The sequence below is a fragment of the Sceloporus occidentalis genome, unplaced genomic scaffold, assembly GCF_023333645.1.
Source record: "Sceloporus occidentalis isolate IW3139 unplaced genomic scaffold, rSceOcc1.0.p SCAF_5, whole genome shotgun sequence".
Lineage (NCBI taxonomy): Eukaryota > Metazoa > Chordata > Lepidosauria > Squamata > Phrynosomatidae > Sceloporus > Sceloporus occidentalis.
In genome coordinates, this window is record NW_028316985.1 from 88,298,340 (window position 1) to 88,442,518 (window position 144,179).

The 144,179-nt window shown below is 40.5% G+C and overlaps 2 protein-coding genes across 3 annotated transcripts; both read right to left on the reverse strand.

Annotated features, from left to right (window-relative positions):
• Nucleotides 1-9,548: 9,548 nt before the first annotated feature.
• Nucleotides 9,549-120,212, reverse strand: RASSF8 (Ras association domain family member 8). Of its 2 annotated transcripts, none has more exons than XM_089524664.1 (5): nt 119,980-120,212; nt 40,500-40,704; nt 16,990-17,876; nt 15,899-16,043; nt 9,549-15,234 (listed from the first exon to the last, which is right to left on the reverse strand). In XM_089524664.1, the coding sequence occupies exons 2-5, from the start codon at nt 40,615-40,617 to the stop codon at nt 15,113-15,115; spliced, it is 1,272 nt and encodes a 423-aa protein (XP_089380790.1). In that variant the 5' UTR covers nt 40,618-40,704; nt 119,980-120,212; the 3' UTR covers nt 9,549-15,112. The 2 variants fall into 2 exon arrangements, with proteins under 2 accessions (XP_089380790.1, XP_089380791.1); XM_089524665.1 differs by lacking the exon at nt 119,980-120,212 and adding an exon at nt 50,433-50,471.
• Nucleotides 44,809-50,472, reverse strand: LOC149312457 (histone H2A-like). The gene is made up of 2 exons (XM_089524666.1): nt 50,433-50,472; nt 44,809-45,624 (listed from the first exon to the last, which is right to left on the reverse strand). Exon 2 carries the CDS (start codon nt 45,250-45,252, stop codon nt 44,809-44,811), a length of 444 nt encoding a protein of 147 aa, XP_089380792.1. The 5' UTR covers nt 45,253-45,624; nt 50,433-50,472.
• Nucleotides 120,213-144,179: the final 23,967 nt, after the last annotated feature.

Here is a 144,179-nt window from a genome sequence, read left to right on the forward strand (position 1 = left end):
CGAAAATGCCTTTCAGGTAGTTTCCACCGGGGACACTTTTCTGCCTACTCCCTGCTCCTCCACCATTCTTTCCCTTGTGTTTATTTCATGTCAGGGCTTTTGTGCTTTTAAATGCCACATGACAGGAAGGCATTCAAGCAAGGCAGCTCTCCCCAGCCGTTTGCTTGTTCCACAAGTGTCCCAGGGTTGTCCTCAGGACTGTTTGGAGTGGGAAAGTTAATACCTTCCTACCAGGAATCTTGATCAGAATACAATGTGCCCTCCACATTGACTGGGGTTAGGGGCACAAAACCCCTGTGAAAATTGAAAACCCGCCAATAAAAACAAAACAAAACACTTTTTAAAAAGAATTTGAAAGAACACATTTCTAGGAACCTCTAGATCCTCCAGAGCAACTCTGTGATCAACATCTGCTGGATGTTGACCATAGAATTGTGCTGGAGGACCTAGAGATTCCTAGAGAGAACATAGTAATCAAATCCGTGAATAATCAAAGCTGCAAAAGTCAAAGCTGCAAATGTGGAGGGCTGATTGTAGTTGTTCCCGTACACCTAATAGTAGTAATAGTCTTGATGGCTGGAATGGATGCCAAGTTAAAGCTCTCCTGCCCTCCCCATGTCAGTCTCATGGAGTTTGGGGAAAGTTTCTTTTTTGGGCTGTAGCTCATAAAATCTCTCAGGCAGGACGCACAGAAGCCATGTTGATATGTGTGCATGTGTGTTTCCATTTCCCCCACACCTTGCTTGTCAGGAATTTGTTTGGTCCCACTCACTGTCCATTTAGACACCTCATAAAGGTTCTGATCTTCCCAAATATTGTCCAGTCTTGCCTTATTTTGTCTCAGGGACGGCACATCAGAAGCAACCACCAGGGTTAAAACACCTCCTGCACTTTCAATAACGTGTTATTGAAAGCCACAATTTGCTCGCTCTTTGCCTACTCATTTCTTTATTAGTTTTAATTAGCTTTTAATTCTGTCTCCTCCTTGAAAATTCAGGCCTGACAAAAACGTTTGAAAAGAAGCAATTAAAACTCTGCACCGAAAGCATATTCAGATAATACTATCCTTAGGGAAAAGCCTTCCCATCTTATGCCAAGCTGCTAAATGCTCAGCTGAAAAAGAATACCGTATATTTCTGAGATTTGGGAAGTTCTGAACCTTTGAGAGGAAGGAAGTGTCATATTTCTGCATCTTGTGGTCTGACATCTCTGGAGGCTTTCCCAGTGCTGTGGTCCACATCACCAGACATGGGTGGAAACTTCTGCTTCTGGAGTGACATGATGACATATTTCCATCCTGTCTGTTCAGGAATTGTCGTAGTACATTTAGGCAGATAGATGGGTGAAGATTTATTTGACTTCATGGGCTGCAGCTGGCCTTCACAGATTCTTTCAGTTTCAGTGGGTCATGACATGCTGTGCTTGAACAAAAATTACTTTTTTTGACTGCTTCCCTCATACCTCAGTCATGAGAGATTCTGTGAGCTGTAGTCTCCCCGACCCAAAAGTAACTTTTCCCAAGCAGCACCAATATGCTTCAAAGGCCTAGTGTAAAGGAGGCAAAGTGGAGTCCTACAATTGTCAGTGAGCCCAGTTTCTAGGATACCCCTGCTATGTTGACAGGATTCAGTAGCATCTTGAATTCTGTTTTTGACATTGAAACCCCATTACAGATAGTACCCTTGTCAGCTCTTGAAAGATCTCTGTCTGGTACTTGGGCATGGCTCTGAGGTAGATATTTACAGGGTCAGGAGTCAGCACATATGTGCACATATTCATGGCATTGACAATGGCACCAAACAATGTGTGTTCTACAGATGCAACTGGACCAGCATAGATGGCCCATTCACAGTCCAAATCCCCACTGTGGCACAAGAGCAAATCAATAACTAAGAAGCCCGTAACATAACAAGGTAAGCTAAACCACAAATTACAAGCCATTGTTTGTACAAAATTACAAATGTGCAGCATATTATCAAGGAGCAGAATAGGTATTATAGAAAATATTGGGATATTTTACATGCAGTGTACCAGCAGCGAGAGTTGCTAATCCGAGTTCAACCAATAATCCATTATTTGTTATGGTCATAGGCAGCAGACTAATCCAAATTGCTGAATCTAAGGAGGAGAACTGTGCAGAGTAGATCATATAAAAATGTAAGATGAACTCCAGACTATGAATTCCTAGCAGATAACTCAAATCGTTCATCTTAGGGTCACCATAAGTCAGAAATGACTTGGTACACAACACACACACACACACACACACACACACTGCAAATGCTATGCAGAAGCAAAGTCAGCTTTTCCATATATGTACATGTGTTATCTATCTCCTCTTATGCCCACCCCATCTTTTCTCACTTTCTCACATTTCTTGATTAAATCATACAGGCACCCTGTCCTCCTCTCTCCATTTTGCGTTCTCCTTTACTTTCATATCCTTCTGTTTATTTTCTTATTTACTCTCACAGGCAAATGAAGGCCACAGTTCTAAATGCAGTTAACTAGGGAGCAGAAAGGTAAAGGTAATCCCTTGGCATGAACGTCTAGTCGTGACCGACTGTACAGGGCAGTGCTCATCTCCATTTCTAAGCCGAAGAGTCAGGGTTGTCCAAGGACTGCTCTGGTGGTCATGTGGCCAGCATGACTGCACCGAATGCTGTTACCTTCCCACTGAGAAGTAGTACCTGTTTATCTACTTGTATTTGCATATTTTCCAACTGCTAGATTGGCAGAAGCTGGGACTAGTGACAGGAGCTCACCCCACCATGCAGCACTCGGGCCTTGAACTGCCAAACTTCTGCTCTTCCGATCATCAAAACTGGTGTCTTAACCACTAAGCCACAGCATCCCCATTAACCTCAATGGGACTTCCTTCCTAGTAAATAGGTACACAGTTGTGCTATAATGTGGTCTATCTGGTAAGTTTTGGGATCAGGACCAGAGTGCCTCAGTTCCAAAAACATAATTTACAGATGAAATATATCGGCAAAGACCCACAATTTCACTACTTCCAGTCCAGTTGTTAAAAAGGAAAGACTGACAGGGTAGCAGGTGGTGGGGGAAAGCATGTGAGAACTTTACTCTTTCCAACTTTACTGCTTTGCTGTGCAAAGGAGAAAGGCACAGCATTTTTTCAGGATTAATCTTCCAGAGAAACATGAGATGTGCCATACTATGCATCCTTGTTTGCAGACATACACGAACTTGCATTGAGTGCATGTCTTGCAGTGAGTGCAACAATGAAGAGATGTTTTTCAGAGGTGTGGTGCATGTACATAGTGGTGTGCACTGTACTTCATCAGAGTAATTAACTATCTACTTCAAGTGGGGGGATTTAGTCCAAAGAGCATCCAGTGTTACAGGCTTTATTTTATAACCAGTAAGTTATAGAAGGGGAAAATGCTTAGTGACTTCAAGGAAACTAACAAGCGTGGAGAGAGGCAAGAGAACTGAGCAGATCTGGCTTAAGATATTTCATTGCCCAAGGGAAAGGAAAGATGGCACGCTGCGCTCCAGTCAGCTGATTGTCTGAAGCAGAATCTTACTTTAAAATTGGCAGGGGCTTAACATCTTCCAGATCCTCCTAGGAGCAGTTTAGAGAGTACAAGGCAGGCCATGAGGCATGCAAAGCTGAGTCCCACGCTACTGACGTAGCAGGAAATTTTAAAGTGCTCATAATGAGAATTCTCATGGCCAAGCCCTCTCCCCCTGGAAGATCCAGAAATACAGGCAGAAATGCAGCGGATATATACCAACAAACCCATTTTGTTTTAATCTGTGCCAGGAACTAATGGCTCTTCATTTCCTATTCAAGACCAACTCATCCTCTGCACTAATTTTCATAACAACAGTGATGCCTCCCAAAAATGTATTGTTGAAATGTAAATTTATTGGCCCCCAACCCACTGCTATGAGGGTTGCAACTACACCCACAGGAAAGCACAAGTAGTATTGGCAGAAGCTATCACCACAGTGGCTAATCTCTGGTTTGTGGAATGCATACTGGACATTTTCTGATGCTTAAGTTGAGGGGATGTATACATCGATCTATTTCTTAAATGGGAACGATCGGGAACATTAAAACCAGAATAAATGGATAAATGGGAACGGAAAAAAAACACGAATCGGAACGCAGGGTAAATAGCGTGGTATTTTACATCGGTTTTATCGAAATCGGTGTATTTAATCGCGGTGTAAAAGTTAAGTGGGAATGCCCCCGTAGTCTTGCCTCTGGAGGGAGGAAGAACAGGATGGCTGGAAAGTCCTATGGCCCCAATTGGCCTTGCCCTCAACTAGCTGTGGAAACCTATAGCTTCTCCACATTGTTAGACTGTAGTTCCTGCACTCATAGAATCTTAGAATAATAGAGTTGGAAGAGACCACAAGGGCCATCCAGTCCAACCCTATTCTGCCATGCAGGAAATTCCAATCATAGCATCCCCAACAGATGGCCATCTAACCTCTGCTTAAAGACCTCCAAAGAAGGAGACTCCACTACACTCCGAGGAAGGAGTGAGTTCCTCTGTCAAACAGCCCTTACTGCCAGGAAGTTCTTCCTAATGTTGAGCTGGAATCTCTTTTCCTGGAGCTTGCATCCATTGTCCTATTCTCTGGAGCAGCAGAAAACAAGCTTGTTCCCTCCTCAATATGGCATCCCTTCAAGTATTTAAACAGGGCTCTCATATCACCTCTTAACCTTCTCTTCTCCAGCATGTGGAGACTCTACAGGTACAGCTCTTTCAACTGAATCAGCTGAGAACTGCTCCAACATGCTTTCAATTGATGCAGGATCTGCATATCCAATTATGACTTCTTGTTCCTACTTTTTTCACCCCTGCTCATATCATTCATTCGCAATAGAAGCACTACAATGAAAGCTTGCACTGGAATATATCAGACACAGAGGTGCTCTTAAACCCCTCATCCCACAAAATCTTTAACCTTTTCAACAGTCAGATGCTTCCAAATCCCTTGTTAAGACCCCTTGTTGTTTTGTATCTTCGGGTCAACTGTGACTGATGGCAATTTTATCCTAGGGTTTTCTTGCCAGGATTTATTCAGAGATTTGCCATTGCCCTTCTCTTAAGGCTGGGAGACTTTGGCTTAATGGGTTTCCATGACTAACCCGGGATACAAATCCTGGTCTCCCAGTCATAGAGCTTTGTCACACTAGCGAGATTCTGTGGGGAAACGGAAGTTAAACTAGATTTAAACCAAAGAAAACTCGGAAATGCCCAAAGTTTATCACACAACGTTGCAGTTAATGTGAAATAACACGAAGTTAATCCAAATGCAAATCAGTGAAAACAGCAGCTTTTTACTTTCGGAACAATCCGAAAGTAAAAAAGCTGCCGTTTTTCTTTGCCTTGCATTCAGATTAACTTCGCATTGTTTCACTTGGGCAGTCCCTAGTGTGATAAACTAACCGAATTTGCAAGTTTGGCTTAAATTTGGATATACTTTAAATTGCATTTAAATCCCTTTCCCTCATGGGATCTCCCTAGCGTGATAAAGCTTATAGTCTGGCACTCAAGACCACTACATTACATTGAATCTTGCCCAGCCCAGCCACAAAGCTTACTTGGTGACCTTCGGCCTTTCATTTCTCTCTCAGCCTTACCTACCTCACAGTGTTCTTGTGAAGATAAAATGAAAAGAGGAGGGCATAGATACCACCTTCAGTTTCTTAGAAGAAACCTATAAACACAGTAAACAAAATAAATGATGTGTTTAAAATGTTCAGGGAAGAATAATCAAAGCCCCTTTGTCTTGAACATCTACAAAAAGTATGTTCACTTCAAAACATGCTGTTTGTTGCATTTCACAAAGTGTTCGCAAATGTCTTTTTCTGGAACATCAGGATTTATGCATGTACTCCATGCCTCTAAAGTACTGGAGTGTGTTACTGCCCTCTTGTGTAAGTGATTGGGTACATCAGTTTGCAAAATCGAAGCTACACTGCTCTGCTGCATGGCAACATATGGTGGTTTTATCCACTAACCACCAAGCTTCTGGCAATACAGTCGATCTCTGCTTCCAGCAATTATGAGTGGAAGAAATACTCAGGGTACTAATGACCTTAGACTAGTGTCCCTCTCCCCTGCTTTCCTTCCTGTAAGTTGACCAATACGTTTTTATGCTTGAAAATAACAATCTGGAGAATATTCCAAACAACTTGCCCCCTTAGAGCCTCTTATTTGTTGCTGTTATGCAACAAGTGCAAATACCAAAGCACTATGTGACAGCCACTGCTTGTATCTATGTTTGTTTTTATCCCTAAATATTAACACTTGAGTATGATCCTGCTTGAGTCGTTTTTCATCTTAATAGACCTGTAGGATTCCAGTGTTAAAAAGGGGTGGGTGGGACTGTTGAATGTTATGGTCTGTGCCTTCATCATTCAGAAAGTTTTTTGTGTGTTGTTTCCTTTGTGACTCCTCTCCATAGCAATGAAGAAACCATACATATTTTCTGTGCTGCTGCAGAAGATCTCTCCAAGTGTTTCTCAAAAGCAACAGCATGCCACTTTTCCCACTGATATTGCACACATCACTAAATGTTGACAAATGTGGTGCACAGTAAGCTACAAAGAAAGTGGGATGTTCAAAGAAGCCCCAGGAGCACAGGTGTGCACCTCCATTGTTGTTTAACAGTGTGGTCCTTCTTCTTCTTAAAAGCTATGGAGTCAGTGTGATGTCCACAAACAAAGTGCAACTCATCTAGTTTGAAAAAAATGTGTATGAGTAGAAAAGGATTCTGTAATTAGTAAACAGCAAGTGTGCCAACTTTGAAAAACCCTCTTTCTTTCATGCTCCTCTCTGATAGTACATGCGCAGCTGTTTGTGGCCACCATTTTAAATAAAAGATATAAAGGGCAAGTTGTACAGTCACCTGCTTCCATAGGTGGGTAGCTGCAGTATAAAAAGGGGAAAGACATCGAATATTTAGTTAGAACATATAAAAGAAGATATAGTTAGAATATTTAGTTAGAACATATAAAAGGAGATTTCCAAGATGTACGAAGTCATGTTTTTTATGTTATATGTATATTTTTAGAAGATTTGTCTGTTAGGTAAAGTCAGTTGTGTTACCACGTCCTGTGCCATATATGTAAGTGTATAGTTTGTATTATGTGTTGAAAAGCAATTAAAAAAAAAAAAGGAAAAGAAACAAATGGCACACACTATTGTGTACAGCCATGTAGGTGTGCTCTTTAAACAAAAATTAATTTTAAAATTAAAAAATGGGAGGATCAAAAAATTGCCTGGGATAGAAATATTTAAAGCAAAAACAGCTGCTCAGAAATAGGAGACGCGTTGAAAACAACAAGACAAGAAATAAGGTTTACAGGTTTCTAAGTTCTTAATTATCAGGTGAATAATGTAAAAATAAAGGGAAAAGAAACAGACAAAACAGGAAAAATGTAACAAAGAGATGGAATAAGGAAGTGGTTTTTTTTAAATGCTTTTTCTGTCTATATCTTTTTCTTTTCTTATTTTTTAGATACATAGTAAGCGATAAGGAAAAAAATTAAAAAGAAGAATTTGTCTTGGTAAATGAAACAACAACAACACCATGCTTGTTTCATGTCTTTTTTCCTTTTCCCTTCTTTCATTTCTTCATGTGTATTCAAAATGTCATTTTGTTATAAATACAGAAAGAAAAAGAACTTAAAAATGGTAGAAATGTTGCTGACAATGCGGAAGGTAAAGGACAGGAAATGGTGCCACTATCAAAGACTCAACTGTACCAAAGGTTTAAGTGTAAACAACAGTGCATCATTTGCACATACTGGAAACACTCATGCAGAGCAGTAGTGCAAAAGACAACCTGGTGTGTGTGTGTGTGTGTGTGTGTGTGAGAGAGAGAGAGAGAGAGAGAGAGAGAGAGAGAGAGAGAGAGAGAGAGAGAGAGAGAGTGCGGAAATAAGAAGCTGTAAGTAATATTGTCAACTGTAACTACTTATTGTTTGGCATCATGAAAGCATAATAAATCTAAATTTACAACAAGTAGTGGCAATGTTGCTCTACTGGTAAATGAATAACACTTTCCAGCTGTATTCCAAAGTAACTTTTAAGGGTAAGTTAAGAGTCATTTTGACAGGATGGTGTCAGATTGTATGCCACGATTTTACCAATTGGATTTTTTCTCCCTCACAAAAACACCCAAAAGGGAGTGGAAAAATTATGAGCTAAATACCACAAGTAGCACTGACAAGTTAATTCACCAGTTATAAGGAGTAATAGGTTCATTTTTGAAAAAACTGCAAGGGGCAACAAACCACTTCTGAAGAGCAAATTTCCAAGCTCCAAACTATAGAATACGAATCATGAAAATGGTGGGGGTGAGGGAACTATATCTCACACTTGTATTACATCCAAGAGGGGCAAGTAACAATGGCCCTGTAGGCATTTTTTGGACTGCAGCTCCCACAAACCCTCACCGTGCCCATGCTGGCTAGGGCTGATTGAAATTATAGGCCACAACTATCAGGAGGGCCACCGTTGCCCACCTCTGACATACAACCTAAAAATTTAATGTAAAAATAGCTGTTTACTTCCACTCTTTAATGCCATAGGTTTAGGTTTAAGTGATATTACATGTTTGTAGGGATAGGATTTTGTCAAATGGCTGTTACAACCTCTTAATGACATTTTGCAGCCAGCCAGCCATATAGGACAGCATCCTGAAATGTCATGACAGGCTGTTTACTTTCCCAGATGGCCTTACATGCTATTTTACCTTGTTCCCAACCCACAATTCTCATTTGCTTAACTCTGCTCCAGTCCCCCTTATATGTGGATGATTCCCTCTTACTTATCTTCTCTTCCAGGCAGTGGAAGGACTCATAGGCCTGTTACAGACTGCCAAAATAAAGCTGCTTCGGGTCTCTTTGGAGGTATGCTATTTAAATGATGCATGGGTCCTAAGAGTCCGGAGGTCGCGCCAAAGCCACACTCTATTCCTAAGCACTGGAGTACAGCTTTGGTGCAGCTTCCTGATTCTTAGGATGCATGGATCATTTAAACAGCATACCTCCAAAGAGACCCGAAGCAGCTTTATTTTGGCAGTCTGTAACAGGCCTTAGTCTTTTCTTCACCATTACACAATTCACAGAGGAACATGAGTCATTTTCTATTGCCCTTACTTAAATGTCTTAGGCTTCATTCCCAATGAGGAAGACAGGGCACATGATCCATTCAGCAGAGGCATGAAATTGCTATGGGTTAAAGAATGTGGCACAGTCTTGTGATGCAAGCACAACCATCGGAATATTATGAAGAAGTACACAAGCTACTCAGGGGGAAAAAATAAGTGTGCCTTTAAGAACTTTGCTGAAGAACAGAGTAATATTACGTTGAATCAAAAAGCAAGACCATTTCACCAACCTTTTAATGCAGAGTTATGTTATTGTGTAGAACTCATGGTGCATGATGCAATATTTAAATTCCGGCAAGCGGCCTACTTTGACTTTGCCATCTTTAAAGATGTTTTTAAACGCAATTAAATGGAGTCATGATTTTGGATTAGTGACTGTACTGGCAATGGAAACTTTATTTCAAAAAAGTAAAGCAGAAAAAAAAATCCCAAATAAATAAACTGACAGAATTATTTGTTTTGTCATCTCCATACAGTTGATGGCCTTCATTCAAAACATTAGAATACTGTAACAAATAGAATAAACGTGCATGAATCAATGGTCTAAAAAAAAAAGCTAGATTATAAAAGTAACACTTTTGACACTTTTAAAAAATATATACCACAGAATTAATTCAATAACGGAAAATAAATCGGAATACAATTTTTGCTATTTACATGGATAATTAAGGCCCAATTCACATAAAGTCAAGTACACTGGGAATTTGTCTACCTCTTTGAGAGTACTGGGGAAAAACCCAGAAGGGGTCACTCTCTCAACTACCCAATGTGCAATAGCAGGGCTGCAAGCTGCAAAGCAAACTGTTTCTTAATACATACTAAGAAGACTAATGTCCTCTTGAAAGATACTATTGTCCTTCAAAGGCATGCAAATGCAGAGAAGCCTAGCTACTTTGATGAACAGATTGACTGATGAATAGTGAACATTTTCCAAGCTCATTGACCTTGTCATCAAGTCTCCTACATATTTATTCATCTTTCAAACACTGCATATATTTTAAGACACACAAGTGCCTTGTACCTGTGCAACCACATCTGCAAAGATATAAAGGATGAGGCAGGGAACCTTTGGTCTTCCAGATGTTTTAGGTAACAACTCTTACAATCCTTCATTGTTGGTCAAGCTGGGTTCAGCTGAAGGGAATTAAAATCCCAAGTCCAAAACATCTCCTCTGATCTGGAGTGTCAAAGGTTCCTTACCCTTGATTATAAACTTAAGTCACGACCTGCTTTCACTTGGAGCTGGTTCACATTCAGGTTCCTTTTCTCCTTTTCTTCCATCACTGATCATGTTATCTTTTATGAGAACAAGGCAGTGGCATGTTCAGCACTTGCACTTGTACAATCTATTCAGTGGGATGGAAGAGTTGGAAGGCTAGCTTTTACTGGCACCCATGTTCTTATACTCTCCATTCTTATTCAAAGTTATCTGTACAGAGAGGGATGGGCATGTAAACCTCAGGCTCCTTGCTGTGTAACTGACATGCCTGAAGAACCGTCTCTCTGCCATTTTAAGTGCAGTCTACGGAACCCTTTTAAAAACCTGCTAGGTGGCTCGCAAGATGCAGACTGACCTTCCCCAATGTCATGCTCTTCAGTGTTGTTGTTAACTACCCTTGAGTATACTTCGACTCACGGTGACTCTGTTGGGCAATGACATCTACGACCTGTAGCCACCATGGCCACTGGACTTGTACTCCAAAATATCTGTAGGGCATCAGGTTGGGGAAGAATGAGGTAGAGAGCAGGTGGCATAGCAGATACTGCTGGTCTACAACTCCCATAAATTCTGCCCATTTGCTATGTTCCATTTGGGTATGCTGCAGTCCAATAGTATCTGGAAGCATTTCCCAAATTTAACATAGGTAGTATAAAAATAAAGCATATACTCTCAGGGCATGCTTCTCTGAAGGGTACTTCAAGCTTCTCTGAAAACCCATTTATTCTTATTCACAAAGCACATGTCTGTTTCAGGGCATGATTCAAACAAGGTCTTGTGGACTGAGGTCATTCCAGTAATCTTAGGAATACACTATCAAGAGAGGCTCTCAAGATGAAGCCATGCTAAGAGTTGAGCAGTTGCAAGTGGAAGCAAAAACCTTTGTATAACATCCTACCTCTCAAAAATATTTTTTTGTACAATAGAAAGTGCAATGCTGAAACATTCCTCTTCCCTCTCAGTCAGCACAATATAAAAATTAAAAAGCAATCTTTGTAAGTTCAGATGATCACATCCAGGCTTCCTGAGGAGTGTTCTCTTGAACAACTCCTGGGGCAAAATGGAACAGGACTTGCTGATGGGCACTTCTCAGTTACGCATGTGGATGAACACACAAAGTTCACAAATGCATTAAAGGCCTTGGTATTAATTCTTTTTTCAAAGGGATTCTCCAGTATCAGAGCTGCCGCTGCCATGCTATGAAAATGCTCCTGCTGCCCTATGCAAACACAGGTTTAAACTTTACAAAAGTAAAATGTGCTTTTTTATTAAATCCAGCAAGAAAGGCAGATATGCTCCAATAATTTAGGTACCACACACCATTCAAACTGGTGCACGTTCCATCGCGTTCTTTGAAGGGTACTCCAAATATAAATGACACCAAATCAACTTCTCTTTACTAGTGAAAACCATGTGATAGCTTTTCCTAGCTTGGTGCTTCTCAAGATGTTGGGATTACATCTGGTCTCATCCACAGCCAATATGGCCAAGATGCTGGGGGAGGAACTGCAGTAGCAGGACAGTACAGACTACTGTATCAATTGTGGGCAGGAAAAAAAAAAGAAATTGGCTCTTCTTTGCTACAAATTTCTTTTATATTGGCTGAGGGTTGTCTACACAATTAAAATACTCCTCATTCCAGTTGAACGGAATGCGAGCCACACAGGATTTGGGGATTTTTGCACCCCAACTGAAAAACTCCTTAAACTTTGCTGGAAAAGTATTTGCATTTTTTTATTGGAGTATCTGTGGAAATTGGTATAAACGTGCATTATCAAAAGTGAAGCCATCTGTCTGCATCACATGGATGTGAATTGATGCAAATTTGCGTAGGAAAGTGAAGACAATTAACTGTTGATGTGGATGTGTGAAAACCTGCAATTCATATAAGACGCTTACATGTAGACTAGTCCTGAGGCTTACTTGGCAAAACAACATTTCTATAGAAAAAAAATGTTACATTTATCTTACAGTTTCATTCAACCTGGAACTGAATGTTACTCATATTAATAGCTGTAAAAGAGGAATATTCTTCAATTGTAATGGAAACTTCAATTTGGATCTGCATGCACATTAAGCAAATTAGGGGTGGTATATTCTATTTGTAAAAATAAATTTAAAAAGCAATGCCTTTTTTGTTTCCTGCTTTGTGTGAATAAATGGGTATTTAGATAACTATATATTGCCTTTTGGCAACTCCCTGCTCAAAGAATTTGATACTGCAAACCACTGAAGAACTCTGTTGACTTTGCCCATGGGCATAATCCATAACATCCCACCTCTTAACTCTCATTGAAATAAATGGCATTTAAGCATTGAACCACATGCTGAACTCCCATTTCAGTAAGACTGAAATTGGAAACTATAAGTTAGCATTACTCAGCAAGAGGAATATCTCCCAATCAACATTGATGAAAGTTCCACTGACTGAACTGGTCCATTCTGTTAGGGACAAACAACTGAATTTAGGCCATAGTCTGCAAGTAATTCACTGGCCACTAAGTGAATGTACTTGGAGGAACTGACCTCTGGCTTAAAATTATCATTTTAATTGGAGCAAGTGCTAATCTGTTTGCAGAGCCAAATCCTAAAATAATGCCACCAATGTCCATATATTACCCCACTGAAATACTAAAGCCCACCACGGGTCTGATGGCTAACAGCTCTCACACTGGCCAGTTAAAATACTACAGATGAGGCCTAGATTCTGGTTGGAAGCTTGTAATATCTTAAGATTCAGGGAATCACTGTGCTCATTAAAGTTTTGGACATGTCAGTCAAATGTTCAGAGATCCAAATTACCTAATTAAATCTTGCCATGAACAATGATTCATGCGCTTACTCCTACGTCTCTGGGGCATGCAATCTTCTCTAAATCTACTTTATTATTTTGGGTTGCATTTGGTGACAAAAGTTATTTTATAAATTACTGAGCTCCCTTACTGTAAAAAGGGAACCACTTCTTCAGACCGTTTTGCATAACAAATTGATCAGAAATAAGCTTGCAAGCATTTACATAACTTTTAAAAAATGAAATACTATTTCATGCTATAAGCAAGTCATCAGACATGTTGTCATGCCCCAAAAGGTGAACATGCTCCACCATCTGCATGTGGCAGAGACCACCACATGGCTTGATAACCTTGCATTTTTCTTGCCTGCCTGATACTGCAACAAAAGAGTTGCCAAGCGCTAGCAGGTCAACCAGATATGGCTTGAAGGTTGTGTTTGTTTGGCTTAGTGAGTCACAAGTAGTGCAGGTCAGCATTAAACTGAAAGTCTGTGTCTTTATTGGAAAAGCTGACTACCATACAAGAAAGCTATCATGAAAAAACAACAACAACACCCTGCTAGACAAAAACGAAAACCCAGTGATGAACTCCTTTGGCAAGACACTTGACTGAAAATATAGTGTTTTGTTCCTTGATAAGCATATTTATTGTGACAAAATATCTCAAATATAAATTTCATATAATAAAACGTTGTTTAACTAAAAGATCTTCTATCAAATACTAAACACACCCTTACCAAGTGAGGATTAAGTCCCAGCAGACCTTTGATGGGATAAGCCACTGATTGTAAAAATCCTGCAATGGCCCTAACACAACGAAACTTGCAACAGAACAAAAATATCAAGGGACTGTTTTAAAGACTCAGCACCTTTCATCCTTAACAACACTTTGTTACTGTGAGCCACTGTAGTGATGTACATTGTTGTTTCTGTGCTCATACTCACTCTTGCACATGCCCATTCACACTCACTCTTCCCCCCTCAAACATACACACACCTGTAACCACAGCCACACTCGTACTTTCTTCAGGCTACACATATGATCTTGTTAATGTAGAATTACAAATTAAGCCCAACACAGGATAGCCACTGAAAATGGCATCCATGTGGAGTTGTCATTCCCAGTAGAGCTAGGATCATTTACCCCCATAATTCCCAAACTCTGACCTTCCAGATGTTTTGGGGTTCAGCTCCTATAATCCCAGACCATCGATCAAGACAGCTGAGGCTTCTGCAAACTGAAGACCAAAACACTTCGAGGACCAGAGTCTGGGAATCATTGATTTACCCAATGCTATGACCTAACCACCCAGGGATTGCTGGCAGGGAAGTGAAAAATGATGGTAGAAAGAAGTGGGAAATTCACAATGGGGTCACATCAAGGAGTTACATAAATCTTCATGTGTGGGTGGATAAAAGGAGTATTTAACAAAGTGTGGTATTTTAGGCAGTAGTCCTGGTAGGCTTAACATGTAGTCCTGCTCTTTAGGCAAGAAGCACTGGTAAAATTTTATACATCAACATTCACACATCCACTGATTAAATGGAATAAATTAAACCCTAATTAATTTCCACACAGTTTCTTGCACTCTAGTCAGTCATTTTGAGCCTGCAGTGGAATAATACTTCTCCAAATTCTTCAGAAATAGCATTTAGAAAATGAAGCTATTTGCACCATAGCTGTTTGGCAGCAATTGCAACATTGCTAAAGTGTGCCTCTACAGTTCCTTTAGTTCTTCATATCATTAGTGCAGGAGGCAGGAATCAAAGTTGGTTCGTTAAATCTCATTAAAAAACAAACCACCAACACTTGTTGGCTTAGAAAGGAAGTTCTTCTCCTTCCCTCCACACATCACTGGGAGAACAGATGCACAAGGAGGGAACGTATATGGTCCTTGGTACCTTTTATAGGTCTTCTCAAGAAGAGGTATATAGTGTTATACATAAATGCCCTCTGGGTTAAAACCAGAAGACAGTGGGTTCTGCAGGATCCGAAGATTACTGGGCAGCTGTCTTGATGAACTGGGGCGTTTCAAGGATCCAGTCTGAAAGGTTGTTTCTGTGAGAGAAGATATTTGTTAGTATAAAGTACAGATCAAATACATGTTTATGTACTCCTCTCTCTCTTTCCATACTTAACTAAATTTAAACCCGTAAATTCCAAGGGGCAGGTTTTCAAAAAAAGAAGGCCAATATTTGATATGTTTATTAGGTAGCTCCAATATAATCAGACTGTTTTCTACTCTATGACACGTGGCTGGGCAGACTTTGCTAAAGTATCTCTTCAGGGAAGAATAGGAGATCAGTATAATGAGCTGTTCTCAGTCCTGCTTCTGATCAATAGGGTGATTTTGGTTGCTTTTTCATATAGCTTTCAGAGCTTAATCTTGGTGGATTTTTATTATTATCATTATGATGATGATTATTACTGTTTGTTTATAACACCCTTCTAAAATAAACTGTCACCAACTAAAGAGATGAAATAGGGGTGAAACAATATTAAGCCAGGTTGGGGGGTGTCAGAGGGTCAAGAATGCAACCCTGGTTTTCAGAAAAAGAAAACCCCTCTCCCCTATAATACACCTGTCTAGGTTTGAGTCTATTTGAAACAGAGTTTGTCCCCAAGTCCAATGAGAAATTTGGGCAAGTATCACAAAGAAGGAGAGGAACAGGCTACAGGAAGTCTTGAATGAAAGGCCTACATAGTTCTACAACATACATACCCCTTTCAATCTCTGTGTGCGAAGCCTCTAATTCTGTTGGTTCTGCAGGCAGCACAGTGACCTTCGTCCCTGTTTGCTGGATAAACTGTTGGAGATTGACTTGCCGCAACTCTTTTGTCAGCTGCTCTAGTTCCTGTTCTCTCTCCTGAGAAGAAGATAAACAAGTTATTTTTTGATGCTCTCAAATCAAAAACAAATAACTTGAAGAACTGGGTAGTGTTCAAGAAAAATGAAGGATCACAAGATCTGTATTGTAAGTTCAGTGTTTTGTTTTTTGATCTTCATGCATCCTCCTCCACTCTGTAAATATATTCCATTCCCACAAGTGTCACTCTAAAAAATGACCTCCTGGATGGCTAAACGGTTTGGGGGGAAAATATGTGTACGAAGTAAATTATGACTTCAAATGCACTCAAATTCAAGTTCACTCAACTTCAAATTTTTAGCTATCCAGGTTAACCTAAGCCACATTGATTTGAATGACTATTCTGTGTATCACTAAGTCTGAATCCCCAAAAATGAATGCAATGGTTATCAACTTGGTGGTCCACGCAGTAAGAAAACCAAACCTTATTGAAGGTAAGTCATTCTCATGCAGGACCCTGGCAGATAAACAAACCAAAATGAAACTGCTACATACACATCTTGGACCAAATCCTGAAAAATAATGACCATACCTACATTCGACACCTGTGTCACATCTACATTCAATCTGTTTTTCTTGTACTCATCTGCTTCTCTCTGCAGATCAAATCTCTCTGAAAAATGGTTTAGTGTACATATCGAAGGTAACATCATTCAAACAATAATTTTATTCTAAAAACCCTCTTGCTATTCCAAGATTATTTTGTTTCCAAAGAGGAAATTTAATTAAAATAAAGAATCAGTCTGAGTTTGTCATCCTCCTTACTGAAGTTTACAGAGTAAAAGAACATATGTACTTGCTCTGGAAGAGCATCTTCCAAGTATGCATTGATTGTACATCTTTATTCAAACAACCAATCTGTTACAGGACAAGAAAGTTAAACAAGAGCACATATGACCTCTCTTCTCAAAACCCAGAAATATCCAATAGCAGATTATGTCCTCACCTGTAACCTTTTGGTGGCCTGGCCCAAAGACCTCTCCACGGCTTTAATACCATTTTCCAGCCTCAGACTTTGCTGTCCCTGAATATCAATTTCCCCCTTGACTTTTTCAATCTTCCCTTTGACTTCTTCTTCATTTACTTTTGATTCCTCCACTTCCCGATGTAACTTTTCAGCCTCAAGGCCACTTTCCATGCCACGAATCTGGGCTATATACTCCTTCAGTTTGTTTTCACAGTCCAAAATCCTTTGCCTGATCTCTTGAAGCTGCTCCTTCAGTTGCTTCTCATTTTCTTGCTCAATCTGGAGCTCATTTTCCCAGAATTCCTCCTCCTCAATCTCAACCTCATTCCTTTTGATCTTCTGCTCCAGTCTGACAATTTCATCTTCCAGGCTGTAACTGAACCTCTGCTCCCAGTATTTGATTTCAGCATCATTTGAATCCAGCTGTTTCTCAATAGACTGCAGCTTTTCTGTCTGGAGGTGGATCAGTTTCTTCAACTCATCAACTGTCGTCTTGCAGTTCAAAACTTTTTGCTTGAATTCAGATTCTTTTCCTTTCCCAAAAATGTCCATTAATCCTTTCGCCCCTCCTGTGAAAGTCAAAGATTTCCTTTTGGGTTCCCGCCTTTTTATTGACTTGTCATTCTGAGGTCTTAGCTTGGCTAATGGAGGCAAGCTTTGACGATACAAAGTTCTTTCTGGTATCCGAGCAACACTGTCTGAAGTTGGCCTCTCGCTGAGGGATGGCCCAGTACGCCGTAATACTAGCTGCACATCACTTGCATATTGTCCCCATTTGTTCAAGGAAATAATAGGATTTTCATGAGGTGCCAGGTGCCTCTCTGTGTCTCTCCATTTCTCTATTAAGGTATACCTTCCTGTACGACCTATGAAGGGAAAAAAAGATGTTTTAGACACTGCATGCAATATGAAAAATTTCCCAGCAGAGGGAGCAAAGGTATTACAAGATAAGACCATCAAGAAAGTTTTGCTAGCACAACTTTGTGGATGATCAGGAGGTTTCACATCCCACAACCAATTTTTAGAAGCCCTAGGTGGGCAGCAGAATATCAAGTCATTAGAGGGCTGCCACACCTAACTGAGGCACTGTACCTGGTTTAGCAGATCACACATGGTATGAGCTTGTAAACAGACTGCTATGTGATTTACACTTCAAACCTGACATGTCTTTTCTGAAGTAAAGCACTCTTGATTGGGAGGAAGTTAAAATTCAACTTGCTCTCTCTCTACTGAAAATACATTCAGTCCTCCGTATCAACAGAGTCTTTATCTACAGATTCAACTACTCATGGCATTGTATGTATGTATGTATGTACAGTATATGTCTTTATGTATATGTATATATTCCAAAAGGCAAAGCTTGATTTTGCCATTTTATACAAGGGACACAATTTTTACCATGCCATTATATTTAATGGGACTTGAGCATCCATGGATTTTGTTATCCATGGGGGTGTCCTGCAACCAAATCCCTATGGATACTAAGGGCTCATTGTAGCTAGCAAGAACAAAAGTATGGATTCAGAACCATTATTGCCCTATGATTAAAACCTCACTGTATTCCTTAGACATTACCAATTTTTAAAATCTCTTTAACCAGTTAATAACAACTAGGGGATGGTAGATTTAAAAAAAAAAGCTTATGGAATACAGAAGCAGAGTTTGAAGTTGACAGCATGCAAAATCAGAAAAGGTCCTGGTATGCACAAGTCTAAGCACAATGGAATACATTTGCTTTATGGAGAAGGTAGCAACCACTTTGCACAGAATGCATTTCACTGAACTCCCCCATACTAAAACCACTATTTTTTGTGGTTTGCCAAGAAATGTAGCAATATATAGTACCAAATTATTTTTATTACACTTCATGTTTCATAAAACAACACTAATGGGGAAAATATCCTACTAGGGATGGAGGATATTAATGGATATAAGCACAATTCTACAGTTGGCCTGTTTCCATGGTTTAATGCTTTATACATGAGCCTCTCTTCTCACCTTTGTTCATGCAGCTTCAATGTTGGCTCCCTTTTTCTGTTAACCAGAGTTTATTATTGCATCTAAATCCTCAACTGTGGTTAATATTAACTATGGGTTGTTCAAACAAGTAAATTTCTTCAGCAATAGTTTGAAGTTTGAAGTTAACACATTGTAGTTAAAACTAACCATAGTTTGTGTAGGTACAAGGATAATAATAAACTGCAGTCATTTAGAAAAGGAAGCAAAACCTTCTGACTTTGCAGTTGCACTTAGGAAGGGGAGATGATATTGAAATGCATTCATATGGTGATAAATTGAGTTCAAGATTATGTCCAAGAATAAATCCAAGGATTGTATGGTCAGCCCGCCATATCCATGGAATATTTATTCATGGACTGAAGCATCTATGGTTTGAAAACATTTAAAAAATATATAAATTCCAAAAAGTAAATCTTGATTTTGCTATTTTATAAAGGGACACCACCCTACTGTGCCGTAGTAAATAATGTGACTTGAGCATCTATGGATTTTGGTATCCACTGGGGGTCCTGCAACCAAAGCCCAGTGGATACTTAGGGCCCACTATAATACTGTAGGTAAACCATGCTTTACCACTACATGCATGAACCCGACTTGACTTCTCAAGACGTCTTGGGCTGGCATGTCCCCTCCTCTCTTAGGATGATTTTAGCATTCTTTAGCTTTACTATTACAGAATCATGCTTTGTTGTTACATACCTGAGTTGTTGTTTTTTTTAAATCAACCCTCCCATTTTTGTTTAGCATTATGTGCTAATCAGGTTTATGTGAAAATCTTCATACGGAGAGGAAAACAACTTGGAGACAATGGAGTCCATTTCCTTGTTAACTGAACAATGGTATCCGAGAAGATAAATACACTTGTTCCTCCATATTTGCTAGGGTTAGGGGCACAAGACCCCCGTGAATATGGAAAAACCACAAATAACAAAAACACCATATTTTACCTGAGAGGACATCTCTCTAGGCATCTCTAGGTCCTCCAGTGCAACTCTGTGGTCAACATCCGACAGACACTGACCATAGAACTGCACTGGAGGAGCTACAAAGGCCTAGTATAGTATTCTCTCTGGAAATCTATGTCTTTCAGTGCAACTTTTAATTAAAGTTGATCATAGAGTTGCACTGGAGGACCTAGATATTCCTAGAGAGAACATATTAATCAAATCCGTGAATAATCAAAGCCACAAATATGGAGGGATGAGTGTATTGGTTCTGATTTGATTTGAAAGTGAGACTGGTTTAGATTTAATAGCTTTTCTTTATGGCATTCAATTTTTTTTTTGGAAATATTTTTCTAAAAGGTCAAGCCAGAACTGGGAATTTTTTTAAAGATTACAGTCTAGAATTCTATTTGAAGTAGTCTCATTTACTAGAATAGGAATGCTGGAGAATAAATAGTAGTGGGAACACAGCATTTTGTCTAAATGTTCACAGCACTTACAAGGATTACAAGAAAAAATACAGGACACAAAGAAGCAATGTCCTTGTATTATAGACAGAACTTGGAATGCTACTTCTGAAAAGCAATTTTTGAATTACATTTTACAAAGCACTTTCGACCGAGGCATTAAGGTTAACACACACACACACACCCAATGTTCCCTTTGATCAGGGAGTAATGCCACTTAGTTAATACAAGGTGGTAGTGGTGGTGGGAGGTTGCTTTAATGTTTCCTTTGGTGTGGGTAAAGGTCCTGTACCACTCACAGCATTTCAGTATCCTGTCTGCTGCTTCCAACTTCACCAGCATTTCAGAGCAATGTGATGCTTGTAAGCCAGTCCAAGAACTGTGGCACACAGCCAGGATCGCTCTAAAGACAGCCCAGGAAGTACAGCCCACTGCATTTCTGTGTTGCTTTGAAATATGGGTGGATTTGAAAGCAGCAGTCAGGCTCTACCACTGCAGAGGCTGGTGTCAGATCTTTATTTTAATGTACAAATTCTTCAATCATCCATGGACATTTTCTATAATTAAAGTGAGTGGCAACATTCCTTGCCCTCAACGTAATAAACTACCTTTAACACATAACAAAACAACAAATTTGGCCTATGTTAAATTAAATAACAAAAGGTAAAACACTGCCTCTTTTTTAAACCTTGTTACAATAAAATTGTAATGCATTACTTCCAAGCTCTGATTACAGATCAGGCCTTGTAGCAGAGAAAAATGGTAGCCTAAGGTCTTCCTCGTGATTTAATTTTGGAGGTGAAATTTGAATTAAGGATCATTAGGGCTATATTTCTGAGAAAAGCAATGGCAAAATCAGCTGTGAGTATTCCTTGCCTAAGAAAACCCCATGAAACTATCAGGTCACCATGGCAAGGTGACTTGAAGTCATATACACACACAGAGAGATCAAAGCTCATTCCTTAACAACTAAGCCACATTAGCATTTGCATTTTCCCTAAAGGTTTATGGAAACTACAGCTAAATAAGGGAGAATTCTTTCTGAAAGACTTACCATCATCCTATGAAGGACAGTCTCCAGGATTCTCTGGGAAAGCATGTAAAAGTATAGGCAAGCCCTACTTATACTACTTTGAGGCTGACACTGAATTATGTTGTATGTTTATTAGAATTTTAAACACGGATTAAATTTATGGTACTAGATTTCCTCCCTCCCCATCATAACTATAAGCCATGCATTAAGTGTTATGACAAACTATCTTGACAATGAACCTGAATGAAATGGTTAAGTCATATACAAAGCAATACACAGACAGAAAGCCAACATACATTCTGAGTCATTCCAAACATATATTTGTGGTTGCACTGTACACTCTTAGTACTCATGGTAAAACTAAACCAAATGCTGCTCACCCTGGCAATTTAAACACCTCTTGATTTCTAAAAAGGGAAACAGCAGAGCAATATCCCTCCCACAAACTGTGTTGAGAACAAAGGCTGCAGACTTACTTTTTTAAAACTTAAAATTTTCTGGGCTTTTAGACTATTCGGTAATGCTATCAAAGGATTTTGTGCCAACCAGAGACAAAGTTAACTATACGCTGTGTTTCAAAAGACAAGCTGCTTAGCACAATCTACAATTTCAGGTTGGTTTGTTGTTAAAACTATTATAGTACTAAAAAAACAACAACACCAAAACCCAAATACTCAGAGAAATAAGGGGATAATAAGTACATTTGCAAAGGAAATTGAATCAAGGAATTAAGTAACACAGAGAATAAATAAGCAACTGTTCATGAGTAAGATTATAATTTTGTATATTGGCTTTTGAGGTTTCATAAGAAACTTATGTTCTGTTCCGCCAAATTGAGAGATGCAAGCTTATATTTAAGAACTACGGTACTAAACTAAATCTTGCCCAGTGGTAGGAAACACCACAGGAGATGCTGATTTCTGAAGCAATAATGTTACCATTATTCTAGCCTAGCTTTCATGTTTCTCAAGTCATAATACCCAATATTAATACCCGAGCAAAACTGAAGTCATAATATCCAATCTGCACTTACCAAAGAATAAGCCGGGGAAGTAGGAGGAGGATAATTCTGATAGTCTTTTGCAGCATCAACAAACCAACAAACCTTGTGGCACACCTTAAAGAGCAACAAGTTTTACTTGCCACAAATTTTTGTAAACTTTATCAGAATCATGACTACAGATGTTCATGAGAATATACAGAAGGACCTACATTTAGAAAGGGATAGCTGGTTTTCTAGCCTTGAGGGCTACTCCATACTCTAAGCAGTGTGGGATCCAAGAATGGTCACCTCAATATACAAAATCTAGCAACCAGGCATTCATGATTATGGTATATAAACAAACTAAGGAATAACAGATGATGTTCAATATCTACGTGAGGCTGCTAGGAGAGGTCCATGGAGCTGGGTATCATCACCATGCTGATGACACTCAGGTCTACTTCTCTTTGTTGCCAGTGAGCTGAGAGTGTATAAAAGAGGAACTAGTGACTGGCTAATAAACTGAAACTGAATCCTAGTAAAATGAAGGCTCTGTGGATTGGCAGTCCTCTTCGATGGACTTGCACTCCACTTGAGACAAATGTGTAGCTTCGGGAGTATTAATAGACCTATATCTGTCACTGGTGAACCAAGTGGACTCATTAGGTCAATACGCTTAAGGCCAGCTTTGACTCATTCATCAGCTATGGCCTATTCCCAGATAGGGATAATCTGGCCAAACTCAACTATAGTGGTAACTTCCCAATTATCCTGCTGTCATTTGGTCTCCAAGAAACCTCCCGCTGCACACAAAGGTTACAGCTGGTATAAAGTGCAGCAAGCGAGTTTCCTTACCAGAGTAATGAACAGAAAAAACATTAACAGTAGTCATAAAGGAATAAGTAATGGCTACCAATATAATTGCAATATGAATTCAAGGTGCAGGGGTTTGGTGACGATATTCAAATCCTAAAGGGTTGGGACACTAATACTTAAAAGAATATTTCCTGCTACATATTACTGGCTATGAACTGAGCTATGCTGGTAGGCCAATATAGCGTGGGAGAATCTGGGTGAGGTCCTTCTCTGCTGTGGTGACCCATTGACAGAAATGCCAAAATGTCCTCTATTTTGAACCATAAAACCTGTTTGACAAGCAAGAGGTAGCTCAACAGATTTATTACTGCCACTACTGCTTCAAGGGGCTTGTTAATTTTCCTCAAGCAATACATGTGACCAAAATGTTATCCTGCAACAAAACAGAAAAACTATTTCTTACATCAGAGATAGAAATGAATCAGGGAGGAAACTGTTTTTTTTTTGTTTTTTGGTTTTTTTTCCTTACAGAGGTGTGGAAAAGAAAAGAAGATCTAGGTTGCTGAAGCAGATGAGTAGAACCAAGGGGAAGGGTATGTGTGAAAGTTTCAGTTTGGGTTAAGGAAGAAGCAGGAGGGATGAAAGAGCAAATGGGAAAATTACAAATGAAAGTAGTTAATTTAAAGTGCAATTTTAAGCATTTGTTTTGCTTAGAGTTTTATGAATACATTGCAAGCTAAAATGCATTTTAATGATGACAAATTCATCAGAAAAATATGGTTGAGTACATAATACAGTACAGCATATGTAGTACAGCTGTAAATAAAGCATATGAAATGAAGTTATATTTATATTAGTGTTTTTGGCTTTTATTTGATAATGTCCTACATATTTCCTGACTGTCCTGCAGTTTCTGGTGCCCTGTCCTCCTTTGAGATTATGATGACCTCCCATTGGAAGCCAGCATGATGCTGACAAGGACTTCATTTCAGTTCCAAATTAAAACATAGCCTTTTATGGAAACCTCTGAAGCCTAATTGCTTCCTTCAAAAACATAAACATAAATAGTTTTAAATTGTTTCAAAACCTGTTACATTATTTAAAAGGCTTGAAACTTAAATTATTTATATCATTTAAAAGTTTAAATTGTTTCAAACTGTTTAAATTGCTTTCACTGTACACTGATGTGAGATCCCATAATATAGGGTGGGATATAAATACTTTAAGAAATAAGAATAAAAATAAACTGAAAACATTTCAGATTTTGAGATTTCTCTTAATGTATATCTGACTTATGAACTTGATTCTCTTACAATCTTAGTGTATTAACGGCACCATCTAGACTGGGGTGGGAATCCCATGGTTCTTCTGATGTTGACAGAGCAACTTGCAGCACCCTGGACAGCACAACCAATTGTGAGAGTCCCCTAAATAGGTTTAACACCTTGGGCAGCTTTTTTGAAATCTGGAGCAGGGACGTAGCCAGGATTTTGGGAAGGAGGGGGTCCAGACTAAGTGCCACCATTATAATGGGGCTTGGGTGCGGCGACGCGGCAGCACGCACCATTCATTTTATCTAACAGAAGGGGGGTCCGGACCCCAAGGCCCCCCCCCCTTGGCTACGCCCCTGTCTGGAGTAAAACCATAACAGATTCACCACACCACTTACATGGCACTGGTGAGCAATGTTGGGACCTGCAGCTGACCAACATCTGGAGGGCGGTATGATTCTAATCCCTGATCTAGATATATCAAAGGGGAAGTTTCAGGTAACAAAGTTCATAATACGGCCTACTAAAATTACATTACATTAATAATGCAGTGATTCACGCATCTAGGTACACTGACTAAAGCCCTGCAGCTGAAGGCCCCATCACCATTATAGTCTCAACTGGTGAGGACATGAGAAAGCACCTTCTCAGTGGCTGCTCCCACTCTCTGCAATTCCCTCACATGGAAGTCTAGGCTGACCTTCTCTCTGCTTTCCTTTTGCTGACAGACAGGCTATAAATACATACTCATTCATAGGGAGGCTTCTTACTGGGATGGGTGCTTTATTTTTTTATTTTTTAATGTTTTAAAAATAATTTTACATTGTTTTAAATGTTATTTAAATGTGGCTAAGATCAAGTGTAGTAATTTTTTAAAATTGCCTTATCAGATGTCTTTTGTGAGCTGCTTTGGGTTTCACTCTGGGAAAAAGGGAGCATATAAATGAAACTGAAGAATCTATTCACTACAATTCCTGGTCTTGGGTGTAATTTTTTTCAGTGTTTTTTTTTTATAGCCGTGTGTATTTTATTAGTCTTCAACATTATGGAAGACTATAGCAGACAAAATAAATTTCTGTTTCACTAATCTTGATGATTTGTTCTGTTTTTATTTATTTACTTCTGTTTGCAAAACTAAAGAGGTTCCGCATAGCTCAAGAACACTGGGATCCATTTGAAACAAAAATATTTTTAATAAAGGGAATTCAGTTTGGCACTGGTGTGTGACTATACACAACATGGTAATTTTATGTCAACTAAAACTGTATTGCTATAGTATGCATATAATCCATCTTATGATCCTGTAGTAACAAAATGATTTTTGATCTGTAAAGGATGTTGATGTCATTCCCCCATTTTCCTGCAAACTTTTTTTTTCCTGGAGAAAACCAAAAATCCATGTTTGTTTGTTTTTGTCATGGCTTCAAAATTTCTAAAAATAATTACATCAATAGAAACTGGGAAATTAACTTGTTGCAGTTAATTTAGGGATAGACTGGAACTGTTCATTGTATCATCATCAATTAATTAGTTAATTAAATCATTTGTGATTTTTGTTTTTTAAAAGATGGGATTCATAAAGAACAGCATGATTGCTTATCATTGTTGCCTCATTGTGGCACAAGTTATTACAGTTCTCTTCAAAAATGTTCTTTTTAGTTTTTAAGGTGCCTTCCCCAGCCTGACATGAACCATATTTTTTGGTCTAATCCTGCAATCTGATTGATCACTGGGATTTGCAGTGAAAGGAGTATGGAAACATTACTTTGGGAAGCATGCCCTAAAGCAGTGATGGTGAACCTTTTAGAGGCTGAGTGCCCAAACTGCAACCCAAAACCCACTTATTTATTGCAAAGTGCGATGTCCCTCTGGCTTTCAAGTGACAAACTCTGGCAAACTCTGTGCTGGAACAATGGCACATGTGCCCACAGAGAGGGCTCTGAGTGCCACCTCTGGCACGCATGCCATAGGTTCGCCATCACTGCCCTAAAGCATGGAATCTAGGAACCGGTTCAATTATATTTTCTCACTAGTCTGCTTCTTTCTTCTTTACATACCTATATATGCTGTTCACTCACCTGCCAAACACCATGTATTTCTTGGCTCGATTGGAAAATGTGAATAAATTGGAAAAGTGGAATGATGTGTTCATTCCAATGAGAAGACATCGATCCATTGCAATAATGAAGTGCAGGAATAAGTAGTCACAAAAATGAGTCTGTGTGCCAAGCACAGATTCTTAATCAGAAATATGGAGAATGCCTTTTGAGCAGATGCAGAGCATTTTTCTACACTACTGAAAAACCACATGCTCCATAACCCTACTCAGTTGAATCAAGAGCCTCGAGTTGCCAAGATCAATGCTACAGAACAAGTTTTGTATAGCAATAGGAAGTACATTTCAATACTGCTTATCAGTGAACTAGCACTCCCTAACTGAACTAGCATTCCCTAAACTGTTTACAATGTGTAAGCCAATTGCCCCCAACAAGCTGGATACTCATTTTACTGACCTACGAAAGGATGGAAGGCTGAATGGACCTTGGAGCCCTGCAGGAACAAACACACAACCTTGTGGTTGCAGTACTTGGCATTTAACCACTGTGCCACCAGGGCTCCTTGTATGTAAGGGGTAAGAGTCCCACTTTCAAACCTTGCCATCTCCAGTTTCTAACAACTCCAGTCCTTTCTCAGCAGTGCCTTGTCTTGAGATCAACTGAAACAATGGATAATGAGACCAGACATCTTGCTCCAATGCATCACAGGAGTAGTACATATAGGTAAGCAGAAATTTACTCACTGGTGGGAAGGAGAAGCATACACTGGCTTATTCAGTTTAACTAAACTAGTGTTAACTAAACACTAAATAGATTTATTTATCTGGGAGAGACAACAACACAAACACAACTTGTATTGTGTCATCTACAGTCCTAAACTACCCCACTTATATGTGTCATATGCAACCTACCGCTCATCCAGGACAATAGCATATTTCTTAACATGGAGCCCTGGTGGCGCAGTGGTTAAATGCCTGTACTGCAGCCATTCACTCAAAACCACAAGGTTGCGAGTTCAAGACCAGCAAAAGGGCCCAAGCTCGACTCAGGCTTGCATCCTTCCGAGGAGGGAGCTAAAATGAGTACCCAGACTGTTGGGGGCAAATTAGCTTACTTGCTAATTAGCTTACTTGCTGTTCACCGCTATGATCTTTGGAATAGCGGTATATAAATAAAACAAATTATTATTATTATTAACATGGATTTTGGGCGACAGGCCAAAATCCATGTATTTTCTGCCACCCAACATAAAAAGACTACTGAGCAGAAACAACAAACTTCATAATGTTATTACAAGCACAAGAACCAGTCCTTGTGGGAGCCCAGATGCTAAACCTACCTCCATGTCTTCTCTAGAAGACATGTTACAAGGCCTAATAATATTATCCAGAACATCAGGAGTCATACTACCAGCCTATCTTCCAGTACCATCATTTGACTGCAGTTCCCCACTACATTCTCTACACAGACCAAAAAGCCAGTTTCTATGCAAAAGAATAAAAGGGACATCAGATAACACAGTATTCAAAAATCACTCGGGGGGGGGGGGGGACTTCTGTTTTCCAAGGAGATAGCTTCCTTTGGCAAACAGTAGTACAATAATGTATGGTTCAACTCCCTAAATACAAATGCTTTTGTTAACCTATACATACTTGGCTGTATTACCACCTCCACTGTATAAGTAATTTAAACACCTAAATAGCCTAAAGGCAACAGATCCTGTCTGATTTCAGAAGCTAATCAGGATCAGCTCTGGTTAGTACTTGGATGGGAGACTACCAATGAAAACCAGGTGCTGTAGGATATATTTAACAGGAAGGAACTGGCAAAGCCACCTCTGAAAATTCCCCCAATGAAATTAACAAACATCAGTAATTTTTGACAGTGTTTTATGCATTTCCATGCACTCTGGTCTTACTATTTCTATCCCCGAACCTACATAGTTCACCTAGAGGTTAAAGTCTACTTGGATTGGACAAAGATTTTTCATTACCATGTATATGTGTTAATCTGTTTATCTATGTCAGGATGTCCTCACCACCTCTCACCTTCTGCCATACTACCAGGGATAAGATTATCGTGTGCTGGTCCCCTTTTTCTATTTATTTCCTCCTACTCCTCCCATACTCTATCTTTAGCATGTGTATAAACATTTGCCAACTGATGCTGCACTGATGGTATGGTCTTAGTTTTCCACATTTACAGAATCAAATGTGTGGAGGAAAAAACCCCTCTTTCCTCAACAGGACTCTTTTCTTTTTGCCCAAGTCTAAAAATGCTGTGGGCCAAATCCCACAGTATAGGGATCGTGCTCATGGCGCACACGCTATTAATTTTATCACAGTGTGGCTTCGGTGTTGGCTGAAAGCTGCACATGGCGCAAGCACATTGTATTGTGAAATCATGGAGGACACCAGCATCTTTCAGTGCACCAGATGCGGCCACCTGATCGCATGAATGATGCATGTGCAATGAAGACAACCTGCTTGAAAACTTCACAGTGGCTCAGTGCGCTCTTGCAACAGTGGTAGTGGCACTGTTATGATGTGTCTGGAATAGTGAGCCTGAGAGTAGAAGATATGAAATTATGAGAACCAACAGTGGAAAGGGCTACAAGTTGTGTGTCTTTGGCCCTCTCCAGACGGGCCTTTTAGCACGTACCAAGTACGTGCTAGGGTTGCCTCGGAGTGTCCTTTACAGACGCTTCCTAACCCTAGCACGTACTTCGTACGTCAAAATAGTGGGCGCCCTGTACAGATGGGCGCTGCCATTTTGACGTAACGCACCACATCAATGACGTGCTCGCGCCGCTACAGGGCGCATAGGGCGCCCTATTTGCAGTGCCGGAAGGAGCTCCGAAACGGAGCTCCGAAACGGAGCTCCTTCCTGGGGACTTCTTCCTGGGGAGTGCCTTTTTCCCGCAGCCACAAAACGGCTGCGGGAACAAAGCCGGGGGGAAAGGTGCCAAGCGGCCCCTTGGGCATGAAGCCCCAAGGACACCCCTTTCCAAGCCGGGGAGAAGCGGCATTTTGCCGCTTCCCCGAAGCCTGGAAAAGCGGCGGATTGGGGCCTCCGGGGCTGCCTCTGTGGCTGCTCAGGCCCTGATCTGGCGGGGAAAGGGGTGGGTGCAGGCCGCCCCAAAGGGGTGGTCTGTATCCCACCTTATTTGGCTTTGGAGCCTGGACCATTCATGTTATCTGAAGGGTATTACAGTCAGCCCTCCATATCCACAGATTTTTTGGCCATGAATTCAAGCATCCAAGGTTTGAAAATATTTTAAAAATATATAAACTCCAAAAATCAAACCTTGATTTTGCCATTTTATATAAGGAACACCATCCTACTATGCCACTGTATATAATGGGAGTTGAGCATCCATGGATTTTGGTATCCATGGGGAGTCCTGGAATCAAACCCCAGTGGATACCAAGAGCTCACTGTATAAGAAGAGCAACACAACACAGATGTGGTGAAAACTTTCACTCACTTCCCAAACCATCCTTTTTAACCTCAGTTTTTAAGAAGTTTTGCTGTTTTCATATTCTGAAATCCAACACAGGGAAAGGAATGGAATGATAACCATGCAGTCATACAGTAAGTATTTATTAATCTTTCTCCTTTCTTTAACTGGGTTCAAGGCAGCAGATGAGGCTCTCCTTCTCTCCATTTTAACCTTACAACAATTCTGTGAAGCAGATCAGTGTCTGTGCCTGGACCAGGCTCACTTAACAAGTTTTATAGCTGAATAGGGAATGGAACCTGGTTCACTTAAGTCCAAACTGAACAACAATTGCACACGGGTAATTGTTCACCCTGGAGCCAACTCTGACTACTCACATACCACCAGCTAGCAACCCAGATACTGAATGGGAGGAAAGGTGGGCATGTGGATAGAGGGAACAGTAGCAAAGAAAGTCTGTCAGCTGTTGTTGTTGTTGTTGTTAACTGACCTCATATCAACCCCAATTCATGGTAACTGTGGATGAGACCTCTCCAACTTTCCCTGTCCTCCACTGTTCTGCTTAGGTTCTGTAAATTCATACTTATGACCTCCCTAATTGAGTCTATCCGTCCAGGTTGCAATCTTCTTCTCTTTCTATTTCCCTCCTTTCCTAGCATTATTGCCTTTATTAATAAGTCATGCCTTCTCATGGTGTGGCCAACATACGGCAGTCTCAGTTTGATTAACTTAGCTTCCAATGAATTTTCAGGCTTGATCTGTTCAAGAATCCATCTGTTTGTCTTTTTGGCTGTCTACAGTACCCTCAGCACTGTTTTGCACCACATCTCAAATGAGTCGATTCTCTTCTTACCCACTTTCTTCACTGTCCAGCTCTCACATCCATACATGGTGAGAGGGAATACAATGGCTTGGATGATTCTGACTTTAGTGTTCAGTTGTGTATATTTACTCTTTAGGATCTTTTCTAGCTGTTTCATGGCCGCCCTTCCCATTTGTGACACTGTTGAGTAAATCCAACCTGCAGTGGAAGCTTTTGATCTAGGACACAATTCACTCTCAGATCAATCAAAACATACATACACTGCCAAGTTTCACACACACATGCACCCAAAAGAGGGAGGAAGAACCCTAAAGCAACCAGTAGGACAGAATATGTTATGAGTTAATAAGATCTGTCTGGGATTAGCCTCCTGAGGGCTGACCCATTTAGATCCGTGCCAACCAAGCTGGAAGCTAATAGAGGTTGGCTTGTGTCCACTTTATAGTGCCAGGTGATCTCATCTGACCAAAGCTTCCATAAGCAGTTACAGCTTAAGTTGTTTCAACAAGAAATGGTATTCAAGAAATAAAATCCTTGCCAACTTGATACAGATGGACACCTCTGTGGATACATAATCAACCATTCATTACTTAGCTACTGGGTTGGAAAACAGAGATAGATGCCCCAGTTATTTGAACTAATGTGATTTCAGACAGGTCAAATGTTTTAGTCTGGAATATCTAGACAGCTTCTCAGAAATCGCACTGCGGAGTTTTATTTAGGAGAAACTATACAGGACTTCTATATCAGTGCTTCTCAAGCTATCTGATATGGCAAACAAGCCTCTTGCAATTTGTTTGAACATCAAACCTAGAGATGCAAAAAATTGATTTTGGAATATTTTCTTCCTGAATGATGAATAAAACGTTTAAAGCAATGTGTTCATATATTTATTCCCCCAACATTATTTCTAGAAACTATGTAATAGGGGAAGTTTCATGTAAGAGAATGCACAGTATCTGATCTCAGTTTCATTTTCCCTGAATGCTTTATGTCTAGATAACACTATAGAATCATAGGAATGGAGACATATTGGACTGCAAAAGAAGGAATCCTTGTTGATATGCAAATGGACTTTACATTTCCTGGACTTTGCCCAATTGCTGCATGGCCAGAGGAGGAGCGGCCAACCTGCTAAAGATACCCTCCTCCCCATATCATCTTAACTAAGGACAGAAACAACAAAATGTAGGCATCTCACTAACATCTCTAATTTTTTTTCCTGTTTAGTATGTAACATCTTGCCTGATGAAGAAGTCAGTGGAATTTTGAAAGCTTGCAACAAATATATTATTTATTGGCTGGCCAATACAAGTATCACTGTTTGGTGGGGTTTTGTTTGAATTTAATAAATGGCCAACACAGCTATCCCTGCATGCTAACAGTTCATACATAATGTGGATAGTATACAGTCGGCCCTTGGAACTCACGGAGGATCCATTCCAGACCCCCCGCAAGTTCCAAAACTTGCCCATATTCAAGCTCCATAGGCTTCAATGGGGTGTGTGTATGCGAGATTGCCTCTCCGCTGGTTTCCAAGTCTGCAGATCTCAAGTCCGTGGACTTGGAGGACCAAATGTAATACAAATATCACATCATCATAATCCTTATCTAACACAACTGCTGCCACTAATTAAATGTTGTCATGTAGCATCACAGACTGCAGCTATAAGAAACAACTTAAAGTGAGAATAATGTAGGTACATTCTCTCTAGTCATGACATATATAAAAATTATCTTTGCCAGATCCTATGAAAAGCTAGCAAAAAAGCTGTAAATACTAATCCCAGATAGATTAAACACAGTGCATCAATTACAAAATAGTAAATCAATATCTACATAAATCCCACTGATTCACTAGGTCTACTAAAGGTAGAATCAGCAATTAGATTTAACAAAAATAATGAGATTTATGTGCAGGTACTGCTCCATTCTTGGTCTTGGGGTGTGTGTGTGTGTGCGAGAGAGAGAGAGAGAGAGTGAGTGAGAGAAAATATATTGTAAGCATATTGGAATAAGTAGAAATATGAGGCTGGAAATAGTAGTATGGTATATCTACATGGGATTTACTTATTGCTGGAAACTATTCCTTCTAGTCTCTTCAAATTGCAGGAACATTTCTCTAAAGTCCTTACCAAAGAAAGCACATCACAGACATATGATGAGATCTAAATGGATTTAGATGCAAAATTAACAAATTCACTGCAACAGACATTTCAGTGCCCTAGGGAGCATAATGTAATCAAAATTCAGATACAATAGTTTCTTCCCTCAATTTGTACTTCTTTGTTGAAAGCAAAAGGAATTAAAAACCCTTCAACACACAATACAGCCTTTCAAACTGGTTAGCAACCCAACCCTCAAAACTGTGATGAAAAATGATGAAATCCTTACAAAAATATTAAGGCATTACTTAAGGATATGAAAGAGAAACCTGTGAGTATTGTGTATGTAGGCACCCTGAAAGCCTAAGAGAACAGCTGCTTCAATTTTAAGTTCAAGTGCAGTGCCTGAAATAGGATTTTAAGCACTATCTTCCATGAAAATAAACTGAAGTGGAGATATCTTTAACTCCAAGTTATATTACTCACCTCAGAATGTATGTTGCTAAGATGGTGTAACTCCACAACACTTTAAATCTTACAGAGATTTTGGCATGTTAAAAAAGGGAATACAAGTATCTCTTCAATTCATGTTGGAGTATATATGGATATGAAAATTGCTCTGAATATATAAACTGAGAGTGCTCATTTACTTTGGGAGGAGATACACTAATGATCTTACAATATGCATTTAAATTCCTATCTATCCTGTTCCTCCCAAAATACATTTTAAAAGAATGTGTAAAGTGAACCAGACGGTTACCTAGAGGCAAAGTGGAAGGAATAACAATTATTAAATTAAATTAAATCTAGTAGAAGATTCATAATTAAGGGACAGCTGAAGTACCCTTTTGGTCAGTGTGAGAATATTCACACTTACAAAGAACTTCAGGAAACATCATGATTTGCAGCAAAGCCATCTAATTGTCTGACAGTCCTTCTGTACTATCTACTGGCTCTGTACTATCTATTGACTTCATGTTCTTTCATGGGAGATCACAAGGGCTGTTACACAAACAAGAAATGGTGGCATGTTATTAGTCAGATACTACAGCTTTGAAAGAGAGCCAGTGTGGTTTAGTGGTTTGAGTGCTGAACTATGACTCTGAACACCAAAATCCCTTCTTAGCCACTGAGACCCACTGGGTGGCCTTGGACAAGTCAAACTCTCCTGGCCTCAGGGGAATGCAATGGCAAACCTCAGCTGAAAAAAAATCTTGCCAAGAAAACCCCATGACAGAGTTGCCTTAGGGTTGCCATAAATCAGAAATGACTTGAAGGCACACAACAACAAGCATCTTCAAAATTTCTAACAGCTATTCTTTCACAGCAAGCACATTAAAAGACATGTCCCAGAAGTAGTGTTATAACTATATTTTCTTATCAGAGATCTTAAGTATATTTAGCTAATCTAGTTGTTGTTATTTTTAAAAAAAGAGACACGATATAATACAGTCGGCCCATCTTATACACGGATTTTTTATACACGGATTCAAGCATACACGGTTTGAAAATGTTCCAAAAAAGTATAAATTTACCTTGATGTTCCATTTTTTATTAGGGACACCATTTTACTATGTCATTATATTTAATGGGACTTGAGCATTCATGGATTTTGTTATACATGGGGGATCTTGGAACCAAACCCCAGAGGATAACAAGGGTCCACTGTACCCAGAAAAAGGCCATAACATCTTTTAGGAAGGTGCAGCAGGGCACTTGGACCAAGCAGCAGAGTTCTTAGTTACAATTGTTACTCAAATGCCATCTAGAAACAAGATGGTAAAACACAAAGGCTCTTATATCTTTGTATATTTTACTGTTCATGGAAAACACAAGTCATTGTTGGGGCCTGATAATGGGTCACAGAGCACAAACACTATAGCTACTAGAAATGTCCTGAATGTTTCCTGTGTGACGGGACATCAACCAACCAATCAACCAACCATCCAAACTAAACTTTAAACTCTTCTAATGTTAGGAAGCAGTGTAGAGGAGTAAGAAGTATGCAGCCCTCCAGTTGTTTTAGACTGCAGTTCCCAGCATTCCTCAACACTGGCTATGGTGGCTGGGGCTGCTGGATGTTGCAGCCCAACCAAAAATAGTGGGCTGCATGATTCCCACTGCTTAAACAGAAGCTTGGTGGATGTATTTCCCAGATTTTTTGGTGGGAGGGGGAATGGAAATTCCCAGTACAATCAGGCGTTTAAAGTGGATCTCATTCACAATTAGTACTGCAACATTATGATTCATAATGGATTTCTAGGTCAGCAGACAAGATAATCTCCCAAGTGAGGGCATTCTATTTCTCCTTCATTCTATTCTGGTTTGTCTGATAAAAATACTCTTAACTATTCTGATCAAACTGGATTAGAAGGACCATCAGCTCAGATGAACTGATCCTCAAGCCAAACCAGAAGGGATCACCATTTGGACTACTGAACACTCTACACCCATTTGATATCACCAGACTGCATACCTGAGCATCATATGCTGCTAAGATTTTATACTCGAAGGATAAGCAATTTTCCTGGCATATATGAACCAACAATTTCAGTGTTCATATGTGTTGCCCACACCATGGAAAATTAAGGGGGGAAATTGGTCTGAGTAAGACCAATACAAAAGATGGAACCATAGAGGTGCTAGATGACAGTTTCTAACATTCAAAGATAATTTGGTAGACCCTACCTCATATGATGATGCTGTACCTCTTCCCACACAGTTTACTATCAATTTATTTTCATTTTAAAACTTTGTTTCTATCCCTTGGTCAAGTAAGTTTTTTTTTATTCTATTTTCTTCTGCCAGCCAGATTTAGATTATAAAGGCTAAAGATAAGAAAGTCCACATCATGCATGCCAGAGATTGTTACACACACTGATGATTCCTAATGTGAGTTACAAAGTAACAATACTAGAAAAGACTAATTGCTGTTATCATAATTGGAAACAATTGGTCACTTTCCTTAAACCTTCAGATTAGAGCAATGATCAATATATTAATTGCACAGAATACATACCATTAAAAATATCAATATAAAACATACTATTAAATATTATTTTACTAATAAAGTGTCACAGTCATTATTGGATTATGATTTGGAAACTCTGGAAACAAGTTTTGCCATCTCTAGAAAGTAAGCCTGTCCAGTGTCAGGAATGTAAAAAGCTGACAAGTTTTGTTCCTCACCCTTCCTAAGATCAGAAAGAAGAAAGCTACAGATGACATTAAAGAAAGCCTATCTTTAAGCTACTTCATGACAGGGAGATAAGTGTGGTTATGGTTGCAGAAACCCTAAAAGCCTGAACCAGGAACTTCAAGGCCTGGTTAAGGCCACAATCAAGTGAATCCATAGGACAGAACCATGGTAGTTAAAGCAGGATTACAGTCTTATAATTTTGTAGTAGGAATAGACCTCGGGTTGGGATGTATGTTTAGCTGCCTATAACCTCAGACTGGCCCCAATAGTAAGAATTTTCTAAACGCTGGGTAGACTACCAATGATCTTGGTATAGAATTCAGCAACCATTTCTCATCTATGACACCTAAGGGTACAGCCTCATAATTGTTGGGACACAAGAAATTCTGGAAACATGACAGTATTAATCAAAGAAACAAGATCATGAACATCTACAGAACTTTGTTTGGAGGAAGGGGTATAAACTAAGAAGGGTGTATGTGCAGAAAAATATAAATGGTACATCAGTCCACGTTAAGACTGTCATATTGGACATTATCTAGCATTGCTATCACTACCCAAACATCGACAGGTCCACATTAGCCATCAGGGGAAAAAAAGGCTTCCATCTTCTACAATTAGCAGAGACGGATAACATTGACAGGATTGAGGGCCAATTTTACATATACCAATTGCATCACTGACATTTGCAAATTAGGAAAAGGAAGTAAAACCAACAGGAAATCTTTAAGGGGTTTATTTATTTATTTGGTTTACCACAAAATATTTGCTTAGTGTTGCTTACTATATAGAGGATGTGTGACTACTCCAGCTGTACAGAGAAGAGAATGTATTGGAAGGCATACACAGATCCCAAAAGGTCTTTTAAAGCAAGCATGTTCTTTTTGCTTCAATGGCTTTTATCAGTTGGCAACCAAATTTCAGTGGTATGGTTTTGGGAGACCTTTGGTGACGCAGCACCTAGCCTGCAAGTTGCCCATCCTTTCTTGTAAAAGAGTAAGTGTGGAGCTGACAAGGTATGTCATTGATCGACTGGAGAAATAGAAATGTTTGACCAGGAAGGTGGGGCCACAAGTGTCTGGGTTGTTGACTTTACTTTCCACCTATAAGCCATTTTTTACATCAACTAGCAATAATACAGATTTTATATTACTTGAATTTTGAACTGCACAAATGAGCAGGCATTTTACATCTGGCACACCTTGGAAATGGTGTTGTGCTGAATCTACATAATTCCAAGACATTCTGTTCATCTGTACAGCTGGAGTACTCATAAATCCTCTATATACTACGCAATACCACTCACATATGCTATCAAACCTCATAGATCACCAGACTATACTACAGCTGTACTGCAGTCAGAAAGCAGCAAGTAATGTAGACTTTTCTCTAAATCTAAATCAAAGTAACTTGAGAAGCAGAAACTTTAGAATGTTGAACTATGACTAGGAAGTATGTAGCGAGATCTTGTAGTACCTTTGAGATTAACTGAAAGAAAAAAGTTGGCTGCATCAGCTTTTCTAGACTTCAGTCTACTTCCTCAGATGCATTTGGTGGAGTGGAAGCCAGGAACAGACATATACATGCCATAGGTATGTGAGAATGTCACTTCAAATTCAAAATCCTTTGGGAATGGAACTGAAGTAGCAACTCCAGTTTTAATGATGGTCGTTTGTGGACAAAGACATAGCCATTGGATATGAAAATGAAATGGCAAGACCAGTTTGGCAATGAAAACTAGCCTGCAGGTGGGAGAATAGATGAGTGCAGGATGCTCCCATGAGGATGGGGTCAGACAGTGTTGAAATGTGTGTAACTTCCTGGCTCACTACACACTACATTAATCACAAGGTCTCCCTGCAAATGCCCCTGAAAACAGGGGGCTTTTTCAGTAACACCATTCATGTAAATCTCTTTCCAGAGAGGCTCACCTGGCACTATATTACGGTCTGTTTGGGGCTCACTGTGTAATTTTTGTTATTTTCCCAGTGGCTTTAAGAACTTTTTTAAAAAGTGCACTTAAATCTTTGGTTGTTAGTTTTACAGTCATCCTTCGGTATCCATGGATTTGTCATTAGCAGTTTCGATCATTGCGGATGGCAAGCCCATGCTGTCCCCAATGGTGGCACGTGCATGCAGCCGTGCCACCATTTGGGACAATGGGACAAGTCCTCCTCCCCTGCTCCTTCCGTCATGTGAGGTTTCTGTCCTGGACTTAGTTTGGGGGCGGAGGCTGCAGCTCCGTCAGCTGCAGGGAGCCAGTGCCAGCAAAAGGGCTTGGGATTGGGGGTGGAGGGTCAAAGACCCCAAAACCCTGTTCTGGCTCCCTGTGGCTGATGGGGCTCCAACCTCTGCCCCCAAACTAAGCTCAGGACAGAAGCCTCATATAGGGTGGAAGGAGGGAAGGAAGGAAGGATGGAAGGAGGACTTTCCCGTTGTCCCTCCCTCCTTCCATTTCTCCTTCCTTCCTTCCACCCTGTGCAACGCTTGTCCCCATGCATGCAGCGCCATCGGGGTCAATGGGACTTTTGCGAATTTTGATATCCACGAGGGGGTCCATAATGAATCCCATGTGGATACCAAGGGATGACTGTATTTTGGTTTCATGCATTCTAGCGTTTTTAACAGAGAGCCAGAATGGTGTAATGGTTTCAGCACTGGACTATGACGCTGGAGACCAGGGTCTGAATCCCAGCTCGGCCATGTAAACCTACTGGGTGACCCTGGGCAAGTCACAATCTCTCAGCCTCAGAAGATGGCAATGGCAAACCCCCTCTGAAGAAACCTGCCCAGAAAAAAATAATGATAGGTTCATCTTAATACTGTACTTCCATATGTTGGAAACAACCTGAAGGCACATAACAACAACAACAACAACCACAGTTTTCAAAGAAAAGCCAGATAGTGCTAACATGCTGATAACAACTATCATCAATTTTTAACCTTTGGTACTGTTTCTTTCTTATTATGTATGTTTTCAGTCACTGTCTTCAGACAGGATTCCCTGTCATCTCCACCACAGAAAAGAATGGTCAATACTATTTTTGTTTGTTTTGGGTTAATCTTTTTATTAGCACTATCTTTCACCAATGTAGCTGTTCTGACTCTGTGGCAGTTCTCGATTCTGCCACTTACTTTTGCCTTCTACCCATGTGGACAATACACCGTGGCCATTATGGGGTGGTTTCCTAACTACCTCATCCCTAGTCCTTTTGGATTAATTCCTGATAGAAAATTTTTAATTCTACAATGTGTTTTGTTTAGGAAAACACTGAACACTTTGTGGTCTGAATTTCTTCCTTTCGGGGGGTAGAGCTCCAAATAAAGCTTGATGCAAAACAAAACAAACAAACAAACAAAAAAAAAACAAAAAAAGAGGAATCTAAACACACATATACAGACACAGACATGTGTGTACTTCTCCTTTGCCCATAGAATTCACTTAAATGCAACAAATGAAATGAGTGGGTAGAAAATGTACATGTGGTCTTTCCACCCTTTTCACTATAGCAAGAAGAGTGGTTTTCAGGAGGGGGAAAGTGCACAAAACAGTTCAAAGGACACACACACACTCCACTGATGAACACATCTGTGTCACAATCCAAGCTGGTCTCAGGGATGGGCCAGCAGGGCACTTATCCTAACCAGAAAACTGAATGGGCACAAATATAAGCTCAGTATTTATTGACTGCATCTTCTGAAGTAGGACCTTGTTATCCATGGACTTGCCATTCACAGATTTAAGCATTTGTGGACAGCATGCCCCCATTGTCCCTAATGGCAGTGCGTGCACATGACCACAGCAGCATTAGCAACAGTCCCTGTTGTCCCTAGTAGCAGCCCGTGCATGTGGCTGTGCCGCCATCAAGGACAATGGGATTATCCCTAATGGCAATGCTCTTGGGGACAATGGGATTTGAGGTCCTGCAGATTTTGGTATCTGGGGGTGGGGTGGGGGTCTGGAATGGATCCACTGCAGATACCAAGATCCCACTGTACTGCAGCATTGTCTGTACTGTCTTTAATATTTACCCCTGCCCCCAAAGTTCTTCAGACTATTTCTGTACTAACAAGGGAAAAGCACTCCCTTCAACTGAGTTTAAATCAAGATTCCCCCCTGCCCCCAATTTTCAACCTGATGTCATTAGTTCTATATCTAGATCAGCAGAGTACAGCTTTACTTTGCTGGATTCAACAATTCTGTAGGAGCCATACAACACTGTAAAAATGATGTGGCGGGGATGGGTGGGTTAACAGAGGTGATCCTTTTATCCAAGGGTTGATTCTGGCTACAAGGGCATTATTTCACTTACCTATAGCTTGAGCAAGAGCTATAACAACTTCCTGACAAGTGGTAACTTCGGTGACACCACAAACGATCCTCTGGACTCCATCGACCCATACTTTCAGCTCCATGATTTGCTCGATCATCCAATGGCCATGAATGCAATTTTTAAGATGTCAAGTCATGTTTACAGCTATGTCAGACAGTGCTAACATGCTGGTAGCAATTATTATCTGCAAAAGAAAAGAAAAAGTCCCACTTTTTAAAGATATGACCAATACACTGGAGTTATCCAAACAGCACAAAATGCAGTGTTGCTTTTTAAAACTTTATTTTCTACTCCACTCCTTTACAAGCTGAAAAGATGCCACATTATTTCTTATTTGGCTGCTCTGAAAAATTGGTTGAGCACACATTTCTGTTCGTATTATGAGGAACTGTGAAACTGGGAATGCAATTACATGATCATTGTTTTGAAGCACTTTTCCCTGTAGTTGTGCACACTCCACCTTTTGTAATTAATCTCAATTTACAATGTGTATGCATGTTTGAAAGGCCAGAGTTTATTTTATTATCTCAAGAAAAATGATTAGAATTAGTGTCATTGTTCATAATACATAATACATATCTAGAAGACACAGCCAACACTTCTCAAATGATTTAAATGTGGTCATATGAGTAGTAACAATGGGCACTTCTCACATACCACAAATCCAAATCCATAATATTAGGTCCCCATTACATGACATTAATTTTGTAGAACATAAAAATACTATGAATAATTCAAATGCACATAAGAACAGTTTTCTGGTTCAACCACTACTAATTAAACTGCCAATTAAATGTGTAATTAAACAGTACTTTCTCAAGTACTCCCAAGATTACAACATAAAGTACAGCTGCAGTAACATAAACTGGACTACTGACCAGTTGCAGGATATACCAGTCATTTATTACAGTTTAATTCTATCTTTCCTCCCAAGAAGGCAAGGGTAGCAAGATGAAGCATGTTCATACAACAAGCCTGCAAGGTAGGTCAGACAGCAATAATGAAATGTCTGATGTAAACTTCAAAGCTCAGCAGGGGTTTCTATCTCTGAGTAGCATTTCTGGAATGAAGCCATTGAAAATACTGGGGCTTACTGTACTTCAAAGTTTCTCTCTTTAAGATCAAAACCTCTCAAAGCAATATTCACCACTCTTGAAGCAATAATTGGAACTGGGAGGAAAATTTAGAGAAATTTCTCTCTCTTTTAAATAAAGGCAAGAACACATATACTTTTGATAGCTCCAGTTAGAATCTGGTGAACTGAAATGTATTTCATTCCCTTCCTTTCTTCCCTTGCATTTTTCTGGGATGTCTGTGACAGTGAAAAAGCCTTCCTTTACTATACAGGGTGGAATCCAAACAAACAAAAACAATTCTGCTCATCCCAGCCGTTCAAGAATTTTGAGCTTGTAATTCTTGAACAGCAGTTCTTTGAGCCATGTGGAGAAAGGCTTTAGAAACCGGGGAGATCATAGCATGTTTTGATATGGCACAAGCATCTATTGCTTAAACAACAGTAAAAAAAATCACAGGGCACAGTCAATCCCTTGACAGCATGTTAAGTAGATCTCAGATCCCAGATATAAATTATACTTTTAGAAAATCTAACAGGAATTCAAGTAATTCTCCTCCCAACCATATACAGCAACCATGCTTCAACCCCAGAAAATACACAACAATGCAGTTGTTTGAACTGGCCTATAAAGAAATGGAGAAGCAGCATACACAGTAAGTGCTACGTTCAGTAGTACAGTACATTGAAATTATACTGCTCAAAATACAGATTCAAAGAAACGGTGTATATGACATATAGGTATATATTACAATAGATGACAACTCTATTGTCCAACAGAATGTATATGCCAAAAAAGTGTATGATACTGCATTCAAAAGGGAGGGTATCTCCCCTCTCCCCAGTCTTCTTCCCCTCTTCAAATGGCTCTCAGATATTGAACAGATAATATTTTTTTCTACTGAACTGTGGGGACACCATAGTGTCAAAGGGAAAAGAAAACACAATAGTTACCAAGACAGTTATCCACAAAAAGAAAGGTAAGTAAGTACTGCAGACACATAAATAGCTTCAAACCCTTTTTGATGGCTGCTGTGAAGAAATCAACAAATGACCAGCAATGAAATTTCACAATTCACTATTATTATCACATTGCTTACACAAGCTATTATAAGCTCAGACTTGAAGAACCATTGTTTACATGACCCTGTCCAACTGGCATGAAAGATATTGTGTACAATGCTAAACAGCTTTAGGAGCCTGTTTTCTTTTACTATGGGCACCAAAGCAAACACAATTACATTACACTGAAGTCTTGTGCCATCTTTTTTTAAAAGGGAAACAGCCAGACAACCTAAGTGGTTCTAGAAAATAAGAGAGACAAGACTGTTGGCTGTATTAAGTGGTTTCAAAACTAGATTCTGGATCATTCTGGTGGCTATAAAAATCACTGACAAGCTAAGTTTTGTCAAGAATAACTATATGGAGACACTGGGTCAGACAAACAATACCTCTAGGTAAACACTGGCCCTGCTTGTTACATGTGGGCTTCAGCCTACAAGCATTTTAATTCAGAGTAATTTCTGACCCTGTTCTGTGACTATAAAACTAAGCATGATCTCAGAATCACCCTTTTGGTCAGTAGTAGGCATTGAAAACATAAACACAATCTTCACTTTACCCATGCCGAATTATGGAAATGAGAGCTGAAACTCAACAATATTAAGAGATAAGCAAAGTGCTTTAAGTGATCTTATGCTTTATAAACTGTTAAACCTGAAAGGAAGCAATCTTTCAAGCCTACGCACACAACACATACCCTCTTCTCAAGTCCCATGTGTTTTTTTTCTTGCTCTATTTTGTGTAAGCCCCATCCTCTTCTTGTAATATTGTTAGCACACCTCGTCTTTGAGAGCTGACATTCCCTAAGTAAAGCCCCCTGTTGACTATATTTCACAGATCCAGGCCAGGGCCATTTGTGTCTTCTCCTTCACTCATGACCTGTAGATTTACTACATAGGGAAAAAGTTAGCTGGATCTCACTCCTATCCTTCTGTCATCTTTGATTAATTATATTCAAAGGCCTAAACACAATGTCCATTTCATTTACTGCATTTTCCAGTGCAATAGAAATAGTCTGGCATTAGGCTAGAGCACCTAGTAAAAGCAGGTCTAAGACCTCATTTGGCATCAGTTCCAAGACCTGGCCCAGCAGTTTTACATCCCCAGGAGCATGAATAAAGAGGCAAGTAGAACTTGAAAAGCTTAGATTTCAGCTGCAGTATGAAACAAGTTGTCTAGAAACGACTTCCATGTAGCTTCGTATGAGCACTTTCTAAACCTCTACTTCTTTTGAAACTGTCCAAAAACTGTGCGGCTCTCCACTCTGCTCAGTGCCTTGGCACACCCTTTTGCATTTTCACAATTCAAAGAAGGGGAGGGGGGAACCAGACGGTAAAGTAATAGAACAGATGGTCCATTTAATTCCATTTTTTAAAATGCCACTCTTCAGCTTAAAGTCTTAACACAGCGTGTCCAGGGCCTACCAACTTAATCCAGAAAGAACGATGAAATTTAGGGTTAAATAACGCTCTCTCAAACCCAGATGTCACGGCAGAAATCCCTGTGATTCTGTGGAACTCTGTCACAAAGAAAAGAATGTTCTGAGTATAACTGAACTTGGCTTTACATAGAAGTCAATGCACGTGGGCCTTTAGCTACCACCTACCTACATTGTCATGGTCCTACTTAAAAGTTCTTTACTGGACTTCTGTGTAACAGCCTCAGACTCTTAAGCAGGACTTGGCTATTTTGAAAGCAGGGAAAAGAAACATATGACCTTATCTACCCTATTCACTTGACTATAGTAGGTGCCAAACTCCCATCATCCATTGCTTGAAAGACTACATTTTTATTTTTATTGTAGTTTGAAATGGAAAATGGAAACAAGCAAATCAAAGGATGTATTATTGTCACAGGGAAGCAATAACAATCAGTGTTGGAAAACAGTTAGATGCTGGGCACTTGCTATAAAGTGTGGAAAACACAATAGCTGAAAATGCCAAAATAATGTTTACAGAATGTGTTTTCACCAAATAAAATGTGCAGTCCTTCATTTCTCTACAAATGTCTCAGTACGAGTGCTAAAATAGCCCAGGTTAAACGTGTGTGGAAACAAATACATTCACACAACAGATAACTCTTCTTCAGAGAAGCTTTTATTGGCTGCAGATTAAGAACTTCATTCCAAGTGCAGATAAACAGAAGCACCGTTGTTTATGCAGCAACAGTCTTTGGGGCTCTTATAGCTTTGTTGGATTTCTTGCTCTTGCCACTCCTGGAAGCTGGGGCAAGGTGGCTCCTGCGTGCAGACTTCCCCTGGGGGAAAGGCATCGCTCCAAACAGACAGCGAAGCTCAGAATCATTGTTGATGGTTTGCTGCAAATGTTCAGGGGAAATTCGGCGTCTGTGGTGACTTGCAGCAATGTTCCCAGCAATGTCCACAATATCGTATGTCAGATACTGAAGCACAGCAGCCATGTACACAGATGCTCCTGATCCAATGCGTTCTGCATAGTCTCCTCTCCGGAGGAATCTATCCAAGCGGCTCACGGGGAATATCAGCCCAGCCTTGCAAGAACGTGAGGTTTTTGGCCTTCTGGCTCGGTAGCATGGCTCAAGCTCATCGGAGCTCTCTGTGTCACACTGGCCGTCACTCATGTCACGTCTGACTTTAGCCCTCTGCCAACACCCTATTTTTGGGGTGGTCTGGTCAGTATCTTTGGCTGTTTGTCTTGCCTGGCAGAATTCTCTCCTCACTGGGAAAAGGCTCGTCTGGGTCTTTAACTGCTTTGGTTTGTCTTGATGCGCCGCTTCTTTTCATCTGTGTTTTTTAAACCTTGCCCTTCCGTTCTCTCGTCTTTGTGGATCTCTTCCTGGCCTTACAGGTTACGTGATCATTTGAAGAGCTGCCAGAAAAAATATAAAACTGTCCACATTTTCCCAGAGGCTTTTTATAGCGTTGCTAGTGAGCAGCAATATGGTCCATGATAGGCTGGATGCCAGCCAATGGGATGTGGTGGGCATTGTTACCTAGGTCAGAAGACAGGAAGGCATGGCCTTGTTAGCTCATTCCCATTATCCAACTGTTTGAGCTGAAATGTCACCCTGCTTACTCAGTTTGCCCATCTGAAGACCTCTGGTGTGAAGTGAATATATTTCATACACCAACAAATTCACAACATATCTGACATTGCAAAACAAGCCGCTGTTACATGTTTACCCTACTATTTCTGGCTAGACTGAAAAATAACCAGAAAAATGGTCCTAGTCAAATGCTCTACCTCACCAATACATATCCATGGATTCTTTATCCATGGATTTTTTTTAACCATGGATTCAAGCATCCATGGCTTGAAAATATTTTAAAAATACATACATTACAAAAATCAAACCTTGATTTTGACATTTTATATACGGAACATCATTTTACTATGCCATTGTGTTTAATGGACCTTGAGCATCCACCATTTTGGTATTCATGGGGTGTGGGTGTCTTGACAAAACTCACTGTAGTAACAGTTGTCATGACCTAGGACAGGAAGGAAACAGAATGGCAATCTAGATGATTCAGAACAAGCACCACAGACAACCTGCACTCCATAGATCATAGAGACAAGCTACAGAATTCAGCTAACTCTCTTTCTACCCTGAAAAACCCAATAATCAATGCTTTTATGACACGTTAACTAAAAATCAAGCCAGAAAACTGAACATGGGCAACTTTGAAATATGTGTAGCGATGGTGTAAACAGAATGGCAATAAGGTTTTTACTGTTAAATGACTGGATGCAATGTCTGAATCAATAATCAATGGATCTGACAGCAAACTGTGGCTTATAGTGATGTCTTGATTGGTAAACTCTCCTAAAAACTAAAGTGTAAACTAAGTGCATTATGGAAAATGCAGCTGAGTCAGGTCAATGAATGAACATGGAAAGTTCAAAAGCACAAACCTTTAAGTACAAGCTTGAGAATCATGCATTTATTATTTCAGATGAGAGCAAATGCTGCTTTACATATGAAAGCTGGGCAGATGGAAGAGTTTCAATTTTGAGTCCCGATTTTGGGGGGAAGCATGATCAAAATAAATATAAAACAACAACAACAACAACAATAACAACAAGACTACAAGAATAAAAGAGTGTGGCAACAAAGAGAAACAAGAGAGAACCAGATATGGCATCCCCAGTTATACCTCTTCTTTCCCGTGATTCACTCTCGCTTCTCACAACTCAGTCAATGGCAAAATGTCTACTTTCTGGCTGCGGAATCTGCATTCCTGCTCCAGGTGACAGAAGCCTACTGAAAGGGTATATATGATCAATTAACTGGCTGTAGTAGCTAAGGAAAGAGTCTATTAATTAAATATGGCCAGCTGAGGGTGTATTGAACTGTTCCTCTCTTCCATAAGAAGTTTGCCACCACAGTGTTGGTAACTTTTCCTCCCACCTCCCTACTCTTTCTTTCTTTCTTTTGCACAAGGAACAGGAGGAAGTCTGCTTTCCGCATCAAGAAATGCCAGCTGACCACAATGGTGGAAATTCTTAAACCAGAGATGTGGGACATGTAGCTTGCCCAGTGCTGTTGCACTACAACCCCCATCTCACCCTAGCAGCAGAGTCAATAGTAAGGGTGTGATGCAAGTTGTAGTCCAGAAACATCATTGTCTTAAACTATGATCTACATAATTGTTAATATCTCCCCCCATGGAAATAGGAGTGAAGTGTAAGTCCTGCCCAAGATTCTTCCAAATATAATCTTTAATCTGTGTCTGAAAGTGTTCAAGTTATAATGAACACCTAATCATTACTGGTAACAGTCTTCCAGAAGGAAAAAAAAGTTTCAAAATAAAAAAACGTTAGGAGGAAATGCAATCTGAGTTTACATATCGGGTAGAACTGTCTATTTTATTTTGTTCATAATATGTCATTATCTTTATATGTATATTCAGAAAGAGTGTGTGTATGTGTAAAATGCATAACACTTCAGGCACAAACTTGACTGAAGACATTTGTTCTACATTTTACTCCAAAGCATTAATGAAAGCATCTGCTTTCCTTCAGCAACAAGTAATTTAATTCTTTAAAGCCAACATGCATCTTTGCTTTCTCATTCCAGATACCTGCCAAAGATTTTAGTTGGTTACATTACAGTTTTGAGTCTTAATGCAAAAAGCAAAAAAGATACCTGTGAAAAACAAAAGCAAGCTTATGGCCTTGTCTCTATCTGTATGGATACTGCCAGATTTTATTAAACTAAGTTTTTTTTAAAGGGGTGGGGGAGATAATCCATTACCCAGTTCAAAATAAAGGCTAGAGCAAATATATCCAAATGATCTCTTTAAGGCTAGAGAGAAACAGGAAAAATGGAGCTAACTCTGAAGCCAAAATGTTCCAGTTTAAAGCAATACAGAAGATCCATAAAGTAATGCATGTTTTTATAAGGTGGATTCTGAGCGTAAAAACCAGTTTCATGTGGTGGTTTACAAGCGTTGCACATGTGGCCATTTGTGGGAAAACATCCAATGTGCAACAATGAAATAAACACAGCTTTTGGACTAGAAATGTTCAACTCAGCATTTTAAGGTTTTCTTTTTTCTTAAAAAAAAATCCCAGGAAACCTAGGTTCTGGGCACAGCCTTCTTTTCCACTCTTTGAAAGAGTCCCCAAAGTGCAGCAGAATAATTTAGCAAAAGCAGAACATGTTATATTTGAACAAGATGTTTTTGATGATGTGTTATCTGGAACAAGATCAGACTGGACTGTGTTCTTTGACTCCTACAATACATCTCACATGTCTCCATATAGGCCTTCAAAATGTCTTGAACTGTGGATCATCTGGCCTCCACATTTCAAAGCCGCATCATCAGAAGTACAGAACACGACTTCCAAAGGAAGCTGACACACACACTATGACCAAATATGGTTTTCCCTTAAGACAATAAGCAAAAATATGAGTTAATTTTTTATCGCCCTCCATGCACTCATTTGCTCCTCCCCTCTTTGCATTAAGTACAATCAAATTAGCAAGTCTCTAAATACAGTAGTCAGTTTTCTGTTTCATCCAAGCTGGCAAATTAATGGTTACCAGTTTTGTTACAAGCCAGGATATTAAAAAATGGTATATGCTTCTTCCCTCAAATTCTTTTTGGAAATTACAGTGTAAAGCCCAGAATGCATCCTAAATTATCACAATCTATTGTCAGCCTTCCACGTCTGTGGCTTTGACATTTGCCAATTTGATTATTCGCGGATATGATTAATATGTTTTTCCTAGGAATTTCTAGGTCCTCCACCATGACTCTGCCAGAAGTTGGCCACAGAGTTATGTTGGAGGACCTAGAGATTTCTAGATAGGTTTTCTCCCAGGTAAACGTGGAAAGCCCACTGTATATGTAACATGACAACTCATATACTCTTGTGTTAACAACAGAATTTTAAGGCAACCACGTCAAGGCCTTACATAATCATACATGCTTTTAAAAAGATTTTTAAATCTTAAAAAAAGTCTAAGACACCAAATCCTATCCAGGTTTTTAAACATATTGGACACATATGTACTTATATCTAGTCTGGTCCCACAATGGGACTCACATTAGTCATGGCTGCCTTTGATTTCACCCATTTCTGTATTAAACAGAATGTGGTAAGAAATGTAGTTTTCCTTGATTATTCTGTGCCAGAAAAAAAATATATGCTGCGGTGCAAACAATGAATATAGTGTTTCACAGCTTGCACAGAAGGCTATAAAAATGAAATACAATTAATATTCATTCTGTGGCTTGTAGAATACAGAAATATGATAGATGGTACGTGGCTTAATATTTATTGGCACGTACTACAGAAACTGCAGCAGGAATATTATTGGATTTACGTCAAGCTTGTAAAATTACATCTGACGAAGTAGACATAGTAATAAGGTTTTCTAAATGGCATTCATACATGCCGCAGATGAGTCCTGGCATCATACTTTCTATTCAGATGTGGGATTTTATTTTATCTCAAAAGGCATTAATATGAATGGAAATAATTTTTCCACAGTAAAGAGGAAATTGCAGACATATGGTACCCTTCTTGCAAATGGGATGCCAGTGTCATTTAGACGATCAAGTTTCTGAATAAATTTGGTTGCCAATCTTTAGAAACACCATGAATTCCTTAATACCTGAAGATCAGGGGGAGGGAGTGTTAGTTGTGCATCGTTTCTAAGAAAAGCTTAGAAAGGTTACTTTTGAGGACTACAACTCCCAGAATTTCCCAACCAGCATAAGTTTTGATAACAACAACAGCAGTAGCAGCAGCAACAACAACAACTTCAACCTTTCCCAAGCTCTGTAACTTTCCAAGCATGACCAGCACAATAAGTTGTATTAGTTCTACATTACGCTTTCCAAAACTAGTTTTTAATAATACAAAACAGGGAAAGTGGATGTTCAAACATTTCCCTAATATACATTGGCATAAAATGTCCTCAGAGGCATTTTTTAAAAAATGCCAGGAGTGGCAGTTAACTCCTTTCAGTTTTCCATAGAGACTTTAAACTTGGGCCCCTCTCATCCATCTTATTTGTTTACTCTAAAACACATTTTGGGATTACTATCCAGGGGCTCCCAACTCTGGGCCAGGGAGTGCGTTCTTTGTGGTTTTGTGTTTGTGTGCGCATAACCAAGATTCTCCCAATCCCAATCAATAAATTAAAACCACCAGCAACAGAACATTTTATTCAATAAAAGCCTTCTTTAAAACATCAAGAGTGAGAGCTGGTTCACTATTTTTTTTTCATTTTTACACAGTTTGTATCAAACTGCAATCCTTCCTGAAATGATACCTATGGCCTACCTCTTGCCTCCTCTCCATCACTCCACATCCAGGTTTCTCATCACCAAACCCAGAACAAACCAAACTCAATCTGTCAGTTAAACTGCCAAAGAAAACATTATCTGTACAGTATTCTGTGCATGGTTGGGGAAAAAGAGGTTTAAAGAAACCCTGTTTTTGTGTTTTTTTTTAAACCAGTGGTTCCCAACCTGTGGGTCGGGACCCCTTTGGGGTTCGAATGACCCTTTCATGGGGGTCTCCTAAGACCATTGGAAAACACCTATTTAATTACAGTTATGAAGTAGCAACGAAAATAATTACATGGTTTTGGGTCACCACAACATGAGGAACTGTATTAAAGGGTCGTGGCATTAGGAAGGTTGAGAACCACTGGTTTAAACCATTGGTTGTTTCTGAGTGGTATTTTTTGCACTATAAAATAAAGTGATTTAGAAGAAGCACCTTACACTGGATACTAATTTAACAATGAACAACTGCCAATAAACTGTTAAAAGTTTAAATGTTTAAATTCAAGCAGTCATTGTTGTTCCAGTAAGAGGGTTGAAAAACAGTAATAATAGCCAGACTTTCATTCTCTCTCTCTTAGACAGATACACACGCGCGCACATGAATAATCATTAAAAAAATACCCAAGAAGTAGCTTTTTAAAAAGACATTTGGTTTAAGATACCTAATTCTGTGACACTTGGAGTCATGCCTTTATGCAGCATTCCCAAGTCAGGAATCCATGGGCCCAGCCAGTATTGTGTCATTGTGCTAACTATCCTTGATAAGCTGGCCACATGTTAAAACATGTATGCCTGTCATTTTAAAATCTGGATTTCGGAAGAGCCCAGGTATGGACAACATGTAGCCCTGTAAACAAGGATAAAACTGGAGCCTGCAGAGCCTATGGTGAGGCATGGTGGGAACTGCTGTTTCCCACCAAGAAGGCTGGCAGGACAAGAATCAATTCATTTGAGATGTGGTGCTGAAGGAGAGTTGTACCAACACCATGCACTGCCAAAAAGACTAATAAATATCGTAGTCAGAATCATACAAGCAACTGCGTTCCCCATTGCCATGTATGGATGTGAGAACTGAACAATTAAGAAAATGGATACAAGAAAATCAATTCATTTGAGAAAAGGTGCTGGAGAAGTGTGCCATGGATACTGTGGATAGCCAAAAACAAACAAACAAATAAATGGGATCTAGAACAGATCAAGCTTGAGAAACCCCTGGAAGCCAAGATGATTAAACTGAGGTTGTCATACTTTGGCCATGTCATGACAAGACATATTAGAAAAGATCATAATGCTAGAAAAGATGGAGGGAAAGAGAAAGAGAGGAAGACCACACACTAGATGGCTGGACTCCATTAAGGAGACCATGAGTATGACTGCAAGTAGAGGAGGATAGGGGCTGTTGGAAATGTCTTATCCACAGGGCAGCCATGAGTCGAGACTGACTTGAGGGTGGTTAACAACAACAAAGAGAAAATCAAAGCTGAACTCCCCCTAGAAATTCAAAGGAACTAACAGACTATTGAATTTTGGCCATATCAGGAGATGACATAGTTCATTAGAAAAGATGGCAATGCTTGGTAAAGTGGGAGGGAGTAGGAAAAGAGGGAAGTCACATTACAGGTATACATTCTTCCACCTTACAGCCCCAATCTCAGTACTTTTCAATTGACAGTCTTTGAAACAATGCATCCTACTGAGTGGTTTGGCAGTTGGATTGATGAATGCAACTTGAATGAGGAAAAGGGGAGCAGGTGAGAGGATAGAATCTGGTAGTATCCTTCAGATTAAGTGATTTATTTTAGCATTAACCTTTCAGATTTCAGTCCAGTTCTTTGAATGCACTGATGGAATGATATTAAAGCCACAGGTTTTTAAACACAAGTATACAGTTGTGGGATTGGGAAAGAATACAGGAATAATAGGATACAGGAAGATACAAATTTGTGGTGCTGGCTCTGGTCAAGATCATTGATGATTGCTGGTCAGGGTCACAATTTTATCCTTTTTGTTTCCTATTAAATTCTAACCTGTTCCTACAACTGTGTGACTGTGCTTAAATACCTGTGGCTTGAACATCACTCCATCAGTGCATTTGAAGAAGTGAATTAATAAAAAAAAATCAAAGACCAATAATCAGTTACAATAAATCAGTCTCAAGGGTGCTGCTGGATTGCATCACCCCCTCCCTTTTTTTCCATTTCATGGTGAAAAACACTAACACAACTATCTGTTTAAAAACAGCATACAATTAGATGTACCTAACTCGAAGAATGGGCTTAATATCCTTGAAAACAAGCATAACAAACTAGAAGCATGAACAATTTTGTGCTAGATTTATTTTCCATATAGGATACACACTTCCATTTAGCCACCTTTCATAGTGAGTGTTCCATTTTTACAACTACATTTTAAAACAAAAAGCATACATAAAGTGGTACTACAGAGGCCCTGGATCCACAGTATCGATAACTTTGAAGTTGCCTCTAAAGTACCCTGTGTCCTGCCATTTAGTTTTGCATACTGAGCAGTCTCACTGGAATCCCCAATTGCCAGATTTATTATTTTATTAAAGCACCTAATCCTTAAAGCTGGAAAGGAGCAATAATAAAATACAAACATTTTCAAGCTATTATGTAGTAGTGAACAAAGAAGCCTCTTGTTCTGTTGAACTGTCACTTTGTCAAGGGAATTTGAAAAAGAAATTAAAAGTATGCTTTGTGTCCTGGGGCAAATTTTAACTGAAGATTTAGGTTCCAACAGGGACTAAGCAACTCCGTTAATCACACGGATATACATTTACAAAGAAAAATTAAATGATATACAACATTTCCTTTGACTTTTTCAAATATGCTGCTGCTTCGTTTTGAAAAATCCAACTTAGCCTTTAAACTATCTCTACATAAATGAAAAGTGAATGCAAAGCAGAATTGTATATACAAAGATAGTTTGCATAAGTAGCCACCACATCAAAAATATAATTTAAGTATGTGTATCCAACCACACACCATGTAACAAAAATATACCAAGTGAGAGGCAGTAAGTTAGGACTTGGACTTGACTACAATCTGGCTTTTTGTCCTGCAAGTTTCCTTTCTAACGTTAATCTTTGAAAGTATGTTTTGACAGAGTACTGCTGTTATTGTGTCGCTGACAGTGGATTACGATATTGTTTGTTTAGGATTGAGAAGTCTGGTATTAGATTGCTGGATTCAGCAAAAGACAGGATATGCCACATGGTGTTTTGCACATGGTAACAATATGACACCAGGCCCAGTCCTAGAACACAGATAAAGCAGTACTGTTCTCTTTTGCTTTTACGTTTGTAGAACCATACAGAAGCAGCCTCTCTGCTCATTTTGTGCTCAGGCTTGTACTGAAAATAAAGAAATGTTATCCCATGCAATTCCTACAGTAACCACAGGTCTGATGATTCTCCCCAATTTATTCACTTTTGACATAACACACAAAAGAGAATGATAACAATAAATTGAAATGTGAACTGTATTTGTACTATTCAGATCATTTCCCTATCTTTTCTTCTGACAACAGTACAACTAGTACAAGTGTGGCATTATTTTTAAAAGAGAGAGGACAATGCACGAACACCCTCCTCTGTGAAACAAGAGATCCAGAAATATACCAACAGAGAGTCCTAATGTCTGAACGGGTACAGCAGCAGTCAATTGTGTAGTCAAAGAGTTCTAAATCTGGATTCCAGATTGCAATTCCTTGAAGCCAAGTTTAACATTTTTATCAGCCAGGATTTCAAGCGCTTTGCCAGACTAAACGACAAAAATGCAGCCGGCTTAAAGCCTGCTCGCAAGCAATCAGACACTATCTATACTCTTGGAATACGGTCAGTGAGTCCTTTCTGCACCAGAACTCTATAGTGTTGTTGAGGCATTGCTATTCTCCAATTAAAGAGAAGCAGAAATAACTCAGTAGTTCTGTAAGGGACATAACATAATGCAGTGACCATCACCATGCACGTACAACCACTGGATTGCCAAGAAAACTTGCAAGAACTTGGCAACAGCTGTCATGGAACATAAAACTCACTTTTATTCTGTCCTTTTAACTAACATGCAAGGATGACTTGTCTAACACAATAAATCATTTTCTTTTTTTTTCTTTTTTCTTTTTTCTTTTTTTTTTTTTTTTGGATTTATTTATTTATAAAACACCTATACCAAAAACATAACATACATATATACACAAAATACAAAGCACAAAAACGTAACAAAAAAGACAATAAATCTCACAATAAATCATTTTCAAGCAAGATGGAAAACGGTAGCCAAGAAAAATTACCTACCTGATTTGGTTCCTTAGCTGTTTAATGCAAACATGGAAAATAGCGATTCTCCCTTCCAGGGAAAGATAAAACAAAGACCAGCACAAACACAGTCCAATATGTTTGGGGGGGGGGGGGGTTAGCCAGAGTATCTACCAGTCTCACAGGTCATTAGTAAGCAAAGACTTTGTCCCCTTCTGCTCACAAGCCACATCTGCTTTTCCACTGGTGTACCCAGTGCATCTTCTCTTCTTGACACCTGCCTGCAATTGACTCCCCATCACTGATATGGTTGTCACCCACTCAAGGGAGTGATGTTGGAAAAGCATGTAAGACTGAAGGCATCTTAGAAGGTACAGGAAATTTAGTATGGAATCCCAAGCCAAAACATCTGAAGAACACTGCCATAATTCAAAGACATAACCATATTGGCCTGGATTAGCATGCAAAAGGATCTTGTAGTACCTTGGAGAATAACTGAGGGAAATAACTGAGGGAAAGATGCTGGTAGTATAGTAGACTTAATGCATCTGATGAAGTAGACTTGAGTCTAAGAGTCTATATAAACTGCAGAAATAATCCGGTTTGGTATCACTTTAATTGTCATGGCTCAATGCTATAGAATTCTGTGAACGGTACTTGGTTGTGGCATCAGAACAAAGCTCTGGTGCCACAACCAACTACAATTCCCAGAATTCCATAGCATTGAGCCATGGCAGTTAATGTGGTGTCAAACCGGATTATTTCTGTAGTGTGGGTGCAGCCTAAGAAAGCTTGCTACCAGTTTCTTTCAGTCTCAAAGGTGCTAGAAGATCCCATTGCATACTGCCTTAAAGGATGATACTTTAACCCTCTGCATAATTGTCTCAAAGATTGTCCTTAACCCGCATGCAGGCATCTTTATGATTTCTGTTCTCATGCCTCATTTATGGCCAATTAGATCAGGAAACTCCACCCCACCTCCATTTTTTCCCTTCAAAATGCACTGCACATGACGTATGGTTGTTTTTCTTCCCTCTTTCAGAGACACTGGGGACTACCAAAACAATGGCTATAGAGTAGAACAGAGCTGAACTCAACAAAATATTGGATTAATTTTGTTTGCTCTTAAGGTCTAATTGATCAGCAAGCCCCATTTGTACCAGACCTCTTTACACTGGATGTGTGCCAGATGCCTAATTAGCAAAGAATACACAACCTCTAGCATGGATGTTCTGTTTTTAAATCACCCTTAAAAACACAACACACACCAGGTCAGGGAAACAGAAATTATATGAAGTCATTGTTCAACCCTTGCCGACACCATCATGCCAGTTTAATTCTCATGCTTACCAACAAAGAATTAATGCTCAGTTACATATTCCTGGCATTCCTTGGAGACTTAATGTTCAATACAAGGAAATGACTATAACACTTCCTTTCAGTTTATGTCCAGCAAGCTGCCATCACAGAAAAGGGAACTTAATAGACTCTGTTATCAGATGAGAGGATCAACTTGAGAAGATAGTTTCAGAGGTCATTCTGGCCATCCCTGACTCAGTACCTTTTCTTAAGTTTTGCCCAAAATTTGTTATCTTGAGAGGAGAATTATTCCAAAGCAAAGCTTATTCATTTTACCATCCCTTCTTGCTCAGTGAAGGCTTCGTTTTGCCCCCTCTCTCCCTGGGATTTTTGGTTGTCATCTGACTATGGATGTAATTTTTCATTAATTTCCTTTTGAAGGAAGTAATAGGTAAGTTTTAGCAATTTTCTTCCAAACTTAAGAAAATAATTAAAAATTGTGCAGTTTCTGAAAGCTATTCACAATCTGGGGCTTATTCTGTGCAAAATGCACATTTCCTGCACAGAAAATGCTGTTTTTAGTACTAAATAACCATGTGTGAATTTTATAAATAATATGCCCAGGACTGCAAAGATTCTCTTCAGTTCAGAATTCCACTTGAGAAACATGGCTTTGAGTATTAAAAATATTTTAAAGTATTATTTCCATCTCTGTATCTGACTGCAGCATACAGTACGACCAATGCTTGCTAACATAGAGCTGCAGAGATGTTCTAGTTTGAGTAATCAGAGATGTGACTAGGTTTTGGAGCACAGCCTCCACACTTGCCTTGTACTTGTACACAAGCATGTCATTTGCCATTATCTAGGTGGTTTTTCAAATAGGTAAATAAGCCATGTGAAAAGTCATCAACTCAGGACATGCGGGAGGTTGTTCAAGCAATTAAGGTGACATTAGAAATCACAAAAATCAACTGGACAAACAAAGCTCTTTCAGTTACATGTCATAAAGCTCTTAGGTTGCTGTTATCCTGAAATAAATCATTTAATAGGGTCAAAGTGATAGAAACCCTGAGAAATTCCTACTATGCTACTTATAGTGGGATCCTCTTTATAAATCCAACTGAGGTCAATAGGACTTATTTTCAGCTCCTTGTGCATGCCACAATGCTGCCATTTTGAGAAGCCAGAAGTTATGTTCCAGGCCTTTGTGGTCAGTTTTATGGCAAAGTGCTGCCTAAAGAGCACTTCAGAAACTATGGCGGGATACAGACCGCCCATTTGGGGCAACCTGCACCTGCCCCTTTCCCCGACGGATCGGGGCCTGAGCGGCCATAGCGGCAGCCCTGGAGGCCCCGATCCGCCAATTTTCCAGGCCTCAGGGAAGCGGCAAAACTGCGCTTTCCTGTGGCCTGGAAAGGGGTGTCCTTGGGGCTTCATGTCCCAAGGACACCCCGACAGTGGCGGGGAAAGAGAGAAAGGGGCTGCTCGTCCCTTTCTCTTCAGTATTGCTGGCGCGGCCATGTAAAGGCTGTGCCAGCGATACACGCGGTGAAAGGACCTTCTTTCAGAGCTCCTTCCGGTGCCGCTAAAGGGCGCCACAAGCACCCTGCAGCGGTGCCAGGATGTAATGCCCGCGCTGCACCGTTTGAACATTGCACAGCCGTCACGTCAAAATGGCGGCACCCATGTAGACAGGGTGCTGCCATTTTGATGTACGGAGTACGTCCTAGGGTTAGGGAGCATGTGAATGGTGCGCGCTCCCTAACCCTAAAATTGCTGCTGCCACGCTACATTTTGGCGGTGTGTATCCCGCCTATGTCTCCTAGAGTCATGGGGGGCAGTGGAAAAAAATGGAATGGGACTCAGGGGTTTGCGAGTTAAGCAGTGGTCCCAAGAGCTACACACCCAGTGGTCTCATGTAGACCGCATACTACAAGATTCCTAACCCTAACCCTGGTATAGATTCTTCCAATAGAAAGTTTCCACAGTCCAATCTAGAAATTTCTTTGGTATAAGAAGTTAATTAAAAACTACATAATGCCTTACAGGTCATTCTGTCAAATGTAAAAACTCCAATCAGTCACCACAGATGAGAACTGCAAGGTTAGAAATACTTGATGGTGAAATAATTACAGAGAAAGCTAAACAAAGACTGTCGATTTTGAATAATTCACTGCCAGTATTCTATTTTTCCATTCTCTGAAAGCTGTCAAGTAAGCATAACCTTACCCTTACCTAATGAAAGAAAATTAATCAAACTAAGCTCAATGACATAAGCAGTTAAGGCCAAGCGGGGGATGCAGTTCTTACAGCCTTACAAATCCTTTAATGAAATGATGAAGCCAAAATAATGAAAACTAAACACAGGGAATGAAAAAGTAAACATCAGAGATACTTAAAACTCTCCTGATAGCTTTTCCAAACTGCTGGGGGTGGAATACTTTCACCCTTTTATGATTCTAATGTCAATTATGAGCCAATTTAGAACACTTTCTTGTTAAGGTGGCTTCTACTGCCTTGAAGAATGAAGTTATGCTCAGAAGACCCCACAGGATTTATTAACAGAACTCTTCTTTACAGGATTTGCAGAAGACTTAATATTCTATTAATATTAAGTCTTCTGCAAATCCAGTAAAGAAGAGCTTTTCCTTATAGTAACTCTGAGCAAGGAAAGAAGGGCCTACTGTGCAAACAAAGGTCTGGTCCAAGCTATGAATTAGTGACAAATAGCCCTCTACTTCGCATTCTGGAAGTGACACATTGTAAGTGAGAAAATTACTTATTATAGGCCCTATACAGACAGGCCAAAATAATAGTGCTTTGGGTCACATTGGAGGTATGCCTTTGACATGATGCATGTGTACTAAGAGTCCAGAAGTTGCGCGAAAGCTGTGCTCTAGTCCTTGGGATTGGATCGTGCCTTTGGAGCAGCTTCCGGACTCGTAGTACACATGCATCATGCAAACAGGATAACTCCAAAGTGACCCAAAACAGCTTTATTTTGGCTTGTCTGTATGGAGTCATAATCACTTTGAAGGTAATCAGGACATAACTATGCTTTTCTTTCAAAGTAACATACAGGTTGAGTCTCCCTTATCCAAAATGATTGGGACCAGAAGTGTTTTGGACTTCTGAGTTTTTCAGATTTTGGAATATTTGCACATACGTAATGAGATATCTTGGTGATGAGACCCAACTCTAAACACGAAATTCACTTATGTTTCATATATACATTATACACATAGCCTGGAGGTAATTTTATGCAAAATATTTGAAATAAATTTGGGCATGAAACAAAGTTTGTATACAGTTTACCATGAGAAAGGAAAGGTGTCGCTATTTCAACCGCACATGTGGATAATTTTGAATTTTGGAATATTTGGGATTTCGGGATTTCAGTTCGATTCTCCACTCAGAAATGGAAAGGCAAGTCATTCTCTCTCTGTCTCAGAAAACTGCCTGATAGGGTCACCTTAGAACAAATTGAAGCCACACAATAATATCAAAGGAAACCTCCCTTCCTGTACAATCTTGCCTCCCCAAATTGAGGCATTCTTGACTGGGCTGTTGAACAATGCATATAGTGTAACAAAACTGAGCATCAACAGGCATTACAAAAGATATGTGCCCTCATTAATTAATAACATAAGAAGATCAGACCAGAACCCATTCAGTAAGATACTCTGGAATCCTACCCCATAAGCAGACTTCAATTATCTCCTGGACCCACCAAATCAATCCTATCTAGCAAGATGTCATTAGTCAAGCTGGTAAAGAAAGGGAAACCCAGATAGTTGTCCAAACCCCTTCATGTACCTCATCTATATCCTGAGGCAACACCTAAAACCAGTTCAGCAAACCCAGATAAGAAAATATAGGTCCAAAACACACTGCAGAAATAATCCGGTTTGAAATTGCTTTAATGGCTCAATGACAGGGAATTTGGGGAAATGTAGTTTTGTGAGACATTTAGCCTTTGCTGTCAGAGAGCCCTGGTGCCACAATAAAATATAATTCCCAGGATTCCCTAACACTGATCCAGGGCAGTTAAAGTAGTCTCAAAATGGATTATACAGTAAATGCAGTGTGTTTGGACCTCAGTTTGCTGGATACCATGACAGGAATTACTTTAACAGAAGGGACTGAGCTTGGGAAGTGACTTTACACAAGGAGATGGAGAAAGGAGTAAGGGAAGAAACCACTGTGGATGCTATTGGGAACTAGCGAACAATTTTTTCCCTGAAAAAAAAAATTGGGGGCAGCCTCATTTAACTCCAGTAAGGCAACTTCCCTTTCTGGACAGTCTTGCCTATTCCTCGTCTGTTGACTAGTACATTTGTTGAAGGCTACTGCTGTTAGCAGTGTCACTTTTCAATGCCTATGCATTCATGAAGGAAAGGACGTATAGTCAGCCCTCGGCATCCACAGATTTTTTTATCTATGGATTCTAGCATCCATGGCTTGAAAATATTTTAAATATATATACATTCCAAAAAGTAAAGCTTGATTTTACCATTTTATATAAGGGACACCATTTCACTATGCCATTGTATTTAATGGGACTTGATAATACACAGATTTTGCTGTCCAAGGGTAGTCCTGGAACCAAACCCCAGTGGATACCAAAGGCCCACTGTAAATCTCTCCTTCTCTTTCTCCACAGCTTTTTGTTGCCACTTGCATGCCAGCTGGGTAAGTAACATTTAAAAATAAAGAGGACAGTCTCTATGGCATGGAAGTAAATTGAAATGCTTCCCCAAAATCTTTAGAAGTAGCTCAGTTCATGCCCAAGCTAGCCTCAAAGACACAAGCTGGGTTCTGCATGAAAAATAGTTCCCTCAATGATTCACTGCAAGAATATACTTTCTCACATACTAAAAGGAAGGAATACTAATCCCCAGCAAGCCTATGTTTTATCCCAGTCTCCATTCTGAAGCACACGTGGGAAGTAAGAATTCAGAAAGAGGTCAGCAAACTATGCAGTAATCAATCACTGATTTTAGATGTCAACAAAACTAACTTAATGGAAACAGAACATGACCAGAAAGTTCTACCATAAATTGCATTAAATCTATCATCTATATATGCTATCTCACCAGGTTGAAAATACGCGAGGTCACTGTTAGAACTTCTACAGACTGTGTAGAAACAAGAAGCATATTATTTCATGTTAAACATGTTGCAAAGGAGAGGGGAGTAAGGCAAGATGACAAGCTACCATTCTTGAAGAATGTAATCAAGAGTTTATATACCAATATTAATTTTCCTTGTAAATGATGAGGGTTTGTTTTTTTTTAAAGAAGGGGGGGGAATGTATTTGCAAAGTTATACCATTCAGACTGAGAGCTACATCTTGTGTGTGTTTTAAACTTCTCCATGTTAAAAACAAAACATACCAAATACACAGTCTCCATAATGCACTCCTCTCTCTCTCTCTCTCTCTCTCTCTCTCTCTCTCTATATATATATATATATATATATATATATATATAATGCTTTTTAAAGTAGCGTAAGCCACTTATTTTTGTTCAGTCCATTGCTCAGTCAAGATCAAACAGTATATATAGACTTAAGGCATATATATAAGAACAACAGATCTAGTAAGTGTAGATCATAAGACAACCAAAGCATTTTTAAAAAAATCTCAAGGTAGCAAGGAAGATGGCATCTGAGATGTGTTGCAAGTACTTGTTGTTGGGTTGAGAAGAAAAGCAAGATATTCTCCATTTACTGGTGTTAAAGAGTGAAATCAAACTACTGATGCCAAAACTAAGAGCACAAAATGTGTCATTAATCCCATAATCCTAATTCCCCATTCTTTCTTTAGTCACTAAAGTAACCTAATATCCAATTTCCTGGATGGTGATCCTGTCAGCCTTCCAATAACTTAAGTAGGGCAGGACCTGGTTAACAGCCATTCTCCCACCCAAATACAGTAAAAAGGGAACTGCAGGAAGTAGAGATGGATGACTCAGTGGCAAGTCACCATCATGATGAGCTGGTATCAAGCAAATGTTTCATGTCATCCATGGGTAATGTCAGTGATTAAACCAGAGCCCGGTGCTTTCCAGAGAAAACTGTCTTCCAGAGAACTAACAAATTACTGACCTGTAACTGTGGTTCTTTGAGTGGCCATCTGTGCCTGACATAATTCTCTCCCCTCTTTTATCAGTTCAGTTCTATTGCTAAAGTCGGGCTAAGGAGAGAATAGCTTTGGCACAAAGGGAAACATACTATTCTCTACTCCTCTCTTTTGTCTAAGGGACTGGGGTTACTTTTAGTCACCATCTTGTTACCTAAACTCCCAGTTTGTGAACAAAAGAGACATTGCACCATAGTGCAGTATCCAATAAACATTTAGATCTCCTCCTCTTTCTATTTTGAGGGTATTTACCAGCCAGGAACAGCACCAGAAGGAAAAAAAAAAGATGTCAGAGATTGCACTGGAGGCTGCCATAAACAGCCTACTGTTTGTGTCTCTAGAGGTAGCTTTTATACTATCTCTGGTGGCTCCTCCTCCTTATTTATATCCCATCTTATTCCTAGTACCCAGATTGTTGGGGGCAAATTAGCTTACTTGCTAATTAGCTTACTTGCTGTTCACCGCTATGATCTTTAGAATAGTGGTATATAAATAAAACAAATTATTATTATTATTATTATTATTATTATTATTATTATTATTAGTTCAGGACTCAAGATGTTTTACAACAGTTAAAATAAACATAGCTAAAAAATTCACAATATACAAAGGTTAAAATGTGATTAACTATCAACAAATGTAAAACTTGTTGAAAATATAAACCAATAAAGAGAAAACATCAAATAGAAAACCCAGCACATTTTGCAAGGCCCTTTCCCCTTGAGGAATCAGTCTTACAAGACATGTGAAACAGGTCTTTACCTGCCTGTGGAAAAATAGCAAGGAGGGTGGCCAATCTAACCTCTCTAGGCAGGGAGTCCTACAGCCTGGGAACATCCATCAAGAAGGTCCTCTCCTGTATTCCTACTAGATGTACCTGTTATGTATAGTACCTCTCTGCAGCCAGTGCCAGATAATCTGGCTGCACCTCTTTGGGCTAGTTGATGTTTCTGAACACTCTTAAAAGGGAGCCCCATATAGAGCCTGTTACAGTAATCCAAATGGCATGTAACTAAAGCCTGTGTCACTGTAGTGAGATCTGATGTGTCAAGGAATGGGCATGATGACTACACACAAGCCTTAGCTCTCTGGGCCAACACAGAAACCTGAGCTTCGAGGATCAAGACTGAATTCAGACATACACCCCAGCTGTTAACTGGTGTCTTCTGGGAGGTTATAAACTCCCGCCAAGCACAGGCTGAATCCCCCTGATCTGGCTTTCAGCTGACCAGTAGCACCTCTGCTGTGTCCGGATTAAGTTTCAATTTGCTCACCTTTGTCCAGTCAATTATTGGTGATAGGCACCACTTTAGGACCAAAATATTTTCCTTGTATTGTGATGGAAAGACGTAACCAAGGACCCTGAATCTCCAAACCCAGAATAACCTCTCCCAGCAGTTTAATGGATATGTTGAATAGAATAGGGCACAGAACTGAGCCCTGAGAGACTCCACAGTCCAGCATGCAAGCTGGAGAGCAGGAGTTCCCCAGCACCAACCTCTGGGTTCACACTCTCCAGGAAGGGACAGAGCCATTGAAAAACAGTTCTTCTAATTTCCATTAGTTTCAACAATGGTCTTATAACTGCCTTCTTCAGACATGGTGGACTCTACCTTGTTTTAGAGAGGCACTGACCATTTCTCCTACCCACTTAGCTTCTCTCCCTAGCTTATTTAATGAGCCAGGAAGGGCACCATACATGTTTTCACCTCTCCAAAAATTATGATCACATACTCGGGCTGTACAAATTGAACAGTATCCACGATCAGTGCAAGGACCAAAGATCGATCCATTGGATTTGTGTTAATTGCAGCATCCAAATCAGAGTGCATCAAAGCAATTTTATTTGCAAAAGTGCCAGGCAAATTGTTCACAGCAAAACAGCAAGTGATCAGAATTCTCTCATGGGCCAATGTGTAAAAGACCATTTGAAATAGATGTTGGCAGATGCAAGGCAGGGAGGAAGAAATTCTTTTGCTGCAGAGTAGGCCGTCAAAGAGGCTCTCACCTTTTGTTTGATCACCCCCACTCCAACTCCTCTGCCAATGTCACTCTAAGAACTTTCTCACATGTTTCACCACTGCCAGCTTTCTGGAAAACCAAGGGACCTACACATCCATCTATCACGATTGGTGGTTATTTGGTCTTCTGTTATCAGCAAGTTGGGCAGGATTTGTATTGTTCATGGTCACCTACTGTCTAATAAGAAATTAGCTTTTACCGCCTTTTGTATAAGGCCACTTAGGCCCCATTCCCACTGGCAGGTTTGCTCCTGAAGGAACTGGGCAGATTGGGAGGCCCCCCTCCTGAATCTCTCCGTTAGCAAGTGCCCACTACAATTCAGGGGCATTTTAACCTGAATGCCTTCTACAAGAAATCGGGTTTAACATGAAGGTGCCTGATATCAATCAAGTGATCGTCATAGGTGATGTTTGCAGCACTCATTGGGGCATCGGAAGTGTGCTTCCTCCCCTCCTTTTTTTTTTTAAAGAGCCAGGCACAAAATGCGCACATTTTGTCAAATCTAATTTAAAAACCTCTTTTGTGTGTCTCTCTGTGTGTTGTGGGCATTTGGGTCAGTGCAGGTTATCATTTGCCCTTGGCCCCATTTTCAACCCCAAAATGCAAGCTAATGCATCTTGTATCCCCCACTCCTTGCCACCCCAGAATGCCTCTTACACATGTAATAATAATAATAATAATAATAATAATAATTTCCTCACCTCGGAAATGCCAGAAAAGGATGTGATTGCCATGCATTGTTTTTTGCTTTTAAAAGCAGTTCAGGGTTACCCCTTAGAGACAGTAGCAAAAGCATGTATCATTTTGCCAATCTGTCAAATTGACAAGAGCAACAAATGTAACATTCGAATTGTAGCATTTATTTGCAAGTCTTGCCCTTTGCAACATTTCCCCTTTGCTGGAAGCCAGCAAATGAAAGTGAAAGGGAACAAACAGCTAGCCAGGTTCTATCCATGTATATATCTGCCTCAAGAAAAAAACATGTGCATATTTTGTCAAAGATAATTTTAAAAAATTAAAAAAGGGGGGGAGGTGCCTAATGGGAGCTCCATTCGTGCCCTGCCTGTGACCTTAACTGAACTGACCCTTTTCCTCCTGCTACATTCTCTTCAGAGGAGCTTTGACATTGCCTTCCACTGAGGCTGAGAGAGAGTGACCTGTCAGTTCCAACTGACCCATGGAATCAATTGGGAATAAAAGGGAAATGCAGCGCAGGCATTCCGACTGTAGCATCCTCATATAACACTAATAATAGTAATAATAATAATAATCCAGGAGCAAGAGGAAATGAAAGTAGCACAAGCAAGCTCACAGTCACCCAAAAAATCATGAGCATAAATTGTCAAAAATAAAAGAGGCTGCTTCTGTTGCAGCCTGATTTCCCTACATCCCCCGGCTTAGCCCCGCAGCCCAATTTCCCTTGGCAATCCTCCTCCTCCTCCTTCCTTCCGACCCGACCCTCCTCTGAGCTGCCCTGGCTCCTTCATCCTCCTCCTCCTGCTCCGTTATAGAATGCCCTCCATGGCTCCCTTCTTCCCATGGCTCCTTCCTCCTCCTCCTCCATCACTTTCTCCACTCCCTCCCACCCTCCCTCTGACAGCCCTTTGCAGCCCCCGTCAGTCACCCTGATTTTCCCTTTTAGCCTCCTGTCACCCTTTGCCTCCAGATTCCCCTTTTTCCTTTGGCTCTTTCCTCCTCCTCCTCCTCCTCCTCCTCCTCCTCTCCGATGAGGGGAGGGAATGCTCTGACCTCTGCCCGCCCTCTGACCTTAATCCCTCCCTGAATTTGCCCCGATCATGATCGAGTGCAAGTTCATATTTCGCGGAACCCGGGTCTTTTCAGAAAAGACGGATTTTAGCCCGAATCTCAATACCCCGCACTAAGGGGCATTTCCTTGTCCATGCCTCAACATGGATTGTGACAGAATCAGGTCCAATATGAACTTCACGTGGAAGTATCGATTTCAAAACTGGGTTAAAAGGTAATGTGAATGGGCTCTAAATACCCTATCCTGTTCCCTCCTGTACCAAAGGGTAGGACCAGGTCTAGCAGTAAGAGTAGTTCAGAATTGGAACCAATTGCTCAGAGAGGTGGTGGGATCTCTGACTCAAAATATCTTGGAAAAAGGGCTGGGGATGCCTTAGCTGGAGATTCTGCATTCTCAATGGCCCATGAGGCCCCTTCCACCCCTATGTTTCTATCCATGCTTCATAGTTTCCAGCCTGGATTACCACAAAGATGAGGTGTGTGGACAGTTCTGGCTGAAATCTCACTGCAAGAGGGTCAAATTTATTGAGCCTCTTACATATTGCTGGCAAATTGCTTCCAATCTGTTCTACAGTGTTGCCTTTTTAACGTAACTGGTCTCCTAGGTACCTTCACATTTTTAAAATAAAATTTAGTTTTTGAGGCAAACAATTGCCACCAAATGGTTCTTCAGGGTCCACAGAGACACAAAACATAAATTGGGTAGAGCAGGGTCTTTAATCAGATTACTCTGATTTAACATTTCAGAAAGGATTTCTTATTATAGAATGCAAGGCAGAGCAAAAGAGCTGCCCTGTCAGAAGAATGTGAACAGAAGCCATGCTGTAAAGATCCAAAGGTTAACAAGCACAGAGGAATCAAAGAGCTCCCAGATGCAACAACAACAAGAGTCAATTATTTTGTAGGTTTGAGTGGAAACTATGCAGCCTTCCAGATGTTGTGTGTGTGTGTGTGTGTGTGTGTGTGTGTGTGTGATGTGTGTAGTGGCCCCATGAATTTGATAGAGTTTTCTTAAGCAAGGAATAAATAGAAGTGCTTTTTCCAGTTCTTTTCTCTGAAATATAACCTACAGCACCTGGTATTCCCATCTAAGATCTAGCTAGAGCTGACCCTGCTTAATTTCAAAAGTCAGATAGGTTCTAGTGCCTTTAGGTATTTTATATTGCTGGATTATAACTCCCAGCATTCCTTAGCACTGGCTATGCTAGGTGGAACGGCTGGGTTTTGCATTCCAGTAACATCAGGAGGGTGGCATATTTCCCCTGCTGTTATTTTCTACATTTTATTGTGAATTAATTTAAAATTCTTTCATATCACACTATTTCATTAAGTAGTTTTACATGTCTTCTTTAATTAGGCATGTGCATGAGAACAGAATGCCTGAACCCCTCAAGAAAGGTTCACAAATTCTGGGGGGTGGTATTCATGCAAGCATATGAAGTTTGGAAGGCAGGGGATGGCCCTGAGGCAGTGTAGCTTTCCATGTAGTAGGAAATGTTCACCAAAAATCCAACATGGATTGATGGTCCCTATTGCCCCACTATCTCCCTTTCTAACCCTAGTCTGGGGAAGAAGAACAATCAGGAAGTACTGCTGCTTTGTTCCTATAATGCTTCCTGTATGTGATTTAGGAGATCTGTTCTGTTCTCAATTGCTAAATGCTTCAGTCTATGTGTGCTACAAAAAGCAGTGAGAAACACCATGGTGTATTATAGTCTCCATGGGCTCAGGTAGCTGGTGGCAGGGTTTTTTGGTAGGGGGTCATGATTGAGGGATTTATTTAGAAGGGCAAAGTTCTTAACATTTGAAAAACTCTGTCAATCATTCACAAGTAGCTTTCAGAAGGCTCAAAGCCTATGCTAGATAAAGGACTCGGAGGCAAAGCAACATGAGAAAAAGAGCAACAGTTCTACATAATCCCGCACAATGAGGTTTCCCAAACTGTTGAGGAAACCCTGTACTTTGATCTACCTTGCTTCAGTACCTAAGGTCTGACAGGAAAAAAGCAAGGTACACAATCATAAGAATGGAAATTAAATATGTCAAAGTCATCCTTATCAAGTATTAAAGTTGAAGCGTGCAGTGAATATCATATAATAAAATATTCTGAGCCATTACTGGAAGATCGGGGGTGTTGTACAGCCACATAATCAGACAAATGGACAGTTGGCCCTCTGTATCCATGGATTCAAGCATCCACATCTTAAATTCTTTTAAAAAATATATAAATTCCAAAAAGCAAAGCTTGATTTTGTCATTTTTAATAAGGAGAGCCATTCTGCTATCCCACTGTATAAAGTGGGGCTTGAGCATCTATGGATTTTGGTACGCAGCACGGGTCTTGGAGCCAAACTCCAGCAGATGTGAAAGGCCCACTGTATACAAATCAGTATACAAATCTCACTACCACTGCTAAGAACTGGATTATAGGATTGGTAGCATGTGTGAAGGCTCTAAGCAATGCAGGTCTTAATACTGTTCCTCAGCCTAACTGGATCACACATTTATTATGGTCACCCAGTGAGTTCCATAGCTCAGCAGAATTTTGAACCCTGGTCTCCAGAGTCATAACCCAACACTCAAACTACTATGCCATGCTGGCTCTCACTGTATGTTGTTGTATGCCAACACAGAACAGGTATAAGCCTGTGTTATCTTATGTAAATACAGCATATATGTTTTCTATGGTTACTTTTTTATATAAAAATGTAATTGGAGTATTTTTGGAGAGAAGTAAAAGACATGTCAAAAGTAAAATAAGAAAACTGTGACCATGAGTCACAGAATTAGGTGGCATAAATTGTCCTATGAGAGACCCACAATTTGTACAGATTAGAGGACCTGGAGGATGCAAGTTGTAAGGGAAGCTGCAAATAAGAATACTAAACACATGTGAACATTGTCTTCTTATAGGATTTCCTTCAGCTACCTAGGTATACTAACTGGATGGCAGGGAGTGGCATGAATAAATTGAAAACTTCAGCAGCCCATAAACTGGAAACTTCATGCACACATAATGTAAAGCACAGCGGAGTCTAGGGTCAAAGAGAGCCACCATTTTGACTGCATGCATGTTTTTCTTGGGTGTCAGCTTCCATTAAATAAAAAAAAAAAGCATTCATGGTTTGGATGAAATACTTTGTAAGAGTGAAGGCAATGTATGCCCCAAAGGGAACCCACACAGAAAAAAAGTTAAGAAACAGCCTGAACATTTTAAGCTTTCCTTACTGCTTGTGGACCATGACATTCTACTGGCCTGATTTTCTGAGAAGTTAAATGGAAATAATTAGCACTGTTTCCTGAAACACAGAAAAATTCCTCCTGGGAACTGAACTGAGAGTCAGTAGATACATCATATCAGCACTGACTCCAGCCCTGCCACTAAAGAGGAATTTGGAGTGGCAACATAGGATTTGAGAGTTCCAGTCACCTTTTATCATGTAAAACTCCCATTTCCAAGTTTTGGAGGGGATGAAATGACTTCTAAAACTGTTCTCCTCCTCAAGTGACATACAACTTAATGAACATAAGGGGACACTGAAAAGTGGCATTTTGCTGTTGTTGTTGTGTTGTGTCTTAAAGTAGTTTCCAACTTATGGTGACCCAAACATGAACCTATCATGAGGAGGTTTGCCATTGCCTTCTCCTGAGGCTGAGAGCACGTGACTTGCCCAAAGTCATCCAGTAGGTTTCCTAGCCGAGTCAAGAATTGAACTCTGGTGTCCAGAGTCATAGTCCAATACGTAAAACACTATGCTGCACTGGCTCTCCTTGGTAAAAACAAACAAACAAACAAAAACAGGAAGAGTAAACAACATTCAAAATTCTGTCAAAATTCTCAAAGCTACATGTTTTGACACAGAGGATCTCTACTCTTCCTATACATGTGGGATTACTGCATAAACAAATTGGAATCTGGATTTTAGGAGTTTAATATATTGCAGATGCTGCCAATTCAGCACTGCTATCTGAGTACCCTTTTCACAGACTTTGATAGGGAGTGTCAAGGTATTTTGCCCATGCATTTCTGACTTGCAATCTCAGGCTACAGTAGTCATTGCTTCTGTATAACCAAGATTGCAACTATGCTCTTGTTCTTGATTGTGGAGCACCATTCACCAAGAGGTTTACTCATTATCTTTTCACTGGCAGGTTTAACACACTTTAATTTCCTCTTGATTCAAAACAGTTTTGAACTGAATCTATGGTTGTGATGCAGCAGCTGGAATGTCAGCTTTAGAAACAGAAAACTCAGGTTCAAATCCCTCCTCAGCTACGAAGCTTACTAGATGTGTTTTAGACAAGCCATTCCTTCCACTCCACCATCCTTTCCACTCTGCCTACCTCACAAAAGTTTTTTATATTATCTGTTGCGTAATTACTCACATTTATTGTGTTGTATTGCTGTGTGCCTTCCAGTAATTTCTTATGACATAGGCCCCATACAGACAGGCCAAAATAAAGCTGCTTTGGGTCACTTTGGAGGTATTATGTTTAAATGACGCATGTGTCTTAAGAGTCCGGAAGCCACGCCAAGGCCACGCTCCAGTCCTTAGGAATGCAGCGTGGCTTTGGCATGGCCTCCAGACTCTTAGAATACATGCATCATGTAAACAGCATACCTTCAAAGTAACCTGAAGCAGCTTTATTTTGGCCTGTCTGTATGGGGCCATAGTGACTCTAAGGCAAACCTATCATGGGGTTTTCTTGGCAAGGTTCTTCAGGGAGGGTTTGCCATTGCCATCCTCTGAGGCTGAGAGAGCGCAACTTGCCCAAGATCTTTTATAACATATTTTTAACAAGGCTTTTGAAAAATAAGTGGCTACCATTTTTGAAATTGCTGAAATAGTCTTCCCCAACCTGGCACTCTCTGGATGTGCTGGACCACAGCTTCCATCAACTCCAGTAAATATGGGCCATGGTGGTTGGGGCTGATGGACATTGTAGACTAATACCATTGGGAAGATGGCAAGTTGGGGAAGGCAATGGTAAAAGCATTAGATGTTGAAAAGAGTTATTGCATTAATTTGCTTATATATGCCATTCATTTTAAGCTAATGAACTGAAACAGACAACTACCACTATAAACAGAAAGATGAGAGTCTGTCCTTGAACAATGCACTAAGTTACACAGGAGGACATGGGGAAACTGAAGAAGGGAAGCTCAGGGAGAAACATGGTCAGTTGCCAGCTCTGCAAGTGCTGGAGGCAGTTGATAATGACTCCTAACAAGCCAGGTCAGCCCTTTTCCTTTAGAAGCAAGGTAAAAAAAAGTAATGGAGGAGGGAAAAGAGCTGCAGCAGGGCTTATTCTTTTTTTAAAATCTATTTTAACATTTTCCTCCTCTTTTGTTCTTTTCTTGCCCCCTCCAGGTCTTACTTTCCAGCAATTGTCTATTGGTTAACTGTTGCATTGTTGCTGTGTGGCTTCCAGTCATTTCTTATGACTTATAGTGACTCTAAGGCAAACCTATCATGGGGCTCTCACTGTATGTTGTTGTATGCCAACACAGAACAGGTAGAAGCCTGTGTTATCTTATGTGGATACAACATACATATTTTCCATGGTTACTTTTTTATATAAAATATAATTGGAGTATTTTTGGGGAGAAGTAAAATACAGTGCAAAAAGCAACTGAAATCTAATTTTAACTGTGCTAACTTTAAACACACCAATACATAACTCTTGAACGTCTCAGACAATGTGTCCCCCTCCTATGGCTACAGATTCTCCTACAGCAACAATACTGTATGGAGTCAGGGCTGTTCAGCACTGGATAAATAGTTCAAGTCATAATGATCTCCAATTTAACTTCTCCTAGAAATAAAATGCCTGCCTAAAAGAGCTGAGGTTCAACTCATCATCAGCTGCCACCAAGAGTCCTGCATGTAGATGATTATTGCTATTATAAATCTCTGACATTTATAGAAGGGGGTCAAATTATTTACATTTTTATGTGCTCAAAAGTCTGGCTATGTTGCCATGGCCACAAGGCTACAGTTCCCATGTGTTTTCTTGTTGCAGCACTTAATGGCCAGCTATGTCTAATAAAGAAGCAGTGCTTTGACTCCCAATATTCCATTAAATTTACTATTAAACAATAAAAGGTCCAGCAGCTTACATATTGCAAGCTGAAATAGTACATACTAGTTTTAATTGGAAAGCAGCCGCATGCTCTATCACGATTTCACAACTTGTGCCCCGTCTGTCGACATTACAAGATCTGACTACAGCAACTCCAGACATTTTCTCCAGGTATGACTATTAGCTTATAAATATAAAAATTCTCCCAGAAGAAAAGAAGGAAGACTACTGCATAAAACCAATTAATGGCAATAGTGAACAGTACACCTCTCTCATAGAATCATAGAGTTGGAAGAGACTGCAAGGGCCATCAAGTCCAACCCCCTGCCATGCAGGAACTCTCAATCAAAGCATCCCCGACAGATAGCCATCCAGCCTCTGCTTAAAGACCTCCAAGGAAGGGGACTCCACTACATTCCTCTGGATCCAGAATGCAGGGGCCCACCAATTCAATATGAGAACTGTAAAAAGTTTCAATCAGAGGCTGGAAAACCTATTAGAAAACAATTTCCAGAATTCTCTTGGTTTTGCAAATCCTTTCACACTGCACAGGTAAGACAGTATGATCCCACTTCAGCTGCCATTGTTGTACCCTATGGGATCCTGGGATTTGTAGTTTAGTGAGGCACTACAGCTCCCTAGCTGAGAATTCTAAATGCTCCTCCCTAAACTACAAATAAGACCTAAATACCCTAAGGCACCAGGTCCTGTCTAATCTTGGAAACTGAGCAGGGTCAGGCCTGGTTAGTACTTGGATGGGAGACAACTCTGCCCGTCATCTCAGTTCAGCAACCAGTGAAAACTACTGATCCCAGTGCTGGTTGCAGCCTAGTCAACAAACACCAGGTGCTGCAGGCTCTGTAGAGCAGCGGTTCTCAACTGTGGATCACGACCCCTTTGGGGGTCGAACGGGCCCTTTCACAGGGGTTGCCTAAGACCATAGGAAAACACATATTTCTGATGGTCTTAAGAACCAAGACACTGCTCCTCTATGGTTGGGTCAGCACAACATGAGGAACTGCATTAAAGGGTTGCGGCAATAGGAAAGTTGAGAACCACTGCTGCAAAGGAAGGTATTGGCAAAACTCTTGAATATTACTTACCTACCCCTCCCAAAAAAAACCTATGAAATATATGGGGTTACTATAACTCGACAGGCAACTTGAAGGCAAGCACACACACACACACACACACTTCAAATCCCAGAATTCTATAGGAAGTTGTCGTGATAATTAAAGTAGAATCATAGCATTATAACTGTCCAATACGAAATGGCCCCAGGTAATCCAACAGAAAGAAACTGTGCTACTGGTTGTTCTACACCTCCAAGAGAAGACTGGGATGGGGGGGGGACCCTTCCTTACTAGAAGAAGCCCCCTTCCATTTTTCACACACACACACACACACAAACACACACGTTTGCCTCTCTGTCCACTGAATCAGACAGGATAATCCAGTCCAGTGGGAAGATGGCTTGTGTCCAGCCTATCTGAAAGACTGTATCTACCCATATGAGCTCGCCTGAGTTTCAGAATACTTAGCAAGAGTATTCTGGTGAGGTCATATTTGAAGATCTCCCAAGCTACTCCCAGGCTATGGAACGCTCTCCCACTGGATGCTAGGCTGGCCCCTTTTTTCTCTTCTGCCAACAGTTCTTTTTATTTAGGGAACCTTTTTGCCAATGTTTGCCTTTTTGACAATAAAAGGTCCAGCAGCTTACATATTGCAAGCTGAAATAGTACATACTAGTTTTAATTGGAAAGCGGCCTCATGCTCTATCACGATTTCACAACTTGTGCCCCGTCTGTCGACATTACAAGATCTGACTATGTCTTATTTTCGGGGAAACAGGGATCACACACTTGCTCACAACTCAGAGCTTGGGAAATTATTTTTGGACTATGGCTCTCAGATTCCCCCAACCAGCATAGTCAATCTACTTTTCTAACCTATGTTTGAACGTCTAAAAATTACATCTACAAAGATTCTCTCAAATTAATCTCAAAATGTTTTTTAAAAGTTATTTGGGTAAAAGTTATTCAGGCATCTATCTGAAGGCAGAGAGATCTTCTGCATCCTTTCTCCCTCAAATTGATGCTTGGGGATGGAAAACAAATTTGTCAGATAGGTTGGCATTTCCCTATGGAATTATCCATTTCACAGCTATGATTCAAGATGGCCACAAGATGAAGCACATCATGCTATGGAAATCCATACATTTCTCACGTATGCAATGCACTTTGGTGGTGGACAAAATGTATACAAACCCATGTGCATACTTCCAAAACAGGAAAAATGTGTTCGACACACAAACATAAATCAGAAAAAATGAATATTGAAAATTGCAGTGTGATGTAGAGACATGCAATATAAATAAGACTGGCCAATTTTCACATTCCAGTGATTTTTTTCTGTATCTTTCATATATCAAAATTTTGGCATAAGGTCATTTTTGACTTACAAACCTTTCTCTCTTCTACTGTTTTGGTACTTAGAAACACTACTTTCTGTCCAGTGAAGGACAATGCTAAAATATTTTAGCGATGAGAGAGAGCCATTCAGCTCCAGGTAAGTAACTCTAAGCCACAAGGCAAAGGGGAGGCATAAAATATCACAGGCTCTTTTTTCAGGAGAACTTAATATTGAGGGAAAGGTGAGATATAAATGTATAAGCTAACAATAATAATTTAACACAATAGCAATGACAACTGAAAATAGTATTACATATATTATCTGACTCAAGATCAAATTAATTTATTCTGTCCAAATTACATTTTCAGAGTTAGGTTAGCAACTCCTCTTATTTCCTTTACGAATGCTACAAACAGGAAATACATATGCACCATCTTAAATTCTGGATTCATTTGTTCCTTCCCTGCTATGAGTTCAAAAAAAATCTTTTATCAGACTTCTAATTTTTTAAAAAAGGAACAAGAAACAAAACTCCATTTTGAGATCTGCTTGCTGCCAACTGGAAAATGAAAGATACAATTTGGACTCAAGTACTTAATGTTCTTGTAGCACAATGTAGTCAGTCATTTACTGAAAACAACAGCTCAAACATTCCACTTCTGAGTTCAAAGGGACTCATTCTAGCCTTTTTAGGGCAGGGAGATTATGTGCCCCTTTCTCCTCAAAGAATAAAATGAAGTTTTAAAGTCACGACACTGGTTTTTTTAAAGAAGTTTAGAAAAAAGCAGCAGCATATCCTGTTACATCACTGTTACAAAGAACCCAGACTTCCAAGTACTGTTTTTATTCCTGATATACATACTGTATTTCTAGAATTTCCCCACCCCACAGAGTAGATGTGAAGCAGAAAAAAACAATGGGAGATGTACACATCTTTGATATGCATTCCTCAAATTTCTATAAGCTAAAATGCATGCTGCATCACATATATAAATACACTAGAACCAGGCAAGGAATGCTTCCTATCTTTTCACCAGTAGAATATGCTTCCCGAAAGGCAGAAGTGAACTTCAGCTCTTAAAAACTGTGGCATCTAAGTTCCAACAGATATCTTACTGGCCTCTAACTGAACCATTTTAAAACATTTTTAAAGATGTGCAGCTATATTATAGCCTACGTTCAAAACATTTCCTTAGAAAGGAAAAATCTGAGCATCCATCACTGGAAAAAGGAGAGCCCCCTTCTGCTGAGAATAACTTTCCTGTCATCTTCATTTTGTGAGCTCTAGTACAGTGTGCCCTTGGTATCTGCTGGGGTTTGGTTCCAGGACCCCTCCTCCCATGGATACTGAAATTTGTTGATGCTCAAGTCCCATTATAGAGCATCATATAGCATAGTTTGTTGATGCTCAAGTCCCATTATAAAGCATAGTAAAATGATGTTCCTTCTATAAAATGGCAAAATCAAGGCTTGCTTTTTGGAACTTATATTTTTTTTAACATTTTCAAGTTGTGAATGGTTGAATCCATGGAAGCAGAGGACTAACTGTACTGCCAAAGGCAGGAGAAAAGGAATCATAACCTACTTATTCTACTCTATTAGACTTAATTTTTCCCCATTCATTCACCCAGAACCACCCCTCGCAGCTACCAATAAGAAAAGGCCCATTTTTCATGCACTCATGATAATGTAAAATATCCTCCTTGCATACAGAAAAGTAGCATGTTGTTTCAAACATTTCTTTGATATACTAGTCTTGTATGTTCACTGTTGCTATGTTTTTTCCCTAATGTCAAGACACTGAAAACACAGAAGGGCTGGTGTAGATCAGTGGTACAACACATGCTTTGCCAACAAAAGATCCTACAGTCAAGTCCAAGCATTTCAAGGCAGGGCTGGACATGTCTCTTGTTTGAAACCTGGAAAGCCACTACCAGACAAGAAAAAATACTGAACTGCCTTGGATCAATGGTCAGACTCACTGTCTGCTGAACATTTTCAGCCTTTAAAAACCATGTCAGATTACACCGGCAGCCTATAGTCAAAGGTAAGTGGCTGTGTTACTCTCTGCAGGTTGAGGTACCCCTATCTGTATGGATATTGCACCACTGATGTCTGGTCCCAATATACATGTAGACTGGCTGTTTCACTTATATCCAATGACAAAATCTACCCTCCCCTACTCTGCAACAGAGCAACAGGAATCTAAATAAGATGTCATATAGCAATCTCTAAGTAACTCATCATTCCCAGCTCTGGCATACATTAGATAGTCATCATTTGAGTAGCGGGCCACTAGGTGCTTTTGCTGTTTTTGTTTTGTGCCTTCAAATCATTTCTGACTTATGGCCACTCTAAGTGGGTTTCTAGGGCAAAGAATCTGTGACTTGTCCATGGATTTCCATGGCGGAGTGGGGGAATCAAACCCTGATCTCCAGAGTCATAGTCCAATGCTCAAATTACTCCACTATATTGGCTCTCATGCCAGTTTCAATTTTATTGTCACTGACAATTTTTATTATTTGCAAAGCAGCAATGAAAAAATGACAAAGCAAAAAGAAAAGGCACTAAGAAATGTTGCGAGGTTCAGCTGGCATCGATATTTTTAATGACACTCTGTTTCTGCTCCAATATGCTGACAGGCATTTATAGTCATTACTACCATCACTAAATGGTCCTATAAACAATTCCCTTGCTCTTTCCCCATCTGTTACATATGATGCCTCCTGTTTTCTGTTGGCTCCTGTTTGGTCTTCACCTAACCCAAACTGGCTCCAGTTGAACATTAATGGAGACTGAACACAGGAAAATCCTAAACTTGCTAATAAATGAAATGCAAGCTTTGCATATGGATCCAGAAATGTCACTGTATTCAATGGGGCTTATTCACTTAAAAGCATGCATAAGATTGCAGCCTAACTATTGGGGTTTGGTTGATTGTGATCTGATCCTCTTCATGGCTAGTCAGAAGTGAGTATTAAGTTGTGAATAAGGTCAGATAAGGTTAAGAAACAGACAATCCTGTTTCAGTCCACTGTCAATGGCAACTCTCTAAATCCAACCTTATGCATATTTTCTCATCCACATTTTTCCTTTTCACATGCACTCAGTGACGTAGCCAAGGGGGGGGTTCTTGGGGTCCGGACCCCCCTTCCATTAGAAAAATGAATGGTGTGTGCTGCTGTGCCGCCGCACCCAAGCCCCATTATAATGGTGGCACTTAGTCTGGACCCCCCCCCCTTCCTAAAATCCTAGCTACGTCCCCGATGCACTCAAGCTTCAGTGGCAAATGAAAAACTCTTGGTAGATGAGATACTTTTGCCTGATTCTAGAGCAGTGATGGCGAACCTTTTAGGAATTGACTGCCCAAACTAAAGGTCCTCCCAGCACTGGGTGTTACCCAGTGCCAGGAGCAGGAGCTTTGGGGGGAACGGGACTTCTGGGGAGGCACTTCTTCCCCTGCCCTTCCAGGCCTTCTATATTGCACTTAAAAGTAAGACTGCATTAAGTGGCTGTAATAATACATTCTTATTTCCAAATATTGTAAAGTTGTGCCCACCTCTGAACAATACCACAAACAAACATTGCATTAATAATGAAACGTTAAGTGTGACAGACATGGAAATGTTTACCAGCTGTAACTATTTTACTCAAGGGAAGTCATCTTATCTCAGCTACCATCCTTTATTACAAATGAATACCTCAGCTGCAGTCAAAATTTTATTCAGCCCCACAGAGTAATAAAAGCTCCAGCCTATAGCTTTTTTATGGCATATTTAGCTGCAAGCCACAAATACAATATGAAATTTAGCTGCAGGGATGAAGTCTTCTTCATTCCAAAGAAGGAGATGAGAACAAATAAAAATAATTTGCCATTTGTCTCTAAAGTGGCACCTCTGCCTTTATGCACAAGCATTTCTGAAATAAGCTTGCTGCGTATGAAGACAGAGAAATGGGAAGTGAGCTGTTTTGTGTCATCTGTCTTCCACAGCATAAGACTCTCGTAGATAAGAAAACCTCTCAAGACAATCTTCAATATACAACATCTTTTCTATGACCAAACCCTTCTGCAAATCTGTCTACTTCAGGAAAGACTAACCTATATTGTACTCTGACAATCTCTAAGGGCACAGCCAGACTGATTTTTAAAACACTAGAAAGTCTCATATTTTGGTCCTGTTCTTTCCAAATTTTATTTTAGAGATCCATACACATTTTGTTTATTTCAGAATATTTTCTGTCATCTTCCAGTACAGAAATCTTTTATACCAGCTCCCCAGGTGAGTTTATTATAAGCCTAGTATAACATTGGAAAGAACAGAAACAAAATATGGGACTTTTCCATCAGTATGGATGTACTGCAAGTTCCTTCTCTGAATGGCATTTAGTACTGTTGAAGCCTGAAACACATTCATGCAAGCTTTGGAAAATTCATGATAAAATATACAGCCATCTGGTAACTGAAGGTGTGAGGTATTAGAAACCAAGAAACTTGACTGATCATGGGTTTTCTTTAGTCGTAAGCTGACGCACACTGAACTACGTAGACACTCTATGCTTACTGGGCATTTTTCCTGGAGGTTGTATAATAAAGGCTAAGTGAATGCAGTGGGCCTTTTACTATGACAAGAAAGTAATACAACAATTTTAGCTCCAGCAAAAGTGCAGGTTATTAAAACAAAAATACCCCTGAGACAGCTGTTAAAACCCAGAGTAAATCTTCAAGAGAAGTCAGCATTATTTCAGGAATGCTTCAGACACCAAGGCTTCACCTGTTGAAAAGTGGCTCCCTATCACTTCAAAAACACCACACCTTACACTGTAGCGAAGCTGTAAATCCAGATGATAAGAAACAGGGCTTCTGTCATCTGTGAAGACAGTGAAAATTCCACTAAGTAGAAATAAGATGGCTATATAGACTTCTGTTACTTGATACTCATCATCATCTACCTTCCCAGGACCACATTCTTCATTGCTTTTTAAAAGAAAAATAAAAAAAATCTATCACACCTAACCAGAAAACATGTTTAAAGCAGGGACCCTTCCACACTGCCCAATTACAGTGCTATGAATCCGCTTTAACCGCCATTGTTTAATCCTTTAGCATTCCGGAGTTTGTACTTTTGAGAGGCACTACAGCTCTTTGACTAAGAATTCTCAAAGCCCCTGCTTAAACTGCAAATCCCAGGATTCCATAGCATGGAGACATAGCAAATAAAGTGGTATCATAGTGCTACAAATGTATAGCACGAAAGGGCCCCAGAATCTCTACATAACTATCTACTGATAGTTTTTTGGGCTATATGGCCATGTTCTAGCAGTTTCTTTCTGACGTTTCGCCAGCATCTGTGGCTGGCATCTTGCCAGCCACAGATGCTGGCAAAACGTCAGAAAGAAACTCTGCTAGAACATGGCCACATAGCCCAAAAACCCCACAAAAAACTATGGATGCCGGCCATGAAAGCCTTCGACTTTACATATCTACTGATAGTTTCATGGGTCAAAAGAATGCAGTGTCCATGTTTACTGCAGTTCAGTGGTTATTGCATTTCAGCATCTCTCAAACAAACCTTTCAGATGTCTATGAGCAAGTAAATTCTGTCTAGAACTTCTTCCTCCTATTGTAGGTAGGAGAAATACCATCAGAAAGTGGGGTCTTAAGGGAGGTTTGTAGATTGTCAGCATACAGCCTGTCATCTTTCCTCTCAAATGCTTCTTCCTTCCCCTTAAAACAAGCAGCAGTAAGGAGAAAGCACTCACTGGAGAAGTATATAGGACAAACAAATCCCACTGCCCTTGAAAACTCCAAGTTGACAACAGCAAGCAGGACCACACTACAGAAATCCAACTCTCCAAAGGTTATCATACTAGTAAAGGAAGACTAGAAATAAGGATATCATTGCAAAAAATGTGTCAGTAACTAAACTAACCATTTTGCATTAAACCAGGGACATACTTTCTAAGACTTTTCACAGAAACGGAGGCCTGATAGGACCAATCATAACCACAGTTCACCACTGTTCACTCTTTGCTTTACACTGACCCCAGAAATCAATTTACACAATCCATAAAACAGCATGTACCACAAAGCAGACAACACTGCTGAAGGCAGTGAGTCAGAAAACACATGCACACAGCAAGGAGAATCTTAGTTTTGAAACAGTACACTGTTTCAGCCCTCTCTCCCTCCCTTCCCACTTTATCTGAAGTGGCCTCCCCGACGAAAATAGGATAAGATTATATTTAGACCTCCTTTCTTGGGTGTAACAAAAATGGGCAATTTTTCAACCGAAAAGGACAGACAGATTAGAAAAAAGACCAACAAGGTGATCACGGAAGGCGGATTTGTAAGGGACTATAAATATACAGCATGTAGAATGCTACAGAATAAGAAGACACCAGCAACAGCAGCAGTAGTAGAGATAATCATTTCATCCTTTGTTGACCCACAAGGCAGAGGTTAAACAGTATAGCATCCTTAAGATGCCAGACAACATAGACTAGAGTGGGGGAATGAAGGAAGGAGAATATGCTGGCTTTTCCCCAGATCAAAGTCTGGGCATCGGCCAGATGCCTTGTCCCAGTTTCAATCAGACATTGCTAACAAAGGGATTCAGATTGCTCAATCACCCTGGAGTCTGGCTATGTTTACATGAAAGGGAAATGTTTCATATATTGTAAGCACCATGACCCTCTGAATAAACTGAGAGATCATATTGTCCAAATCCAGACTATAGCGGCCAGGGCCCTCATGGAACAGTAATTCACTGTCTCCAAAAACGGGCAACAGGAAACTCCTTTTACCCACACCTTGGAAAGAGAATATGCAACCAGTTTCCATTCTATCAGTCCTTTCGATTGCCAGACACAATACAGCTATAAGCTTTCTGTTGGAAACACACCTACATAAGCATCTTTTTGTCTGTCTGTTTAAACCTAAGGTTATTATACATCTCTTTGTTAAAGGATAGCAATTTCAGAGCCCATGAGCATCAGAAACTCAAGAGTTCAATCAAAATATTCAGGATTGTTATCCAGAACCCACACCAGCCCCTTCTTACACAAGCCTGAAAAATAAGGGTTTTTCAGCCATATGTAAAATTTAGAAGTGCCTTTTTCTTAAGAAACCTCCCCAACCCATGGCCCACCCACACAAATCATCAGCCATGCACTGCTGTTGAACACCTTGTTGACAGTACAGGCAGGCAGCTAAACCTACAAATGGGAGGCACACTGTCCTATGCACTCTCTGTTTGTGTGTATGTACATACTGTATGAAAGGTAGCCTCATCTATCTGGTAGGCTGGACTGAATTTGGCTTAGTGTGTCACAATTTCTTTTAAAAAAATGAAATATATAATTCATAACAGAAACAGAAAATACAGGTCTAAATCAAACTTAAAATTTGCACTCTAAATAGGAGTCAGAAGAACCTTCCCACCACAAGTTTTATCTATAACTTTACTTCAGAATCCCTGTAACTAAAATTTGGATTAATGAAGTCCCTTTCATGTAAACATAGGCCTGTTACAGACTGCCAAAATAAAGCTGCTTTGGGTCTCATTGGAGGTATGCTATTTAAATGATGCATGGGTCCTAAGAGTCCGGAGGTCGCGCCAAAGCCACACTCCATTCCTAAGCACTGGAGTGCAGCTTTGGTGCAGCTTCCGGATTCTTAGGGTGCATGCATCATTTAAACAGCATACCTCCAAAGAGACCCGAAGCAGCTTTATTTTGGCAGTCTGTAACAGGCCATAGCCATACAGTCATCTATAGCATAGGCAGGGTCTAGACTGCGGTTGACTTTCATTCATTGATCCTGAGCTCTACAGTATTTCCAGCACACACAAACATTGGCCTAAATCTAATTCCTATTTATTTATTTATTTAATTATTTTTTACTTTATTTTTACAATACAGTTGGCCCTCTGTTTTTGCGAAGGATCTGTTCCAGAACCCCCTGTGCAAAAGCGGAGGCTCGCGCGCATTCAAACCCCATAGGCTTGAATGGGGCACGCGCTCCATTGAAAATAGTGGAGGTCACCCCTCCATGGATTTTTAAGGGTGGGGATCCAAGATCCCCACATTAAGAGGGGTGATTGTACATATTTTATAAAATAGTGTCATTCAAAATAATCATAATACATAGTTTTCAAATATACATATTTACAATTTGACTTCCCATGTTAGACCAGTTCGTATAAACTTTTATCAACTTAAATCTTATTGTCTTCAAAACAGTACCGTACCATATTTTTCAGTTCCTCTGTGTTTTTAACCATCAAACTTAATTTATTTTGATCACTCTGTCTTAGTTCTTACAATCAGTGTCTCTATAAGTTTAAATTTCCCTTCTTACTATACAACAGTATTGGGGCCCAGTCTTGTTCGGGTTTATGTACATTTTGTCTTTTTAATCTAGCTGTCAGTATGTCCATACTCGTCATATCTAGTATTTCCCAAAAACATTCTTTTACTGAGGGTACCTCTGTTGTTTTCCTTTTTTTGCAAAAACAATCTAGTGGCCGTAATCGTATACAACAACAATCTGCTACATTTCCTTTCTATCTCTTTCGGTGCTTTATTAATCATTTTTAATATGTATATTTCTGGTGTCAAATTGAAGCTTATTTTAAAGATCTCACACATTGTTATATGAACATTTCTCCAATAGGACCTAATTAAGGTACAGTTTCACCACATGTAGTACCACCCTCCAATAGCATTATTGCATCTCCAGCACTTGTTATCACATGTTTGAAGCTTCCACTTTCTTCTCCCCCCTTTTCTTCTATTCTCTTTTTCCTTGCTGTTTCTTTTCTTTGTACAGTCAGCCTTCCATATCCATGGATTTTTTTTAATCCACAGATTCAAGCATCCATAGTTTGAAAACATTTGAAAATATATAAACTCCAAAAAGCAAATCTTCATTTTGCCATTTTATATAAAGAACACCACCTTACTGTACTACTGTATATAATGGGACTTGAGCATCCACAGATTTTGGCATCCATCGTGGGTCCTGGAACTAAACCCCAGCAGATACCAAGGGCCCACTACAGCAACTATGTATTAGGCTAGAAAATACACTGGGAAATTTTATGAGGGTATAAGTGAAAGTTGTTCAAGATAATTTAAGAATAGAAAACAATTTCTTCATATTATTAACACAGATAAATTTTCCACAATGCTTGTACATTTCCATATAACAACATAACAAGAGAACAATCCTGTAGCATTTGCAGAGGTTTCAAGACTGAATAATATTAAAGGCCATGAGGTCTCCTTTCACAGAAATAAAAGGAAGGTTAGTGACATGTTGTCATAGAAATATTTTTGTCCTGATATCTAAGTAGGCTTCTAAGTAGGTCACAAAACAAGTTCCTCTGCCCACTGAAAGGAAAGAAAAAGTTTGTTCCTCTCTCACCAAGGAGATTGACCAAAAATGTTCTATTGAAATGTACAAGACCACATTCACTGAGGTTTTTTTGCATGTTTTTTATTCTAGAATGCTTCCCACTGGGCCCCAAATGATACACACACATTAATGTAAATATCGGTGACATTCAATGTGAGAAAACATTTTTTAAAATCAAATGAAATAGTTGTCTAGCAGACATAATTTGGGGCAATTAGAAGATAAAAGTGATGAATGGTTTGAAGTTACATTTACCCACAATATACATTTGAGTAGATACAATGTGGTTTGAGGCTACACTTATTCAAATAAGGGGTGCACAGAGAGAAGTGGCATACATCTGTAAGGAAAATAAAAGGAAGTGGAAGCATAGAATAGAACCCAAATGCAAAAGAGAGATAAAGGCTTAGGATGTAATCAACACAATGTGAAGACCAGAAGAATTCAATTTAGAAGAAGATTTAGTGAGCAGATTCTCCTATTTAATGAGCCTTGAATTTTCAAGATTCTAGAGGTGATGAGGAGCAGGGTGGCAGTGGAAGCCTTCCTCCCTTCATGGAACTGCATAAAATCTACACCTAGGCCTGCCATTACTGAAATACCTTACATTTTGGAAGTCTGTAATATGGTGTTGTCTTTAAAAACTAATATGCAGCCTACAAGAGTGTCTCTTTGAAGTTTTGTCCCTGCTTTCAGTTCCAAACAAACATGGATTAAGAAATGTGTCATTACAAAAGTGTAGGGGAGCTTCACATAACACAAGAAAAGAGCAAATCTAAGATCCACGACCTCGATTATGCGTGGTGGAGGGGCTGTTATTTCTAATGGTGCACACGCCTGGGCCATGCACATGGGGGGCATCCTATTCAAACCTATGTCCTAGATTTTGTGGTGTCTTTTCCTCATTTGTGGTGAGGACATCTAGTCACCCTGGATTCATTTCCCATACTTACCGTGGTTAGTGATTGGAGGATAATGGCGAACACTAGATTTCCAGTAGAGGTTGGCCAGAGAGTCACACTGGAGAACCTTCAGATACCTACAGAGGTGATCTCTCTTGGCCAGTGATGTCCAGACTCTGGCCCTCCAGGTGTTTTGGACTTCAGCTCCCAGAATCCCAAACCATTGGCCAAGATGGCTGAGGCTTCTGGGAGCTGAAGTCCAAAACACTTGGAGGGCCAGAGTTTGGACACCACTGCTCTAGGCATTTGGAAGTCATCCAACATGACTCTATGGTCAACTTCTGGTGGAGGTTGGCCATAGAATGGGGCTGGGGGACCTCCAGCTGAGTAGAGAGACCTTTTTTTCCCAATGCGACTAAGTGAAACTGAGGTTACCAGACTCATGGGTATGAGGGTTCAAGTGCATGTCCAAATGTGACACATGATGTCTCACTGTATCTTATGTTATGGCACCTTTACTACTGAAGATAAGTTTGCATAGATTGGGGAAGAATCCAAACCAGTGTTATGTATTTGTATAGGTACAAATATAATCTCCATCAATAAAGTCAAAAAGTAAGGCAAACAAAACATTACTTTTAAAAAGTCTCTACAAGAACATACTCCCCCCCCCACACACACACACACAAAGCAGTTAAGAAGTGCAATTCGGATTACAAGATCCCTTCAAGGGGTATTAACACCACAATATATAAACTGAACACATTCAGGTTATATTTTATATTACAGAATCACTAGGCTAACAAGTACTCTGAGTTAAACAGGACAAAACAAAAAATCACCTCTCTTTCTGCATGTTAAACTGTTGCAACCTATCATATGACAAACCTGAGCCTTTAAGACAGATTATAATAGCTACCTCGCAACACAGAGGCATTCATCCATAAACTCAAGTCTGCCAAGTTTCTACAGCTAATGCTTGTGCACTGCAAAGTTTTAATGATTAGAGTTAAGGTCATAAGAACAACCTCCTTCCCTGTCACCCCCTTGTTGTTGTTGTGTGCTTTCAAGTCATTTTCCATTTATGGCAATCCTAAGGCAAACCTTTCACTGCGTTTTCCTGGCAAGATCTGTTGAGGGGGGGGGGGGTTGCCATTGCTTTCTTCTGAGGCTGAGAGAGTGCCACTTGCCCAAGGTCATCCAGTGGATCTCGACAGCTAAGCAGGAATTCGAACCATGGTCTCCAGAGTCATAGGCCAACACTCAAACCACTATACCATGCTGGATATCTCTCTCTCTCTCTCTCTCTCTCTCTCACACACACACACACACACACACACACACACACACACACCCCAACTGCATGTTCCTTTACTGTTTATTGTCATGGTTTTATACATGGTTATTCCATGTGCTACTTCCCTACATAAGACTCTTCCCATTGATCTCCCTTCTATATTGATTACAGAAGTACAATTTCAGCTGTCCAGTAAAGCTACATTCTGAATCACAGTGAGCTACAGCTCCTTGTGCAACAGTTGCTTCCAAAAGCCTCCAAATACCTTACAAGAAAGTTGCAACTTGCAATAGCTTGTGGAAAGAAGCTACAAATTCAGATACCCTATCCCAAGCCAAGAGCCACAGCAACTGCTTCAGGCACCTGCTACTGCTTTAACCAACAGTGGTTATTTCTCTGAAGATTTAGGAGATTATCACACAAGGAAAAGGACGTCCTTTTCCTGTCCTTTCGTCTGATTGTGCAAAAGACTATAATACAACATCACGCTAATGCGGTCATTATCCTGTCAGTGAATTGTACCATATATACTCGACTATAAGCTGACCTCATGTATAAGTCGAGGGCAGATCTGGGGGCTAAAATTATGGATTTTGATATGACCCATGGATAAGTCAGGGGTAAAACTTAGGGGCATGTAATGAACGTTGTAAATGACAAAGCAAAGGAAAACAATGCCAACAAACTTACAAAACTCTAGCAGGCATAACTATTTGTGCTCATACTAAAGGCTGGATGGATGAGAGAGTAGAAGGGGGTCAGTGCTTCCAGGGCATATTAAGCTCTTGTCTTTCACCAGAGGATGATATGCACATTGACTCATGGATAAGTCGACTCAGGTTTTTTGGGTCAATTTTTTAACCTAAGTTTTTAGACTTATATGTGAGTATATACAGTAACTGTTCTCGATCGCACAAAAGGCTATCATATAATGTCGGGCTTATCCCATCAATAGCCCGTCAGTGAAATGGAATTGTCCTGTCATTTTTCATTAACAGAAGTTTCCATTATTGAAAAGTTACAGAAAAAGTCCACTTCCTTGACAGGATAAGTGTGATGTGTGTATAACTCTTTTGCACAATCACGCAATAAAGATGGGAGCAATCCGCTTTGCTCTCATCCTTTGTCCCCCTGTCTGATAATCCCCTTAGATTTAGAGGCTTTTCAGTGTCTCAGCTCCTACCTATGCCAGAAGCAACTTGTGCTAGGAAGAGATGTGCTGGTGTGGTGCATTCATCTGAGAATTATTTCACAAGACTACAAGGATACCAATATCCTAAAAGTAAAGTTTTTCCCTTGCCAAGATTATCTAGTTGTGCCCGACTGTGCTCATCTCGGTTACTACAATAAAGAGCCAGCATTGTCAGAGACTACTCTGTGATCACGTGGCCAGCATGACTGCACAGAACGCTGTTACCATCCCACCGAAGTGATACCTATTTATCTACTTGCACTTTTACATGCTTTCAAACTGCTAGTTTGGCAGAAGCTGTGCCTAGTGATGGGAGCTCACTCCGCCATGCAGCACTTGGCCCTCGAACTGCTGAGCTGCTGATCTTGCACTCATCAGAGTCAACAACTTAACCGCTGAGCCACCGCGTCTCTTTACAACAGTGATATTTTATGCTTTATGAGGAAAGACTTAGGGAGCTGGGGATGTTTAGCCTGGAAAAGAGACGATTAAGAGGTGATATGATAGCCCTGTTTAAGTATTTGAAGGGATGTCACATTGAGGATGGAGCAAGCTTGTTTTCTGCTGCTCCAGAGATTAGAACACAGAACAATGGATGCAAGCTACAAGAAGTTCCACTTAACATTAGGAGGAATTTCCTGATAGTAAGAGCTGTTCAACAGTGGAACACACTCCCTTGGAGTGTTGTGGAGTCTCCTTTGGAGGTCTTTAAGCACAAGCTGGATGGCCATCTGTTGGGGATGCTTTGATTGTGATTTCCTGCATGTCAGGGGATTGGACCTGATGGCCCTTGTGGTTTCTTCCAACTCTATGATTCTATGCCATGAAACAACACAGTGGTTGAAAGATGAAATACCACCACCTTCTAGAGACCAATCTCCACCAATCTTTTAAATACTTGTTCAATTAATGTATAAAATGAGCCACGCTATTATGTCCACATCCCGTTTCTGTTCTCAATGATTCAAGAGGATTTAAAGTTCATGTGCTTCAAATCCAGACAGCAAACATGCACAAATTTAATTCTGGCAGCCATCTGGAAAGCATATATCCCACTATTGTTGTGTGCCTTCAAGTTGATTCTGACTTATGGCGACTCTAATGCAACCACATCCCAAGGTTTTCTTGGCATGATTTCTTCAGGGGGAGCTTTGCCATTGCCTTCCTCTGAAGCTCAGAGTGTGTAATTTGGCCAATGTTGCCCAGTGGGTTTCCGAGCAGGGATTTGAACCCTTGTCTCCAGAGTCATGGTCAAACATCCGAACCACTACATCACATTGCAGGAGTAAATAAACCAACAACAGTACTCAAAGGGTCTCTCTTAACATGGTGCCTTGGCAGGCTATATCTCTTGCCAATATACAGCTACGGAATGGAAGGCTAAAAGAGGAAACTTGATACAAATTCAAAAAATGCCAACTTCCCATGCTTTGCAAAAATTTTCACCCAAAGAAGCGTGTGTGCACTTCTGCTGCTTAAATGGAAGAAGAAACCCAACATCCTCATCTGCAAAAAACAAGGTCCACCTTCTGTACCTAGTCAAAATTTGTGGACCTCTGAAAACAGCATTTTTACAACAAACAAAATATGAGGAAAACTTTGCAAGTTAGCTGCTAAAGCACATTATAAGGAAGCCCCCCTCCCCACAAGTCCCTCATTGCCATTTCCTGTTTTCACTCATAGCACAAGCCAACCCCTTATCAAAACAGAGTGGAAAGTATACTGGTCCTAAGAAACGTCCTAAGCCTGGTATAGCATCCAACAGCTGCCACAACATTTCAAAATGATCCCTGCTAGTTCCACATAATCATTTTCTTCATGAAAATAGCAATAACAAGGTGACTTTGCGTTTTATTGCTGCCAGAGAATGTTCTGCTTCCTTCCCTCTGATACCTTTCTTCCTAACAAATAATGGCATTAGAAAAAGTTATCCAAGGTAGCAAGAATCTAAAAGGCAGCAGATCAGAGCTTTTTGTTCTGAAAGACAGTCTCTGAAAGATTTGATAAAAACATACTACTACTTAATTTGCACTAATCTGAGGTTGCCACAGAAACAGAAATGGTGACTAATAATAACAGTTTACTTATAAATGTTCTTTTCCAGGGAACTCCCAGAAGCCTAAATGCCACTTTTGAAAAACAAGATGACAGTTACAAGTGCCTGCAGCACGTCCCAAAAAGTGAAAATGAAGTGACTGAATTTAAGATACAATTGGAAATGGTATTTATTTATTTATTTAAGATTACTACCAACATACAATGCCTAACTCTCTCTAAAAGGTAACCCTTAACAGGGAAGGGAAGTGACATGCAACAAGAATGCTCCATGTTATAAGCGCAGGCTGAGAATTGCTAGCCTTGAAACCTGTCATAAGGATGGGGACCATGAAAATTGTTGAAAAACAGGAACTGCAAGCAGAACTGCAGTCAATATTAAAATATCTTCCTAACTCAATAGAAGGCTACCAACTATGCAGGGAAATCTCCACGGTATGGAGAGATGAGATAGTCATCAGTAGCTATGAGACAGGAACACAAACTATGTATATACTCGACTAAAAGTCAAGAGCAGGTTTTGTGGCCAAAATTATGGATTTTGATATGATCTGTGGATAAGCAGAGGGTAAAACTTAGGAGTATGTAACAAAAGGTGTAATGGGCAAAGGATAGGAAAGTAACTGCTCACACTAAAGCCTGGAAGGATGAAAAGGAAACTACCACTGCTATTTTCCCATCCAGGCAATCAAAAAGGCCAGAAGTGGTGCCACAGTAGAAAGAGTGGGGGGGGGGCAGTGCTTCTTTTAGGTGTTCCCAGGGCAGATGAAGCTCTCCCCTTTCTCTACTGGACTCAGAAAAGGGGATGGGTCTCTCTCTCTCTCTCTCTCTCTCTCTCTCTTACCTATGAGTTAAGTATGATTAAGTTGATCCAGATTTAGAGGGTCCATTTTCTTACTAAAATTTCTAGACTTACACATTTGTTTTGAACTGTTTATTTCTATGTATGTATAGTTTCACTGCATTTTAACAATGACCTTTTTAACAATAAATTTCATCTATGTTTTAATTATGTCTAAGTGCTTTTAACTTTGTTTTCATTTTTGTAAGCTACCTTTAGTCATGGCATTGGAAAAAGGGCAGGATATAAATGAACAGGGAAGAAGATGGTGATGGAGGAGAGAATGTGCAAGAGCAATTCTATTCCCCCCCCCCCCCCAGATATAGCAGTGTTAAGTCTGCAGAACCAGTATGTAGAGAAACCTTATAGCACCTTTGAGACTAACTAAAAAAAGAAGTTGGAAGCATGAACTTTTGGAGACTTAAGTCTACTTCCTCCAAGCTCATGTGAGAAAGTAGACTAAAGTCTATGAAAGCTCATGCTGCCAACTTCTTTCTTTAGTTAGTCTCAAAGGTGCTACAAGATCTCTCTATTGTTTTCTTTTTGTTGTTGTAAAACATCAAGTAGAACATAAGTGGGTTTTTTTTAAAACACAATTATAAGAGTGCACAACTTATAAGGAAAGGTTGAAGGAGGTTGGGCATGTTAAGCCTGATGAGGAGGAGACTGAGGGTTGATATGACTGCCTTCTTTAAATATCTCAAGGGCTGTCAGGTTTGTTCTCTGCAGCCCCAAAGCTTACGACCAGGTCTAATAGTTTTAAGTTACAGCTGGTAGATTTTGACTGAATATTAGAAGTAACATTTTGAGAATAAGAGTTGTTCAGCAATGGAACCAATGGCCCATTGAGATGCTGGAGTCTCCTCCTCTAGACATCTTAGAGGCTGGATGGCTACCTACTGGGGATGTTCTAGCACAGTGGTTCCCAACCTTTGGTCCTCCATTTGTTTTGGACTTTATCTCCCAGAAGCCCCAGCCAACTTGGCCAACAGTCAACAATTATGGAAGCTGAAGTCCAAATCATCTGAAGGACTAAAGGTTGGGAACCACGGAGTTGTTCCACTGGAGGAGGAGGGTGGACCCAGTGGTTCATGAGGCCTCTTTCAACTTTATGATACTATGTCAATCTGGTATTACCTCTCAAATCATACTATCACTGCATTCATTGCCAACCAGACATATTTCACCCTCCCTTCATATTTCACCCCTATAATAATGGAGCAAAACTTGAATTTTGGTTGGAGGGATTATCTATTAACATACATCTTAGGCTGCAATCCTATGTGGCCTAATTAAGGAGAAAACACCACTTAATTTTTAGACTCTTTTCTCTTTGTAAACATTGTATAGGTTTCTTCAAATAATAAAAAAAACTGGACAGGAGAACACTGCAAACCATTTGCAGGAATATAATGTTCTTTGGGGATACAATGAGGTGACAAGAGTGATGAAAAACAAGCACTTACACCCATGTGCAACTATTTATATTTATACAACACTTCAGTGCAGAGATATTGTGTTCTGGTGTGTTTCTTAGCAAAGTTTCTCATCATGATGAACACCAGTAGCACTGCAGAGTCACAGATAACAACAAAAATTGCATCTTTCTGTTTAGAACCCCATGTTTCTCTTCACATTTCTAACCAGTTTATTTCACCACAACTCGAATAACTCAGTTAGAAAGGGGGTAGGGGGAACTAGGAAATCAGCTTGGCATGTTGAAGTAAATCTATCAATGCTCACACAATTTGAAAATAGATATTTGTTTGGATTTGTTTTTGACGTTAGAAAAGCAACAGTGGGATTCATTTTACTTTATTCATCTCATCAGTGCACCCACTTTTTCTTCAGGAGAGAATGGGGTGGCAGACATAAAGGCTGATTCCATTTTAATCTCTATAAACAGCTTGGTTAAAATGAACAACTCAGAGACAATAGCCAGGTTTGACTGACATGGTGAGCTATGGATGGACAGTAAACTCTTGACTTGTCATGACTGAACACTAACATAGTTCAGGCTACGCAGTAGCTACCACTTGCTGTAGGATCAGCTAATCCAGCTTTGATATGTGGTCCTCTTGTGATTTCTCTTCTCTGATTTGTTCCCTCCCATGCTGTATGTTGCAACTGCATGTTGTCAAACAACTCAATAAATCAAGGGAAGAATTATTTTGTTCAGCTGCTTCTACTACAAGGGAAAGTAACCAAGCTGGGTGTATTCACCCCCAGCTGAATGATGATAAGGCCATGATTCCCACTCTATGAAGGTACTCACTATATGTCAACAGGCCCAGTCATAAAGAGATTTTGCTTGAGCAGGGATCAACCCAGGTCTGACTAGTCCAAGTCCAAGCTTGACTCTATCTATGACACATACATCTATCTCAATTATGACCTAAATCTACAATTGATGGACCAGCTAAAATGGACAAAATACATGTTGCAACCTTTCAAAGCTCCACTGGCTTCTCCATCAGGCAAACATCTGTATGATTTTTAACATCTTTGCCTGTAATGTGTATTTCGTGCATTTTGGTTGGTCCCATAAAGGTATCACTTTTTGTGGATGTTGTATGTTATTGTACTTTGCTACATGGCCAATATGATATGTTTTCTCAATTAGCATGCAACCATTTTCTTTACCAGTGCTGCTTACTCTCCTCATCAGCCCAAAAACAAACCAGATTTTCTAAACTAAGGAGTCACTAAGCCAATCACATCCTCAAGTCGAGACAGACTTACCCAAAAGGCCAAGTGTATCAAAAAATAAGAATGGATTTCTTAAATGGTGTAGGGTTTGGTAAATTGACATATAGTTGTAATGGTGTAGGGTTTGGTAAATTGACATATAGTTGTAAATTGGAATGGTTTCTATCGGCCCAATAAATGGAGGTCATTTCCCTTCCATCCTTAGCACACACTGAATGAATGTGCCTGCAAAAAACTGGCCAAGGAAATTCAGCCACCACGCATATAAACTGAACTGACTGTCAAAGCAAGCAGCTTGAACAAAAAAGTAGCAATGCATAACCAACAGTTATTGCCTGCAGCTGCTGCAACGTTGGGCTCCCATATGCATTGCAGAAATCACTCTGACACAACTGCCCAAACCATTTCTATAGGAAAAGGAAGGCCACAGACATAGAACTGACCACACTTAAATTTATATGCTCCTTCTGTTTGTTTCTTATATTTTTAGGAGCACAGTTTAGAAGCTACAATGACCTTTCATATCTAAGGCCACTTTATATTGCAAGATTTCTGCCATCACTGACTAATTGAAGCTTCAAAACAAAAGGGATGCACATGTAGATTTTTGGGTCACCCCCACCACCGCTAGATCTAATTTGGTTCCAACTCTAGTGTACTCTACCTGATTCCCCCACCATGTATGTCATCCTATACATCTGTAGCTTTAAACCAGCTAATTCTGTTTTAACAGGAAGGTCACTTGAAAACAGTTGCTGGTACTCCCCAGGTCACCTATAGGCCATTATGACACCAGAGAAGCTGGCATGCCCCTTAATGTCCCCAGATCTCCTGTTAGAGCAGTGGTTCCCAACCTGTGGGTCAGGACCCCTTTGGGGGTTGAATGACCCTTTCATGGGGGTCGCCTAAGACCATTGGAAAACACCTATTTAATTACAGTTATGAAGTAGCAATGAAAATAATTTCATGGGTTTGGGTCACCACAACATGAGGAACTGTATTAAGGGGTCGTGGCATTAGGAAGGTTGGGAACCACTGTGTTAGAGAATCCACTTCATTCCCTGTTCACGTTCCTCACATAGGGAAGACAACAACAAACAAAGTCAGTGTCTCAGCTTTGCTTTTACCTTGCCAACCCTGCTTCCAGATCTTGCCAAATCCCCTCTTCAGCCAGCAGGTCAGGCAGGTTTGGGAGTGGGGGGAATCCCTGTGCTACAAGAGATTGGAAATAACAGAGATTATTTTTGCACCAACATGACTTCTCAATTGGAAGGGGCACCTCTAGACACATATGCCAGATTCAGACTAGCTATGGACCAAAGGTTCACTCCCATCAATTACACTGACACATATACAAATGGGCTACTGGCCAGTGCACTTAACATGTATGCATCTTGGTTTGATATAGTTGCTACTTATTGCTGCTCAAGATTTTCTCTCTGTATCCAGTAAGAGGGAAGAATCCAGACTGCTTTCAGATAATGTCTGTACTTCTAAGCAGAACAGTGGATAACCTGGTATTGGTAAAGGCAATTCCCAATAGAAGAAATGTGGCTCCTGTGCTAATAACATCATTGAAACCAGGGCTGAACTTGAAATTTAGCTTAACAAGTTATGATATCAAGGAAAATAAATTTTAAAAAGTAATATTATAAAAACATTAAGAACGCTGAACTGCAATGTGAGATATATATTACGCTAAGCTGGGTGACAGTGCGAGATAACAACAAACTCAGCAGGATTTTCCAGTGCAGCATATTCTTACTGCCCCATCTATAGATGATCAGATTTTGCTACATTGCTTTAATACCTTTCTTCATAAATTAACCATCTGTTCAACCAGATGAGAAAGCCAAGACAAGATAAATGTCCCCCCACCTACCCATCGATTCTCTATTATGAAATATTGTCAGTGACAATAGAAAAGAGACATAGCCCTATAAGTACCAGGCTTTACCCAACTTGACATCTTTCAGTAGTGTGACTATATCTGATTAGCACTAAAAGATCTGGAGATTATTATTACATGCACACAAAAAGAAAATGATGAATAGGGCTTAGCTAGCAAGCTCCAAACACACACAAATAAAGTAAGGTGCCCAAGTCTCAAGATGTCTCATGCATTTGAAGGATATTTTTTTCCTTTTCCTACAAAAATCCTAGCAGAAAAGCTGCAAGAAAGATTTAAGGATCTTAATCTAGTTCCAGTTTAAGAAGATTGTCAAAAATAATAGAACCTGTACAACAGTTTCAATGCGGCTGTTGCCATAAAAAGAGAAAGAGGCAAGTTTTAGATGACTAAGGCTGCACATCAGGACACATTTGCAAAGGGTACCAGCAATACAACATAATATTCAAAATACAAAGTGTTTAGGGAGGGAAAGGAGCTTGTGAGCTTCAAGAGGAAAAGGCCATCAAAGATCAGCTAGTATTTACAACAACAACAATTTTATGATCCATTTTAATAGACACTTTTAATCATGTAATCTGCTTCAAAAAGCATGGTGTTAGGCTGTTGTATACATTTACTGGTAGGTGTCTGTCAAGAAACAATAATTCAAGTATCAACAAGCAACCCAGATTTACCTATATAAGAGTGTAAGAAAGAAATTTAGCTTCATTATAAAATCCACATTCACCACCATCTTACATCCACTATAGCCAAATCTTGTTATTTTTCAGTGTATTCTTTCCACAAGTTACAACACATACAGTACTTCTTTTCTGCCACTTCTTTTCTGCCAAAAACACATGTGATCACACAAAACAGATATGCATGTCATTTGTACACATAGCAGTTTATAATTATTATACATGGCAAAAAGTGTAAATTGGTGGATTCAATATGCAACTTTTTTTTCAGACCACAATCCACTTCATCAGATGTGGGAAGTATTATCCTCAGCGGTGAGAAATATAGAAAAAATTGTAAATAGTGGGAAGCAAATGGCAATGAAATTACAATTTACCCCATATGTATAAAAATTGTGACCTCAGTCAGATCTGTAAGTCAGATCAGATGAGGCAAACTATGTTCATATTTCAACAATAAATTTCCATGAACTGCTCTGCTATATACATTTCTATGTAGTATTTTGTTCATCATATTAACAAATTTCTAGAAATGGTGCAAAGACAAACTGAAGCTCAAGGTTAAGCAGCTACAAACACATCTTGTGTTTACCTACAATTTATGAGAATTTGTCAAGTCATTCTTCAGCCTTTTTCATGCAAATGTTCCTTGATTTATTTGTTTCAAGGTAGGAGTTTCAATGTTTTTCCATTGCAAGCAATCCTTTAGTTAGGGAGGCTAGGGCGCTGTCTACACTATTAAAACAAAACAAACCCTTAACTCACTTTGAATTGGCAGTAATCTGGACACATAAAATTCTTACCAATTCATAGTCGGTGTGGGGCTTTTAGCTGCCAGAGTGCTTTAACCAACAGAAAAAATAACCTTTCTCTTGAATTTCTTGGAAAATCTGGATGAGCAGGTGTGGTGACAGAGGAAGGAACTTGTCATGACTGGGATGGGACAGACAGAGTCCAGTGGTCACATGTTCATTCCTGCCAGGAAACAGCAATCCTCGATAAATGGGAAGTTTGAGCAGCTCGTTCACCATTTTTTAAAGTGTGCTGCACTTAACTGGGAACTTTATCACACTGCGTCCTTCCTGTGTCCTTCCGTTCCATTCTGAGCACAGAACGGAAGGAGCAGGGACGAGTGCGGAACGAGTGGGGGACCGATTTTACCGCACACACCCGTCCCTCATTCATTCCATTCTCCCTCTCTTCCGTTCTTAATCCGTTCCAGAGGGGGGAATTTTTGAGAACTGTTCTGAACAGTTCTCAAAAAGCGTTCCCTCTGGAACGGAATGGGCAGGGAAGAGAGGGGGAACGGAACGAGTGAGGGACGGGTGTGTGCAGTAAAATCCGTCCCCCACTCATTCCGTTTCCTGCCGGGCCATGCTGAGAACGGCCCTCAAGCCCAATGCGATAATCTTCAAAGTATCAGTATATCTACTGTAGATATTTATGCACCTTCCATTAACTGCTTGGCTTAGATTTGGTGATGGCCAAATATCAATCCTCCTACGGTTAAAAAGAAGATAGACAAGTAACCTGGACCAGGGTGGAAATGCATATGCTTCCATGCTTGATAAACAGGGAGGGAAATAATAAAGTGGAGCAGCTACGGACAAGTGTCTAAAAATGATTCAGAGAAACTAGCTTGTGGGCTGTCATTTTACAATAAGCCAGCCTCGGAACAGGGGAAAGTGTGCCTGCTTAAGTTGAATTTGCTGGGATTTCCTTCAGTTTCCATAGTAATAGTGTAGACAAGACCAGGGTCGCTGTAAATCTGGAAAATCCAGGACCTGCCCAGACTATACAGTCAGTGTAGATTAGCCCTAGGAAAGATGGACAACACCTTTCTTGTCAGCTGCCACTGTATTCCAAAGTAAATTTAAATCTCTGTGATTGACTACTGATCAGAAAGACTCACACTAACAAGCACATGAAAAAAAGTGTCTTAAGAGTAGCAGATGATTACTTCAAATGAATAATAGCTATTAATAGTTTGTACGATTTAATTTCAAAATGTCTATTTCTGTGTCAAAGAACTGATAATTATAGTTCCCCATTTACAGGGAGAAAAAACCCAAGTACCTGTTAAGGGTATACTGGTGTGGTAATGTCCCATATGCAAATATTAAAAGGCTACATTTTGAAACAATGGAAAGAAGGGATTTAGTGTGAGAATTCTCTTCTACAATAATTTTACTGTACAGCATGAGTTGCTTTTATGGAACATCTATTTTAGGAAGCAACCTGAAATTCTGACATTGAAGTCTGCTGTTTTCTTGGCCTCTGCTTCAAATGTTATCTTGTTTCCAATACAGACACATATCTAGTTTGTTAAACTTAAATTCAGTCTTATGTCTTCAACTAGGCACATGTTTATATGAGAACTTGAAGGGGGAGAGACTTCTGTTTTGCTGAAATTAATAAAAAATGGAGAACTGCAGAGAACCTGATGGGAAGTAGAGAACAGCCCCCTTCGGGCATTTACCAGAACGCATGCGGGGGTGAATACAGTAGTGCACAAGTAAGCCATACATTCCCACAATTGCAGCAAAACCAGAGATCTTCAGGCATGAAGGTCTGCAGAGGGCTTTACGGCCACATTCAACTGAGCACATAGAATCAAGGCAACTCTGTACCCGCATCTATCCAGACAATTACAAAGCCTGACACGCAGACCTTTGTGCTCAAAGTATGTGACTCCCTGAGGTTGCTGGGCAGGGCTTATCTAGTGTCCATGTCCCCATTCAGCCTACCCACACATCCAGGGAAATGCCTCAAGAGAACCACTAAGAGTCAACACAGACTTAGAGTGGGCTCTTGGTTATCTGCTGGGGTTTGGTTCCAGGACCTCTCATGGAAACCAAAATTTCTGGATGCTCAAGTCCCATTATATACAACATATATGAAATGACAAAATCAAATTTTGTTTTTTGAGCTGGGTTTTTTTTTTTTTGGGGGGGGGGGATATTTCTAAGTCCCGGATGGCTCAATCTGTGGATGCAAAATCTGCGAATATAGAGGGCTGACTGTACATCATGAGGAGAGCTGAAACTGTGTTCACGATATGTGAAAATTATCTTTATAATTTCAATTCTATATACAGTTAAAATTATAAAGATATTTTTGACTCCCTGGATGTGTATCCGTAGCACAACAATCAACACAAGAGATGATACATTCGCTGGCTGCCACATCTTCCTCTTTCTGCACCTGCGGATCAAAACATCACACAGTGTACTCCCTTACACCATCCCTCTGTGGAAGACTATCCCAAGAAGAGATTCTGGGCATAAATCCAATTGCTAGTCTCAAAGTAGACCCCTCAATCAAATTACTGATGTTGATGCACACAGGGACTAGCAATTGGATTTTGGATTTGGACTTACTATGGGTCACTGCAGTAACTAACAAACAGATGCAGACGTGCATCACCTTTCAGTAATCATTAACTTCCAGAAGACAGAATTTTCTTCTGTCACACGTTGTCTGGGAAGTTTTTTAGGAGAAAAACAAGATATTATAAATGCATACCTATATGCTACTTGTAGGTTGGTTACACAGTTTAAAACATTTATAATTTAGGAAAACTTGGCAGAAAGTGTTACTCTTTACCTTTTTCTTCTGTTTAAAAGACTGCTGCTAGTGTTTACTGAGCATTTATATTTGCTTCCTTAAACTGAATCAGCTGTATTGACCACCACCAGCATCCAAACAAAAACCAGGTGGCAGCCGAGAGCCTTAAATTATACTGCATTCCAAAAAAAAAAAAGGGGGGGGGTATTTTTCCTAATCTGTCTGCAAAAGATAACATCTTACCTAACAGAGACATACAACTTGTTGTTTATATTTTCCTCGCTTTTCAGTTATCTGACCTTTGTAGATTATCTAGATGGTTAACTTAAATGAAGCTTGCAGAGTTTAAGTGTCTTAAAAGGGTGTGTGCTCAGTTTTACACAATACCAAGATTTGGGAACAAACATTAGACCAAAGCAAACCAACACCCAAGGCTACTCAGTTCCAGATTTGCAAAATGTGTGTGTTCTCTCTCTCTCTCAATACACACACAGGCATCAACTCCAACCTGTTTTTTTTATTTAAAAAACCCAGAAACAACCATTTGTAAAATAAAGGCAGGTGTTGGTATAGTAAAGATCACAGGGCATGGTCTGACATATTCAGAGGTAGCCGTATTAGAGATAAGGGAAAATACAATAACATCCAAAATCCACAAAACTGTGATACCTTTATTTGACCAACCAAAACACACAAAATACATGGCACAACCTTTCAAACCTCATCAGGCAAAGGTGTTTAAAAATCACACAGATGAATGTTTTTTATAAAATAATAATGTTAGTCACAGGTGTTATTGTTATTGTTCTGTGGAGTGTATGGTCTACTCTAGGTTATTTGCACTTATCTTACTGCAGCTAAATTTGGGTGATGAGTGGAGAACTGTCTCTGCCTGGAGGTCCATGATATAAGTATAGAAATAGTCTTGTAGCACCTTAAAAATTGATATTTTTTCATCATTATTATTATGGCATAAGCATATTATGGCATAAGCAAAAGTTTATATGTTGTCTTTAAGGGACCACAAGATTTTTTCTTAATCTGAAACTCAGGAACTTTAATAAGTCTTGTGAATGAAAACTGCCATCGAGAAGACAGGCTAAATTCAGAATAGGGAACCAGGTATGCACAAGGGCTTGTCATGCACTTGAAAATTGTGGATACCACAGCAAGCAATGTTTAAAGATGAGGGCAATATATCAAAATATGCACACTGGTTTGGGGAATGGTGGCGAGAAATAGCAGAACCAAGCAAACTCATGGTAGTTGAGAATATATCTCCAAACAGAATAAAGATGGTGTTATGCAGCCTATCACCCAGCACATGAATCGATGCCTAATTTAATACTGCATAAGGAACTTTTAACTGAACAGTTTACAAATACATCCCAATGGGTAGGAACAACACTGCATGCTAACAATGAAAAAGCATGCTGAAGGGCCTCATTAATTCAGCTTAATGGATACAACACCCACTGCTAATTAGTATAATTCAGTTTGTACACAAGAATAAATGAACAAAACCAAGACCACTGGGTCAGAAGAAATTTATTCTTGCTCAACAGGTGATGTTGTTGTAATGTTGTCTCTGAGTGTTACAAAATAATCAACATTATCTGTGGTTTGATATCTTGAAGTCCTTATCCTCCTGAGAAATTGGGGGGGGGGGGAATCCACAAAATGATGTGGATTCAACATGAATCTGAAACTTTTTTTACAAGCCAGTGATGAAACTGGGGAGAGAATATGGACATTCATACCTTTTATGGCCAAATGTTTGATAGGAAGCCCATCCCTAAACCTCAAGATGTGACTCAAACCTTACCTTAGTTTTATGGCAAATAGAGACAACACTCTGACTTTATGCTGTGATTTGGGAGAGATCTAGAAGCACCAATTTGCTGTTTCTGAGTATACCCCAGTGTCGTATGAACAAACAAAACTCATGCTTTCTCCCACGTCTATGTTCTTTACATGCGCCAAAAAGAATGAAAGTACAGCAGGACTACCTAGCATGACGTGGGACCAGGGTCACCACTACCCCAATCTACACATTCTCTGTGATGCATGGATGAGTCAAGGGGAAGAGTTTCCTATTTTGTACTAGGACTTGTTGCCAGGATGAGAACTGCAATCTGACCATGTGGCAATTAGTTGTATTGTGGATTACTGTCAGAGTGCTGACCACTCAAATAAAGCTTAAGCACTTGCTCATATACCTTCTATTTACATGGCTTCTTTTATCTAATACCACCTTTAGAATAGCAAAAAAAGATGTAAAGGTGGTATCAGACATAGGAAAAGTCGGAAACAACTTGAAGGCAAACAACAACAACCAAATACGCATACAGTCTCAGATTCTTCTCCATTGTCCAATGCAGTTTCTTTTGATTAATTAAAAACATAGATCTCTGTTTGTGAGCACAGACCACAATAAGAGCTTTTGGGTTGTTTTTTTCTTTTCTTGCCAGATCAGTCTCCAAGATACTCTCTAATGGGCATTTGACATTCCTAAGGCTATAATTATACAAACACGTGGTTTGAAAAGCACCTCATGTATCTTTCATACATTTCACTGATTCAGTGATCATTTCTCCTCTGCAAAACTGGACATTTCCATGTAAGAAGTTCTGTTTCTGTTTGCACATATCACCTCTCTGAATACTGCTGCACAGTAATTATTTATGTATAATTCTCTTTGATATTAGATAGGAGAGTGACTTTCCCTAAATAGCTAAAATTAATAATGGTTAAAGAATAAAAATTGGCTGTTCAACTACTTTCATTTAATTAACTCCTGTCCATAATAGCAGGGTCTAGGGAGGAAGTTCAGAAGACTTCACATGAAATACAACTTCCTTCCAACAGTCAGGCTGCACAATTGTAGATATGTGCAAACTAAAACAAGCAAACTTGTGGAACAGGAACCAAGTATGGAAGTTTGCTTTGCGTTGCTTTCTTAAATGAAAAACGTGCCATGAGCAAGAAATGTCTGACTTTCTTCCATGGCTGTTCGATCTTAAGTGACCATACAGCTGCAGAATGTGGGAAGTTGTGGTCTGCCCTTTCCCCCAAACCCCAAAATAGCTTATCCAAGTAATTTCTGACTTATGGCAGCCCTGAGATGAACCAATCATGGGATTTCCTTGGCAAGATTTGTTCAAAGACCAAGAGTTTGCATGTGGATCATAATTCCCTCTCACCTCCTTTCCAGTGATAATTCCCCGCTTCTACTTCAAGGACAGTTCTTTCTATTATTTATTCGTTACATTTATATCCTGCCTTTCGTCCACGGAGTTCATGGTAGCATACATTGTTCACTCCCCACTTCACCCCCACAACAATCATGTGAAATAGCTGGACTAGGAAACAGAGTAAGGAGATTACCGTATCACATGAATCTTGAAAAATGCAATAGAAGCAGGATATCAGCATCTATGGCGGACCTTATCAGATGACATTGTGACTGAACTTTAACTGGTCTGTAGGCCACCCATGACTATAGCACACCTTTTCATTGACAGGCAAAGCGTTGTCAATAGCTACCAATCACATTGCCATTGTATGAGCCCTCCTATGCATTAACTTTCCATCTGCAGTTAAGGGATAGGATAGTCATGTGGTCTCCTCCTCTCTCCCTCTTCCCCTCTTTCTTTCCCTAGTCTTGAGCAAGCTGGTTTTCTCCTTTTCATACTTTTACACACCCCATTGCATTGTTATAGTTGCTAAATTGTGTTAAAAACAGAAATTAAAATTAAAAAACTAAAGGCATGCTGAGTAGAGCAATAGGGCAAGAAGGAAGAATTAGGAGCAGTCTGGGAAAAAGTGCAGGAGCATTGATGGCAGCAACGGCCCGAATTCCACAATTGAAGACACATACAATAAGCACTTCTACCAAATGTGTATATATCCAGTTCCTTTCATTAATGCAACTGCAGCGAGAACTGGGCTCATGTGATAATCTCCTAACTGGCCCAATTAGTGTCATGGTGGCTATGACTTGTAAAAGGCTTAATATATGGCTTAAGTCCAACCTATCTCTTGATAGGAGCCTGCCTGAGTTTTAAGATCTGTGGCAGAGGGCTTCCTCTCAGTCCCATCACTATCACGGACTCCTTTGGCGAGGACATGGGAGAAGGCCTTCGCAGAAGACTAGGACTGCCCTTTTCTGCTTTCTTTCTATTGGCAAGCAGAGTTGTTCTTATTTACCCAGGTTAACTGTCCACTGCGGAAGGTCTTTTAAATAGGGCACACTACATTTTTATCACTGCTATGTTGTAATGGCCTCTTTAACTGTTCCATATCAATGTTTTTAATATGGCTGTTTATTGAATGGCTTTTAACTTCAGTCTAGTATTGGGAAAAGGGTGGGATATAAACAAACAAGGCTCCCAAGTCCCAATGCAACATCAGTAACATGGTAAGTCACCAGTGTTATCCACCATTAATGCTAGTGTGGTGAACTGGCTAACCAACTTTGAACTCTATTCAAGGTTTCTTTTTAGCTTTAGCTGTTCCTAATGGTAGAAATGTGCTATGACTGAGGGAAGTGTGGTGTAGTGGTTTGAGTGCTGGACTAGGACTCTGGGAACCCAGGTTTCAGCCATGAAACCCCACTTCGTGACTATGGACAAGCCATATTCTGTGTCGAAAGGCAAGGCCAAACTCTCACTGAACAAATGTTAGCAAGAAAGCCCCAAAGATGAATATATCTGAAGGCACACAACAACAACAGCAACAACAACAACAACAGGGAGTTTGATGCCAGCAGCCTGGTTAGTGGTAGCTAGAAAGAAATATATAGATTCCCAAGACATATTCTCAATCAAATAGCATTATAACAGTTTTTGTCTGTACTGAAACAGAGGTAACACAAAAATGAACATGCACTAAGGAAATTCATTTATTAATATCACCATTTCTGGTTTAGTCCTTGAGGACATATTTTCATATAAGTAAATAACCATGAAGGAATTAAAAGGATATTCCTTTGTAAAATTTCCCTGTGACAAAAGAAACACAATGAAAAACTACTGTACCAAAGTAAGCAGCCTGAGGATGTCTTAATAAAACTCATCTGGAAGGTTTCAGAAGCATCTACCAAGTCAACTAAAAGTACATTGCACATATTTAAGTATTCATAACATGGCACCAAAAATAAAATCCAGTCATCATCATGACTCCCTTACGCATTTCCAAAATAAATATTTTATGGCTGTACAGAAGTTGGCGAAGCGAGCAGTAGGCTCTGTCAGAACAAGGCAGCAGCTTGAGATTATATACTAATAGCATATTGTATTTCCAGATCACTGATACCGATGCTGGTCAAGCAAGCTCTTTTTCTTCTTTAATTAAAGACTTTTTAAAACATACACCAGTAGCATAAATATATCATAAGAATGTTATTCATTGACCCTGACCTTAGTTATTCCTCCCCAGCATTTCCCATCCTCTTTAGTAACCCCACATACACATTCCTAATTACAATTAACTTTACAATAATGCACAGTTCACTCACACTTTGCAAACATATGTATACAAATAAGGCTATTACATAATAGATAAAAGACCGGGAAATGGAGATAGGGAGAGAAGGTCACATCAGTTTAACAGCACTTAATAAATCTAGATGACCCCTTGAACAAGAAAAATGGATCATTTTTTCCCTGCCCACCGTCATTCTAATGCAATTTTCTCCATGGCAAGCTCAGCAAGATCTTCCACCAAGTGTCAAATGAGTAAAGTAAATCAGGGATTCCAAGCTCCTCTAGGTAACACATTTGGCCATCACAGCCACATATAAACCATTTCCAGGGTTCAATTTGAATGACAAATACTCTAGCAGCAAGTTGGAAATAGAAAAGAGCAATTATCTCTTGAGTACAAAACAAATAATTTTTATTTAATCAGACTTGACACAGCATATGGACTAGAGTTCTTCTCTGTTCAGAGCACTTCCGGCATTCCCTATGATCCAGCATGTTTAGCAGGCAGAACCTGCTAGTTATCCACTATACACAAGCAATAGGATTTTCTACTGAATTCATTGCAATCACGGGTCCACAGAGGAGTTTTTGGTGTTTGCCAGGAAACCATTCCAAAAAGAGGTGCACAGTACAGTATTTCTGCCCTCAGTTCATTTGCTTTGTTGATCTTAAGCTCATCTAATGTGGAACCATTCTAAGGCTTCTGTAATATCTTTTATTAATGTGCAGAGAGTTAGGGTTGCTATGTCCCATATAGTCTTAGGATCAGGATATCTATTGACCCCATACAGACAGGCCAAAACAAAGCTGCTTCAGGTCACTTTGGAGGTATGCTGTTTAAATTATGCATGTGTACCACGGGTCCAGAAGCCACATCAAAGCCACGATCCAATCCTAAGGACTGGAGCGCAGCTTTGATGCAACTTCTGGCCTCTTAGGACGCATGCATAATTTAAACAGCATACCTCCAAAGTGACCTGAAGCAGCTTTGTTTTGGCCTGTCTGTATCGGGCCTATTGTAACTTTTGTCCTCACCACTCATTTATCAGCAGCAGCATGAGTTCACCTGACTAGACAGCCTTAACTCCATTTTTGTATCAGAAATTATCTCCACATGTTGTCCATTTTTGTTGGAGTGTATTTATTTGCAAAGAGTATTTATTTTATCTTCATTCTTTATCTTCTAATGTATCTCCATGGATTTTGGCCCTTAAAGTAGTGTATAGGGGGTTAGGCATGTTAGGTCTGTGACAATCAAAGTACTAGTTTGTAGGCTGATGGTGGTCCATGACACACTGGCTGCCAGTCTTCTGCATATAAGATGTAGTAAACATCTCTGCAGGGATATGGTTCAGTGATGTTTCCATCCTTGTAATAATAAAACAGCCCAGAAAGGCCCCATAAATATGATGAAAATGGCCCTTCATTTATAGGGGATTTAAAAAAAATTGAACCCTAGGAGGCCACAAAAATTGCCCTGGGGGGGCCACACATTGTCACCCCCCCCCCCCAGTTCTGCACCAAGCTCTAGATCAGATTGACATCCAGCTACTTTTAACAAAGTAGCCTCTCAAATCCATCACTTTAAAGACAAACAAAAATAAGGGGGGGATAGTTCCTGGAAGTATTACTGTCTCTTGTGCTTACCTAAATGAAATACTTTAAGGAATCTTAGTTGTGAGGAGTGTGAGAATGTTCTAGGTGGCAAACCAACTGTGTTAGATTAATAAAAAGAATGCACATACAAATCCCAAGATTGAAATTCTTAATCTCTTTCCTCCAGGATATCAAAGTTTCAATTGTATTGAATTTCATTTGGAGTATTCTATTTTAAGGGGCTTGAAGATGCCTCAGTCAGTGTGATTCAATTATATAGAGAGGCTTCCTTTTCTGTAAGCTATTTGGACTTGAGGTTTACAACCTAAAAACACCTAAGCCTTAGAAAACACATGTGTTGGCCTGTTGATTTTGCATGTTAACACACAAAAGTAACACTTCCCATAAGCCAAAATAAATAAATAATTTAAAAAACAACCAATGTGACTGAAAGGCAAGCCTCTTTTTTTCCTGGAGAAAGGCAAGTAGACAGTTTAAGTTGCACCCGTTTCATTTCTGTTGTGTGCCTCCACATCATTTTTGACTTACAGTGACCTTAAAGCGAACCTATCATAGGGTTTTCTTGGCATGTTTCTTCAGAAGCGTTTGCCACTGCCATCCTCTGAGGCTGAGAGAATGAGACTTACCCAAGGTTACCCAGTGGGGTTTTATGCTCGAGTGAGGAATTGAATTCTGATCTCCGGAGTTGTAGTCCAACACTCAAACCACTACATCACATTGGCTCTATAGCATTAAAGCCAGTTTCTGGGTTGGGCCCTTTTGTTCCACTCTTGCATGATCAAGAGACCTGGCAGAGACTATACAGATGAGCCTGGATCTGTTTAGCTCAATTAGTCAAAACAAATGTGCTCTATCAAGAAAATGTCCTCCCAAGATGGTTATTATCTCAAAAGTAAAATACAATTACCCAACAAAATAATTATTTTAAAACATATAAGTAATTAAAAATATACAATCATAGAAACAAGCCCAAACCACACAGAAATCCAGTATCAAACAACCAACAGCCAAAAAATCTCATTTAAAACCAACCATCTCCACTCCCAATGCCTAAGCTCACAAAGATGGATGCCAACAATAATGATTCATTCTCTCCTGAACAAGAGATTTATTTTTTCTAGTAGTCATGGTAATGACCATGAAATTAACACAGAGACATTTCTTGATTTAAAATATTTATCTCTCACCTTTCTACCAAGTGGAGAGCCAAAGGTGGATTAGGAAAGCACATAGAACAAGGAAGGAACAATCAACAGGTCAAAACACATGAGAAATGAATTGCGAATCTGACAAACCACCAAGTCACATACTAAGGTCTTATCATTTATGCAATGACATCACAGGATTTTGCAAATCTCTTCTCCAGACAAAGAAAGACATTTGTCTTGGGGAGAGAGAAAGATCCAAACTCTGTTAAACTAGGCAAGGTACACTGCTAGTCCTCTCCTGATGTCACCATTGTGACAAAGAGGAGACATGCTTGTATCACATTGGGAGAGTTTGTGGATCCACGGGATTCCAAAACCTCTTATACCCCTGGGCACACATCCAGAAAGCAAGCATTACAATGAGCCTTACTACACAGGTCCTCCGTGGTACGGTCTCAATATCAGACACTGACATTAGCCTTGGAGTTCCCTCTCATTGCAAGTAATGGAAGGACAAAGTGATACTTCTTAAAAAGAATGTGAGCTATACCCCTCCTTCCATCACAAACCAACAAGACACAAGACAGACTGGTTTCTCCATTTCAGCTTCTCGCTCTCCCCTCCTGCCCAAACCCTGAAATGCCTTTCTCCCAACCTGCTGCATCAGACTACTTGAACTTGCTGCTTGAATGAACAGACAGGAAGGTGACATGCAAACATTTCTGCAGTGGGACATTACCACACAAGGGCCCCCTTATTGCTCCATGTTGGAAGGCAGTCTGTCAGGTGCCATAAGCATTGACCAGTTAGAGCTTTATAAGTTAGCTTCAGGATTTTAAAACTGAAGCCCAAATGAGCTTCTGGGAGCCAGTGCAAATATTTCTTTGCCTACAAATCTGGAAGTTCAGGAGTAACTTTAGTTTCCTGCACATTACCTCTACAGAATCTATTTTGTCTCAAGATGGAATTTTGTTAACTTCACCACTCCTATCTTTCAGAAGCAAGACCCAGAGAAAAGCCAGAGGGCATACAATACTGTTAAATCATTACTGTTGTGGAACTCTCTACCCAATTAGTGCTCTGCACAGGAGCCTGCCTATGAGTCCCACAGAAGCTGATCTAAGGGATGAGAGATGTAAGTAAAACGAATGAGGACAGCAACCTAATCATAGTAGGATTAATGTTTTCTGAAATACATCCTTAAACAAAAGCTAACTTGAACTGTTTGTCCGCTGGCAAGTGTCTACAAGCCTGTATGTTCAAGTAGCCAGCATATTTAAGCATACTTAAAATAAAATTTTACCACTTAGTTCCAAATCATTAATTCAGCTTCTCTTCTCTCTACACCACCCAGATATTGCTGGACTACAGATTCCATCATCTCTAGTTATTAAAGCCAACATCTGGGAACTCAAATTGTAGTGGCAGCTGAAGTATTCTTCTCTGTTTTTTTTTTCTTCCTTTCACTCATTCATATTAACTGGAACTTAGAGCTAGCCCAATATACTGATCACCAGGTGCAATATAAATTGGTGTACCATTAAAGATCAGAAAAGATTGCCACTAGGTTAGTTAGACTCAGATTGGTCCAAAATAAGCTGAGAATGCAGGGAATAATCCTCAGACAATGTACAATGTTTTAACACTATCTCTCAAGAAAAAAGTATAGCATGACATTTAACAACTTAGGGATTAAACAGACCGGCCTGAAGCACCAACATGGGGGCATGGCATTTTGGCGCTCTGTGCCCTGACGCCAACATCATGTTGCGCACCCAACCACATGGTGGGGGTCATCCCAGTACTCTATTGGCACAGCATTTATACACGCTGTGCCAAAGGAGTGCCAAAAACCTGCTGCAACGGCGGCAAGGGCACCTTTTTATTGGTGCTAAAAGGAGCAGCATTTTGCCATTCTTTTTAGCACTGGCAAAGTGCTGTATCAGGGCCGTAACATGCGGCTGCCACAGCAAGGAAAGGGGTGGCGGGATGCCACTCCAAAGGGGCCATCTGTTTTGCCCATTGTCAGGTAATCACCTGCTCAAATATCATAACTGATGAACTCAAAAAACCTTTCAGATTCTGCCCATCCTCAAATGAGGCTAATTCAACTTGCTAAGGTGTTGTTGTAAACATTATTGGGAGAACGTGTGTCCTTTGGGCCTTTCTAAAGAATAAACAATTTCTAATTACTGATGTTTCATGCAAGAAACACTGTTTACTTACTTGTTGTATCAACACCGCTATCTTCATGAACTCAAGTGTCCTTTTAAAAAAAGTAAGCTCCCAACTCTTTTAAGTCACTAATCCATATTTTTCCATTTCTCAGTAGGAACCATCATACATACACACACATATTCGTTGTTAACCGCCCTTGAGTTGATCACAACCAATGGAAACTCTGTGAATGAGACATCTCCAAGACTTTCTGTCCTCCAGTGTTCTGCTTAGTTCCTCCTTAATAGAGTCCATCCATCTAGAATGCAACCTTCCTCTCTTTCTACCTCCTGCCACCTTTCCTAGCATTTTGGTCTTTTCCAATGATTCATGACTTTTCATGATGTATATAATGTACAACAGCCTCAGTTTTGTCACCTTGGCTTCTAGGGAGATGTCTGGCTTGACCTGCTCTAGAACCCATCTGTTGGTCTTTTTGGCTATGTATGGTATCCTCAATAGTCTTCTCCAGCACCACATCTGGAATGAACTGATTTTCTTCCTATCTTCTTTCTTAACTGTCCAGCTCTCACATCCATACATGATAACAAGGAATACAATAACTTGTATGATTCTAACTTTTGTGCTCAGTTGTACATACATACACAGCTGCAAAAATTGAGTCAAACCAAAAAACATTCTTCAGAGAAAGTTCCAGAGATTAAAAACAAAAGGAAGGATGGGAAAATAAGAAAGCCCAGTAATAACTCCTAACTGCAGATATTGTACTTGAACTCCCTGAAGCCCCAGCCAGCATGAGAAACACGCCAGAGATCTGAGGGACTGCACTCCAACAAAAGGTGGAGGCCCAAGGTTTGGAACCACTGGCCTAAACCACGTTTGACCTAATACTATCAAGCACTGAAAATGTGAGACTTTTCTAAATTCTGAAAGCACTCATTAGCTCTTCTTCTGAACCTTTGAGAATGATCTGTTTTTGAGAATGCACCAGGAAAGATGCTCTCAGACACACGGGGCGGGGGGGGGGGGGAATCTTAGTTGCTGTTATGTCCCTTCAACTCAACTCCAGCTTATAGCAACCCTACCCTAAGACTGTGATTTGCCCAGCATCACCAAGTAGGCTTGAACCCTAGTCTCCTGCAGTCCTAATTCCAACTCTCAAATCACAACATCATGTTGACTGTGTAAAGGGTCTTTGTGCCAAACTCACCTGTCAATTTATGGAGACCCAATACATTTCATAGGGTTTTCTTAGGCAAGGAATACTCCATGGTAGTTTTGCCAGTTCCTTCCTTTGAAATATAGCCGTGGTATTTGTTTGAAGTCCTGTCCAACCAAAGCTGACTCTGCTTAGCTTCTAAAATCAGATGGAATCTGGTGCTTTTAGCATGTTTAGACCCTCAAAGGGTCTTTACCAGCTAGAAAACAACACACTAAACCATCCATCCACCACTGCCAAGATGAATTTGACTTTACTCAGTAGTCAGATTTCTCAACCAAACTTTGCCTAAAAAGAATCCCTGGCATAAGAGAGAAACCAAGTTCTTAATATTGTATTCTTCGCTAATGCAAGCTGCAACTTAAAGCCCTGATGCAAAGCAAAGAAATTCCCCATAGAAAAGATTTAGCTCCATTGCTGCAAAAATAAAATTGCACAAGAAAAGAGGGACCTACACTGGCACAATGAACCAGGTAAAAAAAGAATTTATTTTCAAGATGCAGGTAAAGCATTACCAGAATAGTAATATTATTACTATTACTCAATGAAAAGGTGTTAGGCAATCTGCAAAGAAATGTGATTTCTGTACTTCATTTTTTTTAAGGTAATACTGGATCCTCATCCACAATCCCTCGACTTTCTCTATCAAAATGAATCCAACTGCAACCACTATGAAAAATTACAAATCGATGCTGCAAAAGTGCTGTTTAAAAATTTTTAAATCCTGGCAACCAGACTTTTCAGAAGCATGTCAGAAGCCAAGTCTATCCTACAAAATAGGGAGGAAAGATAGAAGGAAGACAGTTGAGGCAACTATGTGCACTAGCTCTCAATCCTCTTCTGCCAGAATCAAACAAATTGGAATAAGTGGAGGATTTCGTGAAGAAAACAAAAATATATGGAAGAAAGCAGCACACAAGAGGGTTTACCTCCCTTTTTCAAGGTGTTCACTCTTCTTCTTATGCAGACAGGATAGATGTAGGTTTTAAAGAAGCATTTATTCCACTCTCAGGAGTTAAGAGCAGTTACTCAAATCTAAGCATTGGGGTTAACATAAGAAGCTAAGATTTTATTTTTAATTATAACCAAGCTTATAGGTGGGGCTGCCCAGCCATTCAGCAGTGAGGCAACTGTGTCAAGCAGAAGATTATTCACTATATACTTTAGTATAACTGGATTTCTACTACCAGAGACGAGGAGGACTCTTGTGGAATTTTATATGTCAAAACAATGTGGCTGGCTTTGGGTACTACACACCTTGAGTAGAGAGGGGGCCATCAATCTACCAATGATGCCTGAATGCAGATGAACCAGCAAGAGCACAAAGGTTAACCCACCTGGCTTCTACTCTTATAGATCTGCTTCCCCTTTAGAAATGTATCTTTTCTATTGAAGGGCATTCAGGCCTGGTTAACTAATAGGGACCAGCTATTCATCCTGTCCCATGACTTTTAACTTTCTGAGAGAAGGTATATAGAGCAGAGTCAGCTTCAGATTGCAGGTTACTGGCAATGGGTTGAATCTTTTGGCCCTGTGTGACAGGTAGAGATCAGAAGAAAGCTATGACTTGCTCAGATGAGAATTGATCACCTTGAACAGACCACCAGGTATGGTGGAGACTACATGAAATGTCCAGCGCTTGGAATTAATTAGTTAATTAACTTGTCAAGTTATTAACCCTAGATTTCTTTCTAGTGATTTTACCTATCTCACTAGATACCCCAATTATCTCTGAAGTTATAAATATGCTATATAATTAGGTAGTTAAATCCATTAAAGTGGGTGCCTGTGCCACTGTCACATTTCGTAAAACAAGGAGGGCCTATTGTTTCAGAAGATGTCCGAATGGAGGAAATGGATTGTACGCCTGTTGTTAACTTGGCTAGAAAGAGAACTTTCTGGAGCGCAAGGAAACAATAGAATGGGAAAGAAGTTTAAAAAATGAGTCTAGGAAAGAAGTAAAAACATGAATCTTGGAAGGAAACAGGGCTGTGGGGGAATTAGATGTTTGAAGTCAAGCAGTCAAGGCCCTTTCAGATTGCCAGGCTTTTTAGACCTGAAAAACTGGCATCCATCCTCATATGAGCCTGTAAGGAAGGAAAGTGTTTGGAGTCTCTCTCTTTCTCAATCTCTCTCTCTCTATGCATGTATTGTGACATCTCCTTCTATGCTGATTCTGGACTGGTTTCTATTACTGTGTAATACTCAATATGTAGAGTATTATTTGGGATGAACAGCAATTAATCCCTTTGTAACCTTATTTTGCTCACACAGGGCTAGGTAATTGGATAATTAAATGAAGTTTTCATCACTCCTCCACTGTTTACTTCTTTCCCCGTTCTCTCTCCCAACTCCCATTCTGCTTCTTACCTCCCCCTTTATTTTTACCCATCCCATTTTAATTATGCAATTACATTTAGACGGGTACAGAGAATCACAGGCTTGTAAGATACCTGGTCATTTAAAATAAAAATGCTATTAACTTCATTTGGGAACCTTGGCCCCTGCATGCAAAACCTGTGCTACATCACTGCTCTTTGCAGTGCCAACTTGATTGGGAATGAGTAGGCAAAAGGATGCAGTGTTTTGTCTTTATATTTGGTATAACTAAAACGTATGTTTATATTGGAAACGTATATTGTGAGCCATTCTGCTTCCCAAATCTGAGAAAAAGATGGGGTAAATTAAATAAATACTAAAACTTCTACAGAGCGATTAAACACAGCCATTTGCCCCAATTATAGTTCTATACAAACGCACCCAAACAATTGTACCCTTTTCACATTAGTGCTAAGGCTATGCCCGATTTTGAAATGATTGTTTTATTAACTGCACACAAATAGACAAGACATACTTTTCCAGAAAGTGGAACTCACAAGTCATTCTTTAACATAACAGAATATAATTAGCTTTCTTTCCTTAGCACTAGAAAGCAGCTCAAGACTTGGTTGTCTGAGGTGGTCCTAATGATCTAATTTCAGATGTGGTGGTTTCTTAGCCTTATCTGCATGCAGGAACTATCAGGTGCCATTCAAGGAAAATATGCCAACAGCTGGATGGGACAGATCAATGAAACTATGGCCTCTTTTTTTTCTCTTGCCACAGCTTTCTCTCACAGCCTTCCTTTGAAGTCTGTGCCACTGAGAAATCAGCAACAGCTGAGTAACACGTGTTATCATACAACACTGAATGCAAGGACAATATTGCACAGCAAGAGGCTTTGTTTGGTAATCCTGGAGTGCAGAAAGCATTACAATGCCTTTTGTTGAGGATAATCCTATTTTTGAGTACATCTTTTTGAGTAAATAGGAAATGCTAATTTTAAAAAACTTTGACTTGATTAAACAAGGTACTTAGTACTTAATACAACAAGAGCATGTGGTATAGTGGTTTGAACTGAAAACAAGGGTTTGAGTCCCTGCTCAACTATGGGAACCCACTGGGTGACCTTGGGCAAGTCAGTCTTTCAGCCTCAGAGGAAGGCAAAGGCAACCCCCCTCTGAACAAATCTTGCCAAGAAAACCCTGTTAGGTTAGCCTTAGGCTTGCCATTAGTCAGAAATGACTTGAAGGTGCACACAACAACAACTAAGAACAATTCATTTCCCCTACCCCCATTTTAATCTTCGCTTTCAAGGTTTATAGGCTACTTAAGTTTTTTGGTATGTATCTGAAGTGGTCAGAGCACTTTATATGACCTCCTGTAGATTGCCAATATAATGTAAGCCAGTATGAAGTACTTCCGTACCACAACTGGAGAGCTGAAAAAAAACATCTGCCTACCTAAGAAGCCACCTAACAACTCCATGGCCAAGGTGCAATTCAAAATAACTACCGCCAGCTCACAACTTGTACTGTTAATCTCTGTGTTGTGGTAGTTTTCCAAAAATGTTCCTCATCCACATGTTTAAGGCTTTCTATTCAAGGGAATTCAGTATTACAGCCACAATGTAATCTGCGTACACTGCCAGGGAAGGAAATAGAAGGTTTATGGGACATGGAGTTATAAGGTCACATGTCATTTCAGTCTCATTCCCCACATCTAGTACACACAATCCAGTATTTTGCAACTTCAGTAGTCTAATCCTAGTAATCATTAATGATTCCTATGCTCATTGAAATAATGGCCTGTTACAGACTGCCAAAATAAAGCTGCTTCGAGTCTCTTTGGAGGTATACTATTTAAATGATGCATGGGTCCTAAGAGTCCAGAGGTTGCGCCAAAGCCACACTCCATTCCTAAGCACTGGAGTGCAGCTTTGGTGCAGCTTCCGGATTCTTAGGGTGCATGCATCATTTAAACAGCATACCTCCAAAGAGACCTGAAGCAGCTTTATTTTGGCAGTCTGTAACAGGCCAATTAGTCTTATGAGAAGTCCAACTCTGCATAAATTCATACTGTCTAGCTATGAAGAGTGAAGGAGATGTCACAAATTGATGTAGCACAGTAGAAGAAGCCATAAATGGTCTCATTAGCACAAGCTGTTCTTTTGAACACTGAAGGCAAAATAAGGTTATATGAAACATATTGAGCTAAGCAATAAACATTTTAACCTTAGGCTATAATTCTATGTCCTAACTTGAGTGTTAAGTCCCCCTCTGACTTCCTTCCAAGTAAAAGTGATTTGGATCACCCTGATTAGTTCTAGATCTGTCAGCCCAGCACCGTTCAAGTAAGCTGGGTTACATCTTCCATCATTAATATCTGCCATTAATTGTGATGAGTAAGAACTATTTCCAGCCAGTAAAGCAATCTGATGAAATTCCCATGGCGCTGGTAACCACCAGCAAAGTTAAAGAGGGCCAAAAGAGCCCAAGGATTAGCAATGCTCACTCTCCATAATTTCAGTCATTTTCACCGGTTCCAATTCTACTTATTTGCTGGGAGGTAGAGCCAATCACTGGCCTTCCATAGCAACAGCACTGGATTCATTATTTTACAGATGCAAATGCTTAATTTTCTGCTGTATATTGAAAAGATATCTAAAGAATTTTGAGGGCTTTTTAAGAATAGAAGAATGGCTTTTCAGAATCCAACAAAGTTCTGGCTGGTTCAGCATTGTGTTTCAATCAGTAGTCAGCTCACAAACATGACACAGACTTGGTCAAGGCTGAGAGAGGGAAGATGCTCATGATGATGAATAGGCATTTCCTACTCTTTATCACCAGTGCCTTGTATTGAAGCATTCCCTAGCTATAATACTTCATAACCACCAATAGGAGTATTCTGTACAGACCCGATGAAACTAAGAGTTAAGTGATTGCAAGCATACTTAAGGTAGTAAGGAACGCAACTTGATACTAGAGAGTTATCACCAACAAAAGTTAATTTAAGTTTAAATTTAATACATCATATCATCAGGGTTCAGGAAGTGTAGCCAACACATTTTTATGACCAAGATTCAAATAAGCACAGAAACATTTTTTTATCTTGAAACTCATCCACTTGACTGTAACTGGAGTACAGTGGGCCCTTGGTATCCACTGAGGTTTCGTTCCCAGACTGACTCTCCCCCCGATACTAAAATGTATAGAAGCCCAAGTCCCATTCTATACAATGGCATAGTAAAATGGTGTCTCTCATATAAAATGGTAAAATTAGTGTGGCTTCCTTGAATCTAATATTTTCAAGCTGTGGATGGTAGAATCCATGTAGACCAAATGTATGGATATGGAGGACTGACTGCACTTTGTACAACAGAGGTATCCAAACATGTCTGAAAAGGCATATCTATTTTCAGTCATCAGGATTGTCCCAGAATTCCACTAGGCTAGCACAGCTGACTGTAAAAATCTAAGTATTTTTCTACTTACCCAAATGGTAGGTGAGTCTCAACCAAGAAAAACCTGGTAACCCTTCACAGAAGGATCCCAGATTAGCAGCCAAATATATTAAATATATTTTAAATTCCATAACAGCTTAAGCACAACATGACTCTTCTACCTCAACACTGAATCATCACTATTATTATTAACTGTTTCTCTAGTACTTTAAAATATGTACCAAACTGTTTACTATTTTTCTGAACCAATGGACTACTTTCCTTTGGTGTTCACACATGGCGTACGCCCACATGTCGCCTTTCTTTTAGCCAGCAATGATTTCAGAACTTAACTCAGATCAGAGTTCTGAACTCTCAAAAAGTTCCATCACTTACACACCAGCTCCAAGAAACACAGCTCTTTGGTGTGTCCTAACTTAGTGCATGGATGAATCTGTACATCTAAGATAGAAAAATGATGGCAGATAACTCAATAAAACAAGGATGAACTATTCACAGAACCTCAATTCATAAACAAATTTCAACTGATGGGTCAGGAGCTTATGGAAGAGAAGGGATGGACAGCTGCACTGTAAGGTACATTCAGATGCAACAATTACACTGTAAACACCCATGTGTACTTTCATAGGTTGGGTAAGGGTATACATTCCTACCTGCTATATGGTGAAGATGGGAAAATGCATCCCCACCCACTGCCCCAGGCTGTACACGTATCACTGGGTGCAACTGTTATCTAGATCTGGGTAGAGGCCAGAATAACTTTTAGTTTCACACTCTTGTTTAAATGAACCAGGCATGGTGCTACAGAAACCATTTACCTGCCCTAGCTCTGTGCATGGAAAGATCACAGCCTCAGATTAATCTAACCTAATCTGGGGGAAAAAATGGGGGGAAAACCCTGAGAAATTAGACATGTGCATGCCTTGCCACCACACAACAAAGTATAAACTGATCCAAACCAAAAACAAATAGGAAAAAGATTCAACCTAAACATTAGGAAGAACTTGATATACGCACTCTTTTCCAGGTCAGCATTCCCTGAAGATGCCAGCCACAGATGCCGGCGAAACGTCAGGAATAAACTCTTCTAGGGCATGGCCATGTAACCTGAAAAACCCACAAAAAAACTATGGATGCCAGCCGTGAAAGCCTTCGACTTCACATTAGGAAGAACTCATTAATTGAAAAAAGTTGACCACAGAGAGTGGTGGGGTTTCTTTGGGGAGGGAAGATCATTAAAAGATGGCCACTGGATGGCCATTTTTCAGGTGTGTGCTAGTTGTGTATTCCTGCATGGCTGCTGGTTGGAATAGACAACCCCTGTGATCTCTTTTCACATTGAGTCTACAAGCCTACATAAAACCAGAGCAAAAGCATTCTAATATAGTCAGCTGGCCTGTGCCTTCATAGAAATCAATAGGCAGTAATTCACTTACTGCCTCTTCACAGCCCAGTGCGCCTTTAATTTTAACTGGTAGTGATGCTGCCGAAGTGGGCAACGCACAAGGCAGTCTTCATAACTTCACAGCTCAGACACAGAGCATGTTTGCGTCAGGGATGCAATTATTTTCTGGCAATGTTCCTTCCCTGTCTTCTCCCAACTCCGCATAGGCATGCTAGCTCTTCTGCCATCCAATGCAGGATGTGAGAGAGGAGTAATGCTGCAAAGGATGTGAAAGTGGAACTCCCCCGTATTGCATGTTTAGTTGTAAACATAGCTCCAACCCACCAGCAATCTCAGCTTGAAATTTAGTGAATGGCTCTGCTGGTGGCCACACAAAATGACACCCCAAACTGAGGAAACATATTTTCTTCTCTTTCCTTTTTTGCAGCACAGCAGAGGTTTAGGAATTCAGAAACACACAGACACACAAGCATGCATGCTGGCATACAGACAAACTTTGTACCATTATCAGCAAGTCAGAGAAATGGAGTAGCACAGACTTTTGCCAAAAAATAACTTGCTGCTGCATTGGAACAGCACATCAAAATGCATCACATGCAACCTTAAAGTTCAACGCTTCCTATAGTCAGACTAAACTGGATGGATTCAAACCTGGCCTTGTTGCTGTTCCCTCCGTCTCCAAGAAAACTGATCCACCCCCACACTGAAAAACTGATTTGTTTCCACAACCTACAAAATGAAGTCTTAATGAGATCAACTATGTCTGCAAGGATTGTAACCTCAACATTTTCTTAGCTAAGGGATAGGGAAAGATTAAGATGTTCAAGTTGCCAGAGGGGTCTGAGTGGTTGGGTTTTTTTTAATGGTGGAGGATATGGTTTCTGAGAGCCAACATGGTGTAGTGGTCTGAGTGCTGGACTATGACTCTGGGGACCAGGGTTCGAATCCTGGCTCGGCCATGAAAACCCACTGGGTGTGACCTGGTTAGTCTTTTTTGTCACTCAGTTTAGAGACCTTCTGTGTGTATGGGCACATTGCCCTGTATTTCCCTTTTGACCTTGGGCAAGTGACACTCTCTCAGCCTCAGAGGATGGCAACAGCAATCCCCATCTGGAGAAACATGCCCAGAAAATCCCCACGATACGCGTCACCAGAAGTCAGAAACATCTCGAAGGCAGGCGACAACAACAGCAAAGTGCCATTTTCATAAAGAAATGATGTCAATAGTAAAGAAAATAAAGAAAGTGTGCCTTTCCAGCACACATCAGCAAATCCAGCTTGCCTTTTTTAGTAGCCCACCTGACCTCAGTGGCACTTTATTTCCAATAGATCCAGCATGGGACAGTGGTTTGGGCTTTGGACTAGGAGACCAGGGTTCAAATCCCAGTTCGGCCATGGAAACCTAGTGTGTGACCTTGGACAAGTCATACTCTCTCAGCCTCAGAGGAAGGCAATGGCAAACCCTCCTTTGAGGAAATCTTGCCAAGGAACCCCAGGATAGAGTTGCCTTTAAGTCAGAAATGACTTTGAAGGCACACAAGAACAACCACCACCAAAACTTAAAACTTGCCCTTCTATCCAGAGAAGCTGGGGAAGGCAAAAGCAATGTGGAAGATGCTGAGGCTCCAGAAAAGGGGGGGGGGGGGGGAGGAAGGAAGGAAGATGGGAAGGAAAGGAGGGAGGGAGAGAGGGAAGGAAGGAAGGAATGAAAGGAGGAGAGAGGGAGGGAAGGAAGAAAGGAAGGAAGGTGGGAGGGAAGGAGAGAGAAAAGGAAGGTAAGGAGGGAGGGAAGGAAGGAAGGTGGGAGGGAAGGAGAGAGAAAAGGAAGGTAAGGAGGGAAGGAAGGAAGGAAAGAGAGGGGAGTCCAAACAGTAAAAGAGGAAGAGGAGGCATTTGGGAAATACTGCAGCAGCAGGGCAAGAAACTGGAGAATGAATGGAGGGACTGGGGAGCTTTCATTTCCATGTCCCTTCAAGTATTGCTACCTTTTACCTCAAAGGCTTCAAGGTTGCTAATAATTAGAAAGAGAAGCAGAATGTATTTTGGGGGGAGAAGGAAAAGGAGGGATGGGGAGGGAGGGGACAGGAGAGGAGGAGAAAAGGGGGAATGGCAAAGTTTCTACTCACAGCTTGCTCAGTCCAACTAGGCAGGAAGCAGCAGAAGCAGAAGAGGAGGATGTTGTGCAGGTTGTGACTCTGGATTAAAACCGCAATGGGGGTCCACTTGAGGGGTGGGCAGCCAAGCCAGGCATTAGGAGGAAAGGCCCTTGCTTTGCTTTGCTTTGCTTTGCTTTGCTTTGCAGCAACAGCCAGCCCTTTCCTCTGCAGCTCTCCAAGGAAGTTCCCTCTCCTCTCCTCTCCTTTCCACTCTTTCTCTCTCTCTCTCTCTCTCTCTGCAGCTGAGTTGGCTGCAGGCGGGACTAGACTTTGGGGCTGGCTTTCTGCCCCTTTCCCCGCCCCAAACACACACAACACACACACACAACTCACACAACAGCAGCACACTCCTCCTCTGCTCCTCCTCCTCCTCCCTCTGCGCCTTCTGAGCTGAGCTTGCCTTGCCTCTCTTCTCTTCTCTTCTTCCACCCACACTTTTCTCCTTCCCCACTCAGAAAAACGACAAAGTAACGGAGCCTGGGTCGTTGTTAACGCCGCCTGGTGGGAGGAACAGGGCCCCTGAAAGCCTCCAGCCACGTCCTCCTTTTCCAGGACCTGTCCTCCATTCCCACCTCCTTCCTAGGAGGAATTGCAGAATGGGCCTCCATTTGGAACAGGACTAAGAAGCATGGCTTTTACATTTCATATTATGAGGGGTTTTAGCTTTTATTTTTGGAATGTCCTCCATTGGCTATAGAGTCAGGACGACCAGAGGTCCTCCTTTTCCAGGACCTGTCCTCCATTCCTGCCTTCTATCCAGGAGGAATTGCAAAATGGTCCTCCATTTGGAACAGGACTAAGAAGCATTTTATATTTGGAAAGTCCTCCATTATATAGGTGGCTATAAAGTCAGGATGACCAGAAGTCCTCCTTTTCCAGGTCCTGTCCTCCATTTCTGTCTTCCGTCCGGGAGGAATTCCCCTTTTTAGCATGACTAAGGCTGCCTCCGCACTGCAGAAATAACCCAGTTTGACACCGCTTTAACTGCTAGGGCTCATTGCCGCAGTATCTTGGGATTTCTTTTAGTTCTGTGAGACGTTTAACATTCTTTCTCAGAGCACTCTAGTGTCAAAAACAAACTCCAGTTCCCAGAATTCCATAGCAATTGAGCCATGGCAGTTAAAGTGGTGTCAAGGTGGATGGTTTCTGCAGTGCAGAAGCAGCCCCTGAAGCATGGATTTATCTTTATAGGAGTGTTTTGAGCTTTTATGTGGCCATGTCTTCCATTTTGCCTTGAATGGTGGTTGCACCTGTGAAAGGGACATCATCACCTTCTGGTGGTTGTGTGCCTTCAAGGCGTTTCCGACTTATGGCGACCCTAAGGTGACCCATGGGGTTTTCTTGGCAGGATTTCTTCATTGCCTTCCCCTGAGGCTGAGAGAGTGTGACTTGCCCAGGGTCATCCAGTTGGTTTCATGGCCGAACAGGGAATCAAACCCTGATCTCCAAAGTCATAGTCCAACACTCATACCACTACACCATGCTGGCTATACATTATCACCATTTTTAATTGGTCCTAGAACAAGTTATACATACTCAGGAAATGGGTGTGTGTGTTTATTTTGTGTGCAAGCCAAAAAATCAGTACCCACCTCAGTTGCAGTATCACAGATAACAGCGCAAAGGAATATCAATAACAAAACTTGTTGCATGCTCATAAAACTATATGACAAGCTTGTGTATAACCGAAGCCCAATTTTTTTGGTATCGCGTGATAATTGTTAGTTGTTGTGTGCCTTGAAGTCATTTCTAACTTAGAACGACCCTAAGCAACATACCCACAAGTTTTGCATTTGGATGGCTATTCATACAGTCTGATTATGAAGGTCCTTCCTGGGCACTGATTCACTTCATGCATCTGAGGAAGTAGACAAAGTCTATGGAAAGCTTAATGCTACAACTTATTTCACTCAGTCTCAAAGATGCTACTAGATCCCTTTGCACAGTGATATTCCAGACCAACATGGCTATGGCGCATTACAGACCGCATTCAGGGTGTGACGTGCAGACGCTATGCGTCCGCTATGACAAGATGACAGCGTCCGTGTGGAATGGGCGCCACCATTTTGTATGTATCCAGTACGTGCTAGGGTTAGGGGCGTCAGGAAGTGACACCCCTTCCTAACCCTAGTACGTCCTGGATACATACTTTACTCCCGTCCAGAACGAGCCAATGTCTCGGGAAAATTAAAGGCAGTTTACATATCAGTGGAAAACATTAGAAGTTTTGAGGAGACTAAATTCATTAGCCAACTCTGATCTGAACAGGGAGGTTAATGTCCACATTGTTACATGACTATTTCAGTACCTCAGCAAAAACAGAAAACCAGTACTGCAGGGTTGGAATAGATCCCAATATACAGTCATCCCTCCATTTCCACAGATTCTTTATCCACAGATTCAAGCATCCACAGTTTGAAAACACTAAAAAAAGTATACATTCCAAAAAGCAAACCTTGATTTTGCCATTTTATATAAGAGACACCAATATGCCTAGCTCTTGAGCATCCACAACTTTTGTTATCCACAGATGGTCCTGAAACCAAACCCCAGCAGATAATAAGGACCCACTATACTAAATTTCTGCTTGTAGGGAAGTTTTCATTTTAAAGGGAAGCATTCTACCACTATATTCTGCCACATTAGTAATTTTCCACCATCTAGTATGTGCCGTTGTCAAACTAGAGAAACCAACACTCTGCACAAGCATACTGTAAACAATTTTTTTCCAGTTTAAAAGCTGCAAAGTACTTTAATACTTACAAATCATCCTCAAGTGATAAGCAGTGAGATTTGAGTATTGGTCAGTACAGAAATGTAATTAAATAAATTGTCCAGGAGCGAAAAATTGACCACCAAACTCATCCAGAGACTGCGAGAGAAGAAGACAGCTGAATGTAAACGAAAGAAGATAAATGTGATTGACACTAAGCAGGCTGGGTGAGAAGCAAATCCCACTGACATCTATATATTTTGTCCAATATCATGGAGTGTTTGGAACCATCGACAATTAAATCTTTGCGAAGACAGTGTTTGAGATTTGCACTACAGTCCAGATGGCACATGTACATCTTATGGTAGGGGGAAGAGGGCTGAGTTTTCGAGACAAACAGCTCCCTCCCAGGAATTCACAAACTGCATTTTACAGTACAAAAATATGCCTTGAACTTGAGCAGAATAATTATTTAATGGACACTTGATAGGAAAATAGGATGAGTGAAGTGGTGGCAACCCTTTCTGAGCAGTTACTATTCCAGATCCCTGTTGATACTAAGTCCTGAGCAGTTACACAGTAGCCAAAGTATGGGTTATGACAGTGGTTTCCATCCTTCCTAATGCCGCAACCCTTTAATACAGTTCCTCATGTTGTGGTGACCCAAACCTATGAAATTATTTCCGTTGCTACTTCATAACTGTTATTAAATAGGTGTTTTCTAATGGTCTTAGGTGACCCCCATGAAAGGGTCATTCGATCCCCAAAGGGGTCCCGACCCACAGTCTGGGAACCACTGGGTTATGGGAATAGCAGAACACCACTCAGCACTGCCACTGATCAGAAGGAAGGTCAGTACTGCAGTGGTGACAGTGTTAGGATCCAAACCAAGCCATTTGTCTTAGGAGGGAAGGTGGCCCAAAGGCAGGAAAATGGATAGGAAAGCTAATATGCTGGGAGGTGACAAATAGGCAAGGAGACAATAAAGTTGCAGGGAGGCTGATTAGCAGAAATATCTGGAGCTAGGCCAACATGCTATGTTAAAAAAAAAAAGTTGTCTGGCTGTTGCCCTAGGAAGGACTCAAGCTTGTCCTGGAAGTATTTATAGCTAAGTCAGGTCAGACAGAATTAAAGGGCTGCCTGCAATGTAATGCCACACTAGGATATGAAGGATCAGTGCTTCTACTTATTTTCTCTCTTCAGTCTTGAGAGATTTGCCATTCAGGATACCAGTGCCAAGGCTCTGTTAATGCCTGAGGCTAGCAAGCTGTGGCAAACTCCTATATGTGCCCCCCCCCCCAACACTGGAATCACCTGCAGCATTTGTGCCTGCATCCATAAACACAGACAGCCTATGAGAGCTATTTTATGTACAACAATACAGAAGTGTGTGTGTTTTTTTTTTTTAATGACCTGTTTTAGTGGAAATAATTTCCCACACTTTCATGGAAAAGCAAAAGCAAAATACAAACTCTAGTGCCCACTGATCACTCCCACACACGTGCAGGAAACATACATAGAAATGTTATGACATTCATGCTACAGAAGGAAACACAGACTGAATCAGAAAACATGGCCAAGTAGGGCAAACACAAACACACAGAGAGAGAAAGACACAGACGAGGCAAGGCTGGCCAAAAACATTTAGCTGCCTAAATGTTTGGATCAGCAAATGCCTTCCATTCCTCACTAGATGACCTTGGTTACAACCTCCTAACCTAAACTGTAGGGCAAGATTGTTAAGAAGATACAATCTAAGAGTTCTTTTGCTTCTGGAGGAAAGACAGAATATAAATGTTGAAAAATAACAATTTCCCCCCATCACAAAATGCATCCTACCCTGCTTGGAAGACCACAGGGGATGATACCAATGCCCATGAGTCATATAGCAGATTCAAAATCTGAAAATGACATCTTCTTTCTTCTCATAAGCTGCTGTCTTCTGCCTGATCATTATCTTAGATAAATGTTATTTGACAATACAACTCTATAGTCAAAAGTAAGTCCCATTGAGTTCAGTGATGCTTAGTCCCAGGTAAGTGTGTATAGGATTTCTGTCTTGCAATTCAAGTCTGTACAAACCTTAGTACCTAAAGCCTAAGACAAAAAATCACAGTAAAGGCCTGAACAGACAGGCCAAAATAAACCTGCTTTGGGTCACTTTTGAGGATGCTGTTTAAATGATACCTGCATCCTAAGAGGCCAGAGGCTGCACCAAAGGACTGGAGCGCAACTTTGGTACAGCTTCTGGCCTCTTAAGATGCATGGGTCATTAAACAGCATACCTCCAAAGTGACCCAAAGCAGCTTTATTTTGGCCTGTCTGTTCGGGCCTTTTGTTCAGAAGCCCTTTCACACTACATGCTTATCACTCTTTGATTCTATTTTAACTATCATAGGCCTCATTCACACTGGCGGCATTGCTCTGGAACGAACTGGTCAAATTCGGGGGGGCCCTCCCGAATCTCTCCGGAAGCAAGTGCTGACTACCAATCAGGGGCATTTTAACATGAATGCCCTCTTGGAGAATTCGGGTTTAAGGTGAAGGTGCCTGGCTGTCAATCAAAGTTAGTTCATGATGGTCATAGGTGATGTTTCCAGCACTGATAGGGGCATCAGAAGTGTGCTTTCCACCCCTCCTTTTTTTTAAAGGACCAGGCACCACTTGTCAAATTTAAAAACCTCTGGTGTGTGTGTGTGTGTGTGTGTGTTGTGGGCATTTGAGTCAGTGTTGTAGGTTATGATCTGCCCTTGGCCCCATTTTCAACCCCAAAATGCAAGCTAGTGCCATCTCTGTACCCTGTATCCCACTCCCTTGGCATCCCAGAATTCCTCATACACAGGTAACAACAACAACAACAACAACAACAACATTAATTCCTCACCTCGGAATGCCAGAAAAGAATGCATTTTTTTTGGCTTTCCCTAGGCTACCCCTGAATTCCTTAGAGACAGTAGCAAAAGCTGTATCAATTTGCCAATTTGCCTAATTGAAAAGAGAAGCATTACATTCGAATTGTAACATTCATTCCCATTGCAACAGTCATTCCAAAGGAAAAAATAGGCTACCCCTGAATTCCTTAGAGACAGTAGCAAAAGCTGTATCAATTTGCCAAGTTGCAACATTACATTCAAATTGTAACATTCATTCGCATTGCAGAAGTCATTCCAAAGGAAAAAATAGGCTACCCCTGAATTCCTTAGAGACAGTAGCAAAAGCTGTATCAATTTGCCAAGTTGCAACATTACATTCAAATTGTAACATTCATTCGCATTTCAGAAGTCATTCCAAAGGAAAAAATAGGCTACCCCTGAATTCCTTAGAGACAGTAGCAAAAGCTGTATCAATTTGCCAAGTTGCAACATTACATTCAAATTGTAACATTCATTCGCATTGCAGAAGTCATTCCAAAGGAAAGAATGTGCACATAGACAGCCAAAAATAACTTAAAAAAAATAAAATCCAAAGGAAAAAGGTCTCTACTGGATAGCAGAGGCTTCCCTTGCTGTAGCGCCCTGACCTGCCCTGAATTGACCCTTGCTCCTGCTCATGATCTATCTATATATCTTTAGCAACAAACAGGCATATTTTTTGCCAAAAATAATTAAAAAAATAAAATCCAAAGGAAAAAGGTCTCTGCTGGATAGCAGAGGCTTCCCTTGCTGTAGCGCCCTGCCCTGCCCTCAATTGACCCCATCAGTCACCCCCTTTTTGCCTCCTGTCACCCTTTGCATCCAGATCCCCCTTTTTCCTTCAGCTCTTTCCTCCTCCCCTTTCCCCCTGATGAGGGGAGGGAATGCTCTGACCTCTGCCCGCCCTCTGACCTTAATCCCTCCCTGAATTTGCCCCGATCGTGATCGAGTGCAAGTTCATATTTCGTGGAACCTGAGTCTTTTCAGAAAAGACAGATTTTAGCTCGATTCCCAATAACCCGCGCTAAGGGGCATTTCCTTGTACATGCCTCGACATGGATTGTGAAAGAATCGGGCCCAATATGAACTTCACGTGGAAGAATCGATTTCAAAACTGGTTTAAAAGGTAGTATGAATGGCCCCTTAGTTCCATCCTGTGGGATCCAGGGATTTGTAGTTTAGGGAGGCGTATTCAGCCAGAGAGTTCCAGTGCCTCATCAAACTGCAAGCACCAGGATTCCAGAGGATGCAGCCATGGCAATTAAAGCAGAAACTTAGTGCTATAATTGTGTGAAAGGGTCCTGACTCCCTGGCATGGGTGCACAGAATTTCTGCCTAATTGTCTTTTCTAAACGCTTATCCATCTCCTCTAGGTATTATATCACATCACTACTGCCTTTTATTTACCAGTTTTTACGTAGATAGCCACGTGTGTCTCTTTCAGCATAAATGTAAAAGGGAGGGAGGATGAAGGAATCCAGCAGTACCTTTGAGACTAATGTTCAAAACACACTGCAGAAATAATCCAGTTTGAGACCTCTAACTCTGGCTCAGCCCTGATTCAGTGCTAGGGAATACTGGGAATTGTAGTTTATTGTGGCACCAGAGCTCACAGACAGAGATGGCAAAATGTCTCACAAAACTACTGTTCCCAGAATTCCCTTGCATTGAACCAAGGCAGTTTAAACGGTCTCAAACTGGATTATTTCTGCAGTGTGTTTTGGACCTAACTTGTTTATTTTAGCATGAACTTTCATGGATGTCAGTCTGCTTCTTCAAATGCACGGGCATATGAAGAAGTGGATTGACATCCATGAAAGCTCATAAACTAAAAGTTCATGGATTGATATTCATGAAGTCTCAGGCTAAAATAAACCAGTTAGTCACAAAGGTGCATCTGAAGAAGTGGACTGACATCCATGAAAGCTCATAGACTGAAAGTTCATGCATTTATATCCTGGAAGGGTCATGCTAAAATAAACCAGTTAATCACAAATGTGCTTCTGGATTCCTTCATCCCTCCCTTTTTATTTTTATTTATCAGGTGCTATATAGCCCTTCACTGCCCTTAATTACATTTCCCTTTAAAAACAACAACATCAACAACAACAACAACAACAACACAGTGCAGGTACACCATACACTATCTGCTCATACTCCCAGCAATATGGCACAACAACAATAGGTTCTTTTTCAGCGCTGATGTGACTCTTGCTCAGCTACAATATCAGACTGATTGGTTCATCTTTGCTAACATACAGGCATGTTCCGTAGTTTCCTTGTCAAGCTGGATTTATTAATTCATTAAAACAGATTAAGCTCCCTTAATCAGGAGCTTCTAATATAACTAAATCTATGTTTGGCTATATATTTCACAGTTTACTGCCCACATTTTATTGTGCCATTCCTACAGATTTTACTGTTGCGGGCAATAAGAAATACAAATGAAATGATTTTAAAACCTTTTTAGAAGACAAAATGTTCTAAAGGATATCATCCTCTTTTCCCTTTTATATTGTGGAACTTCTTGCCATCAAACATTACTGAAGTCAGAAAGATTTGAATAAGAGGGAGATGAGATCTGAATAAAATATCTCATGCTATTAATCCAGCTCACACATGCATATTAACTAAAGAAGAATAGCCTCGGTTGATGTTTGGCACACCTGGGTAAACCAGACATAGAATTGTCATATGTTAACCTGAACTCAGTGCTTTTCCACTGAGTTAGCAAAAGCATTCACCTGTGAATAATCAAGAGCGTGTCTCTGTGTATAGACCATATTGTGAAGGTATTGCAAACCTTGAAACAGATGGAAAAGTAAACGTCTCAGGAAAGTTAAGCTGTATTTCAGAACTGAACATGAGGAATTTTCTTTTGGGATAGACTCTCTTTCATCTGCTCATAAAAAGTTTTCTTCTCCTGCTTCAAAGGCTTCAAGTGCAAAACACTATCTGAAAATCAGAGGCTGCGTCCACACAGGCCAGAATAATCCTGGAGCAGCCCAGAGTATTTTTCCCCTGACACTGGCCCGAATTCCCTGTGACCTGGGCATGACAGAGTGACATGGGGCGGCTGTCCACATGTAGATTCTGATATGCTGCCCTCCGCTGTCGCAAGTCACTTCCTCTGAGTCTGAAAAAGAGGCACTGAAAGTATCCCAACATCCCCTAATACATTTATCAAGCCAGATATGCAACATTAAGGCAGTAGCAGGAGTGGATGCGGTTTGCAACAGCATCCATAGCACGGGGATAAATAATAACTTGTGCTTTCTTTATCTTCGGGAACGGCTATCTATCATCTGAGGTATCCAACCCTCAGTCTCTGCTATACCCTTTCAAGGAACGGGTATCTCTTGCCTCATCCAGCCCTCAGTCTCAGCTATACCCTTTCAAGTTTCTATATCCAGTTAGTTATATATGCTGTATATTTGAATGAGTGAGTGCTACTTTCTATTTTTCTTAATACATGGATGTATCGTTCTCCATGCCTGCATCCCCATAGTGACTACCGGTATAGTTGGTGCTGGATCCTGCACATTTTTGTTACCCCTCTCACACAATCACATTGAGTAGTTCCCCAAACTAATCAAATTTATTAAGATAGATATCAATTGTGGACAGAATCTCTATCACCCTCATGCAAAAAGGATAATAGCATGCCTTCGTGTAGCTGAGCTCAGAAGGAGCAAACTGTAATATTGGCACGGACAGTAGGCAAAATAACCACCTGCTGTTTCTCTGGAAGGATCCAGATTTTCTGGGTGGATCTGGAGCAAAAGTTGAATTTTTAAAATCCATTTTAAGTGTGGCATGACAGGGGTTCAGTGGAGAACTGGCTATTGTCAGAACAATTTGCACCAGAAGTGGGGATTGGGCCCTGTGTCTTCTGGACTGATCACTGTAGAGACAGAGACTGGAAGATGTTTTATTTGGCTCGTGCAGACACGACCAGAAGCAAACAAGTAAATAAACACTCAACTTGATGTATGTCCTGTATGGACTTTTTCACACGGACGACATGCATCACCATTCTGAAAGAAGAAGAAAGTGGGGCCAATTCGGAAATGAACGTAATTACATACTACCTCATCACACACAAAAGAGAAAGCAGTACCAATACGAATAAATTCATCGCATTTATGTGAATGTGCTTGAGCAGGAAGAACAGGAACTTGTCTGGAGGATGTTACATTTCTCGTCCCAAGGACACACACCCCCCTTAGAGAGAAATAAGGAGGAGGCAGGAGACATGCTGAACCTCCTTGTTACCTTCTCTAATTCCTCCGGAGAATACAGGGAGCCAGCGAATCCAGGGAGAGAAATTGCAGTACACAATCTTCAGAATTGTAGTCTGTTTCTAACATTTCCTCTCAGAGCATTAAACTGAGTTTTTATATTGTTGCTGTATGTCTTCAAGTCATTTCATACTTATGCCAGTCCCTATCATGGGGTTTTGTGGGCAAGATTTCTTCAGAGAGGGTTTGCCTTCACTTTTCTCCCCTTCGGTCTTTCCTCCCAAACAGCTGTTTTCTTCTTGGCAGGCAGGCAGGGGAAATTACAAAGGCCCATGGGATTTGTAGTGTGTTCCTAATGAAGGCAATCCAAGGCCATTCTAGAAATGCATTCTATACCAGGCAAAATCAATTTGACTGCACATTTGGAGTGGAACCGGATTTATAAATTTGATGTTTCTACAAATTTACCTAATCCTGGGATGACTGGGGATTGCATTCTGATTTGGTTTGCATTGCCTCCGATGTCATTTGATATTCTCTTGCGAAATAACGTCAAACCACATGGATGAACCTGGATTGATCCTGAGATAACCTTCCAATTTTTCCCATGTGAAAACGTCCCATGTTTTCACACTACTGAATATGTTTAGGCAGGACATTTAGATTCACTTATATATTTAATTATTGTGAACTGGAAATTGGGTGTCTATTCATTTCACAGGATCATAATATTGTTCTTCACTGAAAAATATTACACCTTTGATAATCAATATAAATTGATAGTATGGTATGATCTGCATGGATACTTGAAACCTTACTGTCCAAATCCCCAAAATACAAGCATTTGTCATTTCTTCAAAGCATTGCATTCAAACTCTGATAAAGTGGTCTGGGCTCCATATTCTAAATATTTATCCCATGGTGATTTAATCACTTTTCCCTGCAATTTCCTCTCGCTATTAGTGACCTGTCAGTGGGAGAAAGAAGAATGCAAGATTCACATATTCAATGAAGAGCTAATTTTCCGATCTTTTCAACTGAAGCTTGCCATGCTTTCCTGTGGTGAAACAAACTGGATAACTGTTTTAGGATAATTGAGTTGCTTGATGCCTAGAAAAATTAAAGCTATGAAAAAGTATACTTCTCCCCATTTCCCATCTTACCTGCACTGCAGGCAAAATAAATCTTATCTGTTTTATGAAGGGTATACCCCCCACATCAGTTGTAAAATCTGTGCCCTAAGAATGAAAGCACAGGAGCAAAGATAATTACAAAAGCAAATTTCTCTGGATGGGGTTTACCTTTTGCACAATTTCCACTATGCCCCCCCATCCCAGTTTCATTATTTTATTTCTTCAGAGTATTTTTTTCTAATCCCTTCTAATCAGGTGAGGCAAATAATGTAATTCCCCCTTAACAGTGAACCTGGATGATCAATCATTCAAATGATCCTACCATTGGAAATGAATTGTACCCTTGCCACTTCCAAAACAAGGCAGTGGTTTCTACATATTCATAACACTGTTTAAACAGGAGTATGTGAGTTGCAAATCAAAAGAAACAAAATGAAAGCAAATGGAGAACTTCTAGAACAATGGTTCCCAAACTTTGCTTTGCTTTTCCAGATGTTTTGGGCTTCAGCTCCCAGAATTCATGACTGTCAGTCAAACAGACTGGGTTTTCTGGGAGTTGACGTCCAAAACACCCGGAGGACCAACATTCAGTAACCATGGTAAAAGCAACAGAATATTTGTTTTCTACGTATGGGTGTGAAAGCTGGTTAGTGAAGAGTGCTAATACGAAGAAAACCAACTTATTTGTAAAGTGGTTCTGGAGAAGAATTCTAAAGATATCACGGACTACTAAAAGTAACCAAATGCAAATCAAGACTGAACTCTCATGGGAAGCAAAGATTGAGGCTGTTATACTTTGGACATATCATGAGATGATACTTGAAAGGCTGATAATGGGCCTAAACAGACAGGCCAAAATAAAGCTGCTTCGGGTCACTTTGGGGATATACTGTTTAAATGACACATGCATCTTAAGAGTCCAGAAGCTATGCCAAAGCTGTGTTCCAGTCCTTAAAACTGGAGTGTGGCTTTGGCATGGCCTCTGGACTCTTATGACACATGTATCATTTAAACAGCATACCTCCAAAGTGACCCGAAGCAGCTTTATTTTGGCCTGTCTGTTCAGGCCCAATGGTTAATAAAATGAAAGGCAGTAGGAAAAGAGGAAGACCACACTGCAGGTGGATTGATTCAATCAAGAAAGCCACAGCCTTGAGTTTAGAAGACCTGGCCAGGGCAGTTGATGACCAGGGATCTTTGAAGTCTCTTATTCATAGGGTCACCATAACTAAAAGCTAAGTTGGTGATAAATAATAACAATAAAGAGATAAATAAATATTTAATTAATCTTTCTGGATATTATTCTTACTAACTAGCTCTTCTCATTGGGTTTCAATCCTAGGCTTTTACTATATATACTCATGTGTAAGTCTAGAAATTTTAGTCAAAAATTGACCTCCAAAAACATAGGTCGAGTTATCCATGGGTCATTGTAAATACTATAATTTTTATTAAACAGGGAACCATCCTTTGGTGAAAGGCAAAAGTGCAATCTGTCCGGAAAGCACTGACCTACTCATGCTCCCTCTTCCATCCAGCCTTTCATGTGAGTCAAAACAGTTATGCCTGCCAGAATTTTGTAAGTTCTTTGGCATTGTTTTCCTTTGCTTCATCATTTAGATCATTTGTTTCATATCCCTACATTTTGCCCTCAACCTATCCGAGGGTCATATCAAAATCCATAATTTTGCCTCCAAACCTGCCCTCGATTTATACACGAGGTCTACTTATAGTTGCGTATATATGGTAATCTCTACTGAATGAACCCTTTGACTGTAGTTCTAAACTGCTCACCAATAACTTCAGTGGATTGATTTGTGTAGCTGTATTGCTTGAAGTTATTTCCAAGTAATAAAGGCGAAACTATCACAGGATTTTCATGGCAAGATTTGTTCAGAGGGAATTTGCTATTGCCTTCCTTTAAGGCTGAGAGAGGGTAACATGCCCAATGACACTAGTGGGGTTTCCATGGTCAAGTCTAACCCTCATCTTCTGGACTCCTAGTCAAATGCTAAAAGCACTATACCATGCTAGAATGATCTGCAGAGTACAATAGGAAGAGAATGACAGGCCAGGTCCATCAGGCCTAGCCACAGTAAAAGAAGGACCCTCCCTCCAGTCCATCTGCCATGGTCCAGGCATCAGAGGGAGAGAAGATCTGCTGGACTTTTCCCCTTCCCCACTGTCATTCCCTTCTCCTTTTGTGTCTTGTCTTTTTAGATTGTAAGCCTGAGGGCAGGGAAATGTGTAATTTAAAAAAAAAAAAAAAAAAAAGGAGGGAGCCCGCAGCAACCAAATTCAAATTCATTTATTTATGGTCTTTGACCAAAGTAACCGCAGCAACCAAACTGCGCGGGCTCCCCTGCTCCAAAAAGAACAATGTGTGGGCGTCACCATCAGTGCACCATTGGCAAACTGTGCCATGTAAATGATGCAAGCGTGGCGCCCTGACATGCGGACACAGTGCTGCGCTTGCTTCATTGTGGCATCCTCTGTGTGGACCGGAGGCCGCCATGATGGTGGCGCTGCTCCGTATTAGGGTTTGGGAGTGTGGGGTTGCTGCGCGCTCCCAAACCCTAATTTTGGCCCACAGACGGTGCTTCCCACCCGTCTGTCTTGGGCCTGACTGAGGCTGGGAGTCATGTGGCCCTTCAGATGTTGTTAGAGTGCAACTCCCATCTGCTCTAGCCAACACAGCCAATTCTAAGGAATGGTATCTGGAGGATCACAGCTTTGTTGAAAGACTGTTGTTTCAAGTTGATTCATACATCAATCTGAGCCATATTAGTAGGCTGACCATATTTTCTTGAGAAAAAAAAAGGGACATTGGGATGGTAAAAATGGGATGGGGTTACGTCATATTCTGTATTCACGAAAAAGTAAGATGATAAAAAAAGTTTTATAACATGAACATCTTGAGTTAACAATTATTCTTCAAAAAACATGCAGGGGTAGCTGTGTTGACCATTTAACAAATACAAACAAAAATCCATCAGTGATACCTTTATTGGCCAACTGAAATGCACAATATACTTGCTGCAAACTTTTGAAGCTCTATGTGCTTCTTCATCAGGCAAGATGTTACAAACCAAACAGGAGAAAAACAACAACAACAACTGGAGATGGTAGATACCTGCATGTTATTATTCTTCAATGACAGAACTCATACAAAAATTTAGGTAAACATATGTCCAAACACTATAGAAATAATCCAGTTTGAAACTGCTTTAACTGCCCTGGCTCACTGCTATGGAATCCTGGGAATTATAGTTTATTGTGGCACCAGAACTGTCTGGTAGAGAAAGCTAAATAGTTCACAAAACTACAATTCCCAGAATTCCCTAGCAGTGAGCGAGGCCAGGTAAAGCTGTCTCAGACTGGATTGTTTCTGCAGTGTGTTTTGGACCATAGAGGGGGACTCTTTTTCACCATTAATATTTTTCCGATGAAGTAGACTTACACAGCAAATTTCGGTCTTTCAACACCTTATCATAAAACTTCTCACACTCCATGACACATTTATTTTGACTCCCACAATTTCAAACAGGGATCTTCAGATCATTTTTACAACATAAAAGGGCATTTTTCTTGAAAACGGGACAAAATTGAAATTTATATTAAAAGGACAGGACAATCTGTAAATATAAAAAAGATGGTACTATCCTATTTAAAATGGTATGCATGGTCAGCTATGTTGTTGTTCTGCTAAAACATATGATGGAGTAGGAGTAGGGCTGGCCTAGTATGTGTTGGGCGGCCTGGCTTTACAAAAATTTCTTCCTGCACAGCTACAGATTGGAGTTTATCAGACAAGGGAAATTGGAAGTATAATCCAATGGTAATCCGAACGCAATGATGGGGTTTCACGTTATTGCTTCATAGAGAACCACATGCAATTTCAGGCAATGGCCAGCTATTTTCGGGCAATGGGAAGTCAGTTTGAACGCAATTCGAATTCACGTAAATTTGCTGAACTAGCGAATTCAGGTGAATGCATTCTGGCCCCACTTTCTTTTCATTCAAAATTAAGAGAAATTCCTCCCGTGTGATAAACTCCTATTGTAATTTCAGCACATGTGTACGTATGTGCCTACAAGTCACCTGGTGACTTATGATGACCTCATGAATTTTATAGGGTTTTCTTAGGCAAGAAATACTCAGATGTGGTTTTGCTAGTTCCTTCCTCTGAAATATAGCTGAATATTACACTACTTTGTTAATAGCACTATTATTCCACTTTTATCGCTATGTCTGCCTCCTGTGGAATCCAGAGATTTGTAGTTTACGGAGGGGCATTTAGAATTCTCAGCCAGAGAGCTCTTAGGCTGCCTCACTAAACTACAAACCCCAGAATTCCACAAGAGGTGGCCATAGCAATTAAAATTGAATAATAGCACTATTATAGTATAGTGTGATATTGACCATAGCCTACAGCACCTGGTATTCTTTGGCAATTTCCCATCCAAGTACTAACCAGGGCTGACTTGCTTAGCTTCCAAGATCAGATGGGATCTGGTGCCTTTAGGCCCACATTTCAGCAAATACCACCCAGTATATTGTAGAATTAATTCCTTAGTTCCCAGACTATGAAAGTTTGCCTGATGCTTTAGGCCGCAGGTGAATTCTCTCCTGTTCTTTGGAGCTATTATCTCTTCATTTGTTTTATTAAATCTCTTCCCCTCTCTTTTGGATTTGTTCATTGATTTAAGGCTTGTATTTGCCAACTTATTGTCTTTATTGATTTTCATTTCTCTTTGTCTTACTGTGTTTGTTAGAAGCCTTGGGGCGTCTGCAAGATATAAGCCTCTAAAATGTGGGGTCTCTGTCATTCCTAAAGTAGAAAAAAGGGGTTAGGAAGAATTCTTTTGTTTTTGAAGGTTCCCAAGATCTCAGAAAACCAAATAACTGATGTGAACTCTAGCTCCTTAGTGCTGTTGTAATCTTGATGTCACCTCATTAAATGAAATTATAAAAGCCATTCTCTGTTACTATGGAGGGACTAAGGCACCTTACATACCTCCTCGAAAGGGTGGGCTGGAGGCGTCCGTTTTAACTCCGGAAGGACACTGCAGCAGCTAAACTGCACGGCGTCCCTCCATAGTAAATAAAACTCAGAAAAATGAGGCTCTTTTTAAGGTGCCCGGTGCACATCACGAGTGCGCCATTGGCGCACCAATGGCGTAAGCAACGCACAGGGACATCTGTACACTGCACATTGCTTATGTCATCATGGTGGCACCCATATAGATGGGACACCGCCATGATGCCACTGTTGTTATACTCTAGGGTTCAGGAGCGCGCAGTTACAATGCGCTCCCAAACCCTAGTATCGGCAGCAGCATGCCGCTTTTGGGCCATCTGTCCCGGACCTAAAAGTTTTAAATTTTATTTCAGGAACTCCTGGCATCGAGATTTACATAAACAGATAAATAAAGTTATGACTACCAGGATAATTCTAGATCAGCTGCAGAAACACAGGCGGGGTACAGACCGCTCAAAAAGGGCGGTCTACCCGTGCCTCATTTTACTGCATGAGGAAGCTGCAGCAGACAAACCACGCTGCTTCCTCGTGCAGCAAAAAGAACCCGCAAAAAGTGGGTTCTTTTTGCAGCTCCATTGTGATGTCACAGTGCGCCAATGACCACCATTTTTACCATTTTGACGTATGGAATACATGCTAGGGTGGTGCGGCATCTGTAAGCGACGCCCCTAGGCAACCCTAGCACTTATTCCTTATGTGCTAAAAGGCCCATCTGTACTGGACCAAAGGCCCATGTTTGGCCAGTAAAAAACAATGAGATATCAAGCCAGAGCTTGAAAGTAACTAGTTAGAAATAATTAGTCAATCACAACCGTCTCTTTTAAAAAACTATACAAAATACAACTACATTACAGTTTTAACTTAAGGAGGAATATTATTTTCCCCCCAGTGTACCTAACTCATAGTTACTTGTATTGTTATTGGAGGTGGATTTCCTTAATAGTGGAGGAGGTATGTGAATCAGTGCTGGTTTGTGCTTTGTGCATTGATGCCTTGTGCTTTGCTTCACATTTTGGGATAATGGGAGGTAGATGGGTTTTGTATCACAGAACCATGGCTTGTAGCATTCAGCAACTAAAACAACTATTTTTTTTAATTGAGCACAGAGTAATTGGTAACTTTAAATTGCAACTACAATCGCTACTAGCTGCTTAGTGGACCTTTGAACAATATAATGCAACTAATTACCAGTACTTTTTTTAAAAAAAAAAAAAAACTTTCCAAGCTTTGAGAATTTCAGTAAGTCCTTTACTGAACATTTGGAGCAACCGTAGTTTCAGCACTGATCCTCAACCATTTGCAAGTCTCCATGAAAAAAAGTTGTTCCTTTCTCTTTTTTTACTCTAACTAGTAAGATAATATATCTGTGTACATGGACATGGTAATTAGTAGTAATTTTATAACCACAAAAGTGCCTGTACCTAGCTACTATTTGTTTGGGGCCATGGAACCGTAATACTAAGGAATTACTTCGGAAAATAAATGTCCAAACTCTGCATTGAACATTCTAGGCAGGTAGATCATTCAGTTTATGCTGGACAGTGTTGCAGAATATAGGATAGTCTACTGTTCAAAAATATATATTCAGAGGTAGCTGTGTTGGCCATACAGCAAAGTCTAATAACATTCAAAATCCACAAAACAGCAATATCTTTATTGGGCCAACCAACAATGCACAAAGTACATGTTGCAAGCTTTCGAAACCCCATGGCTTCTACTTCAAGCAAAGGAGTTAAAAGTCATACAGGAGAAAGAAAAATATAGTTGGACCTTCATATCTGCGGGGGATCCATTCTGGACCCCCCTGCAGATACGAAAAAATGCAAGTCTCGTTGTCCCTAACGGTGGTGCTCATCCACATGGGTGCTAGTGTGGCTGTATGTCCACACCACCATTGGGGACAATGGGGCTTGCCATCCACAGATGTTCAGATCTGTGGATGGCAAACCACAGATGAGAAGGCTCTACTGTATGACAATGATAGAGTTGCAGGCCTACATTTTGTCAAGATGCTGTTGTTGTTGTTGTTACACTCAGTTAAAATGGCATGGAGAGATATCCAGGTAAGTAGGTCACTCCTTCAGGTCATGGGGTTTCTGGGAGCAAAGTCAATTAGCAACACAAAAAAATACTTTCTTTTAAATCAGGTTGTGTCTGTCCTTTGGGAGGCTACCAGCTCCCTTGTTAGGCACAGAACATTGAATTTCTCAAGAAGCCTCCATGCTGATGCATAAGGCAGAGGTATTATTAAGCAGCTGGAAAAAAAAGTAGTCCTCTAAGAGTAAAGTCCATCTTCAGGTGGTAAGACTTCTTCTTCTGCCAGTTGTAGATTCCTGCTCCTTGGTGGCCAGATTAGCCATCCAAGTTGCACATAACACAATGTCTCAAAAACAATAACCCACAAGCAAACCCAAAACCCAAAGAAAGGCCACACCTTTATTCAGACCAATAAAATTAACACAGAATTATAGGTCATCTTATTAAAAATAGAAGAGAACAGAGTCACAAAACAGGATAAAAGCACTATTTTATTGGCCTGGTACATACCGCCAAGAAGTGGTGTCCAGGTGGCGATTCTAGGGTTAGGGACCACGCACCAACCACACAGTCCCTAATGCTAGGATGTCACAGTGGCGGCATAATGGCAGGCTCCTGTCCATACGGGGGCCTCCATCATGACGTGTCTCTAGTGACAGAGATACTTCACATGGCAGCCTATATGTACAGATACCCATTTCTACAACAATTTTCCCTCCCTGCCCCTACATATCTATCATTTAGTTAAGGATAGCTAGTTAACTAGATGATAAATCTGTTGTTGTTAATTGCCTTTGAGTGAACCTTGATCCATGGTGACCCTATGTATGAGAGACCTCCACATCACCCCATCCCCAGCTGCCTTGCTCAGCTCTTGCAGACTCATGACCATGGCTTCTCTGATTGAGTCCTTCCATCTGAAATGTGATCTTCCTCTTTTCCTATTGCCTTCCACTTTGCCAAGCATTATAGTATTTTCTAGTGAGTCCTTACTTATGGGCAAAATAGTCTTTTCTAGTGAGTCCTTACTTATGGGCAAAATATGACAACCTCACTTTAGTAATCTTTGCTTCCAGGGAGAGTTTGGGCCTGATCTGCTCTAGGACCCATCCCTTGGTCTTTTTAGCAATCCATGGTATTCTCAGAACTCTTCTCCAGCACCATATTTCGAATGGGTTGATTTTTTCCCTACCAGCTTTCTTCACTGTCCAGCTTTCACAAACATACATAAGAAATATGAGAAATATGATGGCATGATAATCCTAACTTCAATATTTATGATATATCCTCACACTTCAAGATCTTGTCTTCAAGCTGCCTTTCCAAGTCCTAGTCTTCTTCTGATTTCTTGACTGCAGTTTCTACAGTTGGCCCTTCTTTTTCGTGGGGGATCCATTCGCGTATATTCAACACCAATGAAAATAGTGCAGGTCACCCTTCCACGGATATTCAAAGTCACAGATCTCAGATCCGTGAGTTAGGAGGAGCAACTGTACACTGACTGATGACTGAGGTCAAGTACGGAAAATCTGGTACTATTTCAGTCTCGTTATTATAGATGATAGATATGTAGAGTTAAAAATAAAGTACACCAGTTCTAACATTTATGGGTGTTGAGCAGGGCCTGCGTAATCCATTTTGCTGCCTGAGACGTGTAGCTCTCCAGGGGAGTCACGTTATTTTGTCACCTGAGGCAGAAAAGAAGAAAAAGAAAAGACCAAGCAATTCTCTCCATTACTGCCAGTAAAAATGCAATCATAAATAATTAAATATTTAACAATTTCTTATTGTTTTACAACAACACCCCACATTTGCTCCTTGAAGTGGTTGCCTTACTTTACCTAAAGAAAGGGCTGGTCCTATTACTGAATGATTTAAAACCAATAAAAAAATAATATCACCTTAATCTATCCCTTAAATTCTTGTGAGGATAATGTGGTGGGGTGAACAGTTACTGAGTCTGGAAAAATTGCTTTTTGAATCAAAACTCTCAGAGACTCCAGCATAGAATATAGCTGGGAGACTCTGGGAACTGTGGTCCAAAAATGTAACTTTTGTACATTTTGGAACACAACCACACATGCTTCTCTGATCTCCATCAAGTACCTGCAGGACTGACAAGAGCAGCTGTAGGCCACAAAAATTAAAATCCCCTTCTGTTGAGTGGGAATGAATGAATGGATGAATTGTTTGTTTAACATACTGCCTTTCTTCCAGCATAGGATTCAAGGCAGCACACAATATTTTAAAAGCACAATACAATTAAGTTTAAAAAAAAAACTTATTAGAACAAAAGTTAAAATACAATTAAACTAAGCTTTCATTGTTATTTTTTTTAAAGTTCTTTTCCTGCTGGTGGAAAACAATAGCAATAGCAAGTACATTTCTATACCACTTATCAGTGCACTTAAGCACTCCCTAAGCGGTTTACAAAGTGTAAGCTAATTGCCCCCAACAATCTGGGTACTTGGAAGGATACAAGCCTAAGTCAGGCTTGAGCCCTATTGCTAGTATTGAACTCGCAACCTTATGGTTTGTGAGTGAGTGGCTGCAGTACAGGCATTTAACCACTCCACTACCAGGGTCAACAATCTCCCCAGGAATGGAGTTCCTCAACTTGGGAACCACCATCCAGAAGGCTCTTTCCCATGTCCTCACCAGATGTGCTTCTGATGGTGGTGCTAACAAGAGAAAGAAATACACAAGATACAATTTCTCATAGTTTGGACCCAAGTTGTCTTAGCCTTTAAAGGTCATAGTCAGTGCTCTGAATCTGCCCAGAAACAGCTTGACAGCTAGTGACTCCAGGGCATAGGAAACTGGTGGGACTGAGAAAATGGACCTCCCTGCATCAGAATTCTATCACTTCTTCATTTTATATTCCTTTTATACAGCATACCAAAGAGGAGACATTGAACATAATTAACACCTCTAGTGTTTGCTGTTTACATTCCCTTGGTAATGTTGCCTGCCCCTTTTGTTTGGATGCTTAAATTGTGTTTCTAAATGCTCAACTCAAGTTTGAAGTTACTGCAATGCTAGAAAATTTGGGGACTGAAAGAAAATTTAATGAGGGGGGGGCAGAATTCCTATTTGGGGGAAACGCTGCAACTCACACACCCAGCTACGCCCTTATCTGCTACACAAATATCAAGGTGGTGATTCACTTTCAAACCTCTTTGGAGGCAAATGTGCATTTTCAATTAGTTAATACATACAAGGCTTCAACGTGCACCACATGAATGTACTCCCCATGACCCTTTCCTACATGTAACTTAGCCTGTTTTAAGAAGATATTTTTCACAGGAAACAATTGCAAGAGGCAGACAGCTCTCTTGCCAAATGATTTCTGACTTTGGTCCCCAAGCCACACTGTGAGCACATCTGTAACATATTTAAAGCTCAGCTAGCTCATACTTGCTCCTCCCTGTGGTCCATTTTAATGAAGGGTATGAAAAATTAAACTCCTTAGCAGACTCATGCAAAGCAAAATGGATACTTTAAGAAATGCATGGTCTCCCCACACCCCACATAAAGTTCTGCCTACACATTTTATTGTTTCTACTATTAAAGGAAGTGTGTGTATGTGAGAAAGAAAATCTGTTAAAAATTTCTTGAAACTTGTAAGGTTTTCAAGGACATACATTGCCTGCTGTCACTATATAATGTATTGCATATATCATATAATATACAATCTCCATTACAAAAAATGGGGGGGAGGCAAAGGAAATTTTCATAGCTTTGCAATAAGCAGTGCCCTCAAATGAATCAAAGGCTCTTTGTACACTACTCTCTCCAGTATACATTGTATGTATATGTGCCTTGAAGTCACTTGTCAACTTATGGTGACCCCATAAATTTTACAGGGCTTTCTTAGGCAAGGCTTTTGTTTGGATGCTTAAATTGTATTTCTATATGCTCAGGTTTGAAGTTACTGTAATGCTAGAACTCAGAGGTGGCTTTGTCAGTTCCTTCCTTTGAAATACAACCTACAGCACCTGGCCCATCCTAACCTGTCCCAACCCTGCTTAGCTTCCAAAATCAGACATGATCTTGTGCCTCTAGGACAGTGGTCTACTGCCCTCTTTGCTCTTGGGTGTCAACCCTAATCCCCTTCAGTGTCTCTATCATGTCTGCTGCTTGTGCAGCAGCCAGCAGCACCTACCTCAGCCACACCCAGCTTGCCACCGCCTCTTCCTCCCCAGCCTCTGATGTGTGAATATAGCAGCAGAAGAGGCTCAGTTCTGCTCTGCCCTCTCACCTGCATGGGCCTAACAGGAAAAGAAAGGCCAGCTGGCCAGTTGCTTTGTTGCTGTTTCCAGGACAAAGAGTGCAAAGAGATCCATGTCCAAGCAGCCAGTTGAGCAATGACTGAGTAACCGGCCACCTAGGGAGTAGCAACTGAACAGCTGGCTGAGTAGTGGCTGAGAAGCCTTTCGCCTGTGCTGGCCTTATGGCAAAGGCCAGTGTGGCTCAGATGCTTCTTGGTTGTAGCTTAGCTGGCTGCTTGGTTGCTACTCTCTTTGCACCCAGTCCCTGGGAGCAGCCACCGAGCAGCTGGCAGAGCAGCAACAGAGAAGCCTCTTGTCCATGCTGGCCTAGTGGCCAAGGCCAGTGTGGGTGAAAGGCTTCTTGGTCGCTACTTGATCTGCTCCTTGGTTGCTGCTCCCAGGGGATTTAGAAGGGAGAAGCTTCTCCTCATTGAGTAAGGACTCTCAATTGTTTTTTGCTGGAGTGGATGCAGCCAGCTTCCCACTTTTCTCCTCCAAGAAGAATGATTCTCAATCTGAGAGAGGCGAGAGAGGCAAAGCTCTTTGGAAGAATCAGCCCTGGTACTCTTCCCCCTCCCAGAGATGTGCCTTCTCCCCACAGCTTCAAATTGCCTCCCCCCAATTGTCTCTTCTGCTACCTCTTCTCTCAGCCTGTCCTATGAAAGAAGGCAGGAGTAGCAGCACAGCTCCAACCTGTCAGCCAAGTCCCAAAAGTGTTCACAAAGCTGAAGCAAGTTCCCAGTTATGATAGCTCCTTTTTGCCACCGCTTCTCCCCGCTGCCACATGATCTAAGTCCTCATCCCCTACCATCATCCTAAAGGCCGCTGGTTCCCCTTGGACCTTATCACACATGGGGGGGGGGGGGGGTGTTGCAGCTCAGATCCGCAGTCACTCCTGTTCTAGCAATGCGAATTCACATTAAAACATGATGTTTTACCACACCTGGTTGCCTTTCCGCTGCCCTTCCAAACTGAGGGGGAAGCGGAGTCAGTTCTATTCCAAGCAAGTCACGTGATGCGGATTCAAGCAAAGGGGAGTGAGTGCACATTGTATTACCACACCGGAGGATTCAATGATTCAAATCGGCACCCTTGCGCATGCTCAGTGGGGCTCTGGATGCTGTCCTCCTTTCTTGCCTCCTCCTTAGCTGTCATCCTTCATGGGGTGAAGAAGCAATGAGGGGATGATGGGATAGGTTGCTGGGGGTCACTGGGGCCAGGATCGGGATGCAGGAGAAGGCAGGGGATGATGGGGTAGCTCGCTGGGGGTCGCTGGGGCCAGGACTGGGATGCAGGAGAAGGCAGGGGATGATGGGATAGCTCGCTGGGGGCCGCCGGGGCCATGGTTGAGATGCAGGAGAAGGCAGGGGATGATGGGAATGATGAGGTGGGTTGCAGGGTGGCAGAGGAGGTGAGATGGCATGAAGAAGGAGGAGGGGGATGCCGGAGCAGGACACAGGGGGGCCAAGGGGGGTGACATCGGAGTGGTTTTCCACACCAGACCAATTCGCAGTATAATCGAAGGAAGCCTGGAAGCGAATTCTGTGAAGTCACTTTTTTCCGGTTTTACCAAAATGAGGGATCACTTTGGAATCACTGCGGAAGCACCTTGCAAGGAGCTCCCATAGAAAGGAATGGCATCTGATAACACATTCACGTTACGATGTGAATGCGCATTGTTGGAAGTGCAGTCACACCGGAACTGAGCCTGAAAATCTCCAAAAAGCTCAGTGTGATATACTCCAAAGTCTTTCTTGCATGCCAGTACTTTGGCTCAAGGCTACCTTGCCTTCCTCTCTTTCCTTCACTACCCCATTGCTGC

What these genes read in the sequence shown, in the direction of transcription:
- RASSF8 (XM_089524664.1), bottom strand. Translation starts at nt 40,617, where the DNA reads ATGATCGAGCAAATCATGGAGCTGAAAGTATGGGTCGATGGAGTCCAG. An exon ending in AGGCCACCAAAAGGTTACAG is followed by an intron (nt 16,044 to 16,989) that starts GTGAGGACATAA and finishes TCTTCTTCTCAG; the next exon opens with GAGAGAGAACAGGAACTAGA. An exon ending in GCACACAGAGATTGAAAGGG is followed by an intron (nt 15,235 to 15,898) that starts GTATGTATGTTG and finishes CTTCTCTCACAG; the next exon opens with AAACAACCTTTCAGACTGGA.
- LOC149312457 (XM_089524666.1), bottom strand. Translation starts at nt 45,252, where the DNA reads ATGAGTGACGGCCAGTGTGACACAGAGAGCTCCGATGAGCTTGAGCCA.